General features: G+C 49.3%; 7 protein-coding genes, 1 long non-coding RNA gene, 1 other non-coding gene and 1 pseudogene across 17 annotated transcripts; 7 read left to right on the top strand and 3 right to left on the bottom strand.

The window, feature by feature from the left end:
- The first annotated feature begins 22,798 nt into the window (after positions 1–22,798).
- ERBB3 (erb-b2 receptor tyrosine kinase 3) lies at positions 22,799–44,945 on the top strand. 2 transcript variants are annotated; one of them, XM_010377816.2, is made up of 28 exons: positions 22,799–23,152; positions 26,517–26,668; positions 27,844–28,030; positions 29,069–29,194; positions 30,763–30,828; positions 30,981–31,099; positions 31,207–31,348; positions 31,729–31,842; positions 31,934–32,054; positions 34,474–34,547; positions 34,710–34,800; positions 35,069–35,274; positions 35,488–35,620; positions 35,805–35,895; positions 36,108–36,262; positions 36,984–37,037; positions 37,392–37,533; positions 38,280–38,399; positions 38,525–38,623; positions 38,818–39,003; positions 39,558–39,713; positions 39,956–40,031; positions 40,215–40,361; positions 41,097–41,194; positions 41,287–41,478; positions 41,623–41,694; positions 42,507–42,807; positions 42,978–44,945. In XM_010377816.2, the coding sequence occupies exons 1-28, from the start codon at positions 23,071–23,073 to the stop codon at positions 43,502–43,504; spliced, it is 4,029 nt and encodes a 1,342-aa protein (XP_010376118.1). In that variant the 5' UTR covers positions 22,799–23,070; the 3' UTR covers positions 43,505–44,945. The 2 variants fall into 2 exon arrangements, with proteins under 2 accessions (XP_010376118.1, XP_030794628.1); XM_030938768.1 differs by lacking the exon at positions 26,517–26,668 and having other exon boundaries at positions 23,023–23,152; positions 42,978–43,683.
- Positions 44,946–45,759: 814 nt separating this feature from the next.
- PA2G4 (proliferation-associated 2G4) lies at positions 45,760–55,321 on the top strand. Its single transcript, XM_010377815.2, has 14 exons — positions 45,760–46,261; positions 48,008–48,136; positions 48,417–48,522; positions 48,616–48,685; positions 48,980–49,072; positions 50,688–50,751; positions 51,287–51,365; positions 51,829–51,907; positions 51,989–52,122; positions 52,399–52,493; positions 52,617–52,744; positions 52,909–52,962; positions 54,246–54,312; positions 54,406–55,321. The coding sequence occupies exons 1-13, from the start codon at positions 46,174–46,176 to the stop codon at positions 54,309–54,311; spliced, it is 1,185 nt and encodes a 394-aa protein (XP_010376117.1). The 5' UTR covers positions 45,760–46,173; the 3' UTR covers position 54,312; positions 54,406–55,321.
- An 875-nt stretch (positions 55,322–56,196) lies between these two features.
- LOC104673726 lies at positions 56,197–56,589 on the bottom strand (annotated as a pseudogene).
- Positions 56,590–56,596: 7 nt separating this feature from the next.
- On the bottom strand, positions 56,597–56,730 carry LOC115900177. The gene has a single exon (XR_004059847.1). It is a non-coding gene; the product is annotated as a small nucleolar RNA SNORA70 (small nucleolar RNA).
- Positions 56,731–58,534: 1,804 nt separating this feature from the next.
- Positions 58,535–59,798, top strand: LOC104673692. Its single transcript, XR_749539.2, has 4 exons — positions 58,535–58,640; positions 58,755–58,779; positions 59,161–59,183; positions 59,452–59,798. It is a non-coding gene; the product is annotated as an uncharacterized LOC104673692 (long non-coding RNA).
- Positions 59,799–60,125: 327 nt separating this feature from the next.
- Positions 60,126–65,323, top strand: ZC3H10 (zinc finger CCCH-type containing 10). The gene is made up of 3 exons (XM_010377813.2): positions 60,126–60,285; positions 61,073–61,136; positions 62,522–65,323. Exon 3 carries the CDS (start codon positions 62,574–62,576, stop codon positions 63,876–63,878), a length of 1,305 nt encoding a protein of 434 aa, XP_010376115.1. The 5' UTR covers positions 60,126–60,285; positions 61,073–61,136; positions 62,522–62,573; the 3' UTR covers positions 63,879–65,323.
- A 6,088-nt stretch (positions 65,324–71,411) lies between these two features.
- ESYT1 (extended synaptotagmin 1) lies at positions 71,412–88,524 on the top strand. Of its 2 annotated transcripts, none has more exons than XM_010377812.2 (31): positions 71,412–72,069; positions 73,976–74,017; positions 74,182–74,316; positions 74,431–74,504; positions 74,632–74,704; positions 74,866–74,955; positions 75,140–75,195; positions 75,905–76,028; positions 76,117–76,293; positions 76,415–76,497; positions 77,118–77,166; positions 77,289–77,375; positions 77,482–77,574; positions 77,807–77,878; positions 78,038–78,124; positions 80,577–80,726; positions 81,049–81,204; positions 81,330–81,506; positions 81,666–81,748; positions 81,860–81,908; positions 82,017–82,106; positions 82,238–82,333; positions 82,603–82,674; positions 82,762–82,848; positions 86,129–86,269; positions 86,422–86,576; positions 86,679–86,777; positions 86,866–86,997; positions 87,077–87,182; positions 87,430–87,479; positions 87,675–88,524. In XM_010377812.2, the coding sequence occupies exons 1-31, from the start codon at positions 71,680–71,682 to the stop codon at positions 87,712–87,714; spliced, it is 3,315 nt and encodes a 1,104-aa protein (XP_010376114.1). In that variant the 5' UTR covers positions 71,412–71,679; the 3' UTR covers positions 87,715–88,524. The 2 variants fall into 2 exon arrangements, with proteins under 2 accessions (XP_010376114.1, XP_030794456.1); XM_030938596.1 differs by having other exon boundaries at positions 77,777–77,878.
- Positions 88,525–97,475: 8,951 nt separating this feature from the next.
- On the top strand, positions 97,476–103,387 carry MYL6B (myosin light chain 6B). 2 transcript variants are annotated; one of them, XM_010377811.2, is made up of 9 exons: positions 97,482–97,610; positions 97,834–98,049; positions 99,287–99,509; positions 100,229–100,256; positions 100,472–100,615; positions 100,833–101,006; positions 102,875–102,952; positions 103,105–103,142; positions 103,287–103,387. In XM_010377811.2, exons 3-8 carry the CDS (start codon positions 99,333–99,335, stop codon positions 103,131–103,133), a joined length of 630 nt encoding a protein of 209 aa, XP_010376113.1. In that variant the 5' UTR covers positions 97,482–97,610; positions 97,834–98,049; positions 99,287–99,332; the 3' UTR covers positions 103,134–103,142; positions 103,287–103,387. The 2 variants fall into 2 exon arrangements, with proteins under 2 accessions (XP_010376112.1, XP_010376113.1); XM_010377810.2 differs by lacking the exons at positions 102,875–102,952; positions 103,105–103,142; positions 103,287–103,387 and having other exon boundaries at positions 97,476–97,610; positions 100,833–101,176.
- A 269-nt stretch (positions 103,388–103,656) lies between these two features.
- On the top strand, positions 103,657–107,515 carry MYL6 (myosin light chain 6). Of its 2 annotated transcripts, XM_010377808.2 has the most exons (7): positions 103,657–103,764; positions 104,021–104,048; positions 104,921–105,064; positions 105,313–105,486; positions 106,183–106,260; positions 106,565–106,609; positions 107,324–107,514. In XM_010377808.2, exons 1-6 carry the CDS (start codon positions 103,762–103,764, stop codon positions 106,591–106,593), a joined length of 456 nt encoding a protein of 151 aa, XP_010376110.2. In that variant the 5' UTR covers positions 103,657–103,761; the 3' UTR covers positions 106,594–106,609; positions 107,324–107,514. The 2 variants fall into 2 exon arrangements, with proteins under 2 accessions (XP_010376110.2, XP_010376111.2); XM_010377809.2 differs by lacking the exon at positions 106,565–106,609 and having other exon boundaries at positions 107,324–107,515.
- Positions 107,516–108,325: 810 nt separating this feature from the next.
- On the bottom strand, positions 108,326–136,741 carry SMARCC2 (SWI/SNF related, matrix associated, actin dependent regulator of chromatin subfamily c member 2). Of its 5 annotated transcripts, none has more exons than XM_030939446.1 (29): positions 136,518–136,741; positions 134,373–134,492; positions 133,352–133,437; positions 132,241–132,322; positions 132,055–132,147; positions 131,384–131,453; positions 131,073–131,142; positions 129,239–129,314; positions 128,939–129,070; positions 128,718–128,833; positions 127,907–128,031; positions 126,373–126,432; positions 126,186–126,223; positions 125,779–125,909; positions 125,397–125,468; positions 121,200–121,313; positions 120,170–120,323; positions 119,397–119,489; positions 119,045–119,164; positions 118,888–118,950; positions 117,947–118,205; positions 117,541–117,702; positions 116,424–116,488; positions 116,056–116,191; positions 115,808–115,974; positions 114,299–114,433; positions 111,304–111,685; positions 110,284–110,712; positions 108,326–109,747 (listed from the first exon to the last, which is right to left on the bottom strand). In XM_030939446.1, exons 1-29 carry the CDS (start codon positions 136,626–136,628, stop codon positions 109,671–109,673), a joined length of 3,738 nt encoding a protein of 1,245 aa, XP_030795306.1. In that variant the 5' UTR covers positions 136,629–136,741; the 3' UTR covers positions 108,326–109,670. The 5 variants fall into 5 exon arrangements, with proteins under 5 accessions (XP_030795306.1, XP_030795310.1, XP_030795308.1 ...); XM_030939450.1 differs by having other exon boundaries at positions 110,629–110,712; XM_030939447.1 differs by having other exon boundaries at positions 109,308–109,747; positions 119,045–119,161.
- Positions 136,742–136,944: the final 203 nt, after the last annotated feature.

The following is a 136,944-nucleotide window of genomic DNA, read 5'->3' as shown; positions in this document are numbered from 1 at the left end:
AACATGATCTTGGCTCACTGCAACCTCCGCCTCCCGGGTTCAAACCATTCTCCTGCCTCAGCCTCCCAAGTAGCTGGGATTACAGGCACCTGCCACTATGCCCAGCTAATTTTTGTATTTTTAGTAGAGACAGGGTTTCATCATGTTGACCAGGTTGGTCTCGAACTCATGTTGACCAGGTTGGTCTCGAACTCCTGACGGATCACCCGCCCGTATCGGCCTCCCAAAGTACTGAGATTACAGACATGAGCCACCATGCCTGTCCTCAGTTCTCTTTTTTCTTATAGTAACTTTGTGTGGAATTTGACACGATACTCTTCTGTTGCTAACATTTATATAAATTTAATTTTTCTGAAGGATTTGTTCAGATGGCTTTCCTACCTAGACTGAGCTCCATTCTTCCGTCTGTCGTTTTTTGGTAGTTTTCAAAAACATGATGTCTTGCTCTCTGAGGCTCTCTACGTCTACCCCACTTTTGTCCAAACCTTCTCTTTCTTTGTCTCTGTTGTCCATGTCCTACTAAGTTTTTTGTTTGTTTGTTTGTTTGTTTGTTTTTAAAACAGTGTCTCATTCTGTCACCCAGGCTCTCTGCAGCTTTCGCCTCCCAGGTTCAAGCGATTCTCCTGCCTCAGCCTCCTGCTTAGCTGGGACTACAGGTGTGCAACATCACACCTGGCTAATTTTTGTATTTTTCACAGAGATGGAATTTTGCCATGTTGGCCAGGCTGGTTTCAAACTCCTGACCTCAAGTGATCTGCCCTCCTTGGCCTCCCAATGTACTAGGATTATAGGTGTGAGCCACTGCACCCAGCCCATGTCCTACTAAGTTGTTTTGTTTTGTTTTGTTTTGTTGAGACGGAGTCTCGCTTAGCTGCCCAGGCTGGAGTGCAGTGGTGCGATCTTGGCTCACTGCAGCCTTGACTTCCCAAGGTCAGGTGATCTTCCCACATCAGCCTTCCAAGTAGCTGGGACTACAGGGGTGAGCCACCGTGCCCAGCAAGGAGGGATTATTAACTGAGTCACTCGAAGACCAATGAGGACACAGAGATGTTTAGTTGGAGGAAAGAAACGTAAGGGAAGCCAGACATGGTGTCATGCACCTGTAGTCCCAGCTACCCAGAAGGCTGAAGCAAAGGGAAGGGGATCCCTTGAGTCCAGGAGTTCGAGGTCAGCCTCAGCAACATAACAAGACCCCATCTCTAAAAATTAAAAATAAAAATATTTTAAAGGCTGGGCACAGTGGCTCATACCTGTAATCCCACTACTTTGGGAGGCCAAGGCAGGCAGATCCTCTTGAACCCAAGAGTCTGAGAACAGCCTTGGCAACATAGGGAAACCCCATCTCTACAAAACGTCTAAAAATTAGCCAAGCATGGTGGTGCACACCCGTAGTCCCACCTACTCGAGAAGCTGAGGTGGGAGGATCATTTGAGCCTAGGAGGTTGAGGCTGCAGTGAACTATGATTGTGCCACAGTACCCCAGCCTAGGTGACAGAGCAAGACCTTGTCTCAAAATTAAATTAAATTAAATTAAATTAAATTAAATTAAATTAAAAAGAAAACTAAAGGAGAAAAGAGAGACATTTTCAAAGGTCTGAAGGGTTGTTATATACAACAGGGATTAACCAGAGGATAGAATTAGACTTGCTTGGTAGAAGTTATAGAGAAACACAACCGGTCTAAAATTTTTCTTCCTTCCTCCTTCTTTCCTTTCCAATTATTTTATTTTTGATCACATAAAACATGAACAAAATATAAAAAGTACAAAAGAATGTATAGTAAAGTCTTGCATTCAGTTCCTGTTCCTAGAGCCAGTTTCTTGTGTATCCTTCAGATATATTTTAAGCATATATAAACTTTTAAAAATTTTTTAAAGGAATTTAATATGCTTTTAGATAATGAAAATATTTCTTATTCTTGTAGCAGCAGTCTTGCAATGACTGTCTCAGGCATTTCCTGTCCTGGAGCTATTCAGGGGAAATAGACAAAAAAATCATCTGAAGTTTTTTTTTTTTTTTGCAATTTATTTGTTGAAAAAACTGGATTGTATCTCCACTGTTCCAGGTGAAAAAGAAGAAAAAAAGAAAAAAAAAACAGATTATTGTCCTATACAATTTCCTGCATTCTGGATTTTGCTGATTGTGTGCCATCTTTCCTCTGTCCTATGGATTTTTTGTAAATTGGTATTGGATTGAAAGGTTTGATCAAATTCAGATTTGATTATTTTGATAAGACTACTTCATAAACAGTGGTGAGTTCTTTTTTTTTTTTTTTTTTTTGAGATGGAGTCTTGCTCTGTCATCCAGGCTGAAGTGCAATGGCACGATCTTGGCTCACTGCAATCTCCACCTCCTGGGCTCAAGTGATTCTCCTGCCTCGGCCTCCTGAGTAGCTGGGATTACAGGTGCCCGCCACCATGCCTCGCTAATTTTTGTATTTTTAGTAGAGATGGGGTTTCACCATCTTGGCCAGGCTGATCTTGAACTCCTGACCTCGTGATCCACCTGCTTCAGCATCCCAAAGGGCTGGGATTGCAAATGTGAGCCACTGCGCCCAGCCGGTGAGTTCTTCCATCAGGAGACACGTAATATCTGGTATCTCTTTTTGTGATGGTCACAACTCTGGATGCTCAAAACCTAAATCTGTACACTCATCAGAAGACAAATGGGTGGCCGGTCAGGGTGGCTCACACCTGTAATCCCAGCACTTCGGGAGGCCCAGGCGGATGGATCACCTGAGGCCAGGAGTTCAAGACCAGCCTGGGAAAAAAAGTGAGACCCCCCCCCCATCTTTACAAAAAATAAAAAATTCAGCCAGGTGTGGTGGCGTACCACCTGTTGTCCCAGCTACTTGGAAGGCTGAGACGGGAGGATCACTTCAGTCCGGGAGGTCTAGGCTGCAGCAAGCTGTGATTTTACAAAAATTAAAAAATTTAGCCAGGTGTGGTGGTGCATGCCTGTTGTCCCAGCTACTTGGAAGGCTGAGATGTGAGGATTGCTTGAGTCTGGGAGGTCTAGGCTACAGCAAGCTGTGATTGCACCACTGCAGAGAATGGAAGATAAGGAAGTAGAAGTAGCAAATATGGACCAGTGGTCTCCAAAATTAGGATCACCTACATTAGGAGGTGTGTGAGAAAATCCATTATTAGGATGGGAGAAGAAAATATTAGATGTTCAATTTATATGTATCTAATAAATGTTTACTAATATTTAATTTGTGGATTGACAAGGATGTCTTCAACCAACACAAAAGAATAGTAGTCACATCCTAAAATATGGCACAAGAGGGGCCTGGCCTGATGGCTCATGCCTGTAATCCCAGCACTTTGGGAGGCCGAGGCAGGAGGATCACCTGAGGTTGGGAGTTCGAGACCAGCCTGGCCAGCATGGTGAAACCCCATGTCTACTAAAAATTCAAAAATTAGCCACGCGTGGTGACAGGTGCCTGTAATCCCAGCTACTGGGGAAGCTGAGGCGAGAGAATCGCTTGAACCTGGGAGACGGAGGTTGCAGTGAGCCGAGATTGCACCATTGCACTCTAGCCTAGGCAACAGAGCGAGACTCCACCTTAAAAAAAAAAAAAAATAGCACAAGAGGCCAGGCATGGTGGCTCATGCCTGTAATCCCAGCACTTTGGGAGGCCAAGGTGGTTGGATCACCTGAGGTCGGAAGGAAGTTTGAGACCTGCCTAACATGGAGAGACCCCGTCTTTATTTCCTTCCTTCTACCAGTTTTGAGTTTAGTTTGCTCTTCTTTTTCTAGTTTGAGATATGAAGTTGGATTATTGATTTGAGATATTTCTTCTTTATTTGTTTTATTTATTATTATTATTATTATTTTTGATACGGAGTTTCGCTCTTGTTGCCCAGGCTGGTGTGCAATGGCGCAATCTCAGCTCACCACAACCTCCGCCTCCCGGGTTCAAGCAATTCTCCTGTCTCAGCCTCCCACACAGCTGGGATTACAGGCGTGTGCCACCACGCCCAGCTAATTTTGTATTTTTAGTAGAGACGGGGTTTCTCCATGTTGGTCAGGCTGGTCTCAAACTCCCCACCTCAGGTGATCTGTCCACCTCAGCCGCCCAAAGGGATTACAGGTGTGAGCCACCACACCTGGACTATTTCTTCTTTTGGAAAGTAGGCATTTACAGCTACAAATTTTCCTCTGAGCACTGCTTCCACTGCATCCAGTAAGTTTTGATATGTTGTGATTTCATTTGCATTCATCTCAAAGTATTTTCTAATATTCCTTGTGATTTCTTCTTTGACCCACTGGCTTTTAACAGATTGAAAACACAAACCCAAAAGTTTGGTTATTTGGAAAAAATCAATAAAATTGGCAAACACTTAGCTAAGAAAAAAGAAGACAAATAATTAAAATCAGAAATAAAAATGAAGCCTGGGCATGGTGACTCACACCTGTAATCCTAACACTTTGGGAGGTGAAGGCAGGAGGATCATTTGAGCTCAGGAGTTGGAGTTCAGCCTGCGCAACATAGTGAGACCTTGTCTCTATACTATAAAAATAAAAACTAGGCCAGGCACGGTGGCTCATGTCTGTAATCCCAGCACTTTGGGAGACCAAGGCGGGCGGATCACCTGAGGTCGGAAGTTCAAGACCAGCCTGACCAACATGGAGAAATCCTGTCTCTACTGAAAATATAAAATTAGCCAGGCATGGTGGCACATGTCTGTAGTTCCAGCTACTGGGGAGGCTGAAGCAGGGGAATCACTTGAACCCGAGAGGCAGAGGTTTCGGTGAGCCATGATCACACCATTGCACTCCAGCCTGGGCAACAAGAGTGAAAATCCGTCTCAAAATTAAATTAAATTAAATTAAATTAAAAATAATAAATGAATAAATAAATATGAAGACATTACTACCAACCATACAGAAGCAGAAGGGACTATAGGAAAATACTATGAGTATTCAAATGAAACCCTAGTTTCAACACTCCGGTATGCCCTCACCTAGTGCCATGGAGGTGATGCTGCCACCCCAGTGACTCTGGACAGTGAAGCATCAAGCCAAAGAGGATTATTCTCTTTTTCTTTTTTTTTTTATTTTTGAGATGGAGTCTCCCTCTGTCACCCAGGCTGGAGTGCAGTGGCGCGATCTCAGCTCACTGCAAGCTCCACCTCCCGGGTTCACACCATTCTCCTGCCTCAGCCTCCTGAGTAGCTGGGACTAAAGGCGCCCGCCACCACGCCCGGCTGATTTTTTTTTGTATTTTTTTTTTTTAGTAGAGACGGAGTTTCACTGTTAGCCAAGATGGTCTTGATCTCCTGACCTCGTGATCCACCCATCTCGGCCTCCCAAAGTGCTGGGATTACAGGCGTGAGCCACCGCGCCCGGCCAAGAGGATTATTCTCAAGGCTTGTGATCTAATAGTTTCCCTTGCTCTATGTTTTTTTTTTTTTTTTTTTTTCTGAGACACAGTCTCATTCTCTGTCATCCAGACTGGAGTGCAGTGGCGCGATCTCGGCTCACTGCAACCTCCGCCTCCTGGGTTCAAGCGATTGTCCTGCCTCAGCCTCCCGAGTAGCTGGGATTGCAGGTACCCAGCACCATACATGACTAATTTTTTGTATTTTCAGTAGAGACAGAGTTTCACCATCTTGGCCAGGCTGGTCTTTAACTCCTGACCTTGTGATCCACCCGCCTCGGCCTCCCAAAGTGCTGGGATTACAGGCATGAGCCTCTGTGCCCAGCCTGCCTTGCCCAATTTTTTTACTTGTGTGGAACTCATCACCTTCTTCTTTCTGATTTCTACCTTTTGGAATGGGAGTATCTATCTCATGGCTGTTTCACCAGTGTGCTTTGGAAGCACATAGTCTGTCCGGTTTCATAGATTCACAGCTGGAGAGAAATTTTACCTCAGTATGAATCATTTCTAGAGCCTCACCCATACGTGATCTGATTTACCTATTAGATGAGACTTTGGACTTGGAACTGATGCTGAAAAGGTTTTAGCCTTTAGAGAGTGTGGGGGTGATAGGGTAAATGTATTTTGCATGCCAGAGGTACATGAATTTGGAGAGGGCAGAGAGCAAAATGATATGGAGTGACTGTATTCCCCAAAATTCATATGCTGAAGTCCTAACTCCCAGTGTGACTATATTTAGAGATAGGGCCTTTAACTGATTAACTTAAGGTTAAATGGGTCATAAGGGTAGAACCCTAATCCAAGAGGACTGTTGTCTATAAGAAGAGGAAGGGATTCCAGAGCTCTCTCTATATGTGCGCAGAGAAAAGGCCATGTAAGGACATACAGAGAAGCTGTCATCTGCAAGCTGAGGAGAGGGGTCTCACCAAAACCCAATCCTATCGGCACCTAAATTTTGAACTTCCAGCCTCTAGAATTGTGAGAAAATAAACTTCTTTTGTTTAAGCCACCCAGTCTGTGATATTTTGTTATAGCAACCTGAGTAGACTAAAATACTATATATTGGAAATTCCAAAGAATTTATAAGAAAGCTATTAAAGTTAAATGAATTCAGCAAAGTTGCATGTTATGAGATTACCACATGAAGATACATCAAACTAAAAGGAAGAAGCCAAGGCAAAATTAATGTTTTTTTGTTTTTTGTTTTTGTTTTTGTTTTTTGAGACAGAGTTTTGCTTTTGGATGCCCAGGCTGGAGTGCAATGGCTTGATCTCAGCTCACCACAACCTCCACCTCCTGGGTTCAAGCGATCCTCCTGCCTCAGCCTCCCGAGTAGCTGGGATTACAAGCGTGGGCCACCATGCCCGGCTAATTTTTTTGTATTTTTAGTAGAGACGGGGTTTCTCCATGTTGGTCAGGCTGGTCTCGAACTCCTGACCTCAGGTGATCTGCCCACCTTGGCCTCCCAAAGTGCTGGGATTACAGGCATGAGCCTCCGCACCTAGCCAAAATTAATGTTTAAGTAGACAGTCTGGGCCAGTCTTGAGGATTACAACCCAGGAGCACAGACTGAAGTTGTCCTGAATATACACTCTGATTAGCAGCAGTTACAAGTGCATTTTTCTCTCTTCAAAAAATTTTGAGAGAGAGTATCTCACTATGTTGCCCAGGCTGGTTTTGAATGCCTAGCCTCAAGTGATCCTCCTGCCTTGGCCTCACAAAGTGCTACAATTACAGGCATGAGCCACCCTGAAACTGCCCAGCAAGCAAGCAGTTTCAAGAGATGAATACACAGCTCAAACAGGAGGAGTAGGACGTGATTGTTGTCTTTTTTTTTTTTTTTTTTTGAGATGGAGTCTCACTCTGTAGCCCAGGCTGGAGTACGGTGGTGCAATCTCGGCTCACTGCAACCTCTGCCTCCCAGGTTCAAGCAATTCACCCTGCCTCAGTCTTCTGAGTAGCTGGGATTACAGGTGCCCACCACCACGCCTGGCTAGTTTTTGTATTTTTTAGCAGAGACGGGATTTGATCATGTTGGCCAGGCTGGTCTTGAACTCCTGACCTCAGGTGATCTGCCCACCTCGGCCTCCCAAAGTGCTAGGATTATGCCTAGTCTGTTGTCTCAATTTAATGTATCTCAGGGCCTCATAATTAAAAGAACTGGCATTCCTCAGATAAAAGCTTTCTTTTTTTTCTTTCTTTTTTTTTTTTTTTTTTTGAGACGGAGTCTTGCTCTGTCGCCCAGGCTGGAGTGCAGTGGCCGGATCTCAGCTCACTGCAAGCTCCGCCTCCCAGGTTTAGGCCATTCTCCTGCCTCAGCCTCCCGAGTAGCTGGGACTACAGGCGCCCGCCACCTCGCCCGGCTAGTTTTTTGTATTTTTTAGTAGAGACGGGGTTTCACCGTGTTAGCCAGGATGGTCTCGATCTCCTGACCTCATGATCCGCCCGTCTCGGCCTCCCAAACTGCTGGGATTACAGGCTTGAGCCACCGCGCCCGGCCGGACCAAAGAGTTAAACCATAAAACTCTTACAAGAAAACATAGGGGTAAATCTTCATGACTTTGAATTTGGCAGTTAATTTTTTCTTTTCTTTCCCTTTCTTTTTTTTTCTTTTTTTCTTTTCTTTTTTTTTTTTTTTTTTTTTTTGTCACTCCAGCTTTCTTTCAATTGGCAGCTGATTCATTCTCTGTTTTTTCTTTGAGACAGAGTCTCGCTCTGTCGCCTGAGCTGGAGTACAGTGGCGCAATTTTAGTTCACTGCAACTGCAACCTCCACCTCCTGCGTTCAAGCGATTCTCATGCCTCAACCTCTTGAGTAGCTGGACCTACAGGCGCCTGCCACCACACTCGGCTAATTTTGTATATATTTGGTAGAGACAGGGTTTCACCATGTTGGCCAGGCTGATCTTGAACTCCTGACTTCAGGTGGTCTGCCCACCTCGGTCTCCCAAAGTGCTAGGATTATAGGCATGAGCCACTGTGCCTGGCTTCATTCTTTTTTTTTTTTTTTTGAGACGGAGTCTTGCTCTGTCGCCCAGGCTGGAGTGCAGTGGCCGGATCTCAGCTCACTGCAAGCTCCGCCTCCCAGGTTTAGGCCATTCTCCTGCCTCAGCCTCCCGAGTAGCTGGGACTACAGGCGCCCGCCACCTCGCCCGGCTAGTTTTTTGTATTTTTTTAGTAGAGACGGGGTTTCACCGTGTTAGCCAGGATGGTCTCGATCTCCTGACCTCGTGATCCGCCCGTCTCGGCCTCCCAAAGTGCTGGGATTACAGGCTTGAGCCACCACGCCTGGCCCTGGCTTCATTCTTATATGACATCGAAAGTGTAAGCAGCAAAGAAAAAAAATAGATAAATCGGATTTCATCAAAATTAAGAACTTAGCCAGGCATGATCGCAGGTACATGTAGTCTCAGCTACTCAAGAGTCTGAGACAGGAAGATCACTTGAGCCCATTAAGTTCAGGCCAGCCTGGACAAAAGCAAAATTTCTTTATAAATTAAAAAAAAATGTTTTTAATGTCCAGGAGCAGTGGCTCATGCCTATAATTCCAGCACTTTGGGAGGCTGAGGCAGGAGGCTTACTTGAGCCAAGTTTGAAACCAGCCTGGGCAACACAGTGAGATACCATCTCTAAAAAATTAAACAATAATAATAATAATAAAAAATACAAATTTTTAAAAAAATTAGCCGGGCATGGTGGTGGGTGTCTGTAGTCCCAGCTACTCAGGAGGCTGAGATGGGATGATCACTTGGGCACAGGAGTTTGAGGTTACAGTGAACTGTGATCAGGCCACTGCACTCCAGCCTGGGCAACAAAGAGCTTGTCTCAAAAGAAAGAAAGAAAACAGGTATTCAAACAAGTATAAATACTTGTGCAGAATGTTCACTGTAGCACCATTCACAACAGCCAAAAGGTGGAAACAACCCAAATGTCCCTCTACGGACGAATGGATAAACAATTTGCAGTAGCCAGGTGCTCATGGCTATAATCCCAGCACTTTGTGAGGCCGAGGCAGTGGGATTGCTTGAAGCCAGGAGTTCAAGACCAGCCGAGGCAGCAAAGCAAGACCACACCTCTACCAAGAAAAAAAAAAAAAAAAGCCGGACGCGGTGGCTCATGGCTGTAATCCCAGCACTGTGGGAGGCCAAGGCGGGCGGATCACCAGGTCAAGAGAGACGGAGACTATCCTGGCCAACATGGTGAAACCCTGTCTCTACTAAATATACAAAAATTAGCTGGGCGTCGTGGTGCATTCCTGTAGTCCCAGCTACTTGGGAGACTGAGGCAGAAGAATTGCTTGAACCCGGGAGGCGGAGGTTGCAGTGAGCCAAGATCGCGCCACTGCACTCCACCCTGGTGATGGAGCAAGACTCTGTCTCAAAGAAAAAAAAAAAATTCGCTGGGCATTCTGGCATGTGCCTGTAATGCCAGATACTTGAGAGGCTAAGGCAGGCGGATCGCTTGAGCTCAGGAGTTCAAGGCTGCAGTGAGATATGATTACACCACTGCATTCTATCCTGGGTGACAGAGCAGCACCCCATCTTAAAAAAAAAAAAAAAAAAAAAAAAAAGCCCAGTTTGTGGAATCCAGTAGAATGTTATTCAGTCATAAAAAGGAATGAAGTACTAACTCATGCTACAACATAGATAAACCTTGAAAATATTATGCTAAGTTGAAAGAAGTCAGACATAAAAGATTATACATTGTATCATTCCATTTATGTAATTATCCAGAATAGGTAAATCCATAGAAATAGAAAGACTAGTGTTTGCCAGAGGCTAGAAATAGGAGATAGGGAGGAACTCTCTAATGGATATAGGGTTTTATTTTGGGATGACAAAAATATTTTGGGCTGTGCAGTGGCTCATGCCTGTAATCCCAGCACTTTGGGAAGCTCAGGCGGGCCGATCACCTGAGGTCAGGAGTTTGAGACCAGCCCGGCCAATATGGCGAAAACCTGTTTCTACTAAAAATACAAAAATTAGCTGGGCATGGTGGCACCTCAGGCCTATGTTAACTCTCTTGCCCTGTATCATAAAACAATCTGAAGAGATCTAACCAGCTAAAGGTCTCTCAAAACATCACTGTATTGATCTGCTACATTGATAACATCATGCAAATTGGACTGGTTGAGCAGGAAATAGCAAGTATGTCAGATACCTTGGTAAGACACTTATCTTCCAGAAGATGGGATATTAACTAACTTTAATTCAGAGCTCTTTTCAGGATTAACTGAAGTTTTTTGGGGGTGGTGGGGGCGGACAGAGACTGAGTCTCGCTCTGTCACCCAGGCTGGAGTGCAGTGGTGCAATCTCGGCTCACTGCAGCCTCCACCTCCCGAGTTCAAGTGATTCTCCTGCCTCAGCCTCCCAAGTAACTGGGATTACAGGTGTGTGCCACCACGCCTGGCTAATTTTTGTATTTTTGGTAGAGACAGGGTACCACCATGTTGGCCAGGCCAGTGTCAAATTCCTGACCTCAAGTGATTCACTCGCCTCGGCCTCCCAAAAGTGCTGGGATTACAGGCCTGAGTCACACACCTGGCCTTTTTTTTTTTTTTTTTTTTTTTTTGATATGGGGTCTCACTTTGTCACCCAGGCTGTAGTACCTGGTGCAATCACAGCTCACTGCAGCCTCAACCTTCTGGGATCAAGCTATCCTCCCACTTAGCCTCTTGAGTAGCTAGGACCACAGGTCCCCACCACCATGCCTGGCTGTTGGTGGGGTGTCTACTCTGCAGCCCAACTTCTCCTTCTGTCCAGTCCTGCTTCTTCCTTTTTTTTCCTACAAGTATTGATCCCAAGTGCACTCACTCATAAGCTTCCCACACTCTAGTTTCCACCTTATAATTGGCTTCCATGGAAACTAAAGTGTGGTAAAGCTTTGCTGTACCAGGCAAACATAACCCAAAAGCGAGGTGAGGTTTTTGTTTGTTTGTTTGTTTGTTTGTTTGTTTGTTTTTTGAGACGGAATCTTGCACTGTCACCCAGGCTGGAGTGCAGTGGCACAGTCTCCACTCACTGCAACCTCTGCCTCCCAAGTTCAAGCGATTCTCCTCCCTCAGCCTCCCAAGTAGCTGGGATTGCAGGAGTCTACCACCACGCCTGGCTGATTTTTTGTAGTTTTAGTAAGGATGGGGCTCCACTATGTTGGCTATGCTGGTCTTGAACTCCTGACTTTGTGATCCGCCCGCCTCAGCTTCCCAAAGTCCTGGGATTACAGGTGTGAGCCACTGCGCCCGGCCTAAGATTAGATTTTAATATGTGACAAAATTCAAGGGAAAAAGTTATGGGACAAAAGAGAAAGTGTTAGAATAAACAAGAAAGCAAGAAAATATAACCACTGTAAATGTACTTGCCAACATAGATTCAGAATACGCAAATATGGCTTCTGAATCTTCTTGTAAACAAGAAAAAAATATATACAAATAGTAATAGTTAACTTTATTGAGTACCTTTGATGTGTCAGGCATGTGCCATAGGCTTTATGTTTGTTTCTTTGTTTTTTTCTTTTTTCTTTTTTATTTTTTTTTGAGACAGAGTCTTGCTCTGTTGCCCAGGCTGGAGTGCAGTGGCTGGATCTCAGCTCACTGCAAGCTCCGCCTCCCAGGTTCATGCCATTCTCCTGCCTCGGCCTCCGGAGTAGCTGGGACTACAGACGCCCGCCACCTCGCCGGGCTAGTTTTTTTTGTTGTTGTTTTTTTTTTCTTTGTATTTTTTAGTAGAGACGGGGTTTCACCGGATTAGCCAGGATGGTCTCCATCTCCTGACCTCGTGATCCGCCCGTCTTGGCCTCCCAAAGTGCTGGGATTACAGGCTTGAGCCACCGCGCCCGGCCTGTTTCTTTGCTTTTTGAGACAGTGTCTCACTCTGTCGCCCAGGCTGGAGTACAGTGATGCGATCTCAGCTCACTACAACCTCCACCTCCCAGGTTCAAGCGATTCTCCTGCCTCAGCCTCGCGAGTAGCTGGGACTACAGGCACGTACCACAATGTCCGATTAATGTTTTTGTATTTTTGGTAGAGACAGGGTTTCACCGCATTAGTCAGGCAGGCTGCAAACTCCTGACCTCAAATAATCCGCCCGCCTCGGCCTCCCAAAGTGCTGGGATTACAGGCGTGAGCCACCACACCCAGCCTATTTGTTTTTTAAGACAGAGTCTAGCTCTGTTGACCGGGCTGGAATGCAGTGGCACAATCTCAGCTCACAGCAATCTCCACTTCCCGGGTTCAAGTGATTCTACTGCCTCAACCTAAGTAGCTGGAATTACAGGCATGCACCACCATGCCAGGCTAATTTTTGTATTTTTAGTAGAAACAGGGGCCGGGCGCGGTGGCTCAAGCCTGTAATCCCAGCACTTTGGGAGGCCGAGACGGGCGGATCACGAGGTCAGCAGATCGAGACCATCCTGGCTAACACGGTGAAACCCCGTCTCTACTAAAAACTACAAAAAACTAGCCGGGCTACGTGGCAGCGCCTGTAGTCCCAGCTACGCTACCCGGAAGGCTGAGACAGGAGAATGGCGTGAACCCGGGAGGCGGAGCTTGCAGTGAGCTGAGAGATCCGGCCACAGCACTCCAGCCTGGGTGACAGAGCGAGACTCCGTCTCAAAAAAAAAAAAAAAAAGAAACAGGGTTTTGCCATGTTGGCCAGGCTGGTCTCAAAGTTGTGACCTCAGGTCATCCACCTGCCTTGGCCTCTCAAAGTGCTGGGATTACAGGTGTGAACCGTTGCACCTGGCTGGCTTTCTGTGTATTAAGTCATAATCTTTATTACAGTCCCATGAGAAACTACTATTATTCTCCACAATTTATAGTTATAAAATAACAATTGGCAAATCTAGGAAAGAAAAAGTATATATTGGACGTGGTGGCTCATGCTTGTAATCCTAGCATTTTGGGTGCCTGAGCGGGGAGGATCATTTGAAGCTGGGAGTTCAAGACCACCCTGGGCAACACAATACAGTGACACCCCCCACCCCAAACACCCCCCTGGCCTCCCACCCTCATCTCTACAAAAAAATTTGAAAAATTATCTGGACATGGTGGCATATGCCTGTAGTCCCAGCTACCCTGGAGGATAAGGTGGGAGGATTCCTTGAGCCCAGAAGTTCTTGGCTGTGTGAGCTATGATTTCACCACTGCAACCCAGCCTGGGTGACAGAGCAAGATTCTGTCTCAAAAACAACAGGCCAGGTGCGGTGGCTCACGGCTGTAATGACAACACTGTGGGAGGCCAAAACAGGCAGATTACTTTCAGCTCCGGAGTTTGAGATCAGCCTGGGCAACATGGTGAAACCCCATCTCTACAGAAAAAAAGGCTAGGCGCTATGGCTCATGCCATCTCATGCCCACCTGTGGTCCCAGCTACTCAGGAGGCTGAGGTGGAAGGATCTTTTGAGTCCAGGAAGTCAAGGCTGCAGTGAGCCATGATTGTGCCACCACTGCACTCTAGCCTGGGCAACAGAATGAGACCCTGCCTCAAAAAAAAAAAAAAAAAAAAACAAAAAAAGTAATATATTGTATATTTTCAGTTTTTTTCTATGCTAATGTATTTTTTAAATTTAGGTTTCATTTAGGTTCAGGGGTACATTTTTATTTTGGGTTCAGGGGTATATGTGCAGGTTTATTAGTAAGTAAATTGTGTGTCATAGGGTTTGGTGTACAGATTTTTTTTTTTTTTTTTTTTTTTTTTTTGAGACGGAGTCTCACTCTGTCGCCCCGGCTGGAGTGCAGTGGCCAGATCTCAGCTCACTACAAGCTCCGCCTCCCGGGTTTACGCCATTCTCCTGCCTCAGCCTCCGGAGTAGCTGGGACTACAGGCGCCCGCCACTTCGCCCGGCTAGATTTTTTGTATTTTTTTTAGTAGAGACGGGGTTTCACCGTGTTAGCCAGGATGGTCTCGATCTCCTGACCTCGTGATCCGCCCGTCTCGGCCTCCCAAAGTACTGGGATTACAGGCTTGAGCCACCGCGCCCGGCCTGGTATACAGATTTTTAAATGCAGTATTAAGCCTGCCGTTGTAACTTGGTTCATAGCCATTTTTTGTAAGTGTTTCACATGTGCCAGAAAAAGTATATTATCTGTTTGTTAGATGTACAAATCTCCATATATCATAGATTGAGCTTATTAATTACATTATTCAGAATTTATAAATCTCTGCTTATTTGTCTGCTTGATTTATCAGTTTCTTTCTCTTCTTTCTTTCTTTTTTTTTTTTTTTTTTTGTGAGACAAAGTCTCACTTTGTCACGCAGACTGGAGTACAGAGGCGCAATCTAGACTCACTGCAACCTCCACCTCCCGGGTTCAAGCGATTATCCTGCCTCAGCCTCCCAAGTAGCTGGGATTACAGGTGTGTGCCACCATGTCTGGCCAATTTTTGTATTTTTAGTAGAGACGGGATTTTGCCATGTTGGCCAGGCTGTTCTCCAACTCCTGACCTCAGGTGATCCATTCGCCACGACCTCCCAAAGTGGTTTACAGGCATGAACCACTGCACCCAGCCAGTTTCTTTTTTTTCTTTTCATTTTTTTTACATACACATTCTGCTTATGTATGATCTATCAGTTTCTAAGAGAGCTATGTAGATATTTCCAGTTTCAATAGTGTTTTTCTTTTCTTTCTTTCTTTCTTTTTTTTTTTGAAACAAGGCCTCACTCTGTCACCCAGCTGGAGTGCAGTGTCAGGTTCACTGAAGCCTGTGTCTCCCCAGCTCGAGCTGTCCTCCCAGCCTCAGCCTCCTGAGTAATGGGACCACAGGCGCACACCACCATGCCCAGCTAATTTTTTGAATTTTTGGTGGAGACAGGGTTTCACTATGTTACCCAGGCTAAAAAAGAATTTCTGTTCAATAAAGAATATTATTAACTGAGTTAATGTTAAAGATTGGAGATATTGGCCGGGCGCAGTGGCTCAAGCCTGTAATCCCAGCACTTTGGGAGGCCGAGACGGGCGGATCACGAGGTCAGGAGATCGAGACCATCCTGGCTAATATGGTGAAACCCCGTCTCTACTAAAAATACAAAAAAATTAGCTGGGTGAGGTGGCGGGCGCCTGTAGTCCCAGCTACTCGGGAGGCTGAGGCAGGAGAATGGCGTAAACCCGGGAGGCGGAGCTTGCAGTGAGCTGAGATCCGGCCACTGCACTCCAGCCTGGGCGACAGAACGAGACTCTGTCTCAAAAAAAAAAAAAAAAAAAAAAAAAAGATTGGAGATATTTACAATGTCTAATATCAAAGAATGACTAATATCTGAAATATATAATAAACTATTGGAAATCAACATAAAAAATATGGGAAACTCTATACAAAAGTGGGCAAAGAAAAATAAATAGGTAATGCATAAAAGAGAAAAACCAAAAGTAAGGAAAAAATGTGAGCAAATGCTCTAACATATTAATAATTAAAATTGCTACTTTTTTTTTTGAGACAGAGTCTTGCTCTGTCACCCAGGCTAGAGTGCAGTGGTGTGATCTCAGCTCACTGCAACCTCTGCCTCCTGGGTTCAAGTGATTCTCCTGCCTCAGCTTCCCAAGTAGCTGGGATTACAGGTGTGCACCACCATGCCTGGCTAATTTTTATATTTTTAGTAGAGACCGGGTTTCACCATGTTGGCCAGGCTGATCTTGAACTCCTGACCTTGTGATCCATCCTCCTTAGCCTCCCAAAGTGCTGGGATTACAGGTGTGAGCCACCGCACCTGGCCTTATTTATGTATGTATGTATGTATGTATGTATGTATGTATTTATTGGAGACAGTCTCTCTCTGTTGCCCAGGCCTCGAGGTACAGTGGCATGATCTCAGCTCACTGCAACCTCAGCGTGCGTACTTAAGTGATTCTCATGCATCAGCCTCCCGTGCAGCTGGGATAAAAGGCACCAGCCAGGCACAGTGGCTCATACCTGTAATCCCAGCATTTGGGGAGGCTGAGGCAGGTGGATCACGAGGTCAGGAGATTGAGACCATCGTGGTTAACACGATGAAACCCCGTCTCTCCTAAAAATACAAAAAATTAGCTGGGCGTGGTGGCAGGCGCCTGTAGTCCCAGCTACGTGGGAGGCTGAGCCAGGAGAATGGCTTGAACCCGGGAGGCGGAGCGTGCAGCGAGTCAAGATCGCGGCACTGCACTCCAGCCCGGGCGACAGAGCGAGACTCCAACTCAAAAAAAAAAAAAAAAAAAAAGACCAGTCTGGCCGACATGATGAAACCTTGTCTCTACTAAAAAATACAAAAATTAGCCGGGCATGGTGGCAGGCACCTGTAATCCCAGATACTCATGAGGATGAGGCAGGAGGAATTGCTTGAACCTGGGAGGCGGAGGTTGCAGTGAGCCGTGGTCGTGCCATTGCATTCAATCCAGCCTGGGTGACAGAGCGAGACTCTGTCTCAGAAGAAGAAGGAGAAGGAGAAGGAGAAGAAAAAGATGACTGCCCAACTAATTTTTGTATTTTCAGTAGAGACGGGGGTTTCACCATGTTGGCCAGGCTGGTCTCGAACTCCTGACCTCAGGTGATCCACCTGCCTCGGCCTCCCAAAGTGCTAGGATTACAGGCATGAGCCACCATGCCCGGCTGAAATACCATTTTAAGCTCAAGACAAATTGGAAAATCGGAAACTTCAATGATATCAAGTATTGGCAAGGAAGTTGGAACATAGAAATCCCACTATTGGTGCTGGGAAGGTAAAGACATTCCAGAGAGTGTAGAGCTCTGTATGCACAAGAAATTATAGTACAACTGGGCCGGGCGCGGTGGCTCACACCTGTAATCCCAGCACTTTGGGAGGCCGAGGCGGGCGGATCACAAGGTCAGAAGATCAAGACCATCCTGGCTAACATGGTGAAACCCCTGTCTCTACTAAAAATACGAAAAATTAGCCGGGTGTGGTGGCGGGCGCCTGTAGTCCCAGGTAGTCGGGAGGCTGAGGTAGGAGAATGGCGTGAACCCGGGAGGCAGAGCTTGCAGTGAAACGAGATCGGCCACTGCACTCCAGCCTGGGCGACAGAACGAGACTCCGCCTCAAAAAAAAAAAAAAAAAAAATTATAGTACAACCAATTGAGTCATGTAGGAGCATATTTATTGCAGTATCTCTTGTGGCAACAGGAAGTTGGAGGCAATCTAACGGTTTGTCACTGGGGTTGCAAACAAAGTGTAGGGATCCACAAAATAGAACATTTTGCCGCAGTTAAGAGCAATGAGCCTGGGCAACATGGCAAAATCTCATCTCCACAAAAAATACAGAAGGTGGCCAGGCGCGGTGGCTCACGCCTGTAATCCCTGCACTTTGGGAGGCCGAGGAGGGTGGATCATGAGGTCAGGAGATCGAGATCATCCTGGCTAACACTGTGAAACCCCGTCTCTACTAAAAATACAAAAATTAGCTCGGCATGGCGGTGCGCGCCTGTAGTCCCAGCTACTCGGGAGCTGAGGCAGGAGAATGGCGTGAACCCGGGAGGCGGAGCTTGCAGTGAGCCGAGATTGTGCCACCGCACTCCAGCCTGGGTGCAGAGTGAGACTCCGTCTCAAAAAAAACCCAGAAGGTTAAATTTTGTAGGCCAGGTGCAGTGGCTCATGCCTATAATGCTAGCACTTTGGGAGGCCAAGGTGGGTGGATTGCTTGAGCTCAGCAGTTCAAGACCAACCTGGGCAACATGTTGAAACCCCATCTCCACAAAAAATACAAAAATTAGCCAGGTGTGGTGGATTGTGCCCATAGTCCCAGCTACTTGGGAGGCTGAGGCTGGAGGACTGCTTGAGCCCAGGAGACAGAGGTTGCAGTGAGCTGAGATCACGCCATTGCACTCCAACCCAGGTGACAGAGTGAGACCCTGTCTCAAAAAACAAATAAGGACCAGGCACAGTGGCTCATGCTTGTAATCCCAGCACTTTGAGAGGCCGGGTGGGGCAGATCATGAGGTCAGGAGATTGAGACCATCCTGGCTGGTGAAACCCCATCTCTACTAAAAACACAAAAAACTAGTCGGGCGTGGTGGCAGGCGCCACCTCTCGGGTTCAAGCGATTCTCCTGCCTCAGCGTCCCAAGTAGCTGGGATTACAGTCGCCTGCCACAACACCCAGCTAATTTTTGTATTCATCTGAAGAAATGAAAGAAGGGAGGCTTTATTTATGAACAATCTCTGCAGTTTTCCAGCATCCCTTTATCTTTCCTTACTCTTAGCTGATGACTTTGGCTATTATTTTACTGTGAAAATAAAAGTAAAAGAAAACATCCTGGGCCAGGTGCGGTGGCTCATGCCTGCAATCCCAGGACTTTGAGAGGCCAAGGTAGGCGGATCACCAGTCTCAGTAGAACAGTAAGAAATCTGAGGTAAGGCCAGGCATGGTGGTTCATGCCTGAAATCCAAACAATTTGGGTAAACTGAGGTGGGAGGATTGCAGAGGGCAGGAGTTCAAGACCAGCTTGGCCAACATGGCCAGACTCCCCATCTCTACATCATACAAAAATAATAAATAAATCCTAGGTAGGGCCAGGCCTGGTGGCTCACACCTGTAATCCCAGCACTTTGGGAGGCCAAGGTGGGTGGATCGCCCGAGGTTGGGAGTTCGAGACCAGTCTGGTCAACACAGTGAAACCCCATGCCTGGCCTTATCTAGGATTTTCATTTATTCAGTCAGGACAGCACCCAACAGAGCTGGCCGGTTACCTGGCAGCTTTATCTATTGTGTATATCCCAGATGCTTAGCATGATGTTTCCCTAAGTGTTGAAGAATCCATCGCATCTTGGGATCTAGCTGAGAGGGAAGGGTTGGGGTTGGGAAAATAGCAGAAGATACAGCTAGCATTCATTGAATGCTTCTTAAAGGTTGAGCACAGTAATTCAGAGTTCCACTTGACTTTTCTCATTGAATCCAAACAACAGTCAGCTGGATGCGGTGGCTCATGCCTGTAATCCCAGCACTTTGGGAGGCTGAGGCGAGTGGATTACCTGAGGTCAGAGGTTCAAGACCAGCCTAGCCAAAATGGTGAAACACTGTCTCTACTAAAAGCACAAAAATTAGCCAGGCGTGGTGGCAGGCGCCTGTAATCCCAGCTACTCAGGAGGCTGAGGCAGGAGAATTGCTTTTTTTTTTTTTTGAGACGGAGTCTTGCTCTGTTGCCCAGGCTGGAGTGCAGTGGCCGGATCTCAGCTCACTGCAAGCTCCGCCTCCAGGTTCCCGCCATTCTCCTGTCTCAGCCTCCCGAGTAGCTGGGACTACAGGCGCCCGCCACCTATCCCAGCTAGTTTTTTGTATTTTTTATTAGAGACGGGGTTTCACCGTGTTAGCCAGGATGGTCTCGATCTCCTGACCTCGTGATCCGCCTGTCTCGGCCTCCCAAAGTGCTGGGATTACAGGCTTGAGCCACCGCGCCCGGCCTGAGAATTGCTTGAACTCGAGAGGTGGAGGTTGCAGTGAGCTGAGATCAACCCATTGCACTCCAGGCTGGGCAACAAGAGTGAAACTCCATCTCAAAAAAAAAAAAAAAAAAAAAAAAAAATCCAAACAACAGTCTTATAAGTAGATACAACAGTTTATAAACAAGGAAACCAAGGAAGATTTTCTCCTTCAGAACTTGGACCCTGAATACTAGGTTGAGCTGGACTGAGTGAGTAATAAAATGAAAAGCCCTTTAATGTGGGGGAGGGTAGGTAGGAGTGGAGACCCTTAAGTGGCATCAGCTCTGTTATCCGATGGGAGTGTGAATCCGAACACATGAAGCTCCAGTCTCAGTAGAACAGTAAGAAATCCTAGGGAAGGCCAGGCAGGGTGCTTCACACCTGAAATCCCAACAATTTGGGTAAACTGAGGTGGAAGGATTGCAGAGGCCAGAGGCCAGGAGTTCAAGACCAGCTTGGGCAACATAGCCAGACCCACCTCCCCATCTCTACATCATACAAAAATAATAAAGAAATCCTAGGTAAGGCCAGACGGTAAGGCCAGGCGTGGTGGCTTACACCTGTAATCCCAGCACTTTGGGAGGCCAAGGTGGGTGGATCTCCTGAGGTCAGGAGTTCAAGACCAGCCTGGTCAACACAGTGAAACCTCATCTCTTCTAAAAATACAAAAATTAGTCGGGTGTTGTGGCAGGCGCCTGTAATCCCAGCTACTTGGGAGGCTGAGGCAGGAGAATCACTTGAACCCAAGAGGCAGAGGTTGCAGTGAGCCGAGATCGAGCCATTGCACTCCAGCCTGGGCAACAAGAACAAAACTCTGTCTTTTTTTTTTTTTTTGAGACGGAGTCTGGCTCTGTCGCCCAGGCTGGAGTGCGGTGGCCGGATCTCAGCTCACTGCAAGCTCCGCCTCCCGGGTTTATGCCATTCTCCTGCCTCAGCCTCCCGAGTAGCTGGGACTACAGGCGCCCGCCACCTCGCCCGGCTAGTTTTTTTTTTTTTTTTTTTTTGTATTCTTTAGTAGAGACGGGGTTTCACCGTATTAGCCAGGGTGGTCTCGATCTCCTGACCTCGTGATCCGCCCATCTCGGCCTCCCAAAGTGCTGGGATTACAGGCTTGAGCCACCGCGCCCGGCCAAAACTCTGTCTTAAAAAAAAAAAAAAGAGGCCGGGCGCGGTGGCTCAAGCCTGTAATCCCAGCACTTTGGGAGGCCGAGACGGGCGGATCACGAGGTCAGGAGATCGAGACCCTCCTGGCTAACACGGTGAAACCCCGTCTCTACTAAAAAATACAAAAACTAGCCGGGCGTGGTGGTGGGCGCCTGTAGTCCCAGCTACTCGGGAGGCTGAGGCAGGAGAATGGCGTAAACCCGGGAGGCGGAGCTTGCAGTGAGCTGAGATCCAGCCACTGCACTCCAGTCCGGGCGACAGAGCGAGACTCCGCCTCAAAAAAAAAAAAAAAAAAAAAAAAAAAAAAAAAAAAAAAAAAAAGAAAGAAAGAAAGAAAGAAAAGGGGGAAAAAAGAGAAAGAAATTCTAAGTAAAAGTCTGAGCCCCACTTGTCAGTCACCTGATCACCTCAACCACTGTCACCAGTCACCAGGTGGATGACCTTGGAGAAGTCACACATTTCAAGTTCTGTAAAATGGAGAGTTATGTTGCCTAAATCATATAACTTTTATGTTAAGTGACACATTCTCTAAGGCACTAAGTTTGAGGACACACTTTGTAAATGAAATGATATATGGAGATACTGTATATGTTAATGGTTTTGTTGTTGCTATTATTATTATGACTGCTATACACGTGATCTGGAGAAAGCCAACCTCCCCAAAGCAGAGGTTCTCCAATACAGAACAGGCCCTCTAGGTTGCATATCAATAGGGAGCCTGTTTAAGGAATGTTAGCCTGTAGTCCTTGCTAGGCCTGAGGGGTGAAATTTTTGTTTATCAAGACTCAACTGTTTTCGAAGTCTTCAGGCTTGAAGTTCTGGGGAAAATAACTAGGCTCTCTGGGCGAGATCCCCAATACCAGTTTAAGGGATCTGAAATGCAAGGCCGTCTGGGACTCCACTGCCACAGGCTGGGCACCAGGCGGCGCCGGTCGGATCCGTCCCGGGACTAGCAGGGCTTTGGGCAGCAGCCCGCAGCGAGCCCGACCGCCTCTGGCCAGTCCGGGCAGCTGGTGCTGGAGGTTCCAGAGATCCACGCCATTGGTGGACGCAGTCTCTAGTGTCCTCTCCGCATCCCGCTTCACCGCCCCACCCCTTTCCTGCGCGAGCCTGGACTTAGAAGGCACCGGGGAGGGTGTGAGCGCCTTGGTGTGTGCCCATCTGAGTCCCCAGAAGAGCGGCGGGAACTGCGGCCGCATGGACGGTGCGGCCAGACTCCAGAGTGGAAGGAGAGGCAGCTGTTCTCCCAGGCGGCCGTGGGGGGCAGCAGAGGGGACGGCGACAGGTGCGGGAGCCCCTCCCGGGGTAGAAGTGGAAAGGCGGGCTCCGGGGTCTGTTCTCAGGCTGGAAACCACCCCCGCCCCCCATCCAAATCCCGGGAGAGGCCCGGCCGGCGCCGGGTCTGGAGGAGGAAGCGGCCGGAGACAGTGCAATTTCACGCGGCCTCTTTGGCTCGGGTTCCTGGGCTGGGTGGATGAGTTATGGGGTTTCGAGTCTGGGAGAAACTGAGGTGGCCTGGACGTGAGGCAAAAAACACCCTCCCCCTCAAAAACACACAGAGAGAAATATTCACATTCTGAGAGAAAATCCACCAAGTGAACCAACCGGCTAGGGGAGTTGAGTGATTTGGTTAATGGGCGAGGCCAAATTTCAGGGGGCAGGGCTTTGGAGCGCTTACCACTCCCTCATTCATTACCCTTCCCTGGATCTGGGGGCTTTTGGAATCTTGACCTCCCCTTGGCCCAGCTCCTGCAGAAAAATTAGGGTGAGCCCCATCCTCGATCTGCTCCGCCAAGTTGCGGGACCGCGGGGCGTGGCGCGCTCGGGGCGGGCAGTCCGAGGCTCCGCAATCCCTACTCCAGCCTCGCGCGGGAGGGGGCGCGGCCGTGACTCACCCCCTTCCCTCTGCGTTCCTCCCTCCCTCTCTCTCTCACACACACACACCCCTCCCCTGCCATCCCGCCCCGGACTCCGGCTCCGGCTCCGGCTCCGATTGCAGTTTGCAACCTCCGCTGCGCCGTAGCAGCCACCAATTCGCCTGCGGTTCAGGTGGCTCTTGCCTGGATGTCCTAGTCTAGGGGCCCCCGGGCCGGACTCGGCTGGGCTCCCTTCACCCTCCGCGGAGTCATGAGGGCGAACGGCGCTCTGCAGGTGCTGGGCTTGCTTTTCAACCTGGCCCGGGGCTCCGAGGTGGGCAACTCTCAGGCAGGTAAGTGGCGCGAGAGCACTGGCGGGCTCGGCACCTGGGAGCCGGAACCCAGTGCGCGCAGCCTCTAAGGGCATGGGCAGGGTCTCAGGCGGCGCGGGGGTGTGGGTGGTGCCCCCGGTACGCCGGGACCACCTGGGAGTGGGGCGATCAGGCTCGGGTTATCGGCGTGGTCCGGCCGAGGGCGGCATTCCTGGACCCTCACGCCCCCTTCCCCAGAGCGTCGTCGACCCTCTAACTGGTCTCCCCAAAAGAGGCTGAGGCCGAAACAGTAGTTCACACTTCTGAGGGGCCCTGCAGGGAGCGGAGCAGGGACCTTAATTCTGTAAACAAGAGGTGCTTGGAGGTGGGGGCCTTGGCGGAAGGGTCTCGGTTTGCTCGCCAGCCTCCTGCCCCCCACCCCGCACCGATTTCTGCTACTCCTAGTTTCGTTGTTTTGCCGACAGGGCGGAGCTACAGAAGGTTGGAGGGGGTTGTTGTTCTCTGGTGTTGGAAAAACCGGAGCGGCACCTCCTCTTCCGTGAGTGAGCCTGCCCTGGGGAGGTCTGAGATTAACCAGAGGGCCAAGTTCAGGTGACATCAGGCGGGAGGCCCAACAGAGGTTGGCGCCCGCTTTCCTCAGAATAGCAGAGCTTGAGCAACATCTCTTTGTCAAGATCCAGGTCAACCCAACTCATATTTATTGAGCATCTACTATACACAAGGCGCTGGGCCAGGAACTGTAGGGGCAAGGATGTCCAGCCTCTTGTCTTTTCTCTCCCCAACCGGAGGATCAAGAGGGCACCTCTACTACTTTCTAAGCCTCCTGCCTTGGGGAGTCCTACCTGGGCCCATCTCATCTTGTGCCCCCTGCCCCCATTTTGCTTATTGTCTGAGGACCCTCGACAGAGCCCTGGATTGCTCTTCTCCAGTCCTCCCCCAACTCCCATGCTATCTGAGCCCACCCCTTTGGGGTGTCTCTGGGACCGCGGACACCTGAGGTTTGAAGTTCTGTGGATCTCCTCCCTTCCCCCCAGATTTCAGCTTGGGGTTTGGCACAGCCAGGGCCCCTTCCCCAGTGTGGGAGTGGAAGAAACCACCTGTGCTTCCCCCACAGTTGCTGGGCCTAAATTTAGATCCTGGGATTTTTAGATGTGAACACTCCCAGCTGGTGGAGGGGGGTGGTCTGGGGACTGGCGTGGGAGGGAGCAGTGGGGTGACTGTATAACTGTCCCATCCAGACTCCTGCAATCTTCACCCAGAAACCCAGGAGTACCAGAGTCTGGCCACCCTCCCTGGGTAGGCAGGAGGCAGGCATGGTTGGGTCTCTTTACCCTTTATCTGGGTCCTGCAGCCTCTGGGCATCCGGCCCTGTCTCAGTCCTTCTATAGCCCCTTTGTCCTGGCTCTGATGGGGGTGGGGGATGTTGGAGGGGAGGCTTCTGGTTGAGGAGGGGCTGGAGATTCTGGCTCTATCCCACCCCTAGTGCTCTCTACCAAAGGAGGGCCTGTGCCACTGCCCCTCCTTATGTTCCTGGTCCCTGGGTACAGGAGGGATTTTTATGATTCCCTTCCCCTGCCCTGCTCCCCAAGCTGCCTAGCTCCTCCCCAGACGTGTTGTTTGTGCTCCCTTCCTGCCTAGGCCCTTTGCCCCCTGTTTGTGTAATATGGACTTTACCCTCAGGGAAGCAGGGAACTGGGCTACCTCTAACACTGTAGCCTTCCAAGCACAGACACAAAGTCTGCACAAACACATACGGGCACGTGGGATAGATGGGGCCACCTGAAATACTTCCTGCAAGGAAACCCAACTATAGGTTCCTCGGCCAGCAGGACCAATGTGTACGTGTTCATGTGTATGTTGTGTGTGTATGTGTGTGCCTACACTACTACTTCCCTGTGCAGAAAACTTGGCTCCTCCCTTATCTGGGGAGAAGGGTTGGCACTATAACTTGGGAAAGGGGGTGTCCTGCCAGGAAGGGGATTGGGGTGGGGCTGTTCCAGAAATGACTAACCTTCCTAGTCTCTTTCATTTCAACCCAAGGACCCTGGAGTTACCAGCTCCTCTGGAACTAGCTCTCTTTGCTGGGGCTAGCCAGCCTTCATGGGGAGTGATAAGGAGCCCTCCAAGGTCAAGAAGTCAGACTGGGGGTATATAAGAGGGATTGGGGCCTCACTGGTCTCCCTCCCTCCATTCCCACTGTTGCCTCCCACTGACTACCACTGCCTCAGGGAAGGGTGGCTGGAACAGGTGGTATCTACCCCCTATTCCCCACCCCACACATGGTCTTTCGCTGAACCAGGGGAAAGAGACTGGGTTAGGGCTTCAGAGTCCAGGATTTCTCATAGCCCAATGTCCACCACATTTGCAAAGAATGAACTCCCAAGGCTGACATGCCATGTGCCTCTAGTCTAGGCTCTCCCCTAGTGCGGGTGAAGATTGCCATGGTGAAAGGCTTTTTCATGAACCTCTTCTAACAATGAAATTGGGTGGAGGCTCAGTGTGGGGCATCTCCTACTACTTCTCTCCAGGTGTCTCTGTATTTGCTAAAAAACACTCTAGGGCTGGAAAGTGATGCTGAGGTTGCTAGAGTGTGTTGGGATAGGGAGAGAAAGTGAGAAGGAAAGCCTGAGTTTAGGAACGGGGGGAGGCAACCAGCTTCTTATCTTCCAGCTTTAAAGACAAAGCTCCCATTGACCCCCCCTTCCCCACCACTGCCAGAGCTCCCTCCTATACTGAGGTCACTTGTCTGAGCCCAAGGCTTGAGGGTGGAGGGCAGTGCTGCTGAGGACGGGGTGTCTAGGGATAGGGTGGGGCAGCCCCCCTCCTGGATAGAATCGCCTCATTGTGGGCTGGACTGTGGCCCCAGGCACTGCCCCCACCCTCTGCCCCCATCCCACCCTCAGTTGACACAATAGGGGCTGTGTACTAGCCCCAAAGAGATATTTATTCCAGGACCTAGAGAGAGGCAGGATGAGGGTAGAGAAGTGAGTGCCCTACTTGGAGGGGGAGAGGAGGGTAATCAAAGTTTCGACCCTTTCCTAACTTCTCTTTTCTAGGGAGGGAAACAAATTCACTGTCATCCTTCTCTATTAACCCCTTAGTACCCAAAGTGGCACCCAAAATAGGCACAGAGGGGTCCCAGGTAGAAAAAGGAAATCTTTTCACCTTCCCATTCATGGGATGGTAAAGGGATTCTGAGAAGAGAGAAAGCTCTCACGCCACTACAGCTTCTGCCTATCGCTTGTGGGAGGGTTGGAGGCAAATGCCCTCTGATCCTGTCTAATGTAACTGGAAGAGGGCAACCAAGGGGGTGATCTTGGGGGATGGTAGATGGGCTGAGAATTTGTGTCCAGCCCTCAGCCACTCTTCCCTCTGCTTTGAACAGTGTGTCCTGGGACTCTGAATGGCCTGAGTGTGACCGGCGATGCTGAGAACCAATACCAGACACTGTACAAGCTCTACGAGAGGTGTGAGGTGGTGATGGGGAACCTTGAGATTGTGCTCACGGGACACAATGCCGACCTCTCCTTCCTGCAGGTTAATGTGCCCGCCACCCTCCTTCCTCAACCTGCTCCTCTTTATTCTCCCCTAGAACCCTCCTTCCCTCTTCAGGGCTACCTTCTGCTGGAGTTCACCCTTCCTAAGACTCAGGAGCTCCTAAGATCCAAACCTGCATATTTCTGGGGACAGTGGCTGTAATCTGGGACCTATGGTCTCGCTGTTGTAGCCAGGGATATATAGGGGACAGGGGCAGAGGCAGGGGCAGGGGCAGGTGGTGTTCTGTGGTAGTGCAAGGTCAGCAGGGACTAGCGCAGAGAGACACCTGAGGACTGAGAGGGTACCTAGGGAGATGAGGAAAGGGCCCTCCTGGCATGAGGAGCTTTGAGGAGAAAGCTGCCTGTCTTCACTCCCAGAAGTGACACAGTAGTGTGACACAGTCTACTCCCTACTCCAAAATAGGAATTAGCAAGAGTTAAGGCGAGGTGCAGTGGCTCATGCCTGTAATCCCAGCACTTTGGGAGGCCGAGGAAGGCAGATCACTTGAGGTCAGGAGTTCAAGACCAGCCTGGGCAACATGGGAAAACCCTGTCTCTACAAAAATACAAAAATTAGCTAGGCATGGTGGCACGCACCTGTAGTCCCAGCTACTTGGAGGGCTGAGGTGGGAGGATTGCTTGAGCCCAGGAGTTTTACGCTGCAGTGAGCAGAGCTCATGCCACTGAACTCCAGCCTGGGTGACAGCGAGACCCTGTCTCACCAAAAAAAAAAAAAAAAAAAAAAAAAAAAAATGGTCAAGTGCGGTGGCTCACGCCTGTAATCTCGGGACTTTGGGAGGCCGAGGCAGGCGGATCACCTGAGGTCAGAAGTTCGAGACCAGCCTGACCAACATGGAGAAACCCCATCTCTACCAAAAATACAAAATTAGCCAGATGTGGTGGCGCATGTGTGTAATTCCAGCTACTTGGGAGGCTGCAGCAGGATAATTGCTTGAAGCCGGGTGGCGGAGGTTGTGGTGAGCCAGGATCGCGCCATTGCACTCCAGCCTGGGCAATAAGAGCTAAACTCTGTCTCAAATTTAAAAAAAAAGAAAGAAAGGAAAGAAAGAAGGAAGAATTAAGAGTTAAAGAGTCTTTAATGCCTGAAGGAGGAGAGGGGATTGAGATTTTTTTGCCCTGTTGTCTCTCTCATTGACATAATCTGCTCTGTCACAGTGGATTCGAGAAGTGACAGGCTATGTCCTCGTGGCCATGAATGAGTTCTCTACTCTACCATTGCCCAATCTCCGCGTGGTGCGAGGGACCCAGGTCTATGATGGGAAGTTTGCCATCTTCGTCATGTTGAACTATAACACCAATTCCAGCCACGCTCTGCGCCAGCTTCGCTTGACTCAGCTCACCGGTCAGTTCCCGACGGTTCCTTCCGGCCTCACCCCTCAGCCCTCAGACTGGTACCTCCTTGATGATGACCCAAGGCTGCCCACTCTAAGTGCCTCTTCCAAGGTGCCTGTCACCTTGGCAACTGTCTAATGGTCCATTGCTCCCTAAGCAATAGAGGGCCCCCAGTAGGGGGAGCTAGGGGCATCTACTCCAGGGAAAGGAACCACGTGTCCTGGTGGGGCTGGAGTCAGAGCCGGATCTGTTACCATTTCTCTAACTTCAAAGTACAATGTACTGGAGGCCAGGTGTGATGGCTCACACCTGTAATCCCAGCATTTTGGGAGGCCAAGGAGAGCAGATCACTTGAGATCAGGAGTTTGAGACCAGCCTGGCCAACATGGTGAAACCCTGTCTCTACTAAAAATACAAAAAAAAAAAAAAATTAGCTGAGGATAGTGGTGTGCACCTGTAATCCCAGCTGCTCAGGAGGCTGAGGCAGGAGACTCACTTGAACCTGGGAGGCAGAGGTTGCAGTGAGCTGAGATCGCACCACTGCACTCCAGCATAAGTGACAGTGAGACTCAGTCTCAAAAAAAAAAAATAAAAAAAAAAACCAAAGCACAGTATACCTGGATGTCCCTCCTTCCCTAGGAATTCTACCTTTGCTCTCCTAAACCAAACCCCTATGAGCTGGAGGAATATAGGAGTTAAAAACCACCTGTCCATCTTCTACTTCTCCCTGTCCCAGTCAGTTGGAAAACATATGGGCAGGGCTTGTGGGAGGGGATGTTGAGTCAGAAATCTTCTCTCCCTCTCTCCCTTCCCCTCCCCGACTAGCTAAACCGGATCTGGACAGGTGACTGAGGAGGCAGGAGTTTCTTTTGGCCTGACTCCTCGTCTTATAAAGGGAGCCTTCTCTGCAGCTTGGATTTAATTGGACCTATCTGTCTGCCTCGTTCTCCCACTCCTGAGTCTCAGGTGTCCTTTTGGATGGGTGGAGAGGTAAGGAAGAGGCGTACTGCTGTGGCCCTTAACCCTGTCACTTCTTTCCCTACCTCAGAGATTCTGTCAGGGGGTGTTTATATTGAGAAGAATGATAAGCTTTGTCACATGGACACAATTGACTGGAGGGACATCGTGAGGGACCGAGACGCTGAGATAGTGGTGAAGGACAATGGCAGAAGCTGTAAGTGACTGTGATCAAGACGGCTCCCCAACCCCACCAAACCGGAGTGACTCCCTTCTTTCCATCATCCTTACATTCCTGATCTGAACCCGCCTCCCCACTGAACAAACACCTCAGGTCCCTGACTCAGCAGCCCACCAGGACAGACCATGCCAGTCCCCTGGAATCTAAACTACAGAGGAGATGTTTCAAGAAAAGGAGCAGATAGGCCGGGTGCGGTGGCTCACGCCTGTAATCCCAGCACTTTGGGAGGCCGAGGCGGGCGGATCACGAGGTCAGGAGCTCAAGATCATCCTGACTAACATGGTGAAACCCCGTCTCTACTAAAAATACAAAAAAAAAAAAAAAAAAAACCACTAGCTGGGCATGGTAGTGGGCACCTGTAGTCCCAGCTACTCAGGAGGCTGAGGCAGGAGAATGGTGTGAACCCGGGAGGTGGAGCTTGCAGTGAGCTGAGATCGTGCCACTGTACTCCAGCCTGGGCGACAGAGCGAGACTCCGTCTCAAAAAAAAAGAAGAGGCCGGGCGCGGTGGCTCAAGCCTGTAATCCCAGCACTTTGGGAGGCCGAGATGGGCGGATCACGAGGTCAGGAGATCGAGACCATCCTGGCTAACACGGTGAAACCCCGTCTCTACTAAAAAATACAAAAATCTAGCCAGGCGAGGTGGCGGCGCCTGTAGTCCCAGCTACTCCGGAGGCTGAGGCAGGAGAATGGCGTAAACCCGGGAGGCGGAGCTTGCAGTGAGCTGAGATCCAGCCACTGCACTCCAGCCCGGGCGACAGAGCGAGACTCCGTCTCAAAAAAAAAAAAAAAAAAAAAAAAAAAAAAAAAAAAAAGAAGAAAAGGAGCAGACCGAGCATGGTGGCTCATGCCTACAATCTCAGCACTTTAGGAGGCCAACGTGGGAGGATCACTTGAGCCCAGGAGTCCAAGACCAGCCTGGGTAACATAGCAAAAAATCTACAAAAAATTTAAAAATCAGAGAGGCGTAGTGGTTCACACCTGTAATCTCAGCTACTCAGGAGGCTGAGGCAGAGGATTGCTTGAGCCTAGGAGGCTGCAGTTGCAGTGAGCTGTGATTGTGCCTTTGTACTCTAGCCTGGGCAACAGACTGAGACCCTGTCTCAAAAAAAAAAAAAAAAATTCCCTGGGTACTAAGCAGGGAAGCCAGATCTTTAGACTTCACATCTGTTACTTGTTCCACTAGAATATACTCCCTTCTCCTCGGAGCCCACCTTCCCCTGACCATTCACATGCATATATTCCTGCATATATTCAGTTTGCCCAGGAGGAACCAAGTTCCTGGGTTGGGACTGGGACTAAGGTTGGCATTTGCCCCAGTCCCTCCCCTGCAGCTGCCCACTGGGTAGTGTGGAGGCGTGGCCCCACCCCTTGTTGACAGGTTCACTTGAGCCCAGCCCTGCTCTCCAAGGGCAGGGAGGGACACAGCCCTGGCTTTTTGCTTCCCGGGATTGAGGTGCCTGTGTAGTGACATCATACCCTGTTGATTCAAACAAGCCTTTCTTAGCCCTGATGGCCCCTTGTGTTGCCTTCCTTCCCAACCAGGTCCCCACTGTCATGAGGTTTGCAAGGGGCGATGCTGGGGTCCTGGACCAGAAGACTGCCAGACATGTGGGTTTGAACTTTCCTCCAAAAACTTTACTCATACACTTTCATATCCCTTCTTCCCCAAGCCTGGGTCAACACTGCGGGGGAGGAATGAGCAGTGGCCTCAGGATTCAGTCCTAGGAGCCCTAACAGCCATGCTTTCTCTCCTTCCATAGTGACCAAGACCATCTGTGCTCCTCAGTGTAATGGTCACTGCTTTGGGCCCAACCCTAACCAGTGCTGCCATGATGAGTGTGCTGGGGGCTGCTCAGGCCCTCAGGACACAGACTGCTTTGTATGTACTCTTTCCATTGCCTGGGTTCTGAAGTTGGGATGTGGCCTTTGAGGACGAGGTGGGGGTACACACATAACATAAATCTGATGAGCCTCCTTTTTTCCCAGGCCTGCCGGCACTTCAATGACAGTGGAGCCTGTGTACCTCGCTGTCCACAGCCTCTTGTCTACAATAAGCTAACTTTCCAGCTGGAACCCAATCCCCACACCAAGTATCAGTATGGAGGAGTTTGTGTAGCCAGCTGTCCCCGTAAGTGTTTGAGGGGAAGGAACAATGATCAACAATAGTAGATCCAAGATTTTAGACAAAATTGTGGGAGGCAAAAAGAATTCAGTTGGTGATAAATAGGGAGATTGGTGAATGGTTATGATCATCTAACCACTCCAGTGAGTGACCCCTATGTCCTGTCCTCCCATGACTTCAGCTATCACCCTTACTTCTGCTCCTTGTAGCAACAAATAGTGAAGAGACTTTTGAATCTATAGGGCAGCACTTAAGGGACCTAGGGTGGCAGATGGGGACAAATCCAGTGCAGAGCCGGAGGGAGCCCAGGCCCACAGCAAGGGTTCCATTGGTAGCTGGTAGTGTTCTTCCCTCATCTCTAATGGTGTCCTCCTCCTCTTCCCTAGATAACTTTGTGGTGGATCAAACATCCTGTGTCAGGGCCTGTCCTCCTGACAAGATGGAAGTAGATAAAAATGGACTCAAGATGTGTGAGCCTTGTGGGGGACTATGTCCCAAAGGTGGGTAGGAGATGGTAAGAAGTTGTAAAGAGACAGCCTTTCCTCTGAGCCTGCTCAGACCACCCCCACTGAATCTCTCTTACATTTATAGCCTGTGAGGGCACAGGCTCTGGGAGCCGCTTCCAGACTGTGGACTCGAGCAACATCGATGGATTTGTGAACTGCACCAAGATCTTGGGCAACCTGGACTTTCTGATCACCGGCCTCAATGGGTTAGAGATCCTGCCTTCCCTCCTTAGACCCCAGCCCATGCACCCCTCACAGTTCATTTCATTGGCCTCAACTTTCCTATGTGGAGCTGACTAGGAATCAAAGTCACAAAATTCTAGCCTGTTACAAAGGACCTGAAAGAATGCTTAACACATCCTCCATCCAGGCCTTGGGTCCCCTCAGGAACATCTTTGAGCAATTCAGTGTCACCCTACCAAGGAACGAGGGACAGGAACAGCATATCCTCTTTCTGAAAGTTTTCTTTTCTATTGTCTTTTCTTTTTTGAGATAGAGTCTCGCTCTGTCACCTAGGCTGGAGCGCAGTGGCGTGATCTTGACTCACTGCAGCCTCGACCTCCTGGGATCAAGTGATCCTCCCACCTCAGCCTCCTAAGTAGCTGGGACTATAGGCACACACCATCATACTTGACTAATTTTTTTGCATTTTATGTAGAGACAGGGTCTTGCTATGTTGCCCAGGCTGATCTCAAACTCCTGTGCTCAACTGATCCTCCCATCTTGGCCTCCCAAAGTGCTGGGGATCACAGCACCCAACCTACTTAAAGTTTTCTAAAAGTTCTTCTTTAAATTTGGATAAAAATCTGTCTTCAGGCTGGGCATGGTGACTGTAATCCCAGCACTTTGGGAGGCTGAGGCGGGCGGATTACGAGGTCAGGAGATCGGACCATCCTGGCCAACATGGTGAAATGCCATCTCTACTAAAAATACAAAAATTAGCTGGGTGTAGTGGTGCATGTGCCTCGGGAGACTGAGGCACAAGAATCACTTGAACCCAGGAGGTGGAAATTGCAGTGAGCCGAGATTACACCACTGCACTCCAGCCTGGCAACAGAGCAAGACTCTGTCTCAAAAAAAAAAAAAAAAATTCTGTCTCCCCATGACTTTTAGGTGTTTTCACTCATTCTGCTCCTTGGAGCAACAAAGAACAAAGGGACTTTCTAGACTGTAGGACAGCACTTAATATATGTGTATGTGTATGTGTCAGAAAAAGAGAGGAAAAAAACCCACTATGACCACCTGTTTTTTTTTCCTTTTTTTATTTTGACATAATTTTAGATCTACACTGAAGTTGCAAGAATGGTGTAAAATTCCCCATATACTTTTTTTTTTTTAATTGAGACAGAGTCTCACTCTGTCACCCAGGCTGGAGTGCAGTGGCGCGATCTCGGCTCACTGCAAGCTCTGCCTCCCGGGTTCACGCCATTCTCCTGCCTCAGCCTCCCAAGTAGCTGGGACTACAGGCGCCCGCCTCCACGCCCGGCTAATTTTTTTGTATTTTTAGTAGAGATGGAGTTTCACCGTGTTAGCCAGGATGATCTCCATCTCCTGACCTCATGATCCGCTGGCCTCGGCCTCCCAAAGTGCTGGGATTACAGGCGTGAACCACCATGCCTGGCCTCTTTTTTTTTTTTTTTTTTTAAGACAGAGTCTCACTGTCTTCCCCAGGCTGGAGTGCAGTGGTGCAGTCTTTGGGTCACTGCAACCTCTGCCTCCTCTGCCTCCCAGTTTCAGGCAATTCTCCTGCCTCAGTCTTCTGAGTAGCTGGAATTACAGGCATGTGCCACCATGCCCGGCTAATTTTTGTATTTTTAGTAGAGACAGGGTTTCACCATGTAGGCCAGGCTGGTCTCGAACTCCTGACCTCAAGTGATCCACCCGCCCCAGCTTCCCAAAGTGCTGGGATTACAAGCGTGAGCCACCGCGTCCGGCCCCCCATATACTCTTTACCCAGATCCTCCAAATGTTAACATACCACATGTGGCTGGACGCAGTGGCTCATGCCTGTAATCCCAGCACTTTGGGAGGCCGACGCAGGTGGATCACTAGGTGTGGATCACAAGGTCAAGAGATCGAGACCATTCTGGCCAACATGGTGAAACCCCATCTCTACTAAAAATACAAAAATTAGCTGGGTGTGGTGGTGCACACATAGTCCCAGTTACTCAGGAGACTGAGGCAGGAGAATTGCTTGAACCCAGGAGTCGGAGGTTGCAGTGAGCCGAGATTGCTGCCACTGCACTCCAGCCTGGGCAACAGAGCAAGACTCTGTCTCGAACAAAAAGGAAAAAAAGTCTTCCTTTCCTATTTGTTTACTCTTACGGATACTTATTTTATTCTAGTCAATGGTTATAATCTTTTACAATCATTATTTATTTTAGCCAGCCCCTCCAAACTGGCTCCTGTGTTCTTTGGGCTGTACCCTTAATTATTTGAGTCTTTTCTTATCTGCACAAGATGCTCTAGGCTCATATTATAGTTCCCCCATCCCAGCCATTTCTCCAAGGAATGTTTCCTTTCAGTGGAGAATGATATTTAGAAACCAAATTCTGAGGCTTGGTGTGCTCACTGCCACTGAATTATACCTTTACCTTATTGACTGGTTTCTACTGTTCTATTCAGAGACCCCTGGCACAAGATCCCTGCCCTGGACCCAGAGAAGCTCAATGTCTTCCGGACAGTACGGGAGATCACAGGTGAGTGGTAGAGAGTTTGGCCTTTCTAAAATAGGCGAACCACTGGCATAAATTGTGGTATAACTACTTGAGAAAATCATGTCCCAAGTTACAGGGGAGGAGCTAGGAGAACCCAAGAAAGATGAAGTCTGCCTGCCCATATGCCTCTCTCCAACCCCTCAGGTTACCTGAACATCCAGTCCTGGCCGCCCCACATGCACAACTTCAGTGTTTTTTCCAACTTGACAACCATTGGAGGCAGAAGCCTCTACAAGTGAGTAAAGACTATGGCGGAAGTGGCATCTTCGGGCAATGAGGCCTGTGTCATAGGCATTCTTGAGTAAAATACAAGGCACCATCTCATACAGCAGTGCCTCAAAACCAAAGGGTTTCAGAGTTTCATGAGGAAAAGGCAAAAGGAGGGGGATTCCCTCTCAGTGGATCTGACTAGCACTGAGCAAATTTCTTGACTAACATGAATCCGTTGAATAGTTAATGTTCCCTTAGTAGTCTCTCCTCTCATCCTGTCTCCTTATTCTCAGCCGGGGCTTCTCATTGTTGATCATGAAGAACTTGAATGTCACATCTCTGGGCTTCCGATCCCTGAAGGAAATTAGTGCTGGGCGTATCTATATAAGTGCCAATAGGCAGCTCTGCTACCACCACTCTTTAAACTGGACCAAGGTGCTTCGGGGGCCTACAGAAGAGCGACTAGACATCAAGCATAATCGTCCGCGTAGAGACTGCGGTGAGGGAAAGGGTCTGCTGGGTGGTGAGAACAGGGAGTCAGGGAGGAGAGAGCTGAAAGGACTATTCCGCCCTAGACGTGGGAGTAGGGTTGAGGGATGGAACCAAGGAGAAAGGGGCTGTTAGGCTGGAAGCAGTAACGAGAAAGAATAATGAAGAGAGGGCTTGCTGGGAGTCCTCAGACTCCTCTCCTAACCCACCCCTTCCTTTCCAGTGGCAGAGGGCAAAGTGTGTGACCCACTGTGCTCCTCTGGGGGATGCTGGGGCCCAGGCCCTGGTCAGTGCTTGTCCTGTCAAAACTACAGCCGAGGAGGTGTCTGTGTGACCCACTGCAACTTTCTGAATGGGTACAGTGAGGGGAGCCAGTCAAAGATGGGTGGGGTTGGGGCCCTGCCATGGAACTGTTCAGGTGGCATAAAATAAAAGCCTTTAGACAGCTTTCTGCATATGCCTTGGTGGGAGTGAGGTAGGAGACCAGGTCATGAAGGTCAGGACTTGGAAGTGACCCCTCTCCCTTTATTCCCACTGCAGGGAGCCTCGAGAGTTTGCCCATGAGGCTGAATGCTTCTCCTGCCACCCGGAATGCCAACCCATGGAGGGCACTGCCACATGCAATGGCTCGGTATAGTAGCAGCACCAGGATCTCCCAGGGAGACAGAGAAAGGGCAATACTTGGAGCATCTGGGGAATGATATGGCTAAGGATAGCACAGAGAGGCCAGATAATGCTAGGGCCTGCAGATAGAAGATCCTGAATGTCTGGGTTGGTCTTTGCTGGGAGGTATGGAATTGACCTTGGGATCTGATTCTTCCTGACCTTCTCTCTTCCACTCAGGGCTCTGATACTTGTGCTCAATGTGCCCATTTTCGAGATGGGCCCCACTGTGTAAGCAGCTGCCCTCATGGAGTCCTAGGTGCCAAGGGCCCCATCTACAAGTACCCAGATGTTCAGAATGAATGTCGGCCCTGCCATGAGAACTGCACCCAGGGGTGAGTGATGGGATAATAAGGAGAGGGGGTCAGGTGGAAGGGTAGGAGCACAGAACTAGGGTGAGGGAAGCAGAAGCAGAAAGAAGAGAGAGGCTGTGATTTAAGAATCACTCCCAGCTGGCCGAGTGCAGTGGCTCACACCTGTAATCCCAGCACTTTGGAAGGCCGAAGCGGGTGGATCACCTGAGGTAGGGAGTTCGAGACCAGCCTGACCAATACGGAGAAACCCCGTCTCTACTAAAAATATAAAATTAGCTGGGCGTGGTGGCGCATGCCTGTAATCCCAACTACGTGGGAGGCTGAGGCAGGAGAATTGCTTGAACCCAAGAGGCGGAGGTTGCGGTGAGCTGAGATCACATCATTGCACTCCAGCCTGGGCAACAAGAGCGAAACTCCGTCTCAAAAAAAAAAAAAAAAGGAAAAAAAAAGAATCACTCTCAGCTGTGTAGCGAAGGATTGGAGAAAGGGAAAATCAGTAATAACACAAAATTACACCACAGTTTTGGGAACGTGGAATAACCTCAGTTCAAGAGGGTTTCACTGAAGAGGGGCTTGGGGAGAGCTAGTGAGCTGGGGGTGGAGGCCATGTCTTGGCATCAGCTTTGGGCTCCAGGATGGGATGCCATGGTAAGTTCTGAAACAAGCTTTTGTATATTGAGGCTGTTGAAATTGAGCCTCTGTTGTCCAAGCTCTCATTTAAGGTAGTGACTTTCTTCCCTAGGTGTAAAGGACCAGAGCTTCAAGACTGTTTAGGACAAACACTGGTGCTGATCGGGTATGATGGGGTTGGAGATTCTGGAAACTGGGGATATTTGAGAGTTGGGAGAGAGGTGGTTACCTGGAGAGAAGAGCAAGGCTCTCTTCATTCTGGCCTTTTATGTACGCAGTCCACGATCACTGGACACTTGGGACTCAAGAATGCAGGCTTCTGGACTTCCCTTCCTAAAATTAACTTTCAGTAGTCGAAGAGTGGTCCAGATTTAGGTTGGTCCCTCTAGTGCTTAAGGATATATATGTGAATGTTAATTTCTTGCCCTAGATCTGCATCATACCTTCAGCACAAGTATAGTTGACATTTGTAAGGAAGATACAAACCCAGGATAATGTTGGGTTTCTATATATCCCATAGGAAAACCCATCTGACAATGGCTTTGACAGTGATAGCAGGATTGGTAGTGATTTTCATGATGCTGGGCGGCACTTTTCTCTACTGGCGTGGGCGCCGGATTCAGAATAAAAGGGCTATGAGGCGATACTTGGAACGGGGTGAGGTGAGTACTTAGCTTTTGTTTTTTCTTTTCTCTCTCTTTCTTGCTTTTCTTTCTTTCTTCCTTTCTTTCTCTCTCTCTCTCTCTCTCTTTCTTTCTTTCCATGCCCCGGAAGTCTCTTTATAGCTTAATTTTGAGTGGTACCCTGTGCACCCAGGGGTCAATGATGACATGAACATCACTCCCCTCCTCTTTCCCCAGAGATTTGATCCCTTTCTTCAAGGAAGTAGTGTGGTCCCCTAGAAAGAACACTGGTCAGCGAAATAGGAGGCATGCATTCTAGTCCTGATTTTGCCATTAATTTGCCACATGACTTTGAAGAAGTTCCTTATCTTCTCTGTGCCTCAGTTTATGCATCTATACAGAGGAAATAACATTTATCCTTCCAGGATGGCAATACGGTTAAAGGGGAATGATGTATGTGACAGTGCTTTGGAAAGCACAGAGCACGGTATAAAAGGTACTCAGAGTGGTAATAGTATTACCAACTCTCCCTAGCTGTCTCCTTCCCCACTTCATGTTCCTCCATCAAAGGGAAAACCCTGATTCCTGATCTCATGAGCACAAATAACTTCCTCAATTCTAAGGGTCTGTACCTCAATATGCCTATGATGCATTCCAGGACTAACGGTCCTTCCTCTTCCTGCCCTTTCGGCTCTGCCACTTTTGGCATTCACCTATGGGGAGCGGGTTGGAGTGGGACATGGGAATAGCCTTTCCTGAGCACCTCCTTCCCATTTGCTCCTCAGAGCATAGAGCCTCTGGACCCCAGTGAGAAGGCTAACAAAGTCTTGGCCAGAATCTTCAAAGAGACAGAGTTAAGGAAGCTTAAAGTGCTTGGCTCGGGTGTCTTTGGAACTGTGCACAAAGTGAGTGACCCATAGGAATTCTGGAGAGGTGGGGAAGGCATCTAGGACAAAGGGGTGAAAGATTTTTGCAAAGGACTGACCTAGGGAGAATGACCTTATGCCAACTGCTGCCCCAAACTTCCCAGGGAGTGTGGATCCCTGAGGGTGAATCAATCAAGATTCCAGTCTGCATTAAAATCATTGAGGACAAGAGTGGACGGCAAAGTTTTCAAGCTGTGACAGATGTAAGTGAAGGAAATTCTGTATGCTGCTAGGAGAGAGGACAATATTAGATACAATCATGTAGAAGCACGGTCCTGTGCTTCTCAGCAGCTACTATGTTAGCCAGAATGTTGGCGGGGGGCCTGGGCTGGCTGTGCACATGCTGAGTGTATGTGAACCTGTTGGTTTCCTAGATATCACCTTTTGTGTCTCTTAGCACATGCTGGCCATTGGCAGCCTGGACCATGCCCACATTGTGCGGCTGCTGGGACTATGCCCAGGGTCATCTCTGCAGCTTGTCACTCAGTACTTGCCTCTGGGTTCTCTGCTGGATCATGTGAGACAACACCGGGGGGCACTGGGGCCACAGCTGCTGCTCAACTGGGGAGTACAAATTGCCAAGGTGAGAGAAGCCTGGAGGAATTCTGTGATAAGAACTGCCTGGCTGAGGGCCAGCCAGGAAAAAGTGGGAAGGTTGAAGTTCTGAGAGGTGGGGTCCCCAGCCCCCGGGCTGCAGACCGGTACTGGTCCATGGCCTGTTAGGAACCGGGCCACACAGCAGGTGAGTAGCAGGAGAGTGAGTGAAGCTTCATCTGTATCTACAGCCAATCCCCATCACTTGCATTACTGCCTGAGCTCTGCCTCCTGTCAGATCAGGGGCAGCATTAGATTCTCTTAGAAACATGACCTCTATTGTGAACTGTGCATGTGAAGGATCTAGGTTGTGCACTCCTTATGATAATCTAACTAATGCCTGATGATCTGAGGTGGACCAGTTTCATCCCAAAACCAACCCTCCCTTTCCCCTGGAAAAACTGTCTTCCACAAAACCGGTCCCTGGTGCCAAAAAAGGTTGGGGACTGCTGCTGAGAGGTACCTTCAAGATTTGGGAGAATTCCAGATCTCAGTGACTGATTCCCCCAACCTTAAGAATACTTTCTTCCCCTCTACCTACAGGGTATGTACTACCTTGAAGAACACGGTATGGTGCATAGAAACCTGGCTGCCCGAAATGTGCTACTCAAGTCACCCAGTCAGGTTCAGGTGGCAGATTTTGGTGTGGCTGACCTGCTGCCTCCTGATGATAAGCAGCTGCTATACAGTGAGGCCAAGGTGAGGTGACACAAAGGATAAGGAGGTGGGGGTAGAGTGAAGCGTGGGGATAGGGAGCAGCCAGTGGTCTCTTCTGGAGGCAAGCAGATGCTTCATGGTAAGTTCAAGGAGTGGAGGCTGCAGATGCCAGATATTTTAGTTCAGAGAACACCAAAGAAAAGAATGGTCAAGAACTTGGGACTTGGAAATGCTAAGAAAATGTGTGGAAATAAACTTGTGATACCTCTTTCTTTAATCTGCAGACTCCAATTAAGTGGATGGCCCTCGAGAGTATTCACTTTGGGAAATACACACACCAGAGTGATGTCTGGAGCTATGGTCAGTGCATCTGGATGCCCTCTCTACCATCACTGGCCCCAATTTCAAATTTACCTTTTGAGACCCCCTCTTAGAATCTCTAAGCACTTCAGATTTTTATGTCAGATCAGGTTCTGCCTGCCCTTCACTTCATGCCCATGTCTACTATTTTGCCAGTGACTAGTCCATTTCTTCCTGCACCAGGTGTGACAGTTTGGGAGTTGATGACCTTTGGGGCAGAGCCCTATGCAGGGCTGCGACTGGCTGAAGTACCAGACCTGCTAGAGAAGGGGGAGCGGTTGGCACAGCCCCAGATCTGCACAATTGATGTCTACATGGTGATGGTCAAGTGTGAGTTACCAGCTGAGCCCAACCATTTTCTTTCTTTCTTTTTTTTTTGAGACGGAGTCTCACTCTTACACCCAGGCTGGAGTGCAATGGTGCAATCTCAGCTCACTACAACCTCTGCCTCTCGGGTTCAAGCGATTCTCCTGCTTCAGCCTCTGGAGTAGCTGGGATTACAGGCGGCCACCACCACACCTGGCTAATTGTTTTATATTTAGTAGAGAGGGGGTTTCACTATGTTGGCCAGGCTGGTCTCAAACTGCTGACCTCAGGTGATCTGCCCGCCTCAGCTTCCCAAAGTGCTGGGATTACAGGTATGAGCCATTGTGCCCGGCCTGACCGCGGCCATTTTCTTACTTCCCTCTGTACTCCTCTTGTGGCTCTATTCCCTTTTTTTTTTTTTTTTTTTTAAATGGAGTCTCACTCTGTCGCCCATACTGGAGTGCAGTGGCGTGACCTTGGCTCACTATGACCTCCACATTCCAGGTTTAAGCAGTTCTCCTATCTCAGCCTCCCAAATAGCTGGGACTTTAGGCATGCACCACCATGCCCAGCTAATTTTTTTGTCTTTTTAGTAGAGACGGGGTTTCACTACATTGGCCAGGCTGGTCTCAAAGTCCCAACCTCAGGTGATTCACCCGCCTCGGCCTCCGAAAGTGCTGAGATTATAGGTGTGAACCACCGCGCCCGGCCATGGATGTATTCCCTTTTATGTCTCTACCTCCTACATCTTATCTCTAGGTTGGATGATTGATGAGAACATTCGCCCAACCTTTAAAGAACTAGCCAATGAGTTCACCAGGATGGCCCGAGACCCACCACGGTATCTGGTCATAAAGGTGAGCAGGGAGTAGGAGATACTAAGGAAATTTAGAAAAATGAAGGGTTGGCTGGAACCAGGATTCCCCCTAACAATCACTTATCGATATAGAGAGAGAGTGGGCCTGGAATAGCCCCTGGGCCAGAGCCCCATGGTCTGACGAACAAGAAGCTAGAGGAAGTAGAGCTGGAGCCAGAACTAGACCTAGACCTAGACTTGGAAGCAGAGGAGGACAACCTGGCAACCACCACACTGGGCTCCGCCCTCAGCCTACCAGTTGGAACACTTAATCGGCCACGTGGGGTAAGACACCTTCTAATTACCCAACACTTTGCACCCTGAACCCTCACAAACCCTACAGATACCCAGATTAACTACTTAAAGGCCCCCATGGTGAATATAGATTTCTCCCTTCATCTTAACCTTTTCCTTATTTTTTCATCCTAGAGCCAGAGCCTTTTAAGTCCATCATCTGGATACATGCCCATGAACCAGGGTAATCTTGGGGAGGCTTGCCAGGTAAGTTCTGATGCTGAGAGGCTGGGTTTTAGGATCAGATTGATAGGAGTAGTGTGGAAGACATTAGAAACCTTTGAGGTTTAATCAGTGTCCTGCAAAAAAGAAGGCAGCGAGGGCCGGGCGAGGTGGCTCATGCCTGTAATCCCAGTACTTTGGGAGGCCAGAAAGAGTGGATCACCTGAGGTTAGGAGTTTGAGACCAGCCTGGCCAACATGGTGAAACCCCATCTCTACCCAAAATACAAAAAACTAGCTGGGTGTGGTGGTGCACACCTGTAATCCCAACTACTCAGGAGGCTGAGACAGGAGAATCGCTTGAACCCGGGAGGGAGAGGTTGCAGTGAGCTGAGATGGTACCACTGCACTCCAGCCTGGGTGACACAGCAAGACCCTGTCTCTTAAAAAAAAAAAAAAAGGCCAGGTGCGGTGGCTCACGCCTGTAATCCCAGCACTTTGGGAGGCCCAAGGTGGGCAGATCATGAGGTCAGGAGTTTGAGACCAGCCTGGCCAACACAGCAAAACCCCATCTCTACTAAAAATACAAAAACTAGCTGCACACGGTGGCAGGTGCCTGCAATCCCAGCTACTCAGGAGACTGAGGCAGGAGAATCACTTGAACAGGGAAGCGGAGACTGCAGTGAGCCAAGATCATGCCACTGCACTTCAGCCTGGGCAACAAGAACAAGACTCTACCTCAAAAAAACAAAAAAAAAAAAAGGCAGGGAACAACTCAATTTCCTTCTAAACAAATGTCTCTTCTTTCCTCATCATGTAAATCTCCTTGCATTATTTTCTGTTTATTTTCTTCCTTAGGAGTCTGCAGTTTCTGGGAGCAGTGAATGGTGCCCCCGTCCAGTCTCTCTACACCCAATGCCACGGGGATGCCTGGCATCAGAGTCATCAGAGGGCCATGTAACAGGCTCTGAGGCTGAGCTCCAGGAGAAAGTGTCAACGTGTAGGAGCCGGAGCAGGAGCCGGAGCCCACGGCCACGCGGAGATAGCGCCTACCATTCCCAGCGCCACAGTCTGCTTACTCCTGTTACCCCACTCTCCCCACCAGGGTTAGAGGAAGAGGATGTCAACGGTTACGTCATGCCAGATACACACCTCAAAGGTGCCTGACTCTTCCTGAGGCTTTCCTCAATTCTTCCTCAAATCCTTTCCCCGGGCTCCTCTTGTTTTTTCTTCTCTGATCATATGCCTCTCTGTCCTATTAATTTTTTCAAATTTTCCCCTACCCCCATGAAGTTATCCGCATACCTATCCTTTCTTCTCAACCCCCAGGTACTCCCTCCTCCCGGGAAGGCACCCTTTCTTCAGTGGGTCTCAGTTCTGTCCTGGGTACTGAAGAAGAAGATGAAGATGAGGAGTATGAATACATGAACCGGAGGAGAAGGCACAGTCCACCTCGTCCCCCTAGGCCAAGTTCCCTTGAGGAGCTGGGTTATGAGTACATGGATGTGGGGTCAGACCTCAGTGCCTCTCTGGGCAGCACACAGAGTTGCCCACTCCACCCTGTACCAATCATGCCCACCGCTGGCACAACTCCAGATGAAGACTATGAATATATGAATCGGCAACGAGGTGGAAGTGGTCCTGGGGGTGATTATGCAGCCATGGGGGCGTGCCCAGCATCTGAGCAAGGGTATGAAGAGATGAGAGCTTTTCAGGGGCCTGGACATCAGGCCCCCCATGTCCATTACGCCCGCCTAAAAACTCTACGTAGCTTAGAGGCTACAGACTCTGCCTTTGATAACCCTGATTACTGGCATAGCAGGCTTTTCCCCAAGGCTAATGCCCAGAGAACGTAACTCCTGCTCCCTGTGGCACTCAGGGAGCATTTAATGGCAGCTAGTGCCTTTAGAGGGTACCCTCTTCTCCCTATTCCCTCTCTCTCCCAGGTCACAGCCCCTTTTCCCCAGTCCCAGACAATTCCATTCAACCTTTGGAGGCTTTTAAACATTTTGACACAAAATTCTTATGGTATGTAGCCAGCTGTGCACTTTCTTCTCTTTCCCAACCCCAGGAAAGGAGGTTTTCCTTATTTTGTGTGCTTTCCCAGTCCCATTCCTCAGCTTCTTCACAGGCACTCCTGGAGATATGAAGGATTACTCTCCATATCCCTTCCTCTCAGGCTCTGACTACTTGGAACTAGGCTCTTATGTGTGCCTTTGTTTCCCATCAGACTGTCAAGAAGAGGAAAGGGAGGAAACCTAGCAGAGGAAAGTGTAATTTTGCTTTATGACTCTTCACCCCTTAGAAAGACAGAAGCTTAAAATCTGTGAAGAAAGAGGTTAGGAGTAGATATTGATTACTATTATAATAATTCAGCACTTAACTATGAGCCAGGGATCATACTAAACTTCACCTACGTTATCTCACTTAGTCCTTTATCATCCTTACAACAATTCTGTGACATAGATATTATCTCATTTCACAAAAAGGGAAGTCGGGCATGGTGGTTCATGCCTGTAATCCCAGCACTTTGGGAGGCTGAGGCAGAAGGATAACCTGAGGCAAGGAGTTTGAGACCAGCCTAGCCAACATGGTAAGACCCCAACTCTTAAAAAACAAAAAAATGAAGAAGAAAAAAAAAAACTGTAGAACTGGGCGCAGTGGCTCATGCCTGCAATCCCAGCACTTTGGGAGGCTGAGATGGGAAGATCACTTGAGCCCAGAATTAGAGACAAGCCTATGGAAACATAACAAGATGCCGTCTCTACAGGGAAAAAAAAAAAAAAAAAAAAGAAACTGAGCCTTAAAGAGATGAAATAAATTAAGCAGTAGGTCCAGGATGCAAAATCCTCCCAATTCCTGTGCGTGTGCTCTTACTGTAAGGTGCCAAGGAAAACTGATTTAAGTCACAGCCCTTGTTTACAGGGCACCGTTTCTTGTTTTTGCACTGAATCAAGTCTAACCCCAACAGCCACATCCTCCTCCTATAGCCAGACATCTCATCTCAGGAAGTGGTGGTGGGGGTAGTCAGAAGGAAAAATAACTGGACATCTTTGTGTAAACCATAATCCACATGTGCCGTATATGATCTTCACTCCTTATCCCCAAGATCCACTTTTAGAAGCCATTCTCATCTAGCAGTGAGAAGCTTCCAGACAGGACAGAAAGAAGATCCAGCTTCAGCTTCACACCTCTGTCCCCTTGGATGGGGAACTGAGGGAAAATGTCTGTTGTATCACTGAAGTTTTTTGTTTTGTTTTTATACATGTCTGAATAAAAATGCCAAAGTTTTTTTCAGCTTCCTGTCTGTCAAATGAAAACATTTCGTATAAGAGATCTGTTCCTCAGCAGTGGATAGTCACCTTTCTGTCTTCTGACAGTGCTACTGTCCCATGCATATTTCTCTAGTCCTACTATTACTTGGTATTTCTTTAGAACAAGCATAGAGCATAGTCCTTTTCATTAAGGGTTTTAGTAGGAATCTACAAGGCAACCAATTGGGAATAACAAAAAGAACCCACGTGCTTGATGATTTATAAAAAGCCCTATACGTGTCCGGTCTCCTTCAGAGGCCAAATACTGAAGACTTCAGATGCTTCTGAATTCATTATCTTAGAAAAGTCACCAAACCTTTTTATTTTTTCACGGTAAGAACTCTCAACAAACATGTCTTTCTGAACACTTCCCTTAGGTGCCCCATCCAGGTGCCTGTTATTGGAACAATAATGTCATGTTACTTCATTAGGAGTCCGGCCTCTAGATTGCGAGGCCTTTAAATGGATGATCCCTCCGGTGTCCGGCTGCGCAGTTGGCCCCTGTTCCCAGCACCCTTGGTCTTCTTCCACCTGTCTGCCCCTCCCTGTTCTCCCAGCTTCGGAGGACGACTGGACCGGCTGGACGGGTTTCGCCAGCCGACCCAAGTACCCAAGGAAGGGCGCACCCAGCCTCCCCGCCCTAGGTGCCGACACTGCCCACCCGCCGCGGCTCCACTCTACTCCACCCCTGCTCGTTCGACTCTAAACCTATTTCCCCGCCGTAGCTCCGCCCCTCTTCCCTCAGCCCGCCCCTCTGTTACTGGCTTTCGCTCCGCGTTCCCGGTGGAAGAGGTTTTTCCGGGAGAGACCACGCTTCCCCTCAAGTTCCCCAACGGCTCCGCCTTCCCGCCGGAGCCTGACCCTTCCCAGTGTGCCCGGCGATTCCGGCGTGCGAGGCCCTTGGAGGGCAAGGCCCCAGGGCCTGGCTTAGGAGCGCGAGAGGCAGGCTGGGAGTTGTAGTTCGAAAGCCCTCGAGGGCGGCTAAAGGCTGGCGGTGGAGAGGACTAGTTTTCCCAGCGTGCCCTGCGCCTCAGCCCGCGCGCTCACAGCTTCTCGCTCTCGCCTGCCTGCCCGCTCCCTTGCTTGCTCGCGCTTTCGCTCGCCCTCTCCTCGAGGATCGAGGGGACTCTGACCACAGCCTGTGGCTGGGAAGGGAGATAGAGGCGGCGGCGGCTCAGGGGAAACGAGGCTGCAGTGGTGGTAGTAGGAAGATGTCGGGCGAGGACGAGCAGCAGGAGCAAACTATCGCCGAGGACCTGGTCGTGACCAAGTATAAGATGGGGGGCGACATCGCCAACAGTGAGTGCGGCCTCGGGGGTCGGGGAATCAAGGCTGACAGGGAAAGGTGCCAGGCTGGCCCCGAAGGGGCTGGAGCGGAGGGGTCATGCGAACTGAGCTACTGAGCTACTGAGCTACGCTGGGGGCGGCGTGGTGGGAAGACCCGGTGTCGCGCCTGGGACCTGAGCGGCCAGGCCCAGGCTGAAGTCTATGGAGGTGCGGGTTGGCGACCGGGATGAGCGCAGAGAGGGTAACCTGGCAGGCTCCGACCCGAGGCCGTTTGTTAGGAGGCAAGACGTGTTTTCTCTTGTTCCTATCCTTCATTCCCGATTTCTGCTTCCTCTGATTCTGGCAACGGCGAGGCCACCTCGAAAAGGAAGCGCCCAGCTATTGGCGACAGAAGCGCCCCTCTGTTTTTGTCGCGTCTCCGGGGCGTCAGGAGCCCAGCCGGCAAGTGTTGCTGGGTCCCCTTGCGGATGGCTGGCCCCCTTCTTCCTCCACTACTGTCCCTGACACCAGCTTCCCCACCACGTGCTTTACTGGAGCCTTTCCTTCTTCAGCTCTTACCCTGGTGGGGGCCCCCTTCTACCCTTGGGCCAGCTAAGGGGACCGTTGGAGAGCACTCCTGGAGCTTCTAACACAAGTTTTGGAGCTATATATGGCTTTTCTTGAAGTTACTCATTACTACTACCTTTTCAATCTGTGCAGATAGCCTTAGTTAGCATTCACATTTGTTGTTCAAAGTGACTTGACAACTCAAATATTTTGGGGTCTCCGTCTTATCCCAACTAGGCAAGCTTGCGAACATTACTGGAAAAGGGAGGACTGATTTTAGGATTTTCATAAGTCAAACTTATTCCAGCTGTGCTCTGAGGATCTCAGCAGTTGCCTGCCACTCTAGGCAATGTCACTTTCTCTTTTCTCTCTTTCCAGTTAGCCTTTCCATTTTATTTAAAACCCAGTTAGGGAGATAAAAACTGCTTGTCATTGTGTTTTTAAATGGTTTTAACAGCAGAGATGGTGGGGAAGAGGTATTTAGGATGCCTCCCATCCTGTGGGTGAAAATCTGAGTTTTACTGGCTTTCAAAGAATCACCAAAACTGAGATTTCAAAACTCAAACCTGTGCATTATATCACAGTGGACATTTAGTATAGTACCCTGATTTTTGGTGCCTTTTAGTATTTGAGATACTAGGGGTTTGAATCAGAAAATCCCTTTCTTACAGTTGATAACTTTGGCCTCATATTTCTTTGAGATAAGCCATGATCCCCTGAAATGAAACCCAGGGACCTTAGATTAAGTCCCCTTGGCGTATACACTTGTTTATGAGGAATTAAGTCTACATAGATTGAGATTCCTAACACCTAATTAGAGTGTCTGAGAAAGGAAGGCGGTAACATTTAACAGTGCTTCAGCTTCGAGTCAGCAATTCTGTCTACATTCTTGTCCCTGATGCCTATAAATTTCATCTAGTCTTTCCATGTATGTGGGGATACCATGGCAAGAACCCTCTGAAGTTCATAACTCTGTCCTGTCACACCAAAGGTAGCATCTTTGGAAAGTCCGAGGCCTTGCCTAGGGAGATGGATTGTATATACCCAGTTGTCACATAATGTAAGGAAGAGAAGTGAATGTTGACTTTTCAGCCTCAGGGCAATGGCACTAGGGAGTATTAAAAACTCTTAAGTTCAACTTCCAGGTATTCCTTGGGAGGTAACTAGACAATGAATACACACAAGGTTGACATGATGGGATTCTATCCTCAGGGGTACTTCGGTCCTTGGTGGAAGCATCTAGCTCGGGTGTGTCGGTACTGAGCCTGTGTGAGAAAGGTGATGCCATGATTATGGAAGAAACAGGGAAAATCTTCAAGAAAGAAAAGGAAATGAAGAAAGGTAAAAAAAAAAAAAAAAAATCCCTCACTAATTTCCTGTTTGACCCTTATTTGGTCCTATATGTTTTTATTTTTTTTCACTGTAATGATGCAGTCCCCACCCTGGCTCTGTCTGAGATATTTGGAAATCTGGAATGGCAAGTGGGATACAAGCAGTTTCCTACCTAATACAAACTGATGAAACTTAAGCAAGACCCTGAAAAAATCCTTCCACTTTTCTGAAGGGCACTAGGGCTTCTGGGAGACAGCAAGGCAGTAGGCTGATGGTTTTTTCTTTACAGGTATTGCTTTTCCCACCAGCATTTCGGTAAATAACTGTGTATGTCACTTCTCCCCTTTGAAGAGCGACCAGGATTATATTCTCAAGGAAGGTGACTTGGTAAAAATGTAAGGTTAAACCGTTTTAAAGCATTTTTCTTTTTTTAAAGCATTTACAAAATGCCAGTTCCTAATGCAGTACACTCTGATCTTGCCTTTCAGTGACCTTGGGGTCCATGTGGATGGCTTCATCGCTAATGTAGCACATACTTTTGTGGTTGGTGTAGCTCAGGTAGGTGGCCTGCTTTTGATCTCTGTTCAGCCCTGCGGGTGGAGGGAATGTACCCGCTATTTCCTTCTTATTCCCACCCCCAATCACCACGCAGGTCGAGAGAGTGTCTAGAGAAGCAAAAGGAGAAAGGCTTTTTGTTGTTTTTGTTGTTGTTGTTGTTGTTGTTGCTGTTGCTGTTTTTACCCTCCTGTTCATTGGCTGGCCTTCACATATGGGTTCACAGATATTAGCCAGATAGCCAGCTGAGTTAACAGACTTTCCAGGAAGATACTGATTGCATGTCCTTATCTACAGGGGACCCAAGTAACAGGGAGGAAAGCAGATGTTATTAAGGCAGCTCACCTTTGTGCTGAAGCTGCCCTACGCCTGGTCAAACCTGGAAATCAGGTAAGCTATTTTATCCAGTTCCAAAGCTTGGTTGAACCAAAGATGCATTAGGCACCTGTTGCTACTCTATATGAAACTACCAACCTCCCCTATAGACCCCTTATAAAACAGCTTTTTAAAATTAGTTATATTTGGCTGGGCACAGTGGCTCACGTCTGTAATCCCATCACTTTTGGGGGCCAAGGTAGGAGGATAGCTTGAGGCCGGGAGTTCAAGACCAGCCTGGGGAACATGGTGAAACCCCATTTCTACAAAAAATACAAAAATTAGCTGGGCATGGTAATGTGTGCCTGTATTCCCAGCTGCCAGGGAGGCTGAGGTGGGAGAATCACCTGAGCCTGAGAGATTGAGGCTGTGGTGAGCTATGATCATGCAACTGCACTCCAGCCTGGGCAACAATGAAACCCTGTTTCACAAAAGAAAAAGGAAAAATAAGCATTTGCTGTCCCCACAAAACAGATTAGAATGCCATGTAAAAAAGGATAAACACTAAACTTAACATTATAGGCATGTGGTGGCACATACCTATAATCCCAGCACTTTGGGGGGCCAAGGTGGGAGGATTGTTTGAACCCAGGAGTTTGAGACCAGCTTGGGAAACAGCGAGACCCGTCTCTGCAAAAAGAAAAAAGAAAACCCAGGTTTGTGACCAAGTTCTTTCACTTAGTCATTTAACCTGGGGCAAATCATTTAACCTGAGACTCAGTTTCCTTGTCTTCTAGATTGGGATATACATCTGCCCTGTTCACTTGCAAAATTTATTGAAGTAGACCATCTTTGTGAAAGCACGGGGTAAAATGATATGCAAATACACCTGGTCCTTGGCTTGATGCCACATTCAGTAGAAGCTATGCTTTGAGTACCCATACAGCCATTCTGGTTTTCATTTTCCATGTAGTATTTAGTAAATTACATGAGATATTCAACACTATTATAAAATACACATATGTTAGATAATTCTGCCCAACTGTAGGATAATGTTTTTTAAGTGCTCTGAGCACATTTAACATAGGCTAGGCTATGATGTTAGGTAGGTTAGGTGTATTAAATGCATTTTTGACTTAGTGATATTTTCAACTTATGATGAGTTTTTTTGAGATATAACCCCATTGCAAGTTGGGGAGCATCTGTATAAAGTATTTTTAGATTGTAGGGATAATCAAACTATGAAACGAAAAACCAGTGAATAAGTATCATTGGGACTTGACAGGATATTAGAAGGCTCAGTTCTGCCAGGTTCGGTGACTCATGCCTGTAATCCCAGCACTTTGGGAGGCTGAGGTGGGCGGATCACGAGGTCAGGAGATCGAGACCATCCTGGCCAACATGGTGAAACCCTGGCTCCACTAAAAATACAAAAATTAGCTGGGCGTGGTGGCGCATGTCTGTAATCCCAGCTACTCAGGAGGCTGAGGCAGGAGAATAGCTTGAACCCAGGAGGCAGAGGTTGCAGTGAGCCGAGATCACGCCACTGCACTCCAGCCTGGCAACAAAGTTAGACTCCATCTCAAAAAAAAGAAAAAAGAACGCTCAGTTCTTTTATGCTTCTTATTCTCATTGTAGAGAACTTATTAGCTCCTGATATCTCACCTTTCGTTTGATGTTGTACTTCTAGAACACACAAGTGACAGAAGCCTGGAACAAAGTTGCCCACTCATTTAACTGCACACCAATAGAAGGTGAGAACAGATAACAGGGTTGAGGGTCTAAGAATGAGTGGCTTTGCCGGGCGCGGTGGCTCACTCCTGTAATCCCAGCACTTTGGAGGCCAAGGCAGACGGATCACCTGAAGTCAGGAGTTTGAGACCAGCCTGGCCAACATGGTGAAACCCCGTCTCTACTAAAAATACAAAAATCAGCTGGGCGTGGTGGCGTGCGCCTGTAATCCCAGCTACTTGGGAGGTTGTGGCGAGACTTGAACCCGGGAGGCGGAGGTTGCAGTGAGCTGAGATCGTGCCATTGCACTCCAGTCTGGGCAATAAGAGCGAAACTCCATCTCAGAAAAAAAAGAAAAGAATGAGTGGCTTTGCAGAATTGCCCCCTTGAAGATCTATCTGGCTATAACCCAGTCTAAGCCAGAAATCTCAGAGCCCTGTGTTTCCATAACCAGGTAGTTTTCTCACTGCCTACCCCTTCAAACTACTGAAGTAGGTAGATTCGGAAACCCTTTGGGATACTGGATAGCTCGTTCCATGGGTTGTGTCCTGTCTACAGGTATGCTGTCACACCAGTTGAAGCAGCATGTCATTGATGGAGAAAAAACCATTATCCAGAATCCCACAGACCAGCAGAAGTAGGTGCCAACCCTATTCATCACCTTCTATCACACCAGACTAGTCATCAGGTTTTTTTCTATACTCCCAACTGAATCTTGTCTACCCTTTACTCCATGCTTTCAGGAGTGACCTGTTGCTCTTAATATTTCCTTTCTCTAGGCTGGGTGTGGTGGCTCACGCCTGTAATCCCAGCACTTTGGGAGGCTGAGGCGGGTGGATCACCTGAGGTCACGAGTTCGGAACCACCCTGACCAATATGGCGAAACCCTGTCTCTACTAAAAAATACAAAAATGAGCCAGGCGTGCTGGTGTGTTCCTGTCGTCTCAGCTACTTGGGAGGCTGAGGCAGGAGAGTTGCTTGAACCTGGGAGGCGGAGGTTGCAGTGAGCTGTGATTGCGCCACTGCACTCCAGGCTGGGTGACAGAATGAGACTCTGTGTCAAAAAAAAAAAAAGTTCCCTTTCTCTCTATTCCTTTTAGGAAGGACCATGAAAAAGCTGAATTTGAGGTACATGAAGTATATGCTGTGGATGTTCTCGTCAGCTCAGGAGAGGGCAAGGTGAGGAGAGTACCAGAGTTGGCAAAGAGGGGTGACTGACAGTGTTCACCAGACCAAATGTTACTTAAATTACTCTTTCAGGCCAAGGATGCAGGACAGAGAACCACTATTTACAAACGAGACCCCTCTAAACAGTATGGACTGAAAATGAAAACTTCACGTGCCTTCTTCAGTGAAGTGGAAAGGCGTTTTGATGCCATGCCGTTTACTTTAAGGTACTACACTTAGCAATGATAGTACGTGGAACCAGTCTGACTCACAGACCATACACCCAGGAACACTTTTTCCTCTCCCTTCCTGCCTAGACTTGTAGCGTGCACGTGCTCACTCCCTCCCTCTCTCTCCCCATCTCCTTCTCACTGAAGGTAACGTAAAAGAGCAATCCTAAGCATGATTTCTGCCTGAGGGTAGGAGCTATTTTAAAATATGAGCAAAATGGTAAGACTTGATGGGGAGTTAAGGATACCTCTGAATGTCATCTTCCCTGCCAGAGCATTTGAAGATGAGAAGAAGGCTCGGATGGGTGTGGTGGAGTGCGCCAAACATGAACTGCTGCAACCATTTAATGTTCTCTATGAGAAGGAGGGTGAGTTCTAAAAAGAGCTTCACTTTGGATTCCCTGATTATATGATATCCTTCCTATAAATTCAGAAGAGCTAAGTATGACAGAGGAACTTTTTATCGAAACACATCTTCATTTTTGCCATAGGTGAATTTGTTGCCCAGTTTAAATTTACAGTTCTGCTCATGCCCAATGGCCCCATGCGGATAACCAGTGGTCCCTTTGAACCTGACCTCTACAAGTCTGAGATGGAGGTCCAGGATGCAGAGCTAAAGGTTAGTGTGGAATAGAAGGTGGTGAATACGTACATGGTACCTGCCTGGAAGTGAGGGCTAAATGCCAGCAAAATCCTGAAGAGAGCTACAGTACTGAAAGTAACCCTTTGTTTTCAATTTCCTCTACATTCCTCAAAATTTTTTTCCTTCTTCCTGTTTTCCAGGCCCTCCTCCAGAGTTCTGCAAGTCGAAAAACCCAGAAAAAGAAAAAAAAGAAGGTGTGTTATTACGATCATCCTTCTCTGTTAGGGTGAACCTGATCCCTCTTTCTCCCACGGTGTTAGGTTGTAGTGGGATACGGATGTTTGTACAGATGCTCCTCAACTTAATATGATAGGACTTTGTCCCAGTAAACCCATCATAAATTGAAAATACTGTAAGTCAAAATGGATTTTAAAATATATATATATATATTTTTAAGAGACAGGGTCTCAAACTCCTGGCCTTGAACAGTCCTCCCACCTCAGCCTCCCAAACTGTTGAGATTACAGGCATGAGCCACCATGCCCAGCCTTGTTTTGGCCAGGCACAGTAGCTCACGCCTATAATCCCAGCACTTTGGGAGGCCAAGGCGGACGGATCACCTGAGGTCGGGAGTTTGAGATCAGCCTGACCAACATAGAGAAACCCCGTATCTACTAAAAATACAAAATTAGCTGGGCATGGTGGCACATGCTTATAATCCCAGCTACTCGGGAGGCTGAGGCAGGAGAATTGTTTGAACCTGAACCTGGGAGGCAGAGGTTGCAGTGAGCCGAGTTCGCACCATTTCTGCTGGACAACAAGAGTGAAACTCCGTCTCAAAAAAGATGATCTCACTCTGTCACCCAGGCTGACATGTAGTGGCATGATCGTAGCTCACTGTAGCCTCATGCTCCTCCTGGGTTCAAGTGATCGTCCGGCCTTAACCTGCTGAGTAGCCACCACCATGCCTGACTCAAAATGGATTTGATATACCTTAACCTACCATGAACCTCATAGCTTAGCCTGGCCTACCTTCAGTGTGCTCAAAACATTTATTGAACAAATTATCATGTATTGAAATATCCATATTGCTTTCACACCATCGTGAAGTTCAAAAATCACAGGTTGACCATTATAAGTCAGAGACCTGTATATCTTTATTTTAGCTGTGACCCAGAGGATTGAGATAACTTTATGGCTGGGTGTGGTGGTTCACACATATAATCCCAACAGTTTGGGAAGCCTAGGCAGGAGGATCACTTGAGCCCAGGAGTTCAAGATCAGCCTGGGCAACATGGTGGCATGTGCCTATAGTCCCAGCTACCTGGGAGGCTGAGGTGGAAGGATCACCTGAGCCCAGGGAAGTTGAGGCTACAGCGGGCCATGTTGTACCACTGCACTCCAGCCTGGACGACACAGTGAGACTGTCTCAGAAAAAAAAAAAAAAAAAAAAAACACTTTTATCTCTGGTCCCAGACACTACCCGCAAATAGTTAGAAACTGACACGTCTTCTCCCTCTCCTTTTCTTGCATATAGGCCTCCAAGACTGCAGAGAATGCCACCAGTGGGGAAACATTAGAAGAAAATGAAGCTGGGGACTGAGGTGGGTCCCATCTCCCCAGCTTGCTGCTCCTGCCTCATCCCCTTCCCAACACACCCCAGACTCTGTGAAGTGCAGTTCTTCTTCTCCACCTAGGACCGCCAGCAGAGCGGGGGTCTCCCTGCCCCCACCCCCGTTCCCCAACCCACTCCCTTCCAACAACAACCAGCTCCAACTGACTCTGGTCTTGGGAGGCGAGGCTTCCCAACCACGGAAGACTACTTTAAATGAAAAAAAGAAATTGAATAATAAAATCAGGAGTCAAAATTCATCGTCTTCAAGCCCCTCTTTCTAGCCTTTTCTACTACTATGCTTGGTCAAGGTTTGTGCCCTACTACAGAACAGGGCTAAATTAGCCATCACCACTGAAAACTCAGCCGAATTTTTTTATACCACTCTGATGTCAGCATTTTTCCATCTGTTTGGGGCTTTTTCCTCTTTTTTTCCATTCTCCCCAAGTATTTTATCTGGCTTCAAAATTAGGAGGATTATTTTTCAGATTGTTTTTATTCAGTGTGGCCGATTCCTCATCTGATTCAGGGTGTCCAGTCAGGCCCCTCCCATTTTAGGAGCTGGAGCCTTCATTTATGAAGAGATTCTCATCTATGAAATGGATCCTCATTTGTAAATCTTTTTTCTTCCATTTTCACAAAGCTGTAAAGAAATAATCCATCTGAACCTTACCCTTTTCTCTGGAGTCAGTGGGGTCTTTCCTCACTCCATCTTACACAAACCTGAGCTGGAAGCTCAACTGGTTTTGTCCCTGTTTGAAATATTGTGATCTCCCTCCCTTGAAAGAAAAACCAAGAACCAGAGGAGTAGACTGACTGAAGATACAACTCCTGGCTTTCTGAAGCTATGGACTTGGATTGGATTGCTGGGGGTTTGTAGAGAAAGGTGACAAATTTCAGTACCTCTGGCATGCTGGAAACTAGGGCTCCCACTAACTTATGAGGTTTTTAAACACATTGAAAATGACATGACATTAAAATAAATTTGGATTTGCTCATAATGATGTGCTTTGTATGCTGCTCTTATTTGATGGAGATGGGGAGAATGTCAGTTGTAGTATTGGAACTGTTCCTCCACAGTGCCATGCTCTGCCTTCCCAAACCGAGCAATGTCTTGACTTGCAGAAGACACAAATCCTAGAATCTTTGATGACATAGTAAGTTATCTGCTGGAGTTGGGTGATGTAATTTTCTAAGTAGAAACAGTCCTCACTGCTAAGATTTGTTTGGGGCTAGGACACTTAATGTGTACTGCAAAAACAGCACTGCAAGTGTTTATTTTGAATTCAGGAAGCCAGGAAAAATGTCTGGTACACTAGTTTTCAGGGCCAGACTGAGGTCAGATGGGTAATTGGTTTATCTTACTGCATGTCAGGCATTGCTAAACTAGAGATACTACAAGTGAACAGAACTGAACACAGGACAAATGTCTAATGACGTATATCCACCATTAAAATAGTGGTTTCAGTGCCCTAAAAATCCTCTGTGTTTTGCTTGTTCATCCCTCTCTCCTTGCTTACACATTTGTCCAAAGGCAAAGAATGTACAATGCCAAGAGTGAACCGTAGTGTAAACTAAACTATGGATTTGGGGTGATAATGGTATATCAACGTAGGTTCAATTGTTAACAAATGTATCACTCTGGCAGGGTGGAGGGATGTTTATAAAGGGGAAGGCTATATGTGTGGGAAATGTCTAACCTTCCTCAATTTTGCTGTGAACCTAAAACTTCTAAAAAAATAAGTCTTTTTTTAAAAAATATACTAATAATGTTTATTGAGGGAATCAGGATAAAACTAAAATAACAGACTTAAAGTACGTAAGAAAGGGGTAATTGAAGTGAAAGCATTTTTTTTTTTTTTAGGTAGACAGGAAGTAGAATTTATTGGTGAGTATTAAGAGGGGGCAGCACAGTGGAAGCCCTCATGAGTGCAGGGCCTGCCACTTGTCCAGAGCACCACGATTGAGAACGTACTTGACCCATCTGGGGTGAGCCGCTTCTCAGCCACCATGTCTTCAAATTCATTGGCATTGAACTTGGTGAAGCCCCACTTCTTTGAGATGTGGATCTTCTGGCGGCTGGGGAGCTTGAACTTGGCCCTGCACAGGGCCTCAATCACATGCTCCTTGTTCTGCAGCTTGGTGCGGATGGATATAACTTGGCCAATGTGAACCCTGGCCACAGTGCCTGGGGCTTTCCAATGGCACCTCCCATGCCTGTTTGGAGCCTACACTGGGGTAGTGCAAGGTCAGAAACATGAACATCCATCTGAAAGGACTGTCTCCAAGGTCCCTTAGAGCAACCCATACAACAAACAGGCTGCATCACTACCAGGGAAGCTGCTGTTTGCAGCCATTGCACACTGGGCCCCCATGAGGAAAGGAACTCAGTCGGCTTAATTGGCTGCAGGAAATTAAGTCTATTAAAAAAAAAAAAAAAGTGGTCAGGTGCTCATGCCTGTAATTCCAGCACTTTGGGAGGCCGAGGCAGGCAGATCACCCGTGGTCAGGAGATCAAGACCAGCTTCACCAACATGGTGAAACCCCATCTCTACTAAAAATACAAAAAGCTGGGCTTAGTGGCAGGCATCTGTAATCCCAGCTACTTGGGAGGCTGAGGCAGGAGAATTGCTTGAACCCAGGAGGTGGAGGTTGCAGTGAGCCAAGATTGTGCCACTGCACTCCAGCCTGGGTGACAAGAGACTCCGTATCAAAAACAAAACAAAATTTCCCTCAAAGAGCTTATAGACCAGTTGGCAATCATCAGTTGAAATCTTGGTGGAATCGATACAAAATAATTCTGAAGGGATTTTTTTTTTGTTTCAAAAAACTTGTCATATACGTTTGGGTGGTGACAATACTAGAACTACTTAGAAGGAACCTAATTTTAAAAACGTTTTTCAGGGATTTAAAGTGAAATGCTGTAGAATATAATAAAGGGAAACCACAAAAAAAGAGGGATTGTAACAATCACATACAAAATGTTACAGTATTTTAAACTATAAGATGAAGTCTCTCTAGGGAAAGGGTTCTTTTTCATCCCCCATTAACTCAAAACTTTCCTGTAGCCAAATAGGGGATCTGGTTGTTTTCCAGTGCTTCTCACCTGAGCATACAATCAAACTGGGAAGTTCTTTATCTTAACACCAAATGTCACACTTTCCCTAGATTTGGCTAATTTTCTCCCAATGTCCATTGGTTCGCTCTTCACGCCTAGAGAATCACTGCATAGGTCACTGCAGCCTCGACTTCCTGGGCTCGAGATTCCCCCACCTCAGCCTCCCAAAGTGCTGGGATGATCGCGCCCGGCCCGCTGACGTATTTTCTGAACAAATGATGCATTGTAGCCAGGAATCTCTAGTGATATTTTCCTTCAGGCTTCGTGAGGAAAGACCATAGTCAGCTATTTTATTCTCGAAGTTTAGGAAAAAGAATTGCTCTATCTTAAACAGTGAAAGGATATTTTTTGAAGTATGGAAGCTTTCCCGAATCCCCACTTTATATCTTCCTATGTTCTGAAATCTTAGAACCTTCCATGGTTCCGGAATCGAATCACTCTGAAGCAATTTATTTTAGAAAATAAGGCAAACCGGCTGGGCGTGGTGGCGCATGCCTTTAATCCCAGCACTTTGGGAGGCCGAGGCGGGCGGATCCCTTGAGCTCAGGAGTTCGAGACCAGCCTAGGCAACACGGCGAAACCTCGTCTCCACTAAAAATACAAAAATTAGCCAAGTGGCGCGCGCCTGTTGTCCCAGCTGCTCGGGAGGCTGAGACGGGAGAATCGCTTGAACCCAGGAGGTGGAAATTGCGATGAGCCGAGATCCCGTCACTGCAAACCGGCCTGGGTGACACAGTGAGATCCTGTCTCAAAAAAGAAAAAAAGAGAAAAGAAAAGAAGGTAAACCAGTAAAACAAGAATTTCTGTACAGTTCGCGCCTATCCATAGCAAAATGGAGGACTTCTCCAGGGAACTGCAACTCCCAAGAAGCAATGCGAGGGACGGTGGCGGTTACTACTTTTTCCCCGTGGGCACCTCTCGGTCCAATATTGGAAAGAAGTGCTAACGTTTAAATAACACAGCGCCCTCATACTAAATCTGGGGGGGAATTGGTAACTCGAAAACCAAATACTCAAGTCTTCAGAGAGAGCTAACTCAACCTACTCCTCCTCAATAGGGTCCGAAAACCATTGCTACGCCTATTGGGTAACCCCGCCCCTGGGGAAAAGGGGTGGGAAGCGGAAGTGACGACACCCGGCGCTGCATTAAATAGCCGTAAACGGAACCTCGGCTTTCTCTCGGCCTTAGCGCCATTTTTCTGGGTGAGTGTGTTTGATTCCTGTGATCGGATTCCGCGTACAATCCGTAGACATCTGACCTCGGCAATTACCATCATCACACCAAACTAACTGTAGCCTTTCTCTCTTTCCCTGTAGAAACCTCTGCGCCATGAGAGCCAAGGTGAGCAGTTCCTGGTAGTAAGCTTGGGAGGTAGGAGTTGGCGATTAGTATGGTGAGACTAAGGCAAGTCCGCCATACCTCCTGAACTACTGGGTTTCAAGGGTACCAAGAGCTGGTGGGAGAGGAAAAGTAGTAGTTTGTAAGAGAGCTAGCGGTTAAGTGCTATGGGTAGAGAGGGTGGGAATTAGAAAAGGGTGGAATTCTGATTTTATGTTGCGAGGGTGTCCAAGTTACTGATGTAGTTGCTACGACCAATCTCATACTTGGTTAAGAATCTGCCCGGTTCTAAAGAGTGCATTTCATATCCCTCCTAAGCCTACTAATAAGCTTTATCTCTCTTTTTTTTAAAAAAATTATCTGCTGCTTGTGAACGGTTGCTAGTGGAGGAAGAAGCGAATGCGCAGGTATGTTGGAGACTTGGCCAGCCCAGGAGGAGGGAAGTTCCTTGGACAAAACTTAGGAGAAACATTTGGTTTGGAAATCTTAAAAGATCTTTAGGAGAAAAATGTTGGAGTGTTTTCTTCCTAGAGCAAAGGATAGAACAGAGGACGATAGAACCGTAGTGCTTTTTCATTTTACCACCTCATGTTATGTGCACGTTTGATTTTATGTGGGAGGGAGAGAACTCTGGTTTGAGAATAGGTATATTCCATTCCTGTGTCTGCTTTTCAGGCTGAAGCGCAAAAGAAGAAAGATGAGGCAGAGGTCCAAGTAAACCGCTAGCTTGTTGCATCGTGGAGGCCACAGGAGCAGAAACATGGAATGCCAGGCGCTGGGGATGCTGGTACAAGTTGTGGGACTGCATGCTACTGTCTAGAGCTTGTCTCAATGGATCTAGAACTTCATCGCCCTCTGATCGCCGATCACCTCTGAGACCCACCTTGCTCATAAACAAAACTGCCCATGTTGGTCCTCTGCCCTGGACTTGTGACATTCTGGACTATTTCTGTGTTTGTGGCCGAGTGTAACAACCCTAAAATAAATCACCTCTTCCGCTCTTTTAGTTGAAGAATTAAATCGTCTTGTCTATTATGTTTTTTATGGTTCCATTGGGTGGGGGTTTTCTATCATTACAGTTTGCCTTTTCCCTGTCACTACCTGTGCTATGGAGGATATCAAAAGCAACAGCCCGGGTTATGTGGTGTGGTTTGCATCTCGGTGGAGCTGGATGGAATATGATAAATCTCTGGAGGCAGGTTTTAGATTTCGTGGGTCATTTGGGGCCAATGCTGGTACCGCCCCTACCTTCCAGGAGGCCTGCTTTGACGACTATTGCTTAGAGTATGTCGCGCGTTTGGGTTAGGTTGCCATGGTGACACGCAAAGCGTGGTGGGAACTTCCTGCGCATGTCGCACGCATACTTTGTACACCATAGAGTATGGTTCCGGGTCTGATAGCTAGAGCGCCACTTCTTCCGCAGGAAGCGGAAGAGCGATCGGGTGGGCGGCTCTTTGTCGAAGCTAGAGGACCGGCAGGCGGCAGCAGCAACTACGGCGGCGGCGGCAGGTGAGGGAGGCGGGAGACTTAGGTGGAGGCCGCGCCCGGAGGGGAGGAGTCGGGGCCGGCCCAGCGACTGGGCTCGGCCGGGCCACACAAGGCCCCCCAGAACCGAGCTGGCTCGTCCTCACACCCCAGGGCAGTGCCCCTTTTCTGACTGACCCCGCATCGCGAGCAAACGCCAGCTTCGTGACGTCACAACCCTGCCCATCCCCTCAGCTTGATGACACCTGGAGCCCCAGCTCCCCGCTTCACTTCGCGCGCCCTTAGTGTCCCTTTCATGTAGCCCACGGCTGAGCGCCAGCGGCACTGCACGGAACCTGCCAAGCTAGAAGACTTGCTGCGGGAAAACTCCTAGGACTTTTTTTCGCAAACTCTAGGGTGTTGGGAAGCGTCACAATCACTGCCTCCAAGTCCAATCGGCCATCCCACTGCACTGTCAGGCGCTGCCCTTTTAAGGTTCCTCACTAGCCATTACTAACTCCAACCCTTAGCCGGGCTCTGACCCTCACATCCTCTTTCATCTTGATGCAGGGCGTCCCGCACCCTTTGTTCACTCAGAGCTAGTTTTCCAACCCATGCTCCCAGTCCTTCCGAATTAGTTTTATCTCTTACTCTTCTTACTGGCCGCTTCTCCCTTGGACAGGTGAAGTTCAGTTTAAACCCTGAGAAAATCCTGACGTTCCCAAAGAAAATCCTTTGCCGTTTTGTCAGATTTCTTTCTTGTGACAACCACCCCATAGTCCTCCACTCTTACCTCTCCTTCCACCCAAGTCTCTGTTTTTTTCCTGCTCAGAACCCAGCAGTGATGTGGAGGTGGAGACCCACAGGAGCCCCGGACTTCACCTGAGCTACCTCAGGTATCAATTCTGGGAGAGTTGGGTGGGGAGGAGCATCATATCTAATTATCTGCTGCTGGTGCGACTTGCAACGTGAGCCAGGTTTGGATAGATGGCATTTGTACTTCACCTGGTCATTCCCCTTTACTAAAAGTTTGTATCTTTTACCACTTCTTTCCTTGTTGCTTCTATTATTCTGGGACTATCTCCCTTTAGAGGAGGAGGATGCTCTTACAGATTCTCATGTAACTGTGGTCTCTGGTTTGGTTCATTCATTTTAGGGAGATCTAAAGGCAAAGTCACAGCAGTGGGGTGGGGTAGGTCAAGGCCAAAGTAATCAGGAAAGATTCCCTTATGCCCAAAGGGAACAATGTGAAGTTTTCCTATTTCAGCAGCAGGGGGAGCCTGAACACCGCATAGGAAAGGCTTGGGAGGTCAGACACGTGGTAGCAGGGACTCCAGGTCTTACTAGGGGTGGAGAGAGGGGAGGGCTAGAACCAGGGCAGTGGACTGACATTCCAAAGCTCTCTTGGGAAATAGGAGACTTAAAAAGCTTTTATGGAGTCTATAAATAAAGAGGATTTTTATGGGTTGAGGAATGGTGTGGCTGGATGTCAGTGGGATCTTCACAAAGGGGAGTAGGAAGGGGGTGGAGAATGGGGAAAGGTCACTGGTTCCTGTGAAATTAACTCCTTCCCACCTTGACCTTATCACAAATGGTTAGCCCTGGAAATCTAGAAGTGGAGATTCTAACTTAGAACTGCTACCCTGAAATAGAGGGGGCTGACCTCTCTGCCGCTGACAGTGATGATGGGTAGGAGGGAATACTAAAATATGACAAGTTTTGAGACTCCCCTCAAGCTGGCGACACCAGTCTCTTCACCCAGGATTTCTTGGCTTCTAGAGATTTGATATGTACAGAGCCCTCACCTGAGGAAAAGGAAAAGGGGTTAAGGAAGTTTTGTTACCATCTTCTACAACCCTAATAGCTCAGTAGCCCATCTTGGGCACTATTCCCAGTTTCCTCCCAGCCTGTTCAGATACTGACTGCAGTTTTAATTTCACTTCCACAACTTTAATAAGGTCAGCTCAGAAGGAAAGATGAAATCCAACACTGTTTCTTCCCTGCTTCCTCCTGGGCCTATCGTCATTAGTGAAATTAGGTGGCTTCACCCCAACTCCTTCCCTCCTCTGTTAGCAAGGCAAGTGTGAATCATTCTGACCCAGACCAGGTGCACAAAAGCCTGGGCGGGACTTTTGATGAGTCAGACGTTTCAGCCAGAATTCTTATCCCTTAGATTCTCCATCTCTAAAGCCATTGCCCCTCTGGGCTGCCTGCTCTATAGTCAGGAAGAGTGGGATCTCCCTGGAGGACTTCTGTTTAATACAGTTCTCCTCTTTTGTAGTGGTCACCAAGAGTGGCAAGATAAAGAAAACCCTGAGTTGGGCGGGACCAGGATGCCTGACCGGGACAGCTATGCCAACGGTACCGGGAGCAGCGGTGGAGGCCCTGGAGCTGGTGGCAGCGAGGAGGCCAGTGGGGCAGGGACAGGCAGTGGCGGGGCCAGCTCAGATGCCATCTGTAGAGACTTCTTGAGGAATGTGTGCAAGCGAGGCAAGCGTTGCCGATATCGCCACCCAGACATGAGCGAGGTGTCCAACTTGGGGGTGAGCAAAAACGAGTTCATCTTCTGCCATGACTTCCAAAACAAGGAGTGTAGCCGCCCAAATTGCCGTTTCATCCATGGCTCCAAGGAGGATGAAGATGGCTATAAGAAGACAGGAGAGCTTCCCCCACGGCTGAGGCAGAAAGTAGCAGCTGGCCTTGGCCTTTCACCGGCAGACCTACCAAATGGCAAGGAGGAGGTCCCTATCTGCCGTGACTTTCTCAAGGGTGACTGTCAGAGAGGAGCCAAGTGCAAGTTCCGTCACCTGCAGCGGGATTTTGAGTTTGATGCTCGGGGTGGAGGAGGCACTGGTGGGGGCTCAACAGGCTCAGTCCTCCCAGGACGACGTCATGACCTCTATGATATCTATGACCTTCCTGACAGGGGCTTTGAGGACCATGAGCCAGGCCCAAAACGCCGGCGAGGTGGATGCTGCCCCCCTGATGGCCCTCATTTTGAGTCATATGAATATAGCTTGGCTCCACCGCGAGGGGTGGAGTGCAGACTGCTAGAGGAGGAGAATGCCATGCTCAGGAAGCGGGTAGAGGAGTTAAAGAAGCAGGTCAGTAACTTGCTGGCCACCAATGAGGTATTACTGGAACAAAATGCTCAGTTCCGCAATCAGGCCAAGGTCATAACCCTGAGCTCCACTGCACCAGCGACTGAGCAGACTCTGGCCCCCACTGTGGGCACTGTCGCTACTTTTAACCATGGCATTGCCCAGACTCACACTACTCTCAGCAGCCAGGCTCTACAGCCTCGTCCAGTGTCCCAGCAAGAACTGGTGGCCCCTGCTGGAGCTCCAGCGGCTCCCCCAACTAATGCTGCACCTCCTGCTGCTCCACCACCCCCACCCCCACACTTGACCCCAGAGATCACGCCACTGTCAGCTGCCCTGGCTCAAACAATTGCCCAGGGAATGGCACCCCCACCTGTCTCCATGGCTCCTGTGGCGGTATCTGTGGCTCCTGTGGCCCCTGTGGCTGTATCGATGGCCCAACCCTTGGCAGGAATCACAATGAGCCACACCACCACTCCCATGGTGACTTACCCTATCGCTTCCCAGAGCATGCGCATCACGGCCATGCCACACTGATGGGGCTAATGGACACTCCCCTGGTATAGCCTCCCAGGGCTGGGTTCAAGGGGCCCTTGCCCACTTGCCTAGCCCTCCCCAGCCCTGTCTGAAGGGCTCCCTTGAGAACTAGGACAAGAGACTACAAGGAGTATGTCCTGAGGAGGGGTTGGGTTGGTGTGTTTTCTCTCACCTCCCTTTTATGAGGGTCCTCTTGTCCATCTTCAAGCCTCACAGTGGGGGCTTGCAGAGGAATGCAGACTGAAGCCAGCAGAGAGGAAGGACTGACTGAAGGGCTGTGTCCTCTTATGGGAATTTGGGAACATCCCTCGTCTTGTCCTCTCTTCTGCACAGCACAGGTTCCAGCACTGGTTTTGGAAGAAAAAAATACCCTGCCCAGAGGGAAAGCCAGGAAAGATTGGGAAGTGGGTGGTTAGGAGAGAAGGCCTGACAGGAGCCTTCAGACAATTTGGGTCCTAGTTGGTTGGGTTGGACAATAAAGGAATTGCTTCTGGGCCCTGGGAAGGCTGGGACCATAGTGCTCCAGCCCAAAGACTAGGGAAGCATTCATTACCCTAGTTTGGCCTGAAAATCCATAGGGCAGGGCCCACTACTTTCCAAAGAAATAAAAGAACAATTATTTTTAACAAATGGAGGCAGTGAAAATTTGCTTAGATATTCTGTGTGGAAGATGGGAGCAGTAAATAGATCTCATGCCAAAATGGGATAAAGACCCCAGCCTCACATAGCTTTGGTAAGATAGATAGAAGCCAGTGAAGGGTAGGGACCCAGAACAAGACCAAATGGGGCTTTGGGGAAGGCACTTTATGGGGCAAAAGGTTTGGAGCCACCTAGTCTAGTTTAAAAATAGTCCCATCTGTTTCTGGTCTCTGTCGGTATGTGCTATTCCCAGGTTGCCTTAGTAACCAGGGCTCCTAGGGTCATTTAGCGGGGCAGGTAGTAAGGAGGGCGTATTTGCTGAGAAATGGGGATGGGATGTTACATAGTTGACAGGTCCTTATTCAAACAGAGCAGGACAGGTGGAGTTGATGGCAGTTAATGTCCCTCCTACGCCAGCCCTTCCTCAGTGGCCAGTTCCTTAAGCCTTCAAGGCTTGGGAGGTCTGGGAAAAGAGTCCTTCTAGGGACACAAGGCTTAGGGTCCATCCCTTTCCTCTGTCTCCACATAGGACCAGAAGTTTTAAATCTGCTTAAGTCAGTAAAGCCAGGGGCCCCAATAGTCAAACCTCAGTTCCTCTTCAGCTCACGGCTGATGTAGGGAAAACAACTCAGGTGTCTAGTTTAATGGGACAGTAGATTTGGGGGTAGAGAGTGATCCTGGATTGTGTTCCCCTTCATTATATCTCCTGCTACCTCTTGCTGTTTTGTCTGGTTGATCACTCAGGTCACATCTGGGATTGCAGATGGTGGGCTAGGTCAAGGCCAGTCATTAAAAAGCCTAAAGACAAAGTGGGCTAACATTGTTTGTGGATTTTAGAAGCAACACATTGATAAGCTTAATGTTGTTTTTGGGGGCACAATTTTTTTTTTTTTTTTTTTTTTTTTTGAGATGGAATCTTGCTCAGTTGCCAGAAGACTGGAGTGTAGTGGCACAATCTCAGCTCGCTGCAACATGCGCCTCCTGGGTTCAAGCGATTCTGTTGTGTCAGCCTCCTGAGTAGGTGGGACTACAGGCGCCCCCCACCAAGCCCAGCTAATTTTTTTATTTTTAGTAGAGACGGGGTTTCATCATGTTGGCCAGAATGGTCTCGATCTCTCGTGATCCACCCGCCTCAGCCTCCCAAAGTGCTGGGATTACAGGTGTGAACCACCGTGCCCGGCAATTCTAGACTATTAAAAGAGATGGCTTACAAGCATTTAGAGAAGAATGTAACAATAGATACCAACATGAATTATCAGTCAAATCTTGACTGACTGTATTTCCTCCTTGCCAAGTTATCTCCAAAGAGGTAGATTTGGAAACTTTAGACATTGTATGTCTTGTATGTATTTACTCCAGCTAAAGACCACCAAGAATACACCTGGTAATTGAGCAAGTTGGGTTTAATGCTCATTGCAGTGAGAGGGAGGGCTCACCATTGAGAATACGTGGTGTGTCAGCATGAGGGTGTTAGGAAGGACGTAGAGGACTTAGACTTTGGTTAAGTGATTTTGGGGAAGATTCAAGAAAGTGGGTGTTTTTATGGGTTGGGTGCTGTTAAGGGAAGCAAGGCTAACTCTATGATTGGGTAGCTTGTCTAGAAGAAGGGCAGACAAGTGAACCTAAGCTGCAGTCGATGAAGTCACTAGCTGGGAAAGGGGATGTTTGCTGTTTTGTGGTTTGCACACTGACCTTGTTTTGTGCTTAAACAAAATTGTCAAGTGATTTTGTTTTTTGTCTCACTTCATCACAGTCGCTGAGTGATCTTGTCCAATGCTGGTGTTTTGTGAGATTGTGTCCAAGAGAACTGCTGACCTCAAATAGAAGAGAACTTTTGGACACAAACACACGTAGCTTACAGGTGCTACCTGTGAGCACCAGGTCAGCCCTAACAGCTCTGAAGCCTGGCTGTGTCAGGCCAGTTCCCAGATTACAGGAGCTGCTTTCCTCTCACCTGCTAAGTCATCACAGATAAGAGGAAAATTACTGGTCAGTTAATAGTAGCATTTTTTCCTTTCAAATGGCTCTGGTTAAAAAATAATAAGAAGGCCAGGCGCGGTGGCTCAAGCCTGTAATCCCAGCACTTTGGGAGGCCGAGACGGGCGGATCACGAGGTCAGGAGATCGAGACCATCCTGGCTAACACGGTGAAACCCCGTCTCTACTAAAAAATACAAAAAAACTAGCCGGGCGAGGTGGCGGCGCCTGTAGTCCCAGCTACTCGGGAGGCTGAGGCAGGAGAATGGTGTAAACCCAGGAGGCGGAGCTTGCAGTGAGCTGAGATCCGGCCACTGCACTCCAGCCTGGGCGACAGAGCAAGACTCCATCTCAAAAAAATAAAAAAATAAAAAATAATAATAAGAAGAAAAAAAAGTAGCATTTGGTGGAATCAAACTGAACACTTGTACTTAGTGTTGGTTAGTGCATTTTTTTTTTTTTTTTTTTTTTTTGAGACGGAATCTAGCTCTGTCGCCCAGGCTGGAGTGCAGTGGCGCGATCTCGGCTCACTGCAAGCTCCGCCTCTCGGGTTTACGCCATTCTCCTGCCTCAGCCTCCCGAGTAGCTGGGACTACAGGCGCCCGCCATCTCGCCCGGCTAGTTTTTTGTATTTTTTAGTAGAGATGGGGTTTCACCGTGTAGACCAGGATGGTCTCGATCTCCTGACCTCGTGATCCACCCGTCTCAGCCTCCCAAAGTGCTGGGATTACAGGCTTGAGCCACCGCGCCCGGCCGGTTAGTGCATTTATGTTGGAGAAATCTCTGTTCTCTAGTGATAAGCCCAAGGGCTGTGTTTTATTATAAAAAGAAAAAACCCAACTTGGGTAAACATAAAAAGCCCATTTATCAACAGTAACACAGGAAGAGCTAAATAATATTCAAAGTGTCTGTAACTTGGATTGACTAAAACACTGGAGCGCTCTCACACTAAAAAATTGCTTAGATCTTGAGCTTGTCAGGGGAACAATGTTAGAGATCTATATGAGCAATAATTCACATGAGAACAACCTGGGACTTCCAGTTGGCTGCAAAAAAATAGAATCTTAGCCCTCAATGTGTCCATTTATAAATATTTATTAAGAGCATGCTATGTTCTAGGCATCTTTCTAGGAGGCTCCATAAGGGCAGTAGAACCTTGGTAATGGATTATAAATACAGCAGTCTATGTTCTGCGTTAAGTATAACCACTTAGTAGTGTGTTCTTCTAAATGTAATTTTTAAAGAGGGCCATTGACAAACCAGTGTGGTTTGCTGGAAAAAAGAAAAGGCTGGCAAGAGAAAGCTTCAAATAGAAGTCTACAAATATTTGAAGGGCTGCCCAGTCGAGGAAGGTCCTGTTTGCTACACAGGAAATAAAAAGGGAGTTCTAGAATAATGGCTAACATTTGTTTTTTTGTTTGTTTTTTGTTGTTGTTGTTGTTGTTGTTTTGAGACGGAGTCTCGCTCTATCGCCCAGGCTGGAGTGCAGTGGCGCGATCTCGGCTCACTGCAAGCTCCGCCTCCCAGGTTTACGCCATTCTCCTGCCTCAGCCTTCCGAGTAGCTGGGACTACAGGCTCCCGCCATCTCGCCTGGCTAGTTTTTTGTATTTTTTTGGTAGAGACAGGGTTTCACCATGTAGGCCAGGATGGTCTCGATCTCCTGACCTCGTGATCTACCCGTCTTGGCCTCCCAAAGTGCTGGGATTACAGGCTTGAGACACCGTGCCTGGCCTGTTTGTTTTTTTTTTTTGAGACACAGTCTCACTGTGTCGCCCAGTCTGGAGTGCAGTGGCGCGATCTCCACTCACTGCAAGCTCCACCTCCACGGTCCATGCCATTCTGCCTCAGCCTCCCAAGTAGCTGGGACTACAGGTGCCCGCCACCACGCCTGGCTAATTTTTTTTTTTTTTTTTTTGTATTTTTAGTAGAGACGGGGTTTCACCGTGTTAGCCAGGATGGTCTCGATCTCCTGACCTCATGATCCGCCCGCCTCGGCCTCCCAAAGTGCTGGGATTACAAGTGTGAGCCACCGCACCCGGCCAGCTAACATTCGTTGACTGCTTCATGTAAGCCAAGGCTCTGTGCCAGGCACTTTACATGCAACATCTCACTGACACAAGGGGTGCACCCATTTTACTATTATTGTACTATTATTGTACCCTTTTTACAGAGGAGAAAGCAGGCTTAAAAAGTAACCTGCCCAGGGTTCTGCAAGTAAGGAATGGGGCTAGGAATCTATTCAGGCAGTCTGACTCCAGACTTGACATAAGAAAGTTCTAATGATATAGCCATCCAACAAAGGGATCATTACCTGGCAGTTTTTTTGTTTGTTTTTTGAGACGGAGTATCATTCTTGCCCAGGCTGGAGTGTAGTGGCGTGATCTCAGCTCACTGCAACCTCCACCTCTTGGGTTCAAGTGATTCTCCTGCCTCAGCCTCCCAAGTAGAGTATCTGGGATTACAAGGTGTCTGCCACCATGCTTGGCTAATTTTTGTATTTTCAGTAGAGGAGGTTTTGCCATGTTGGCCAGGCTGGTCTTGAACTCCTGACATCAGGTGATCCGCCTGCCTTGGCCTCCCGAAGTGCTGGGATTACAGGGTGAGCCACTGCGCCTGGCTTGGCAGTAACTTCTGAGGAATAAAGAATACAGAAGGAATTTCCTCAAATCTTGTTGCCCTTCCCATCTTTGTGAGCTGAGATCAGAGTACGGTATCTCTCCCTCTGCCTCTTGGAGGCGATTATGGTTTACATATTAATGCAGATTGCAACTCCAGGAAGTTTATTCTCTCTCCTCCTGTAGGCCTCATGCTGTAAGACACTTCCTCTAGGCCGGGCGCGGTGGCTCAAGCCTGTAATCCCAGCACTTTGGGAAGCCGAGACGGGTGGATCACGAGGTCAGGAGATCGAGACCATCCTGGCTAACACGGTGAAACCCCGTCTCTACTAAAAAATGCAAAAAAAAAAAACTAGCCAGGCGAGGTGGCGGGCGCCTGTTGGCCCAGCTACTCCGGAGGCTGAGGCAGGAGAATGGCGTAAACCCGGGAGGCGGAGCTTGCAGTGAGCCGAGATCTGGCCACTGCACTGCAGCCTGGGCGACAGAGCAAGACTCCGTCTCAAAAAAAAAAAAAAAGACACTTCCTCTAACAAATGGCCATCCCGCCATCCCTTCCTGTTGTCCACTTACTGCTTATCACCACCAGGTGGCACCTGGGCAGCAGAATTGTCAGTGGGCGGGGACACACCCTGTTTACTTGTGTTGGTAACTAACTGCATTGCAGCTGCTGATCCGGTGGCTCCTGGGCCCCAGCCGGGACAAGACCTTCCTGAGGATGAAGTTTTATCCCCTATATAATTTCTGATGATCTGGATGAGGTTAGGAAGGGAGAAGTTTGGAAAGGAACATCCATAGGTCATCCTTTCCATTCGCCCATCCTCAGGAACCTCCTCCCCTACTCCAGTGCTTGGCAAATTTCAGTTTATAGAGAGGTTTCTCTCTCAGGAGTTTCATCCATGTTCCTGCTGTAGTTCTGCTTTATCAGTTGGTGAGCAGATCACTCATAATTCCTCCAAGTTCCTTGTTTCCTTTTCTACCTGCTCACCTCTGGGAATACGGAGGATGTAGGAGAGAGAATATTGTTTCTTAAATAGTTCTGCAAACTGAATGAAGCAGTTGAGATACTACTGGCCCTAGGGAAGCAGAGAAAAGGAAGTGAAAAAATTTAAGTGATAGAGGCTGGGCAGGGACAGGTTTTAAGCAGCTTTGGTAAACACAGGCTGATGAAATCTATGCCCTGCAGAACCAGATAAAATTTATCAGCTGCAGGCCTCATCCTGTAAGACACTTCCTCTAAGAAATGGCTAGTTTCTCCCCAATGATCAACCCCAGTTCTGCTGCTGCATCTGACAGATTTACATAATATGCCCCATATATACTGCATAAAAAGGTAATCATCTTATGACCAACACTTCCGTCATCAACGTCCACTTAGCCTAGTACCTAGATCCCAGGACAACACTCTACCTCTAAGGCCAGTTAACTAGTAACAATAGTCATCGGTGTACCCTGCACTTTTTCCTTCCTAAACCTACACAGTACACTGTGGGACTGCATTAGTTCCGTACCTGACTGGCAAACCTTCCTTCTAACTCAGGCAAATGTGAAAGGGAATTGTCTTTCCCTCACTCTTGATCCCTCATTTTAGTGTCCTAGAAGTTCCTCAGGGTCAGAAAATTCTTGGAAAATGTAATAATTTGCGCTGCCTCCCTCCCTTTTGGAGCCAACTAGTCTTACACCCATCCTCTATGATAGAGATGACTTATTAACTCTTGGAAATTTCCAAAAAGAAATAAAGCCTCACTTTCTATTCACTCCTCTGCTTTTTTCCCCACTTTCCCTGAAGGCTGGATTATCTCAACTCTATAATTCTCTGACTCTCCAGTTTTCTCCAGGGTCAGTCGTTACACCACACAAACAAGGTAGGGGATTGGGGACAGGATAGACAGGGTCAATCTTCAAACACTTTCATTCCAAATACGATCGTATCCTTTCCTTTTGTAAAGGCAGGCAGGAAAAAGCTGAAGGATAAGGAATGTGCTTAGAGTATGAAAACTAAAAGTCGGCAAAAGAATATATACATATCCCAGACCAAATCCTGTCAAACTGTCCGAATGAGTGGAGGGAAATCCTGACGCTCCACAACCCCTCAGCTTCGCAACTTGGGCTTTCTCCAAAACCAAGAAATTGGCGGTGCGGCTCTGCATGACGTCATACCACAGGCACTCCAATCCCACGTGGGGGAGCTCTTGGTCCCGCCTCTCCTGGAATGGTGCACCACGCCTTCTCCTCTTTATTACCAATCGAATGCCGCCCCTGAGCCCCTTTCTTCCTTTTCCCGCCATCCCAGACCTCCCATCTTGGCCTTCGGGCCCAATCAGGGAGGCCCTACCTATCCGAAACCCGGGGCCTTCCCCGCGGAAGAGGGGAGGAGTTTCAACCTTTTAACCCCGCCTTGGTCTGTGCAGCGCGGACCAACCCAAATCGCCAGAAAGGAGGGGCGTGGCTTGAAGTCCCCCTCCTCCATCCCGGGGATCACGTTTTGCCACTGGCGGGGGGGAGCTGATCGCAGGACTAGGCAACCTCTATCCAGTCCCTGGGTCGGGCGGATCCTCCCAAGAGGTGGCACAATGGAGCGATCTCCAGGAGAGGGCCCCAGCCCCAGCCCCATGGACCAGCCTTCTGCTCCCTCCGACCCCACTGACCAGCCCCCCGCTGCTCACGCAAAGCTAGACCCAGGTTCTGGGGGCCAACCTGCTGGCCCTGGCGCGGCGGGTGAGGCCCTGGCGGTGCTGACTTCGTTCGGGAGGCGGTTGCTGGTGCTGATACCGGTGTATTTGGCCGGGGCAGTGGGACTCAGCGTGGGTTTCGTGCTCTTCGGCCTCGCTCTCTACCTGGGCTGGCGCCGGGTCCGCGACGAGAAAGAACGGAGCCTTCGAGCCGCGAGGCAGCTACTGGACGACGAGGAGCAGCTCACGGCGAAAACTCTTTATATGAGTCATCGAGAGCTACCTGCCTGGGTGAGCGACCACCCTCGGTCCTCTGTGCAGCATAGCCCCCTTCCACTCCTTCCGTCTGGGGCTTTTCCTCCTTGTGCCTAGAGTCAGCTCCCCGCCTTGGGACAGTGGGCCCCAGACTTTCCCCTCTCTCCCCGCTAGCCGCCTGCCTGCTGGACGCGCCACTCTTGGGACCGACTGCTGACTCTCCCCACCCACCCTTTCCCACGCCCAGACTGGATCCTTCCACAGAATCAGGACTTCTTCCTCTACTCTTGGGCAACAGCAGTCATAACATCTGGGGACCCCGTCTCAGCCGAAGCTCTCCCTCCTAGCCAAGCCATCTTCAACGCCCCTCTTGCTTTTGGTGCCACTCGCGCCTTTGCTGCTCCTGGAAATCCTGGTCCCGTTACCTCTCAAAGGTTTCCCTAGTCTTTGCTATGCTCCTCGAGACTTTTTACCTACTTAAGGCCTTATGGTTCTCTCTTTTCTCGCTTTTATCCCCGGTTACCCGCTGGAACCCAGCCCCGGCCCCTGGACGACCCTCGGGCAGCCACCTTCAGGCCTCCAGCCGCCAGGCTGCAGCGCGGCAGAGGCGGCTGCTGGAGGGAGGGCGGGGTACGGGAGGAGGTGGTGCGGCTGCTGCAGTGCCCGCGGCCCATACTCCCCCCCACCCCCTCGGCCGGCCACACCCGTTTCCGGACTGTGGGCTGCGCTTGTTCCGTTGGGGCAGAGACCCTTATTTCTGCGGCGGCCGAGTCTGCTGTGCTGAGGCGGATGCCTTCTCTTTAGCCTTGCAGAGGCAAAGCCCGTTACCCGGCCCCTCCCAGCAGAGGTGCCAGTCTAGGGGGAGAATGGTAGCAGAGAGGAGTCAAAATTGACACTAGGCAGACACAGCCAAGCTTTCCAGGCCCAGGACTGGAAAGGGGAGGAGAAAGAGGGTGAAATGGCCCTAGGGGACCTGTAGCCTAGGCAGCAAGTGTTTGTCTCCTCCTCGTCATCATGGAAACCAATCTACCCGCAATACAAAGCACAGGTGTTCTTTCCCTTAAAAGGAGTCACACAGAGAAAGATAGAGAAAAAAAAACAAAACAAAAAAAAAAACACGCACCCCCCCCCCAAAAAAAAAACCCACAAAGCCAGGCCGAATTAGGTCTTCTGGCCCCTCCCTGACTCAAGGAAGGACTTGCTTCCCCCTTCACCTTCCTGCTCTAGAAGCCCCGTCTGAGGGGAGTTGAGAAGGCAGGACTTTTCTGTTTTCTTTTTTTTTTTTTGAGACAGAGTCTCTTACTCTGTTGCCAGGCTGGAATGCAGTGGCCCGAACTTGGCTCACTGCAACTTCTGCCTCCCGGGTTCAAGAGATTCTCCTGCCTCAGCCTCCTGGGTAGCTGGGACTACAGGCATGCACCACCATTCCCAGCTAATTTTGTATTTTTTGTAGAGACGGGGTTTCACCATGCTGGTCAGGCTGGTGTCGAACTCCTGACCTCATGATCCACCGGCCTCGGCCTCCCAAAGTGCTGAGATTACAGATGTGAGCTACCGCGGTCAGCCTGGAACCAGGACTTTTTAAATCCCAGGATTCCCTGAAACTTTGATTTGACTGGGCCTCCCCCTCCAGAAAGAATGTGCCCTCCTCCTCCTCCTGCTCCTCTCTCTCTCAGCAGCTGTCATTTCACCATGTCCCTGAGCTACCCACAGGGTAACAATGTGACCTCTACCCTGTCAGCTCCCCTTATTAGAGAGATCTCAGCCCCCAAATTCTGTGAGGAATGAACCTTTGGGATATCCCAGCCCCTCATCCACCCCAAGTATGAGGAGTCTGTCACACTTACACACTCCCTCTCCTCTGCGGCATACCACCAGCATCTTAGTAGGAAACCAGAGGCGAGGGTGTGCACGTCACTGTCTCTGCCTTCCCCACCTCCAGGTCAGCTTCCCAGACGTGGAAAAGGCTGAATGGCTCAATAAGGTGAGGATTGATTTGATTTTTAGTCTTCGTGAGGGGAGAATGGGAATTTGTTTCTTCTTGCCAGACCCACCCGCATCCCTCAGTGCTCTCCGTGGGGATTCTGAAGGAACTTGCCTTGAGAGGGAAGACTGGGTTCTCCTCTGACCATCTCTCTTTCCTCCCAGATTGTGGCCCAGGTCTGGCCCTTCCTGGGCCAGTATATGGAGAAACTTCTGGCCGAGACTGTGGCTCCGGCTGTTAGGGGATCTAACCCTCATCTGCAAACATTTACATTTACACGAGTGGAACTGGGTGAAAAGGTATGTGTGGAGGAGGAAAAGTGAGGAGGTGGGATAGGGAGGGTGAGTGACCCGGAGTAGACTGAGGTACTTCTCCCTTTCCCTCCCCTGTCTCAGTACTTTCTCTCTTCCTAGCCATTGCGCATCATTGGAGTCAAGGTTCACCCAGGTCAGAGAAAAGAGCAGATCCTGCTGGACTTGAACATCAGGTAATACCACTCACCACTGCTGCTTCCCCTTCAATGTGTCCTGGTCAGTCCAGGCTACTTCACTCCCCCTCCCCGCAACTTCAGCCAAGGACTAACCCTCTTGGTTCTCTTCTTTACCAATCCCCAGCTATGTAGGTGATGTGCAGATTGATGTAGAAGTGAAGAAATATTTCTGCAAAGCAGGAGTCAAGGGCATGCAGGTAGGCCATATGTCAGGGGCCCACATAATAGGGAATGTTTGTCCTACGTTTCATGGGATATGGGGAACTGTGAGGTTGGAAAGACCAAGGCTGAGAAAGTCTGGGAGGACAGAAGAGGGACTTTTCTGGGGAAAGGCTTTGATTTTCTCTTCTTGCCTCAGCTACATGGTGTCTTGCGGGTGATTCTGGAGCCACTCATTGGGGACCTTCCCATTGTGGGGGCTGTGTCGATGTTCTTCATCCGACGCCCGGTAAGGGAAAACAATGAAGGGGTATGGGGAAGCAGGGGAAGCAGAGAGGACTGGGAGGATGAGGGCAGCCAGCGATGCGGAATGAGAAGGGAATTGACAAGAAGGCCGAGGGGTTCTGGCAACTGTTGGATGGGTATGACCACACCCCATAGGATCTGTCCTGACCCCTGCTCTTTCCCTGCAGACCCTAGACATCAACTGGACAGGGATGACCAACCTGCTGGATATCCCAGGACTTAGGTATCAAGGACTTACTGAGCACCTGCTGAGTGTTCCAGCGCTGGGTTAGGGGTTTAAGGGACACAGAGCAAAGATGCTGCTTGTGTCCTCTAGGAGCCTCAACTTCAGTTGGGGAGCGAAGACAAAAACCCCTGGAAAGTTTGATACTGTGATTTTTCTTCGGGTTGAGGGAGCAGGTAGGGAATGAAGAGGGCTGAAGGCTGCAAAAGGCAATGGGGATGGCAGTGAGGAAGGGAGAGAGCAGTAGGTGGGGAATTAGGGTAGAAGGGTAGCACAAAAGATTTTTACAAAAGGACTTTCTTTTTTTTTTTTTTTTTTTTTTGAGACGGAGTCTCGCTCTGTCGCCCAGGCTGGAGTGCAGTGGCCGGATCTCAGCTCACTGCAAGCTCCGCCTCCCGGGTTTACGCCATTCTCCTGCCTCAGCCTCCCGAGTAGCTGGGACTACAGGCGCCCAACACCTCGCCCGGCTAGTTTTTTGTATTTTTTTAGTAGAGACGGGGTTTCACCATATTAGCCAGGATGGTCTCGATCTCCTGACCTCGTGATCCGCCCGTCTCACTCTCCCAAAGTGCTGGGATTACAGGCTTGAGCCACCGTGCCCGGCCTCCAAAAGGACTTTCTTACAGCTTTAGGTGTGGGAAACATAGTTGGAGTTAGGCGAAAACTGGAAGTTGAGGCCATACCCATTCCTTTCTACTCCCCCATGCAGCTCTCTCTCTGACACCATGATCATGGACTCCATCGCTGCCTTCCTCGTGTTGCCCAACCGATTACTGGTGCCCCTTGTGCCTGACCTTCAAGATGTGGCTCAGTTGCGTTCCCCTCTGCCCAGGGTATGGCCTTTTCCCCACTAGATAGATCCTTCTCTCAGGAACCCCTTGCTGGGTCCTTAGTTTCTCACCATCTGATTCCTTCCTCCAGGGCATTATTCGAATTCACCTGCTGGCTGCCCGAGGGCTGAGTTCCAAGGACAAATATGTGAAGGGCCTGATTGAGGGCAAGTCAGACCCGTATGCACTTGTGCGTTTAGGTACCCAGACGTTCTGCAGTCGTGTCATTGATGAAGAACTCAACCCACAGTGGGAAGAGACTTACGAGGTGGGAGAGTTGAGCAGCTGTGTGAAACGGGGAAGCCCCAAGAGGCCGTGAGAGAAGACGCTGATTAGATGATGCTCACAGCTGCAGCCCCATGAGACACTCAACCTTCTGTGTTCCCCAGGTGATGGTACACGAGGTCCCAGGGCAGGAGATTGAAGTGGAGGTGTTCGACAAGGATCCAGATAAAGATGACTTTCTGGGCAGGTGAGACTCTGCCTGTTAGGATTCTAAAGCCCATGCTGGCCGGGTGTGGTGGCTCATGCCTATAATCCCAGCACTTTTGGAGACCGAGGCTTGCGGTTCATGAGGTCAGGAGACCAAGACCATCCTGGCTAACACCGTGAAACCCCATCTCTACTAAATATGCAAAAATTAGCCGGGCGAGGTGGCTGGCGCCTGTAGTCCCAGCTACTCGGGAGGCTGAGGCAGGAGAATGGCGGGTGAACCCAGGAGGCAGAGCTTGCAGTGAGCCAAGATCGTGCCACTGCACTCCAGCCTGGGCGGCAGAGTGAGACTCCGTCTCTAAAGAAAAAAAAAATAATAAAAAAAAGTAATAATAATAAAGCCCATGCTACTGAGGTTCTGGAGGTAATTACTCACTTTCTGGGCCGGGAATCATGTATCGTTTTCCTTCCTAACCTCCCCACCCCTAACCCCTACCATGCACACACTCACGCAGGCAGGTGAATATCTCCTGAGAGGAATAAGGGAGTCTGAGATCTGCCAGTCATTTCTCGGTGGGTGAGTGGAGGGCCACTGACCTGCTGCTAATTACAACACTCCCTTTTTCTTCCTTTCACTACCCTCTCCCCTCCCCACCCCAGAATGAAGCTGGATGTAGGGAAGGTGTTACAGGCTGGTGTTCTGGATGATGTAAGTTGGGAGAAGAGGAAGGTGTGGGCTGATCTCACCCTTTGGGCAGACGGTAGTTGCTACATTGGTAGGGAAGTAGTTAAGCAGATATCTGATCTCTATTACATCTCAATTTCTTCTAGTGGTTCCCTCTACAAGGTGGGCAAGGCCAAGTTCACTTGAGGCTAGAATGGCTGTCGCTTTTGTCAGATGCAGAGAAACTGGAGCAGGTACGCCACATGGGAAACAGGAAGCTGGCAGGGGAGAAGTAGGTAGCTGGAAGTGTAGGGGACTTGGAATGGGGACCAAGATCTGACTACTACCACCCCTTCCTAGGTTCTACAGTGGAATCGGGGAGTCTCCTCTCGACCAGAGCCCCCATCAGCTGCCATCTTAGTTGTCTACCTGGATCGGGCCCAGGATCTTCCTGTGAGTTTGGGTGAACAGGAGCCCTGGATGTAGCATTCCCCAACCCTGCCTTGCTGAGGATGCAATTGTCACTGCCTGCTTTGCTCCAGAAGTATCAGCATGTAACACAAGGGTCCCAGGGAGGGGATCAGATCCATTGCAGGGAAAGGATTCTGATGTGATCGCACCTTCCTTCACCAAAACCAAAACCAAATCCCCCAAGATGGTGACCTCTGAATTGTACCCACCACAGCTGAAGAAGGGGAACAAGGAACCCAACCCCATGGTACAACTGTCAATTCAGGATGTGACTCAGGAGAGCAAGGTGAGGGCCAGGACATCATTGTCGGGGGCCAGGTGGGACAGGGAGAGGCCTGTTCTTGGAATGGTTTCCCCTTTGGAATGCCTGTTATGTGCGAGGTTTTCTGGAGAAACAGGAGTGGTGCTGTGGTATACACCCTTAATCCCTCCTCCACATCTCCAGGCTGTCTACAGTACCAACTGCCCAGTGTGGGAGGAAGCATTCCGGTTCTTCCTACAAGACCCTCAAAGCCAGGAGCTTGATGTGCAAGTGAGATAATCACCTCTTCACCCCCTCTTGAATACCCTATTCTGTCTTCCCAGATCAGTACCATTTCTCCTCTCCTTCTTTTCCCTTCATTCCGATTTTTAATCCATCTGCCTAGACTCCCCACCTCCCTGAATATCTCTCCACTGTTCCCCAACTGTTGCTCCAGAATACTTTTTTTTTTTTTTTGAGATGCTGTCTCGCTCTGTTGCCCAGGCTGGAGTGCGATGGTGCGATCTCAGCTCACTGCAACCTCCGCCTCCCGGGTTCAAGCAATTCTCCTGCCTCAGCCTCCCAAGTAGCTGGGATTACAGGCACGCACCACCACGCCCGGCTAGTTTTTGTATTTTTAGTAGAGATGGGATTTCACCGTGTTGGCCAGGCTGGTCTCAAACTCCTGATTTCAGGTGATCCGCCTGCCTCAGCCTCCCAAAGTGCTGGGATTATAGGCGTAAGCCACCGCACCTGGCCTTAGTTCGTATGTACTAGTTCTTGAATGATTTTATATATGTGTGTCTTGTCTATGAAACTGGCCAGTAAGCATTGTGAAAGCAGATACTATGTTTTGTGCTTTTTCTGTGACCTTTAAAATTCTGAATGTTAACAATTTTATTGAGGCATAATTTACATACCATACAATCACTCATTTTAGGTATACAATTCCCAATTATAAAAAATTATTCTGGCCGGGCGCAGTGGTTCATGCCTGTAATCCCAGCACTTTGGGAGGCCGAGGCAGGTGGATCATGAGGTCCGGAGATTGAGACCATCCTGGTTAACACGGTGAAACCCCATCTCTACTAAAAATACAAAAAATTAGCTGGGCGTGGTGTTGGGCGCCTGTAGTCCCAGCTACTCGGGAGGCTGAGGCAGGAGAATGGGGTGAATCCGGGAGGCAGAGCTTGCAATGAGCAGAGATTGCACCACTGCACTGTGCAGCCTGGGTGACAGAGCAAGACTCCGTCTCAAAAAAAAAAAAAAAATTATTCTGAGGCTGGGCACGGTTTCTAAAATGAGTGATTTTATGGTATGTAAATTATGCCTCAATAAAATTGCTAACAGTCAGCATTTTTTTTTTTTTTTTTGAGACAGAGTTTTGCTCTTATTGCCCAGGCTGGAGTGCAATGGCATGATCTCGGCTCACCGCAACCTCCACCTTCTGGGTTCAAGTGATTCTTCTGCCTCAGCCTCCGGAGTAGCTGGGATTACAGGGATGTGCCACCATGCCTGGCTAATTTTTGTGTGTGTTTTTAGTAGAGACGGGGTTTCTCCATGTTGGTCAGATTGGTCTTGAACTCCTGACCTCAGGTGATCTACCCGCCTCAACCTCCCAAAGTGCTTGGATTACAGGCGTGAGCCACCATGCCTGGCCCAACATTCAGCATTTTAAAGGTCATAGAAAAAGCACAAAACGTAGTGTCTGCCTTCATAATGTTTACTGGCCAGTTTCATAGACAAGACACATACATAAAATCATTCAACAAGTACATATGAACCAAGGCCAGGTGCGGTGGCTCATGCCTGTAATCCCAGCACTTTGGGAGGCCAAGGCAGGCGGATCACCTGAGGTCAGGAGTTTGAGACCAGCCTGGTCAGCATGGTGAAACCCCATCTGTACTAAAAATACAAAAATTAGCCAGGCATGGTGGTGCATACCTGTAATCCCAGCTACTTGGGAGGCTGAGGCAGGAGAATCATTTGAACCCGGGAAGTGGAAGTTGTAGTGAGCCGATTTCATGCCACTGCACTCTGGCCTGGGTGACAGAGCAAAACTCTGTCTCAAAAAAAAAAAAAAAAAAAAAGAACAGAAGAACAACAATTACATACGAATTTGTGGGAGTAACATATCCATAGTATAAGACTAAGGAGGGTCAGAGAAAGGGACAGGCTGGAATAACTAGGGAGATTTTGTGAAGCAAGAAGTAGGATTTTAATTGAGTCTTGAAGGATAAGTAGGATTTAAATAGGCAGAGGGAAGAGAATGAGGACTTTCCAAATAGTGGGAGCAGAATGAACAAAGGTGGAAGAGGCCATGGATTGGGCAGAGGACTATAAAAGATGACTCTGGCCGAGGTGGGCGGATTGTCTGAGCTCAGGAGTTTGAGACCAGCCTGGGCAACACGGTGAAACCCCGTCTCTACTAAAAAATACGAAAACTTAGCCGGGCATGACAGCATGCGCCTGTAGTCCCAGCTATTTGGGAGGCTGAGGTGGAAGAATGGGTTGAACCCAGGAGGTCGAAGTTGCAGTGAACCAAGATGGCGCCATTGCACTCCAGGTTTTTTTGAGACTCTGTCTCAAAAAAAAAAAAAAAAAAAAAAAGATGGCCCTGAGTGGAGCAGGAGGTTTGTGATTGGTCCAGAGAAGAATGAAGCTGTAGCCATGTTATCATTTTCACAGTATGCCTTCCTTTCCCCTAATCCCTTCACTATAGTCCTTCCTCCTGTTCCTGTAGGTGAAGGATGATTCCAGAGCCCTGACTTTAGGAGCATTGACACTGCCTCTGGCCCGCCTGCTGACTGCCCCAGAACTCACCCTGGACCAGTGGTTCCAGCTTAGCAGCTCTGGCCCAAACTCCAGACTCTACATTAAACTAGTCATGAGGGTATGGAAACGGAGGAGGTACTGAGGTGTGGGGGAAAGGCCTGTTGATTCTTTGGTATTAAGAGTAAGCAAAGGGAGCCTTCTAAGATTAAATGAGCTAATACATGTAGAAGTGCCAAGCAGGCACAAAAACATATTGATCTGACTGGTGGAAGGAATGGCTTATGAGTTGAGGGGGTGTGGAGGGAAGCCTCTAGAGATGAGCCCAGCCAAGGCAGCACCTAGTTCCCCTGTCACAGCCCCTCCTCTATCCCACCCCACATGCCTTGCCTGCTGGTGGCAAGCTGCACTACTTTGATTTGACATCACACTACCCTTCCCAGATCCTGTACTTGGATTCATCAGAAATACGCTTCCCCACTGTGCCTGGTAGTCCTGGTGCTTGGGACGTGGACAGTGAGAGTCCCCAGAGAGGCAGCAGTGTGGATGCCCCACCTCGACCCTCTCACACTACTCCTGATAGCCAGTTTGGGACTGAGGTGAGTCTATATCTGGAAAGGACTAGGGTCTGTTTGCCCTGCTAAGTGTGCAAAGCCTGTTTCAGGGCAGATTCTGACAGGTCTCTCTCCCTTTGCCATCTGGCACCGCCCTGTCCCTTTTGCAGCATGTGCTTCGAATCCATGTATTAGAGGCCCAGGACCTGATTGCCAAAGACCGTTTCTTGGGGGGACTGGTGAAGGGCAAGTCAGACCCCTATGTCAAACTAAAGCTGGCAGGACGAAGCTTCCGGAGCCATGTTGTTCGGGAAGATCTCAATCCCCGCTGGAATGAGGTTTTTGAGGTCAGAATTGAATGGCTGTGACTCCTGGTTCTGCCCCATTTTTCCCCCAATCCCAAAAGTGGTCCAGAAACCTCTGAGGTTCAGTTGAATGGGGGGTCTGGTCATTTGCAGAGGAAAAGGAGAGAATCCTCTTTCATCTGCACTATTGTCTCCCACTAGGTGATTGTCACATCAGTTCCAGGCCAAGAGCTAGAGGTTGAAGTCTTTGATAAGGACTTGGACAAGGATGATTTTCTGGGCAGGTGAGAGCATAGGAGTCTAGGTGAAAAACAGGCTGGGGCCCTTTAGGCCATGGAGTCTGGCCTCCTTGGTTCTCACCATCTAGCTTTTGTCTTAATCTTTCTCTTCCACAGGTGTAGAGTGAGTCTCACCACAGTCTTAAACAGTGGCTTCCTTGATGAGGTGAGCATGGAATTAGAGTCAACGACCCCTCCTGATCCTGCCCTTGCCTCATTCTCATAGTTCTCCTGTCTGCATATCCCCAAGTCTTCACCCTGCCTACTTCCACAGTGGCTGACCCTGGAGGATGTCCCATCTGGCCGCCTGCACTTGCGCCTGGAGCGTCTCACCCCCCGTCCCACTGCTGCTGAGTTAGAGGAGGTAGGGCAGGAGACTGGAGGAAGGAAGAGACCCAAGATGGGGCAGGATGAACTCTTCTCTTAGTGTTCAGGCCACATGCCAGAACCCAAGGTGTCAGTTACCACTCCCCAGCCCCGTGTGCCCCCCAACAGGTGCTGCAGGTGAATAGTTTGATCCAGACTCAGAAGAGTGCAGAGCTGGCCGCGGCCCTGCTATCCGTCTATATGGAGCGGGCAGAGGACCTGCCGGTGAGATCCCACTCCCCACGCCCCATAACTTCTTGGCCCTTCTTCCACCTCCCTCTGGTTTGGATGCTCCTGGAGCATTTGGAATAGGAAAAATGGCCCCTCTCTTTCTGAGGGTGGTGCACGGGTGGGAAAAATTGTCTGTTCGAGGCCACGGGGTAGTGGCTGCCAAGTAATAATGGTGACATGGCTGCTGGCTGTGGATATAATTTGTGAGGGCAATCTGCCTAACTAGATCCAAATTTAAGACTAACACAGTATTCTCTTTCTAGCTGCGAAAAGGCACCAAGCCCCCCAACCCTTATGCTACTGTCACTGTGGGAGATACTTCTCATAAAACCAAGGTATGAAGAAATGCTGCAGGGTAAAAATGGGAGGGACAAGAGGAATAAGAGTATCAGCCACTGATAATAAGCCCTCATCTCCACCAGACTGTTTCACAAACTTCAGCCCCTGTCTGGGATGAGAGTGCCTCCTTTCTGATCAGGAAACCACACACTGAGAGCCTGGAGTTGCAGGTACTGTAAATTCATTCTTCATATATTTAGCAAATTTCTGCCATGGCCAGGCAGTAAACCAGGCACAGAGCATTCAGAGATGAGATAAAAGATTGACTGGGTTTTTTTTTTTTTTTTTTTTTTTTTTTTTTGAGACGGAGTCTTGCTCCGCCGCCCAGGCTGGAGTGCAGTGGCCGGCTCTCAGCTCACTGCAAGCTCCGCCTCCCGGGTTTACGCCATTCTCCTGTCTCAGCCTCCCGAGTAGCTGGGACTACAGGCGCCCGCCTCGTCGCCCGGCTAGTTTTTTGTATTTTTTAGTAGAGACGGGGTTTCACCGTATTAGCCAGGATGGTCTCGATCTCCTGACCTCATGATCCGCCCGTCTCGGCCTCCCAAAGTGCTGGGATTACAGGCTTGAGCCACAGCGCCCGGCCAGAGACAGAGTCTTGCTGTGTCACCCAGGCTGGAGTGCAGTGGCGCTATCTTGGCTCACTGCAAGCTCCGCCTCCTGGGTTCACGCCATTCTCCTGCCTCAGCCTCCCTAGTAGCTGGGACTACAGGCGCGCGCCACCACACCTGGCTAATGTTTGCATTTTGTTTTAGTAGAGATGGAGTTTCATCATGTTAGCCAGGATGGTCTCAAACTCCTGACCTCAGGTGATCCGCCCACCTCGGCCTCCCAAAGTGCCGGGAATACAGGTGTGAGCCACCGCACCCAGCCAAAAGATTGACTTCTTATCTTTATGGAGCTCACACTCTGTTTTGGGAGAAAAATAACCAGATAAAACTTCCAGAATGATAACTGAGGTAAAAGGGACTGTGGGGAAGAAAGGAAGGGTTCAGGCTGGGGAAAAGCTGGAGATAGAAAGGCATCTTTAGATGACCCCTGAGCTTGAGGGTAGATTCTTTTTTTTTTTTTTTTTTTTTTTTTGATACTAGAGTCTCGCTGTTGTTGCCCAGGCTAGAGTGCAATGGTGCCATCTCAGCTCACTGCAACCTCCGCCTCCCAGGTTTAAGTGGTTCAGGTTCTCCTGATTCAGCCACCCGCGTAGCTGGGATTACACGCACATGCCACCACGCCCAGCCAATTTTTAGTAGAGACAGGGTTTCGCCATGTTGGCCAGGCTGGTCTCGAACTCCTGACCTCAGGTTATCCATCCACGTCAGCCTCCCCAAGTGCTGGGATTACAAGTGTGAGCCACCGCACCTGGCCTTTTTTTTTTTCAGACAGGGTGTTACTCTGTTGCTCAGGCTGGAGTACAGTGGTGCAATCAGGGCTCACTACAGCCTCAACTCCTGGGCTCTAGCAGTCCTCCCAACTCAGCTGGGATAACAGGTGCACACTACCACACCCAGCTAATTTTTGTATTTTTTTGTGGAGATGAGGTTTTGCCATGTCGTCCAGGCTGGTCTCGAACTCCTGGACTCAAGCATTCTGCCCACCTTAGCATCCAAAGTGCTGGGATTACAAGCATGAGAACCGCGCCCCAGCCTAAGGGTAGATTTACCGGTTCTTTTGGACCAAGGAAAGAAGAGCAGGAAAACTCTTTAGGCTGAGAAAAAAAGGAGGAGAGAGAAGGCATATTTATTATAGATCAGAGAGGCAGGTAGAGCAAGATCAGAGGGGCTGTTGAATAATATGCTAGAAATACGGATTTTATCCTAAGGCTTAGAGAAGGCTTTATTTTATTTATTATTTTTTTGAGATGGAGTCTTGCTCTGTTGCCTAGGCTGGAGTACAGTGATACGATCTCAGCTCACTGCACCCTCCACCTCCTGGGTTTAATCGATTCTCCTGCCTCAGTCTCCCAAGTAGATGGGATTATAGGTGCTCGCCACCACACCCAGCTAATTTTTGTATTTTTAATAGAGACGAGGTTTCTCCATGTTGGTCAGGCTGGTCTCTAAATCCTGACCTCAGGTGATCCACCGCCTCGGCCTCCCAGAGTGCTGGAATTACAGGCGTGAGCCACCGCACCCAGCCAGGCAAGCCTTTAATGAGAGGTCACGTGTCCAGATTTGCATTTTGGGAAGATCATGGGGATAAAAGGGTAAAGAATGGACTGGAGAGGGACAACACTGGGGGCAGGGAGATCAGTGAGGAGACTGTTAGAGCAGTCAAAGCAAGAAACGACTAAGGCCTGATGGGATTTGAAGATTGCTGTGATATGGAGCAGGTGGAGGAGCAAGTAGCAGCCTAGACTCTGGGGTTTTTGGCACAGGGTGACTGGATGGATGAGGGTGCTGTTGCTGACTTAGGGAGTGCACAGAGAGGGAATTTTTGAATTTGAGATCTCTGCAGGACATCGAGGAAAGACATGCAGAAAACAAATCTATTGCCCATGAGATGTTCCTCCTTTGCCCTCTTACTGGAATGTCATGAGCAAGCAACCACTTGCAAGGGTAGTCATGGGTGAGATCTCTTAGGCAGTGTGGAGAGTGAGAAGGAGACAAAAGATGGCCATGAGCCATCTTACAGGTGTGGGCCACCTATGCCCGACCGAAATTAATAGAATTTAAAATAATGTAACTTAATGCTAGCAGGGTAGAAAGGAAGTACAAATGAGCTCAATTCTTCATCTTTTATAGCAGGGAATCAATAGATACTACAAGCACATTAGAATTCTGTGAGAACAAAGAAAACAGGACAGTTTTAAAGGTTGTTACATTTGGAATATGGCAATGGGAGTAGGATGGACAGGAAACATTTAGTTCTCTTTTTACTGTTGTTTTCTGTACTCTGTGCAGGTATTACTGGTATAATTTCTGAAAGCTTATGAGGTAAAGATGGTCCACTCTACTCTGGTTAAGAAAGGAAGGACAGGCCAGGCACAGTGGCTCACACCTGTAATCCTAGCACTTTGGGAGGCCGAGGTGTGTGGATCACCTGAGGTCACGAGTTTGAGACCAGCCTGACCAACATGGAGAAACCCCAGCTCTACTAAAAATAAAAAATTGACTGGGCATGGTGGCAGGTGCCTGTAATCCCAGCTGCTCAGGAGACTGAGGCAGGAGAATCGTTTGAACCCGGAAGGCGGAGGTTGTGGTGAGACCAGATGGCGCCACTGCACTCCATCCTGGACAACAAGAGCAAAACTCCGTCTCAAAAAAAAAAAAAAAAAAAAAAAAAAAAAGGCAGGAAGGACAGAGGGACTAGCAACTGTTACCATGGCTTCCCTGCCTTTCTCAAAGGGCAATCTCGCCAAACCACCTATGAATGCAAGCGTTTGGACCTTTACCACCAGGATTAACTCATTTGTGGATGTATTCGCCTCCTGATCATGGTCCTGTTGCCCCACAGGTTCGGGGTGAGGGCACTGGCCTGCTGGGCTCATTATCCCTGCCCCTCTCAGAGCTCCTCGTGGCTGACCAGCTCTGCTTGGACCGCTGGTTTACACTCAGCAGTGGTCAGGGGCAGGTGCTACTGAGAGCACAACTAGGGGTGAGTGACAGGAGATGGTGGGCAGGATGAGAGGGAGGAGGGGAGGGCCTTCACAGCTGAGGGACACCCAGGAGGGTGGGAACAGAGGGCTGTGTCCTTAGACTGAGGGAACTGAGAGAACTCTGCCTAGCTCACAGCTTTCTTGCCCCTAGATCCTGGTGTCCCAGCACTCAGGAGTGGAAGCTCATAGCCACAGCTACAGCCACAGCTCCTCATCCCTGAGTGAAGAACCAGAGCTCTGGGGGGGACCCCCTCACATCACCTCCTCAGCCCCAGAGCTCCGGCAGCGCCTAACACATGTTGACAGGTAAAGGGCTGGTACAGGAAGGTGGGATGCAGTCAGAAGTAAAAAGTATTACAGGTTCACTAGGCTCTAGCTTTTCCCAGACCTACTGATATTTCTCCACAGTCCCCTTGAAGCTCCAGCCGGGCCTCTGGGCCAGGTGAAACTGACTGTGTGGTACTATAGTGAAGAACGAAAGCTGGTCAGCATTGTTCATGGTTGCCGGTGAGACCCCATCCCTTCCCTCCCATCCTCCAGGTCGCCTCCATCCCTGCCCTCAGGTTACCGTATCACCTACATCCTCCTGTTGTAGGGCCCTTCGACAGAATGGACGCGATCCTCCTGATCCCTATGTGTCACTGTTGCTGCTGCCAGACAAGAACCGAGGCACCAAGAGGAAGACCTCACAGAAGAAGAGGACCCTGAGTCCTGAATTTAATGAACGGTCAGTCAGTGGGCATTCAGGTGGAGAGATGGCAGGCTTGGAAAGGACTCCTGGCCCCTAACACCTAGTCCTACCCCAGGTTTGAGTGGGAACTCCCCCTGGATGAGGCCCTGAGACGAAAGCTGGATGTCTCTGTCAAGTCTAATTCCTCCTTCATGTCAAGAGAGCGTGAGCTGCTGGGGAAGGTAAGAGGGCAGGATGGCAGGGCAGAGGTGAGGGCTGGAAGCTGCTGGTACCAAGGTTATAGTCCCTGTGAGAAAGGAAGTACCCCAGGTGATCCTTTAGAGGTGACTGTCACCTCTGCAATGGTTTGGGACGAGTATGTGATGAAGGAATAAGGTCTTTGGAGATTTCAAAACGGCATCATCAGAATGAGATCCTGTCTCAAAAAATAAAAAAATAACATCTTTCCCCCACCATCCTCCAACACAGGTGCAGTTGGACCTAGCTGAGACAGACCTTTCCCAGGGTGTAGCCCAGTGGTGAGTGTCTGCGTGGGTGGGGGTGGTCTGGATATTTCAGTGGGAGAAATTCCAATCATAGGAAAGGAAAAAAAGATACAATCTGAGCAGAGAACCATTGATTCTATGAAGTGGAGAAGCCCTTGGATCGTGTCTCATTTATAAATAAGACGACACAAGAGTCATCTTTCTACATGAGCCCTCTCGTTTTCACAGGTATGACCTGATGGATGACAAGGACAAGGGCAGCTCCTAGGAGCTGGCGAGTCCCAGCCTGACTCTGCTCTGTCTTCCTGCCTTCGTCTCGCTCTGTCACCGCCTCAATGTGATGAGCCTAAAGCTAGGGTCCAAGGGCAGAGCCTGTGCCCTTCAGCCCTTTCACCTAACAGGCCCATATTCGGGCCTTTGACCAAAGAGAAGAACCGTATGTTCCCTTTACTGCACGGCCTTTATCCTTCTGGGCCCCTGGGGTGGGGACCTGAGCTGGCTGTTTCCTGCTCTGCCTGCACATTGTTCTCCCTTCCTCCCAACTCCTCAGGGCCTCCAGTATCTGTGCCTGGCCACTGGCAGCACTAGCAGTGGTATTAGCTTATGCCAAATACAGCTTTGAAAGGATCTTTGTTTCTTTAACTAGATGGTCACCTTCCTCCCTACCACACATGGGTGGGAAGGTGGACAGGCTAACCTCTCCAGCTGTGAGCCTCTTAGACTACTGCATGTAGCAAATGTTCAGCAGCTCAGGCCCCCATGTCCAGTTCTGTCCCCATTCTTCTCAACCCTGTCCTGAAAATTCTACTGCTTTGATGGCTGGGGCCAGTCTCTTGTCACTTTGGAAGCTGGGGACACTTGGATTCTACCCAAGCCTCCAAGTAGTGGCATATCAGTTTTGGAGCGCCTAGCTGGTGATACACAGAGGGCTTTGGAGGACTTGGGACAGCTGGGCCAATTTTTTTGCCCAAGTGCCTAGGCTGCTAACTCACTGACTAGAACTGAATCTGGTACTCTTTAGTTTTGCACCAACTCTGCCAAGCCACTGTATCTTACATTAAACATCCTACTCAAACCAGCTGTGGTTCTTTTCCTTAAAGATAGGGAATCAATCTACGCATCTGATGTTTATTCCAACTGTCAAAAGCCTTTATCCTATTTGTGAATCGTGTCAGTTTAATTAATGGTCAAAGCCTACTAAGGTTGCAGCCACCAAGAATGTTGAGGATGGTCACGAGACCTGTGTAAAGTAGCTGCTGTTGCATTTCAGGTGAGACTCATTTCCAGTCACAGTGATGAACTCTGTTACCCATCCAACTTGTCTGCTGACCACTATAGGCTTTCTAGGGAAGGGATTCCTCAACTTGGTAAACCTGGGAGCTCTGTGCCACCGCCCAGGCTCCTGGTGTCTCCGAGCCATCAAGGCATGCTCAGGTACATTCAAAAGGGCTTCAGGCCCATCTGACAGGAGCTGAGAAATATACCCATTTCGATCATCTGTTCACCTTGAACTCTGCTCCTTGCAGGAACTTTCCTGGAATGCAAGCTAGAGAAGCTGTGCTCCATCTGTTCTGCCAATTGAAAGGAGAGAGATGGACAGAGTGAACTACTGAAGACAGGGTCACTGACATAGGAACGTGGGGATTTCATAACTGCCTCAGGGAGACTACCATCTTCTCTTGAAAAATATAAACCTCAGGATGCTGCCCACTGGGAGATGAAGGAAGACTCAGGGGAAAGGATTAAGCTCAGTTCCACAAGTTGTCAAAATTTGCTTAATTAGCAAAAACTGAATTTAAACTCCACATCATCCACAAACTCAACCTCTATGTTTTCAGTGACCCTTTTGTAATCACTGCTGGTTCCTCTGCCATCTCCACTTCCTTCCCATCAATGTAAGAAGACCCCAAGCCTTGGCTATGAGCAAGAAGGTCTTATTTGCTCCATTCCCCAACTCCAGCTCTAGAATCATAGGGGGAAAAACTCCAAAAACAGAGCAGAGAAACTTAATTTTTAAGGTCTCTTGTTAAATTTCTAGATACTGGCCGGGCGCGGTAGCTCATGCCTGTAATCCCAGCACTTTGGGAGGCTGAGGCGGGCAGATCACGAGGTCAGGAGATTGAGACCATCCTGGCTAACACAGTGAAACCCCGTCTCTACTAAAAAGACAAAAACTTAGCCGGGCGTGGTGGCGGGCGCCTGTAGTCCCAGCTACTCGGGAGGCTGAGGCAGAAGAATGGCGTGAACCCAGGAAGTGGAGCTTGCAGTGAGCCAAGATGGTACCACTGCACTCCAGCCTCGGCAACAGAGCAAGACTCCATCTCAAAAAAAAAAAAAAAAAAAAAATTCTAGATGCTAGCTGGGCATGCAGCCCAAGGCCTGCTGTTCTAGCTGGCTTCAGATAATACAACCTAGGATTTTACAATGTGTGATTTTAAGAAACATTCTTGAGCTAATTTGTCACTTCAAGTAATTACATTTCCAGAAAACTAGAGGACATGGCACAAATTCTCCCATCCCAGAAGGGTCCCTACTCTTTCCTAACCTTTTTGAGTTCAATATATATATATATAAAGGAAGAGGTACTAATCTACATATTAAATACAAGATGATGGCTAAGTGCGATGGCTCATGCCTGTAATGCCAACACTTGGGGAGGCCGGCCGAGGCAGAGGATCCAGAGAAAACCCCCACCCTTAAAAATCATTAGCCAGTCTTGGTGGTATGCACCTGTAGTCCCAGCTATTCAGGAGTCTGAGGTAGGAGAATCGCTTGAGCCCAGGAGTTCAAGGTCATAGTGAGCTAGGCTCGTGCCACTCTACTCTGCCCTGGGTGACAGAGTGAGACCTTGTCTCCAAAAAAAAGAAAGAAAAAAAAAGCAAGATGATGACAACCAGATAAAAAAAAAAATACAAGATGAGACACAAAACACAATTGCACTTTTATATATGAAGATGGAACACATTTTAAGGGTCATTAATCACATGAATTAAATATACTTCTGTCATTTCTCAAACAGCTGACTTTTGACACACATACACAATGCATACCTTTTCCAGAGAAAGATATGACTGCATATGGTTACGCGATCACTGATGTTTGCAAATACTATCCTCTTGGAATGTGTTTTTATTGGACCAAACGACATGCTGTAGTTAACTAGGTGTGGCAACACAGTTGTCTACCCAACAGCCATTTCCCCTCTTTCCTACATACAGAATCCCAGAATGTCCCTGGTGGCAGTATGCCAGCCCCCAAAATTAATCAAGATACCCTTTGCTGAATAATCACTTTCCCTTGCAACTTGAAATGACCCTGACCCAGTCATTTCTAACATCTAACAAGATGTTAGAGGAAGTCAGTTGGGGATTGTAGCATCTGAAGAAGAAAGCCCTCATTGCCCCTTCCTTTCTGCGTAGGTCATTGGTATGGGGATATTATGTCTGGAACTGCAGCAGCCTTTTTTTTTTTTTTTTTTTTTGGGGGGGACAGAGTTTCACTCTTCTCACATAGGCTGGAATGCAATGGCGTGGTCTCGACTTGCAGCAACCTCCGCCTCCTGGGTTCAAACAATTTTCCTGCCTCACCCTCCTGAGTAGCTAGGACTACAGGCACCTGCCACCATGCCTGGCTAATTTTTGTATTTTTAGTAGAGACAAGGTAATCCCAGCACTTTGGGAGGCCGAGGATGGTGATCACCTGAGGTCAGGAGCCTGACCAACATGGCAAAACCCCGTCTCTATTAAAAATACAAAAAAATTAGGCCAGGCAAAGTGGCTCATGCCTGTAATCCCAACACTTTGAGAGGCTGAGGCGGGAGGATCATAAAGTCAGGAGATCGAGACCAGCCTGGCCAATATGGTGAAACCCAGTGTCTACTAAAAATACAAAAAAAAAAAAAAAAATAGCTGGGCATGGTGGTGCATGCCTGTAATCCCAGCTACTCGGGAGGCTGAGGAAGGAGAATTGCTTGAACTCAGGAGGCAGAGGTTGCAGCGAGCCAAGATTGCGCCACTGCACTCCAGTCTGGGTGACAGAGCAAAACTCCATCTCAAAAAAAAAGCCTGGCGTGGTGGTGCTGGGATTGCACCACTGCACTCCAGCCTGGGTGACAAGAGTGAGAGTCCGTCTCAAAAAAAAAAAAAAAAAAAAAAAAAAAAAAAAAAAAAACTATAACACCTAAATATAAGAAATAGCCAGGGATGGTGGCCCACGAATCTGAGGTTGCAGTGAGCTATGATTGTGCCACTGTATCTAGAGCCTGGTCAACAGAGCAAGCCCCTGTTTCTGGGGGGGAAAGGGAAAGAAATGTATACAGAGGCTGGGCACAATGGCTCACGCCTGTAATCCCAACACTTTGGGAGGCCAAGGAAGGTGGATCACCTGAGGTCAGAAGTTCGAGACCTGCCTGGCCAACATGGCAAAACCTTATCCTACTAACAATACAAAAAAAAAAAATTAGCCAGGTGTGGTGGCACACACCTGTAATCCCAGCTACTTGGGAGGTTGAGGCATGAGAATCACTTGAACCCAGGAGGTGAGGTGGAGGTTGCAGTGAGCTGAGATACACCACTGCACTCCAGCCTGGAGGACAGAGTAAGACTCTTGTCTCCAAAACACAAAAAGGAATGTATACTGAATAAACACGCTTGAAGAGAGCAGCTAAAGGACCCTAATACAATCTCCTTCTGCTTCTCTTCCTCTCAACCTTTTCCACTGTGCTCTCTGGGAGCCTATTTCCACATAACACTTCCCACCCATTCCACCTTTTTTTTTTTTTTTTGAGGGGGGTATAGAATTTTGCTCTTGTTGCCCAGGCTGGAGTGCAATGGTGTGATCGAGGCTCACTGCAACCTCCACCTCCCGGGTTCAAGCGATTCTCCTGCCTCAGCCTTCCTGAGTAGGTGGGATTACAGGCATGCACATTACGCCTGGCTAATTTTATATTTTTAGTAGAGACAGGGTTTCTCCATGTTGGTCAGGCTGGTCTCCAATTCCTGACCTCTGATGATTCACCTGCCTTGGTCTCCCAAAGTGCTGGGATTACAGGCATGAGCCACTGCGCTTGGCCATTCTTTTTTTTTTTTTTTTTTTAGATGGAGTCACCCTTTGTTGCCCAGGCTGGAGTGCAGTGACACAATCTCAGCTCACTGCAACCTCCACCTCCTGGGATTCTCATGCCTCAGCCTCCCAAGTAGCTGAGATTACAGGTGCCTGCCACCATGCTGGGCTAATTATTTATTTATTTATTTATTTATTTATTTATTTTGAGACGGAGTCTCACTCTTTCGCCCAGGCTGGAGTGCAGTGGACGGATCTCAGCTCACTGCAAGCTCTGCCTCCCAGGTTCACGCCATTCTCCTGCCTCAGCCTCCCGAGTAGCTGGGACTACAGGCGCCCGCCACCTCGCCCGGCTAGTTTTTTGTATTTTTTAGTAGAGACAGGGTTTCACCGTGTTAGCCAGGATGGTCTCGATCTCCTGACCTCGTGATCCACCCGTCTTGGCCTCCCAAAGTGCTGGGATTACAGGCTTGAGCCACCGCGCCCGGCCTTAATTTTTGTATTTTTAGTAGAGACAGGGTTTCACCATGTTGGTCACGCTGGTCTCAAACTCCTGACCTCAGGTGATCCACCTTCCTTGGCCTCCCAAAGTGTTGGGATTACAGGAATGAGCCACTGTGCCCGGCCTGCTTTTAAAAAAAATTTTTTTAGGGACAGGATCTCACTCTGTTGCCCAGGCTGGAGTGCACTGGCACAAACATGGCTCACTGCAGCCTTGACCTACTGGGCCCAAGTGATCCTCCCACCTCAGGCTCCTCAATAGCTAGGATCAGAGGCACACGTGCCACCATGCCTGGCTAATTTTTGAATTTTTTTTTTGTAGAGTTGGGGTCACTTGCTATGTTGCCATGGCTGGTCTTCAACTTCTGGGCTCAAGTGATGATCTCACTTTGGCCTCCCAAAGTGCTGGGAATGTTGATTTCTGATTAACCCCAGTTTGGGGAATGCCTCTAAGATTTCTATCTTACTGTTTCCTGTGTTAAGAGCATGTACTTACCACAATTTCTCCTTAGATCAAAACAATCTTGGCCAGGCGCGGTGGCTCATGCCTGTAATCCCAGCACTTTGGGAGGCCGAGGTGGGCGAATCACAAGGTCAGGAGATCGAGACCATCCTGGCTAACACGGTGAAACCCCATCTCTACTAAAAATACAAAAAAATTAGCCAGGCGTGGTGGCGGTTGCCTGTAGTCCCAGCTACTCAGGAGGCTGAGGCAAGAGAATGGCGTGAATCCAGGAGGCGGAGCTTGCAGTGAGCTGAGATTGTGCCACTGCATTCCAGCCTGGGCGACAGAGTGAGACTCCATCTCAAACAAACAAACAAACAAAAATCTTGATCATAAACCCTGCCCTTACTGAGTATTCTTGCCTTTCCCCGCAGGGTAGACTTCAATTGTCCTCCAGGTTCCTTCCCTGTGGTAAGTCCTGGGTCAGGACTTACCCCAGGGGATAATGTCCTGGGGACCCACCATCATGTCTCACCACTACCCAAGCACAGACATGGCTTCTGTTCATAAATTCCTATTAAATATTTCTAAGAAAGTGGATTTGTCAGCCTCCTTCATCAACCTCTTAGCTTCCTTGGACTTTGGGGGTAAGTGTGCATAGACCTGTGCACTGCGGAACAGCTCCCCAGTGGCTTTCCATATTCTTTCAATCTAACAGGCCACTTTGGATAGCTGAACACGTGGAGGTTCCTGGAGGATGGCATGCCTAGGGAAGGCAAGGAAGCTCCAGACTCACCTCCCTTCCTGCCCACAAAATGCAATCTCTAAGAATATACGGGCTGGTCGAGGTAGGTCATGCCTATAATCCCAGCACTTTGGGAAGCACCTGAGATGGGAAGATCCTTTAAGCTCAGGAGTTTGAGACTGGGTAACACAGTGAGACCTCATTTCTAGAAAAAAACAAAATCAAAGAAAAGTAAGAATATACAAATCACATGCTAAGTGGGGAAGGAAGATAGGAGAGACAGGCATTTCTCACAGATAATTCACATATATAATCACCCTATGCCCAGTTAAGATCACGTGTAGTCCAGTTTATGTTATTTATGATCAAGACAGGGATGGCACAGAAAATGAAGGATAGCCTTCCAATCTCTCCAAGGGTCTTAATGTTTTTTCCCTGTACTACTTCTATATAGAAAATGCTAGAAAGTTGCCGGGCGTGGTGGCTCACACCTGTAATCCCAGCACTTTGGGAGGCCGACGTGGGCGGATCACCAGGTCAGGAGATCGAGGCCATCCTGGCTAACACAGTGAAACCCTGTCTCTACTAAAAATGTATCAAAAAAATTAGCCTGGCATGTTGGGGGGCGCCTGTAGTCCCAGCTACTGGGGAGGCTGAGGCAGGAGAATGGCGTGAACCCAGGAGGCGGAGCGTGCAGTGAGCTGAGATCACACCACTGCACTCCAGCCTGGGCCACAGTGAGACTCTGCCTCAAAAAAAAAAAAAAAAAAAGAAAAAAAGAAAAGAAAATGCTAGAAAGTCAGCTGATGCCATAACCACTCACACTTGGCAAAATGCCAAAAGTGGGAAAAGGAAAGAAAAAAAAATTACAAGAGCCATATCTTTGAAATCAATGTCTGCAAGAGTGATAAAAGCCACACAGGCCGGGCGCGGTGGCTCAAGCCTGTAATCCCAGCACTTTGGGAGGCCGAGACGGGCGGATCACTAGGTCAGGAGATCGAGACCATCCTGGCTAATACGGTGAAACCCCGTCTCTACTAAAGAATACAAAAAACTAAATACAGGCCGGGCGCGGTGGCTCAAGCCTGTAATCCCAGCACTTTGGGAGGCCGAGACGGGCGGATCACGAGGTCAGGAGATCGAGACCATCCTGGCTAACACGGTGAAACCCCGTCTCTACTAAAAAATACAAAAAACTAGCCGAGCGAGGTGGCGGGCGCCTGTAGTCCCAGCTACTCGGGAGGCTGAGGCAGGAGAATGGCGTAAACCCGGGAGGCGGAGCTTGCAGTGAGCTGAGATCCGGCCACTGCACTCCAGCCCGGGCGACAGAGCGAGACTCCGTCTCAAAAAAAAAAAAAAAAAAAAAAAAAAAAAACTAAATACAAAAAACTAAATACAAAAAAAAAAAAAAAAAAAAAAAAAGCTACACAACGGCATCCATAATGTGGCCCTTTCCCAGTCTTTTTTTTTTTTTTTTTTTTTTTTTTTTTTGAGACGGAGTCTCGCTCTGTCGCCCAGGCTGGAGCGCAGTGGCCGGATCTCAGCTCACTGCAAGCTCCGCCTCCCAGGTTTACGCCATTCTCCTGCCTCAGCCTCCCGAGTAGCTGGGACTACAGGCGCCCGCCACCTCGCTCGGCTAGTTTTTTGTATTTTTTAGTAGAGACGGGGTTTCACCGTGTTAGCCAGGATGGTCTCGATCTCCTGACCTCGTGATCCGCCCGTCTCGGCCTCCCAAAGTGCTGGGATTACAGGCTTGAGCCACCGTGCCCGGCCTCCCAGTCTTATAACCACTTAAAAATGTATTATTCCTTCTTCCTCTCCGTCTTTTCACAACACCTATTGGTCCTCACTTCATTGATGTAAAATGGGTAAAATATCAGCGACCTCATACCTTGGGAAGATTAAAGGAAAGTTATTTAACAAACACTTATACAGCACTTACGCTGTGCCAGGCCTATTCTATTTTACAAACTTTGTAGTTTTTTTTTTTTTTTTTTTTTTTTTTGAGATGGAGTCTCACTGTCACCCAGGCTGGAGTGCAGTGCTGGAATCTCGGCTCACTGCAACCTCCCGGGTTCAAGTGATTCTCCTACCTCAGCCTCCCAAGTAGCTGAGGTTACAGGCACCTGCCACCACGCCTGGCTATTTTGTTTTGTTTTTTTTTTTTTTTTTGCATTTTTAGTAGTGACAGGGTTTCACCATGTTGGCCAGGCTGGTCTCGAACTCCTGATCTCAGGTGACCAGCCTGCCTCGCCTCCCAAAGTGCTGGGACTACAGGCGTGAGCCACCAAGCCCGGCCCTATTTTATCAATAATAACACTTCGAATCCTCCTAAGAGCCCTATGAGGTAGGTACCATTATCATTATTTTATAGATGAGGAACTGAGGCCCAGAAGAGACAACTAAACCTGCTGAGGGTCACTAACCAGCACCTGGTAGAACCAGGATTCAAATATGAGCAGGCTCGTCTGAACCCCATGCACTTGAGCACCCTCTGAGATAATTTAGCCCCTTCATCGGTACCAGATCTATGGTGGCCTCCAGAAATGGTTGCTAACTTACTATCATCGTTATTTCTGTCGTACAATTCATTTCCACCTTTCCAATAAACTTTCCCCAACCAGTGAACCTCACTTACTGCCCATAAAGTTCACCTGTGCCTCACCACCCTGCCCTCGCCCGAGTTTTCTGCTCTGACCGAATCCTCACACGCCCGTGCAGCCCCAGCCTCCAACACCAGGTGCACCACCAGGGTATTTACTGATCCAGTGAGTGAAGGTGGGCCCGGCCGGGCTGGTTTCCATCCTCTGATCAACGCCCAGGGGAACCAGTAAACTCCAATGCTGACCATAAGTGCCTCAGAAAGTAGGTCTGCAAAGCCCAGCCCTCCGCTCAGGAACCTATGAAGACCGGGGAGGATGGCGCATATGCAGCCGCAGGATGGAAACCTCGATCAGAAGGCTGGGGCAGGTGACTGGGCTTAATTGCAAATTTTAACATTTACTTCAGCAACCAGTTCATTAAAAACAAACTACTCGCCGGGCGCGGTGGCTCAAGCCTGTAATCCCAGCACTTTGGGAGGCCGAGACGGGCGGATCACGAGGTCAGAAGATCGAGACCATCCTGGCTAACACGGTGAAATCCCGTCTCTACTAAAAAATATAAAAAACTAGCCGGGCGAGGTGGCGGGCGCCTGTAGTCTCAGCTACTCGGGAGGCTGAGGCAGGAAAATGGCGTAAACCCGGGAGGCGGAGCTTGCAGTGAGCTGAGATCCGGCCACTACACTCAGCCTGGGCGACAGAGCGAGACTCCGTCTCAAAAAAAAAAAACAAAAAACTATTCTGAGGCCTCTTTTTTTCCTACCAAACCGCGAGAGGAAGCGAAAGAGAGCGCAGCCGCTCTCCCCGGGGCCGTAAGTGCTTCCAGCTATCTGACCTCCACGCTGCCTGCTGCAGCCTCAACCTTTCCCCTGGTTCGGAGTTCTTTCAGCAGTAGGTCCAGGAAAACATCTGCCCCGCTCCCCCACCCCGCCTCCCGAGACTAGGAGCCGGCCAGGACTAAGTAGGAGGGATACCCTAGGGACCCTGCAGGGTTTTAGGGTTGGGGTGGATTGGAAATTGTTCATTGCCTTTCAGTTCCGGGACATAGAAGGACACTGAGTCACCAAGCGCCGCCAAGGGCCGGAAGCCACCGCCCTAGCCTCAGCTGCAATCTAGAGCGCCGCGTATCCCGTGAGCCCGCTGGGGACTACGACTCCCGGCATGCTCCGCGGCCGTCGGAATTAACCCTTCAGGGCTAGGGGCCGCGCTGTGCCCCGCCCCCTCCCCAGCCCCAGACGCGGACCCCGCAGGGTGAGTTTTTGGGGGCTGAGGAGGGCCGCTTTCTTTAAGGTTTAGTGGGGTGTACGTGAGTGTGTGTGTGTGTGTCTGTGTGTCGTGTGTGTGATGTATTTTGTAAAAATGGGACAGTTTGCAGTAATGAGATTCAGACACTGTTTTGCGAATGGGAGACCCAGCATCAACCCCGGGGCCTAAGTGGAGTCACTGCTATCTTCCTCAGAATGCTACCTAAATCCTTTCCTAATTTCCCCCAGAACAAAAGTAGGCCGCAACCCCTCCCCACTCCCAAACGCCCGCCAACTTGGACTCTCTCCCAGTGCCCCCGGCAAGGTTTGTGACCTGGCCCCTGAGTCAGGATTTTTATTATACCCCTGGTTGTGGGGTGAATACTCATGGAGGCCATAGGAGTGCCCACATCCTCTTGGATTAGGGAATTTAAGCCATCTCCCAGAGCCCGCCCTTCTCAGGTGCCACCATAGGGTCCCCACAGGTTCAGCAAGCGCCCTACCTTTTGTTTGTCTTGAATGACAGTGGGCTTGTGGAAGAAGGTCCTTCCATGGAAGAATGGGTAGCAGATGTTCAACCTGATCTTTGCCCCGACTCCTTCCCCAAAACAACACTGCGCACTAGGAGACAATGAGGGATGTCACACTCCTGTTTCTATGACTATTCTTCCTTTATACTGTGAATAGTTTCAATTCTTGGCTGGGTGCGGGCTCAGGAACTACAAGTATTAGGGATTATTAGACTCTATGGTTAACTACCCCTGCTCTTTACAAAGCCATGGTCAGAAAGGAGTGGAGGGGCTGGGCAGATGGGCTGCTTGTTTTTGTCATTGCTCCCAGACCACACTTTAACTTGTTCCAGTTCACACAAGCCTCCCTGACTGCTACCCCTCACCCCACCCCTCAAGAAGACTAAAGCTGCTGGATGACCTGCTTTGACTCACCACCCCCATCTCAGTGCAAGCATCCTATCCTCACCCTGGAGGTTAACTACCTCTCATTCTGGGCAGTCCCTAGCTTCCTCCCCTGCCCCTAAAGGAAACATTTTTCTTTTCTGGACAGCCTTTGGGGATGAGGGAACAGAGGGAAGAAGACCTTGGGGCAGGAGTCCTGAACCATAGGAGGCCAGGGGAGTGAGGGCAGACGGTTATATCTCTCCTTTACCTCATCCTCGCCACAGCCAACTGGCTCCCTGCCCCTGCCCCCGCCCCTTGACATCCCAGACTCCCTGGCTATTTAAACAGAGATGGGTGCCCCCGTCCACACACTGTCCTTTGGCCACCGGACATCATGCCTCCCAAGAAAGATGTTCCCGTGAAGAAACCGGCAGGGCCCTCCATCTCCAAACCTGCTGCTAAGCCAGCAGCAGCAGCAGGGGCTCCTCCAGCCAAGAGCAAAGCTGAGCCAGCTGTCCCCCAGGCCCCTCAGAAAACCCAGGAGCCTCCAATCGATCTCTCCAAAGTGGTGGTGAGTCTCTGGAAAGTGAAGATAGAATTGGAGGGGGTGGTTTGAGGGTGGGGTACAGCCTAGGGGATTGGGGGTATCTAGAAGGTAGGGAATCAATGAACCCTGGAATGAGATTGGGGTTTTCCCTTAGTTCCCCATTTGGAAGCATCCAGGCTTATGACTCTGCTGTTGTCTTTGCTCTTCTCTCCCTCTAACCTATAACCATGTGTGTACAGCACATGCACACTCACTTACCCCCTGCTGGAGGCAGGGACTCTTAGATGGGGAACATCTGGGTTCTGAGGACAGTTTCAAGGTGAAGGGAAAAGAGCTGTTGCCTGCCCCTGGCTGGTGATTCAACTCAAAAGGCCTGCAGCTCTGAACTCCAGGAGGGGAGGCTGAAGAGGACAGACTTGTTAGACAATCACAGCTGGGGGCCAGGGGTAAATTTAGCCTTTGTTCAGCCCCCAGTTATGTGAGGGATGCAGGGCTCAGGGCAATGGAGGGAGGGAAACAGGTGGCATGGGATTAACCCTGTTCCCAGGAAACCCTCCCCACTGTAATTCCTCTTCTTGGGATTCTCCCAAGGCCCAGAGCTGGGAATGGGACTGAGGTGGCTGGGCTTCCAGCCTGGTCCCTTTGGGCCCCTCCTCAGAAGTGGCTGCCAGTTGGTTGGGAGGAGTGCTGGAGAGGGACTGAATAAACTGTCATCTCTCCCCACCTGCTTTTTTCTTCCACAGATCGAGTTTAACAAGGACCAGCTGGAGGGTGAGGAGAAGCTGGTCTAAGCCCACTGTCCAGTCCCCAATCCCCTGGTCAGATTCTCTTTCTATTCCCCTAACCCCAGTCCCGACCTTGAAACCTCCCAGACTAGTCCTCTTTTCCTCCCTTGTTCTGTTCACATAGTTTGTGAAATTCCCTTCTGTCTGGGGGTGATGGGAACCCCTAATCAGTGTCTACACTGACCCTTCCTTATACCTTAGAGTTCAAGGAGGCCTTCGAGCTGTTTGACCGAGTAGGGGATGGCAAGATCCTGTACAGCCAGTGTGGGGACGTGATGAGGGCCCTGGGCCAGAACCCCACCAACGCCGAGGTGCTCAAGGTCCTGGGGAACCCCAAGAGTGATGGTGAGGGGACCCTTGGAACAATTCGGGTTTTTAGTTTTCAAAAGTTGGATGTTGGTAACAAAGAATGAGGTGGATCTCAGGACTTCAAAAACTGTCAAACACAGAAGCAGGAAAATATCCTAAATGCTGAACAGGATGAAAGCATTGTGGTAGGGTTGGGAGCCGGGTCCTACGTGATACTACAGTGACCTCTCCTTCATCTCTCTCCAACCTCCAGAGCTGAAGTCCCGGCGTGTGGACTTTGAAACTTTCCTGCCCATGCTCCAGGCAGTGGCCAAGAACCGGGACCAAGGCACATATGAGGACTACTTGGAGGGGCTTCGTGTGTTTGACAAGGAGGGGGACGGCAAAGTCATGGGAGCAGAGCTCAGACATGTTCTCACCACCCTTGGTGAGGCAGGCAAGGGGGACCAGAACTCCTTTAGAGTGGAGAGGGGAATGGGGTGGGCCAGAAAAAAGACTGGCCAGATAAGCAGAGCCAGCAGGAGGATTACTATCCTGCAGGTTGTCAGCAGGAGACTGAGAAGGTCAGAGCTGTGGGGGTAGAATCTGAAGGACTTGCTCTTCCAGAGTCTAAAGTGCCTTCCAGAGGACAGAGGAAAAGGGATGAGGCAGGAAATCTGAATTTTCGTTTTGGAAGAGACGTGTGGGTTGTGTGTTCTGGTACAAGTCTCTTAACCTCCTGGAATTGTTTCCTTGTCAGTCAATACTTTCACCAGTACTAGGGTGAAATGGAAAGCAAGAAGCATCCATGACTAGGGAGGATTCCCTTGAGGACTGAGGCTATGAGAAGTCTCCAGGGTGGGAGACTCTAAAGAGTGTGGCCTGGCCAGGTGCAGTGGCTCACGCCTCTAATCCCAGCATTTTGGGAGGCCAAGGCGGGCGGATCACCTGAACTCAGGAGTTTGAGACCAGCCTGGCCAACATGGTGAAACCCCGTCTCTATTAGTAATACAAAAATTAGGTGGGCATGGTGGCACATGCCTGTAGTCCCAGCTACCCAGGAGGCTGAGGCAGAAGAATCGCTGGAACCCGGGAGTCTGAGGTTGCAGTGAGCCAAGATCACACCACTGCACTCCAGCCTGGGGGACAGAGCAAGATTCTGTCTCAAAAAAAAAAAAAAGGCCGGCATGGTGGCTCAAGCCTGTAATCCCAGCACTTTGGGAAGCCGAGGTAGGCAGATCACTTGAGGTCAGGAGTTTGAGACCGAGACCAGCATGGCCAACATGGTGAAACCTCATCTCTACTAAAAACACAAAAATGATGGTGGGTGCCTGTAATTCCAGCTTCTCGGGAGGCTAAGGCAGGAGAATCGCTTTAACCCGGGAGGTGGAGGTTGCAGTGAGCTGAGACCGTGCCACTGCACTCCAGCCTGGGCTACAAGAGCAAGACTCAGTTTCAAAAAAAAAAAAAACAAAAAACAAAACAGCGTGGCCTGGCCGGGCGCAGTGGCTCACTCCTGTAATCCTAGCACTTTAGGAGGCCAAGGCAGGAGGATCGCTTGAGCCCAGGAGTTCGAGACCAGCCTGGGCAACATAGTGAGATTCATTCTCTATTAAAAAAAAAGAGATTACAAGGCCAGGCGTGGTGGCTCACACCTGTAATCTCAGCATTTTGGGAAGCGGAGGTGGGCAGATCATTTGAGCTCAGGAGTTTGAGACCAGCCTGAGCAACATGGCAAAACCATGTCTCTACAAAAAAATAAAAAAATTAGCCAGGCATGGTGGTGTACACTTGTAGTCCCAGCTACTTCGAAGGCTGATGTGAATCACTGGAGCCCAGGAGGTGGAAGTTGCAGTGAGCCATGATGATGTCACTGCATTCCAGCTGGGTGACAGAGGGAGACCCTATCTAAAAACAAACAAAAAAAATTACAATTGTTATGTTCATATTATTGTTTACAAAAATACATGGAAAAAGCCAGGGGCGGTGGCTCACACCTGTAATCCCAGCACTTTAGGAGGCCGAAGCAGGTGTATGACCTGAGGTCAAGAGTTTAAGAGCAGCCTGCCCAACATGGCGAAACCTCATCTCTACCAGAAATACAAAAAATTAGCCGGGAGCCTGTAGTCCCAGCTACTCGGGAGGCTGAGGCAGGAGAATCGCTTAAACACGGGAGGCGGAGGTTGCAGTGAGCCGAGATCGCTCCACTGCACTCCAGCCTGGGTGACAGGAGCGAAACAACGTCTCGGAAAAAAGCGTTGCCTGGGTGAGTGAAGGAGGGAAACCAGGGCCTTAGACGTTGTGTCTGGGATTCAGGAGAGAAGATGACTGAGGAGGAGGTGGAGACTGTTCTGGCAGGACATGAGGACAGCAACGGCTGCATCAACTACGAGGGTGAGGAGCCAAAAAAGCAGGAGCGGGGCCGGGAGAGGAGGGGAGCCCGGCGTCTTGCCGCGTGTGGGCGGGGGCACCCCTGAATTACCTAAAGTCAGATGTATTATCCAAAGGCCTGCTTCTAAAGCCCCTCTTGCCTCCTCTCTCTGCAGCCTTCTTGAAACACATCCTAAGCGTCTGAGTGCTACAGGTAGGGCCTTCCCACCCCTTCACCACGTCTTAAGAGGCAAATCTCCCGCGCTTCTCAGCCAGCATAGAAAAGTAGCGGAGTTCGTTCTGCTGCCCGGTTGCTGCGCGGGCTCCAGCGCTTAGCAACTTTCGTTTTTTTCCACAGATCCAGTGGGGTCCGGACACTGGGCCCCGCAGGCGGAAGCACGTTCCAGCCACCAGGAGGCCACCTATTGTTTCAAAATAAAGACTGGGTTCCTCTCTTGGTTTCAGACTATTTTTTTCATGGTTGGGGGAGCAGGGGGAGACGGGGAGGGTGCTAGGAGGAGAGGGCGGGAAAAGAGGGCTCTCTCTTCTTCCAGTCCTCCGATATTCCTGCTGTTGGGAGGCGCAGATTAATTGTGCCCCACCCCCCCACTCCCATCCCGGAGCGGTTCTGTGCCCAGGTAGGGCTGGAGAAAGGACGGCGGGCCCCACCCACTTCATTACTAATGTAGCAATTATCTGCATAAACCCAGGTCACGGTTCCTATTGGCTGAGTCCGCTGAGGGTGACGTCATTGGGACGTACTAAGACTAGGGTTGGGCCGAGAGTCGGAGCCATTACTGCAGGAAAAGGTCCCGCAGAGCTGAGCAGTCAAGATGGTGGGGCCCAGGTCCTGGGAGATGGGCAGGATTGGGGGCGAGAGGTGGGAAGAGACGGGTGGGGGGCGAGGAGAAGGCAGGGGTAGGAGGCAAAGGGAACCTGAGGACCCGAAAGGTTGGAGGTGGGGTTGGAAAGCCTGGGGCCCTATCCTGCGGGGAAGCGAGTCTGCAGCCTGAAACAGGAGTTTGTGGGGCTGGGATAGAAACTCGGGGGATTGGCATTCAGATGCTGACCAGTTCCCTCTTCTCTGAGCAGTGTGACTTCACCGAAGACCAGACCGCAGGTAGGTTATCACTGATCCCTACCGAGGTCACCCTTAGGGAGAGGGACACCCGCCCCCCAGCACCTATCCTCTAATCTTAATCTATCATCTCTTTAGCACCCCTATGGGATTACCCCCTGGATTATTTTCTCTTCTTTTGGATCCTCCATTTTCTTTTCTCACTTTCTTCCTCCCTCCCCTTCCACTCTAGATCTGAGTCCCAAGCACTGGGTGAGTTTTAGGTGGTGTGGGTATGTGAAAAAACTTGGTCAGCTAATGCCTGCTGTGTGTGGGGTCTGGGGAGGGTGTATAAAGCTGCCTGAGCTCCTTTGTCCCTTAATCAACTACTTCTTTTTTCTCCTCCTGTGATAACTGCCCCTGACCTCCCAGCTTGCAGTTGTGAACACTGTAGAGCAGTGACCTGATATTCTGTGCAGATGGGGACAGGACAGGGGAGTTTGCTAAGGATATGACTGTAGCTCTACCCTCTGGAAGTTCTCTTTGTACTGGAGGGGTGCGAAGTGGCAGGTTGGGATGACCCTAGTCCCAGGCTGCTGCTCTCACTTCCTTATAAGGACAGGACTGAGACTGGGCGGTGGCGAATTCCTGCCCTGAGAAGTGTAGTAGCAGCAGTGGAGATTGGCAGGTCTGCTGCAGGCAGAGGGAGGTGTGTAAATGGATGTTACCAGGCTGCCAGAGGGGGAGGAAGGCTCTATATAGGACACCTGAGTTGGGAGGAAGATAAATAGATCCCTCTTAAGTAGACTTCGGTGTACAGTTTGGTGCAGATATCTGGTTTCCTCAGCATGATCAAAGTTGAATGGGCAGCAGGCTCTGAGGTAGGGTTTGGGTTAACCCTCAAATCCTGTGTTGACATTCATCTGAATCCTCAGAGTTCAAGGAGGCCTTCCAGCTGTTTGACCGAACAGGTGATGGCAAGATCCTGTACAGCCAGTGTGGGGACGTGATGAGGGCCCTGGGCCAGAACCCTACCAACGCCGAGGTGCTCAAGGTCCTGGGGAACCCCAAGAGTGATGGTGAGGGGCCTCAAGAACAACTCAGTGTGGTCATGGGCCCACAGTTCTTCAGCTAAGAGCTTCCCTTTATCCTCATAGGCCCCAAACTCAAAGTCTGGATTAGCAAATCCCATGGATTTCCATGGATTTCCCTGCTTATAGGAGGGAGTCATCTCTCATCTCTCTGTTCAGTTGAGGTCTCTATTATTCCCTGTCCTGAGAACTTGTGTTACTTCTCTGGCCTGACACTTCCACCTCCTTTATGGCAGAGATGAATGTGAAGGTGCTGGACTTTGAGCACTTTCTGCCCATGCTGCAGACAGTGGCCAAGAACAAGGACCAGGGCACCTATGAGGATTATGTCGAAGGACTTCGGGTGTTTGACAAGGAAGGAAATGGCACCGTCATGGGTGCTGAAATCCGGCATGTTCTTGTCACACTGGGTAAGGTTCTGTGTCCTTGTCCTTGAGCTGAGATGCCACCCTGAATTCCTCACTTGTCTCCCAATTACAAAGATGCTTTTTTTTTTTTTTTTTTTTTTTTTTTTTTGAGACGGATCGCTGTGCCGCCCAGGCTGGAGTGCACTGGCTGGATCTCAGCTCACTGCAAGCTCCGCCTCCAGGGTTCCCGCCATTCTCCCGCCTCAGCCTCCGAGTAGCTGGGACTACAGGCGCCCGCCACCGCGCCCGGCTAGTTTTTTGTATTTTTAGTAGAGACGGGGTTTCACCGTGTTAGCCAGGAGGGTCTCGATCTCCTGACCTCGTGATCCGCCCGCCTCGGCCTCCCAAAGTGCTGGGATTACAGGCTTGAGCCACCGCGCCCGGCCTTTTTTTTTTTTTTTTTTTGAGACGGAGTCTCGCTCTGTCGCCCAGGCTGGAGTGCAGTGGCCGGATCTCAGCTCACTGCAAGCTCCGCCTCCCGGGTTTACACCATTCTCCTGCCTCAGCCTCCCAAGTGGCTGGGACTACAGGCACCTGCCACCTCGCCCGGCTAGTTTTTTTTTTTTTTTTTTTTTTTTTTTTAGTAGAGACAGGGTTTCACTGTGTTAGCCAGGATGGTCTCGGCCTCCCAAAGTGCTGGGATTACAGGCTTGAGCCACCGCGCCCGGCCCCCCAAAGATGCTTTCTTTCCCCCTGCAGGTGAGAAGATGACAGAGGAAGAAGTAGAGATGCTGGTGGCAGGGCATGAGGACAGCAATGGTTGTATCAACTATGAAGGTAAGGGGTGAACTACGCTTTCTTGGAGGAAGCAGCCGTATGGGGCAGGTCAAATATAGTGTTTGGGGCTTTCCCTATCCCTGGACTTGGGCTCCAAAAAGAGCCAGGAGGCAAGGTGCAGGGCCCTGCCCAGCCCAGCCCAGGAGTGGGAGGTCAGGGGGGTGTAACAGGAAAGGAAGGGGTAGTATTGTAGAGGGTGGGAAGGAATGAGAAGTGAAATAATGGAATGTCTGTCCCCACCGCCTGACCCCTCACCCCATGTCTGTGTCTTGTCTTCACCATGAATGTCTCTTCCTTCCTGCAGCGTTTGTGAGGCATATCCTGTCGGGGTGACGGGCCCATGGGGCGGGTACGGCTCCTCCCAGCCTCTCCTCTAGTTGATCTCCCCAGTGTTTCTTTTTTCCTCAACCTGTGCTCTTTATCCCCTGCCCTTACCCTACTACCATCTGCCTTCCTCCTGGCATGTTTCTGCATGGAGCTGACTAGGGAGGGGAGGGATTCCTCATAGAGGAATACAGCCTGGGGGTAAGGTAGCTCCTTACTTCTAGAATGGGCCCTGAGGTTTTACTTATAGGGCCCTGGGTGCTGGTGTCTGGGAACTCTCACCAGTCTGTATACCAGTCTGGCTTTAGGGTGACCTGGCCCTGGAGCATGGGTAGCTGGCATAGAGGGGTATGGGTTGCCTGCCCCATTCTGCTGCTATAGCTGAACAGTCCTTTCCCCTTCCCTTGCTGGGCAGCTTGGAGGTACCCTAACCCAAAACTCTTGTCCTCTCCTCCCGCCAGTGGCTGACAGTAGCTGTAGGTGTAGTTAAGAACTTTTCTGCCTCTGCTGTGTTCTTGCTGCTCAGGGTGGGGTGGGTGACTAACAGCTGGTGGGAGGGGAGCTAGGGGCAGGGAGAACTGGTCAGACTCAAGGTGGCTCCTCTGCAAACTGACCCCAGGGTTGGTTGCTGTGGGCATGTTCCCTCTTATGCTACCTTTGCAGTCTTGTAGTCCCCTGGCCCTTGGTGTACCCCTCCACAGCCCTGTTCCCTGGCTCATTCCACCTTTCCTTTCCACAGAGCTCGTCCGCATGGTGCTGAATGGCTGAGGACCCTCCCAGTCTCCCGACTCCGTGCCTTTCCCTGTGTGAATTTTGTATCTAGCCTGAAGTTTCCCTAGGCTCTCTTGTCTCAGCACCTTTCCCATCTTGTCTCTCTTGGATGATGTTTGCCGTCAGCATTCACCAAATAAACTTGCTCTCTGGGCCCTCGGTTCGGTTCTGCTTTCTTTCCTGAACAGGGTAGAGGGGAAGAAGGTGAGGTGGTGATGATTTCTGCCCTGAGGCAGAGTCCAAGGTCAATGGTGCAGGGGTTGAGGAAAGCTGAGGAAGGAAGGCCCTGTACTAGCCGTCTGGGCTTCATTTAAAAACTGCTGGCCCCATTCATCCATCTTAAACAAGCTACCTCTTGGGAGATTAGGAAATCTCCCACCTAGATTGGTCCTACCTAGATCCTGGTAGGACCAAGGCTGGCCATCCCTGTTCCATTCCATATCAGGCTGTCTTCTCCTAGCCTTCCAGCTCCTTAAATCTGGCCCCCGTCCTCCCAAGCTCCCAATAAGGCCTTTTGTGGGGAAGCCTGTGGAGTGTTTATTGGAGCTAAAGCCAGGCCATTATTAGCACCGCCTAAGCCTGTCCATCACCTTAGCAGGGCGAAGGGCCAATACCAGCAAAAGAAGGTGCGGGGCCGCCTCCTCCCTTTACAGTAAGGGGGAGCGAAACCACTACTTCTGAAGGGATAAAGACACAAAATTCCATTATTGTGGGAATGTCCTTCCAAGTCTTCAACAGCTTTAGGGCAGGTGAGAGCCTCTGCTCCTATACCAGCACATAGTCTTGACATCTATGCTGCTGTTCATGTTTTGTGGGGAGGCGCAGTGTCTGTAGGCCCTGTCTGTGGCTTGCAGAATGTCTCTCCGGCCCAGGTAAACGCCGCTGTGAAGGACTCCAGGAAAGCTGCTCCAATCCCAATCCCCCTGCCTGACAGCCACAGGTAAGAAGAACACAGAATGCACCCACAAGATGGAACTGAAAGCAAATTAATTTATAAAAAAAAAAAAAAAGAAAAAAAAGAAAAAAAAAAGAAAAAAAGAAAAAGAAAATTTACAGAAAACTTTGAACAGAAGAAAGGTGCTAAGACGCAGAGGGAGAGAAACACGGGGACATAAGGAACAAAGGGCCTGGCGGGAGGAACCAAGAAGAACCAGTGCAGAACCTGGAGGCACACCTGCCTTCCAGTCACAGGGGAGGAGCTGGGACGTGGAGCAGGAATGAAGGAAGCAGAGTTGAGCTCCGAGCCAAGGGTTGGTCCAGCCCAAGGTTGGGCACCCTCTTCCACTGCTCCCAAATCCCTGCATCCTCATCTGGGGAGCCCCCAGCTATCAGCTGAAGTTCTCACAGTCTTGGTGGGAGAGGGAGGAGGCTAAGGGGTGACCCACCAAGTCATAATAAGGAGGTGCTTAAGTGCTTTAAAAAACAATTTCAGGTTTTAAAACTTCGCATCCTCTTACAGTTCCCTTCTCTGCGCCTTCCAGGAGTCCATGGATACAGCCCAGGGAAGGAAGGAGAACAGCCCCCACTGCCCTTTCTTCTATTACCTACCACAGAAATCCCCGAAATTAGGTTTTCCCCACCAAATACACATACGCTGACATCAACTAAGCAGGTGACTTTTAAAAACAAAACTGACATTCAGAGGGAAGAGAATCATTGGCTGAGCTGGGGTGGCCTACAACAGCAACAATGAGGAAGCCGCAGGAGGGATCATTAGTACGAATAAACTCGAATAAGCTCAGTGTAGGGTGGGGGTAGGGGAGCTGGGGCCTTGACTCAGTCACTAAAAAGGGGCTTGGGGAGAGACGGAATCTGCACCCTGTTCTATCCCCAGAGCTCTCCCTGGAATTTTAATTCCCCTTTCCTAAAACTCACTCCCCCTCAAAAAATGTAAAAATTGGTTATTTTTTAGTGGGTAGAAGGGAACTCCAATGTGGCTTTTTAAAATCTACTTTTTTTTTTTTTTTTTTTAATCCATAGAAAATGCAGTAGTTTGGAGGGAGGTGTACCCTTAGAAGTGGTTAATAGAACCTTGTATAAACACCTTTCACCAGCCCTTCCTTTAGGGCAGCATTCCCATCCTATCCTCTCTCCCAGACATTAGAAACATCTTTTAAACAGAAGTCCTTGAATAATCTGATATAAAAATGCACGCCTCTGTTAGGCATGGTGAGGGCTTTGGAAGGGCGGAAGGAGCTTTCCTTACGTAGTGATGAACTCTCCAGGCTGGGGAGGGTCCCAGTGGTGGGGGAAGGGCTGTTCCTGGAACCGTGATCTCCAGAGGGGGTGAGGGGGAGAGATGTCTGGCTGGCTCCTCACTGTGGAGGTGGCACAGGGGTGACCGTGCCTGGGCTCGGGGCTGTGGGGTCTGGAGGCAGGGGGGTGCCTGGGTCTGTGGAGAAAAGTAAGATGAATCAGTTAGAGTGCGCAGGAGAGAGGGCTCCAGACCCAGACCAACACAGACAGAACCAGGCATGGCATGCAGTGGTTGGGTGGATGAATGAGGTACCCACAATGTTCAACTTCTGTTCCCAACACCCTCTTCTACCTCATACTGAGAAAAACTGATAGAAAGGAGACTCTCTAAATGGGGCATCTGAACGTGATAGGAATAAGCAAAGGGATGATAATCAATCATCATGCAAACAGCTGCTTTTCAAGTTTACAACTGAGATGCTCTCTGCCACAGGATTGCTCCATGACCCACCAGTGAAAGGCCCCAATACCATCCCAAAGGTGGCAGCTGCCAGGCTGGGGACTGGTGGAGGACAGCCAAAGAGGCCCTTCCTCCTGTATTCTAATTTTACCAGAGTGTTCAAAAAAGATTGTGGAAAGTCTAGTACCTGACCTCTTCCCCACCTGCCCGCTCACCCTCCCTCCATGTGGACCCCTCTCCCTCACCCTTCTCCCCTCTTGGCCCCTTCTCACCTGGCAGTGGGCTGGCACTGGGCAGGAGGTTGCCCTGAACAGCTGCCACAATGGCAGGGCTTTGGGCTGCGGCGGATCCGAGCCCCGGCCCGAGAGGCAAGGAAGATGGCATGGTGGTGGTCGCCGGCAGGTTAGGATGTAGAGGGTTCGCCATGGACACAGGCAGGTTAGGTGGGGGGAGAGTGCCCGGGGCAAACGGGAGATGGTGGTGATGCCCATGCAGGTTAGGAGGAGGGGGGAGGTTAATACTGATGGAGTCAGCTAGACTACCAAATGGGATGATGGATGGAGCAGGAGGAGGAGGAGGAGGCGGCATGCCAAAAGGCAAACCCAAAGGAGCATTACCCGCCACGCCTGGGTGCCCGCTGCCTGGCACTGCCCCTGGCATCATTGAGGGAGGAGTTTGTTGGTTGGGGAACGGTGAGGGGCCTGAGAATAAAGATGAGAGATGGAGAAAGTTAGGTATAAAATGTTGCTTAACAACTCACCTTTTCTTTTTTATTTTTCTTTTAGACGGAGTTTCACTCTGTCGCTAGGCTGGAGTGCAGTGGCACTATCTTGGCTCACTACAACCTCCGCCTCCCAGGTTTAAGCAATCTCCTGCCTCAGCCTCCCGAGTAGCTGGTACTACATGCGCCCACCACCATACCCAGCTAATTTTTGTATTTTTAGTAGAGATGGGGTTTTACCATGTTGGCCAGGATGGTCTTGATCTCTTGACTTCGTGATCCACCCGCCTCTGCCTCCCAAAGAATAACTCACTTTTACAAACAAGGATAATCTAGCCATTCCTTGGCACCATCTTCCCTTTTTCTGACACTAGAGTAAGTGAACAAAATTCCAAAGCTCTCGAGTTTGGGGAAGGATTCCTGCTGGTTTAGGGGCCTAAGAGACATAGGCCCATCTATAGAAATTAAGGCTAACCTCATCTCCAGACTCATCTTGTATTCCCTTTGTGGGGAACTGAGACATTCACCTGGATTCTTCTAGTCAACAAAAGTTCTGGAACATAACACTTACCATGGGGTCCAGGGGGGGGAACCCCTGGTGGGACTGCCCCAGGCTGGGGGGCTCCAGCTGGTTGCTGCTGCTGTGGCCCTGCAGTTGACCCTGCCTGCCCAATCTGTTCAGAAGGGCCCAAGCTTCCTGGAGGGGCCCCACTGCCAGCAGGAGCAGGGACTACAGAGGCTGGAGCCACAGCCAAGCCATGGACTGCGGGTGGCCCAGCAGCCCCTGTCGGGGGGATAGGCTGGGAGCCTGGGGGCAGGGCTGGCGGTGGCTGCTGCTGCTGTTGGTGCATCTGTTGGAAGTGCTGCTGCCGAGCCCTCATCTCCGCATACTTCAGCTGCTCCATGTGGAAGGCTTGTCTGTCGGCCAGGAGCTGCTGCCTCTGATACTCCAGCTGCCAGTGCCAATTGAGTATTGTTATCCAATTTTCAGCCGATCCCAAAGGCAAATGCCTTGACCCCTGCTTTGTCTTCTTCTGAAAGATCCTGCCTCTCAATCAGAAGGTTCCCAAAATCTACATCTTACGCTTGTGCCTCCTCTGTCCTCCCCACCCCACTTCGTGCAAATTCCCATGACCTTTATGTCTCCTGGGTGCCTACATGGTTTCTTATTGCAATGACTTTAACCTGGTCCCAGTTCACTTCAGCTACAAAGCTCTGAACTTGCCATTACCTTGTTTTGGAAAATGCTTCCAGTTCCTTTTGTCAACTCAAGTTCTTTTCTTACTTCAAAATTCACTAAAAACTCACTGTTCTCAGGAAGCTATCCCAGATCAATTCATTTGCCTCTGAGCTTTAGCTTTATTTTATGATCTCAGGACTTAGAAACTTGATGTGCAATCTCTCTCTTTTTTTTTTTTTTTTTGAGACTGAGTCTCACTCTGTTGCCCAGGCTGGAGTACAGTGGTGTGATCTCACTGCAACCTCCGCCTCCCTGGTTCAAGCAATTCTCCTGCCTCGGCCTCCCGAGTAGCTGGGATTACAGGTGTGCACCAGCATGTCACGCTAATTTTTTGCATTTTTTATTCTTTAGTAGAGACAGGGTTTCACCGTGTTAGCCAGGATGGTCTCGAGCTCCTGACCTTGTGATCCACCCGCCTCAGCCTCCCAAAGTGCTGGAATTACAGGCATGAGCCACCATACCCGGCCGATGTGCAATCTCTTAACGTGAATTTGTCAGATACTTTAAACCTTCTTAACTGTTTCTGATGTCTCCATATTGTATATTCATTTGATGTCTATCATTAAACCTTAAGTTCTCTGAGATCCCTATCTTTTATTTCTTTCTTTTTTTTTTTTTTTTTGAGATAGGGTCTCACTTTGTCAACCAGGCTGGAGTGCAATGGTGCAAACATGGCTCAGTGCAACCTTGACCTCCTGGGCTCAAACGATCCTCCCACCTCTGCTTGCTGAGTAGCTGGGACCACAGGCTCACGTCACCACGCCCGGCTAATTTGTTTATTTTAAAAAATTTTTTGGTCTGGGCACGGTGGCTCTTGCCTGTAATCCCAGGGCTTTGGGAGGCTGAGGCGGGCGGATCACCTAAGGTTGAGTTTGAGACCATCCTGGCTAACACAGTGAAACCCTGTCTCTACTAAAAATACAAAAATTAGCTGGGCATGGTGGCATACACCTGTAATCCCAGCTACTTGGGAGGCTGAGGGAGGAGAATTGCTTGAACCCAGGAGGCGGAGGTTGCAGTGAGCTGTGATTGCACCACTGCACTCCAGCCTGGGCGAAAGAGTGAGACTCCATCTCAAAAAAAAAAAAGCATGGTGACTCACACCTGTAATCCAACACTTTGGGAAGCAGAGGTGGGCCAACCACCTGAGATTGGGAGTTCGAGACCAGCCTGACCAACATGGAGAAACCCCATCTCTATTAAAAATACAAGGCCGGGTGCGGTGGCTCACGCCTGTAATCCCAGCACTTTGGGAGGCCGAGACAGGCGGATCACGAGGTCAGGAGATCGAGACCATCCTGGCTAACACGGTGAAACCCCGTCTCTACTAAAAATACAAAAAATTAGCCAGGTGTGGTGGCGGGCGCCTGTAGTCCCAGCTACTGCGGAGGCTGAGGCAGGAGAATGGCGTGAACCCACGGGGGCACAGCTTGCAGTGAGCTGAGATCCGGCCACTGCACTCCAGCCTGGGCGACAGAGCGAGACTCCGTCTCAAAAAAAAAAAAAAAAAAAAATACAAAATTAGCTGGGCATGGTGGCACATGCCTGTAATCCCAGCTACTGGGGAGGCTGAGGCAGGAGAATCACCTGAACCCAGGAGGCAGAGGTTGTGGTGAGCCAAGATCGCACCATTGCACTCCAGCCTGAGCAACAAGAGCGAAACTCTTGTCTCAAATAAATAAATAAATAAATAAATAAAATAAATTGTCAAGACAGGGATCTCACTATGTTACCCAGACTGGTCTTGAACTCCTGGGCTCAAGTGATCCTCTGCTTCAGCCTACCAAAGTACTGTGATTACAGATGTGGGCCACTATGCCTGGTCCCTATCGTCTGTTTCTTTTTAGTGTCCTCCAAAGATAAAATGGTTCAACACTATGTCTGTTCCATTCCCTTTCCAAGTTCACCTCCTGGATCTGAGGCCCTAACCCTCTCTCTCATCGTTCCTTAAGCCCATTTACTCAATCACTATTTGAGTCTACTATGGGTCAAGCACTGTTCAAGGACCTGGTGATGCAGCAATCAAAACAACCAACTAGAGTCCTTGCCTCATGGAGCTGACCTTCTGTGGGACCTCAGTCCCCAGACTTCACTTGTGAGACCACTTAACTGTCCTTAACTGGCTGCCCTACTCCTGTCCTGCTCTGCTTTGAAGCCCTGTCAGTCTCAGGCTTTCCCCGCTGTTGCTTATATCTCTTTCACTGAAACGCGCGCATGCGTGCGCGCGCGCACACACACACACACACACACACACACACACACACACGCCCCTCTGATTTTAAACTGAGGGACAGCACAGCAGGGTTCTAGGGCTCCTGCTACTCACTGCTTCTCGTTCCCGGTCCATGATAGTCTCCAGCTCCTCAAAGTGCCGAAGTTTGATCTCCAACTTTTTCATCTGGGTCTCCACCAGCAGGGCCACCAAAGATTTGATCTTCCTTTCCTCAACAGCAGCCAAGTGCTAGGGAAGGAGGAATGAGACAACACATCAGTGGGAGGACCCAACTGAAGACAATACAGAAGAAAGGTAGGGTGGATGCTGGCAGGTATAAGAACAAACTTGCTGTGGTAACAACTCATGGTGAAAGGGCTTGACTTTTTTTGTGCTGGGATGATAGGTGTGAGCCACCGTGTCTTTTTTTTTTTCTTTTGAGACAGTCTCACTCTTTTGAGACAGCTGCCCAGGCTGGAATGCAGTGGCATGATCTCAGCTCACTGTAAACTCCGCCTCATGGGTTCAAGCAATTCTCGTGCTTTAGCCTCCCCAGTAGCTGGGATTACAGACATGCACCACCACGCCGGCTAATTTCTGTGTTTTTAGTAGAGACAGTGTTTCACCATGTTGGCCAGGCTGGTCTCAAACTTCCAACCTCAGGTGATCCACCTGCCTCAGCCTCCCAAAGTCCTGGGATTACTTACACGTGTGAGCCACTGTGGCCAGCCTTTTAACAAATTAAATTATTTTGGCCAGGTGGGGTGGCTCATGCCTGTAATCCTAGCACTTTGGGATGCTGAGTCGAGCAGATCCCTTGAGTCCAGGAGTTCGAGACCAGCCTGGGGCAACAGGGTGAAACCCCGTCTCTACTAAAAATACAAAAATTAACCAGGCATGGTGGCAAGTGCCTGTAATCCCAGCTACTCGGGAGGCTGAGGTGGGAGAATCGCTTGAACCCAGGAGGTGGAGGTTGCAGTGAGCCGAGATTGTGCCACTGCACTCCAGCCTGGACAACAGAGTGAGACTCTATCTCAAAAAATAAATAAATAAATAAATAAATAAATAAATAAATAAATAAATAAATAAATAAATAAAACATGGAGGTTGGGTGTGGTGGCTCACACCTGTAATTCCAGCAATTTGGGACGCCAAGGCGGGTGGATCACCTGAGGTCAGGAGTTCAAGACTAGCCTGGTCAACATGGTGAAACCCCGTCTCTACTAAAAATACAAAGAGTTAGCCAGGCATGGTGTTGTGCGCCTGTAATCCCAGCTACTCGGGAGGCAGAGGCAGGAGAATCACTTGAACCTGGGAGGTGGAGGCTGCAGTGAGCCGAGATCTGACAGAGCAAGACTCTGTCTCAAAAAAAGAACATGGAGATACTATGGCAAAGGGTAACACGGAATGAAATACCGACAGGGTTGAAAACAGGCCCAATCGTGACATATTTTTTAAAGCTTAGAGAAGGGATGACCAACTTTACCTCCTCCAGAGATTAAAAATAAAAAATAAATAGGTCAGCATTATTTAAGGTGTGAGTGAGGAAGGATTTCCTCTAAGTGACATGAGATTAGAGAAGTGGGCATTTTCTTCCCTGAGGTCTTCAAGGTCTGGCCTCACCTTGGCTTTCACTGCGGCAGCAGCCAGGGCGGCAGCAGCAGCGGTGGAGAGGTTGCCCTCGCCAATGTCCCGCTCCACCTTTGTCTTCCTTTCCCCCTCAGACTCCACCACTTCCTTCAGCACTTCCTCCTGCCCTTCCTTTGGCTCCTTCTCCTTCTCAGGATCGACTGGGCCAGGACAAGGGTTAAGTTAGCCCACAGTTTCACCTCTCTTCCCTGCACCCCCACCTACCCTTGTGGGAGGCTCACCTATTGGGTCTCCATCACTCTTCTCAGACTCCTTCTCACTGTCACCTTCTTTCCCTTTCTCCTCATCCTTCTTGGGAGCCTCGCTGGTTTTCTCCTTTGCTTCCTCCTCTATGGCACCCCCTCCTTCTCGGGGTTCCTGAAATTCCAGTGACAGAAAAGGAGAGTTATCAGGGATTGGGGTGATTAGTTCTCACACAGAGGGGCCAGACAGGGAACTAAATTTATTCCTCTTACTTCGGAGGTGATTTCATTCTAGGAGACAACCCTGTCCAAAACCAGCCCTTGCCCACCTAAGCTGAACAAGGCCAATTCCCCCATCACCACAGTGCTGCACGCAGCCCCTGCAGCTCCCAGCAATCCCTCTGTACCTTGGGCTCCTTCTTCTCATCTGTAGCCTGGCCTTCCACCCGAGCCTCGTCATTCCCGCTCTCCTCTGGGCCCATGGGAAAGGAAAATAGGAAATGTCTAATACACAGTCGTCTGTCTGTGTCTAACACTCTTCTTTTTTTTAGAGACAGGCTCTTGCTGTGTTGCCCAGGTTGGTCTCAAACTCCTAGGCCCACGCAATCCTCTTACCTCAGCCTCCTGAGCAGCTTGGACTACAGGTGTGAGCCTCTGCACCCAGCTTCTCCATAACACCTGTTTTTTTTCTTTTGAGACAGGGTCTCACTCTGTCACCCAGGCTGAAGTGCAGTAGCACAATCATGGTTCACTGCAGCCTTGACTTCCTGGGCTCAAGTGATTCTCTCACCTCAGCCTCCTGTGTACCTGAGGCTATAGGCGCACGCCACCACACCTGGCTAATTTTTTTGGTATTTTTTGTAGAGACGGGATTTTGCCACGTTGCCCAGACTGGTTTCAAACTCCTGGGCTCAAATGATCTGCCCACCTCAGCCTCCCAAAGTACTGGGATTACAGGCATGAGCCACTGTGCCCAGCCTTCACAAGACTTTTTTCTTTTTGAGACGAAGTCTTGCTTTGTCACCCAGACTGGAGTGCAGTGGCCTTGATCTTGGGTCACTGCAACCTCTGGCACCCAGGTTTAAGCTATTGTCCTGCCTCAGCCTCCGAAATAGCTAGGATTACAGGTGCGTGCCACCACGCCCAGCTAATTTTTGTATATTTAGTAGAGACGGGGTTTCAGCATCTTAGCCAGGCTGGTCTTGAACTCCTGACCTCATGATCCACCCGCCTCAGCCTCTCAAAGTGCTGGGATTACAGGCGTGAGCCACCACGCCCGGCCTTCACAAGACTTTTCTAATAGCCCCTTCTACAAGCCAAGATTTTTCTACCCAAAATCTTCATGAGAGGACCAGTAGGGGTCCAGAGCCCCTGAGGTAAACTCATGGGGAAAATAAAAACCCTACCGATTTTCTCATTCATGTTGTGCTCTGATGCCAACTTGAGGCAGAAATGGCACAGGGAGGCCAGGGTGGCTCCGGCTCTTGTGAAAGGCAAGAAATGTGGGAACCTGCCTGGCCTTACCAATCCGCTCAGGCTCATCAGAGGTGGTTCCTGCAATGCCACTGCTTTCCAGACCGAAGGCCGGGTCCGCCTTGCCTGTTACTTTGGCTGCTTCTTCCACTTTCCGAACATGGGCCTCCACCAAGGCCGTGGGTACCTCCTCCTTCATTTTGGAGAACTCCTCTGTAAGACCCAGAAAGGATGAGGCTGGGAGTGGCGCAGGGGGACAGTTCTGGCAATCCCTGCAAAAGCTTACTCACAAGCCCATGTCTTCATCTAAGCCAGCATGGAGCCTAGACAGATGCCTGAGCTGAGGCCCGCACAGACAAGGCCAGCAGGGCAGCCAAACTTGAGAGGATTCAGTCTGAGTAACTAGCCCTTCAAAAGCAAACTAAGAAGGCCAGGTGGAACCGCCCACCCCCATTACCTAGGGCTGACTTTGCAGCAGCAGAGGCGACTCGGGGATCGACGACAGAGGCCAAGAAGGCAACAGTGCTCATAACAGGGTTGCCCGACTGACTGAAGGGGATGGGTTGGTAGGCCAGGGGGCCTAGGGAGGCCTCTGAGTCCTCCAGGTATGGGTCTTCAATGGGAAGACGAAGAAAATGCAAGATGCACTCGTCCTGTGTGCGGCTTCCCACATGCTCGGACACTTTGTTCCAGTCATCTTTGTACATTTCCAGTGCCTGGTGGTAGTGGTGGAGACATAACTCCGCTTACTTAGCCACTTTTCTCGAAGGCCGACTCCCCCCATCCTACTAAGGGCAGCTGGTTTCAAAGCTCTCTATGTTCTGGTATTTGTGTACTCTGCTAGGTCCAAGAGGGATCTTGAAGTAGCACTAAGAAAGGATATGAAGTTAATGAAATGGCCCAAATCCCCAGCCTGGAGCTGGTCCCTGGGGCAGGTGCAACAGGCATTGGGAACGGGAGAGACAGGGCAAGATCATGCTCTGCTCATGCCAAACTCCACGATCTCTCCTCACTCACAAGTGTGGCCAGCAACTTCAACATGTCTGTTTTCTTTTTTTGTTTGTTTGTTTTTTGAAACAGGGTCTTGTCTCACTCTGTCACCCACGCTGGAGTGCAGTAGTATGATCACAGCTCACTGGAGCCTTGACCTCCTAGGCAATCCTCCCACTTAGCCTCCTGAGTAGCTGGGACCACAGGTGTGTGCCACCACACCTGGCTAATTTTTAAAATTTTTCATAGAGACAGAGTCTCACTATGTTGTTCAGGCTCATCTCGAACTCCTGGGCTCAAGCAATCCTCCTGCCTTGGCTTCCCAAAGTGCTGGGATTACAGGTGTGAGCCTCTACACGGAGCCCACTTCTGTTTCCAGAGAAAAACTCTTTTCTTTGCCCCAATTACCTCCAGGAGAAGCAGGGTTTCCTGTTCTGTCCACTCACGAGTGGCACTGGCTGCAGCTTTGCTCTGCAGGGGAAACACAGGCAGGTCAGAAGAGAGGAGCCTGTGACCTCTGAGGAGTGAGCATTCTCTACCCCTAAAGTCGGCCCCCACCTCCTACCTTGGAGGGAACATTCTTTTTTGTGTACATGTCTGTGCGCAGCCCAAAGTTTTGCATGTCTGTTGGTTTCTCTTTGCCTTTGTCAGGAAAGTTGAGCATTTGTTGGGAAGCAGAGGTCTGCTATTTGTGGAGGGAAAGAAAGAGGTGAGTACAAGTGACCACTGGGAGCCAGGGGCTGACAGAGAGAAAAAACAGACAGAAGGAGCTTCTTTCCCAAAGCCAGGGACACCCCTGGGTGGGACTTCCTCCCTTACTGCTGTAGTTCCTCTGCTCTCATGTCTCTTCTTCCCGGGCAGGGGCCCCCCAATAAAGGGGCAAATGAGCAGCCCAGCAGGGTCTGCACCCCACCTACCAGCTCTGGCTTGCCCTTAGCCGTCTCTGGCACCAGGTCATCCAGCTCTTTGCCCTTTCGCCCAGCCTTGGTATCAGCATCAACCTGGCGGCCCTGGGGGACAGAGCTTGGCGTCATGGAGGCTGGGCAGGAAATGACCAGGCCAAGGCCCTGGAGGCCTCAAGACCAAATGCTGGGCGGCCCGCAAGCTCTGGGGGCACTCATGCCACTGTTCCATGTTCCCTTCATGATTAGTAAGACATGTCATTGGCATGATATCCATATATATTCACATTATCTTTACAGGTTCTCTTAGGAGCTGGACAATTACGTTCTAATCCTAGATTTGGTACTCTGTGACCTTGGGCAAGCCACATAACCTTCTTCCTAAATTTTATAATGGATGAAGTGAAAATGGAAAAAAAAAAAAAAAAAAAGAAAGTGATAATTATGAGGCAAAAATGAAAAAATGTGGCAAAGATGACAAAGTTTAAAAATTTCATGCAAGTTAATTTTAAGCCATTTTTTACTATCTATTGAATCCCCTACATTAGCCTGTCTGCTCCTTGAGTAAAAGGATAATCTCTTCTCCCTCAGCAATTACAGCCTTAGGTACAAAGGCTAAGAGAGGGTGCTAAACACATGGGGCTGATTCCTGTGGCCCTTTGCATCCCATGGAAAAGGAAGAAGCCTCAAAACACTCCTGAACCATTAGCCTAAAAACCAGAAAAAGAAAAGTTCAAAGAAGCCCAATCTTCCCAACCCTGCCCCGTCCCCATAGCACCTCACCCTACCTGAGGGGTCTTGGGCTGCAGAGGCACCAGCCCTGATGGTGTGTCAGCCAAGACATGGAAGTGAGAGGTAGGCGGAGGCCCCATTGGGGTTGGTCGACTCTCAGCATCCACTTGGTAGTTAATAAGACCCCACTGTTCTAGGAAGGCATGGACCCTGTGTGGAGAGAAGCAGAGACAGTGTCACACGGATAGCCAGAAAGGTGCACGAGAAAGAGGAAAACTGGGGGTAGAAGTTGGGGCATAAACCCCTTCCCCACGCAACCCTGGCCTTTTCCTCTGTTCATTGTACTCCTTAGGAAATTTTACCTACTCCAGTTGTTCATTTACCACCTAAATGCCAGTGACACCCAAGTCTACATCTCCAGCCTGGGCCAATCTCTATATCCACCTACCTACTGAACATTTCTTCCTGAATAGCTAGTAAAACTGAACCAGTTTCTTTCTTTTCTTTTCTTTTTTTTCTTTGCCCTTCCTCCCTCCCCCCTCCCTCCCTCTCCCTCTCTCTCCTTCTCTCTCTTTTTTTCTATCTCTGAGAGGCTAAAGTGCAGTGGTGTGATCACCGCTCACTGCAGCCTCCACCTCTAGGGCTCAGTGATCCTCCTATCTCAGCCTCCTGAGTCACTAAGAGCACAGACACGTGCGACCACGCCTAGCTAACTTTTTTGCATTTTCTGTAGAGATAGGGTTTCGCCATTTTGCCCAGGCTGGTCTCGAACTTCTGGCCTCCAGCAATCCTCCCACCTTGGTCTCCCAACATGTTTAGATTATAGGCATGAGCCACTACACCTGGCCTGAACCAGTAGCTTTCAATTACACACGTGCTCCTTCTTTGTCCTATATTCTACACTTCAGAGAATGCCACTGCTAATCCCTCAAGTCATTCATTCCCAAACCTGTACTTCACCTTTCTCTAGAGGTGTTTTTTTCTGCCTGCTCCTCTATGTTCCTTGCTGGCATCTCTACTGTTGTCAAAACACATCCATAGGCAGGCATCCTCATGTACCCCCTTCCCCTCAGCCACAAGACCCACCTCATGATGGCACAGACATCACCCGCTAGGTTTCGACGACAGGCGGTAGAGGTAAGATACTCTTGGGGGTTCAGTCGGTAAGTGTCAATCATAAAGTTTCGATAGGCCAGGTAGCTTAGAAGAGAGAGAGAGAAACAAGAAAAAAAATAAATGTTTGTTAAAGGGCTAAAGGAAAAAATGGTAAGAGAGCTAACAACTTCTCCTGCATGATAAAGGTGGAAAAAAGTAGATTATTTGACTCAATACACTGAGTGCCTGCTATGTGCTAGATGAAAGGGTTTCAGATAGGTCTTACTTTTCCTAGATGGTGTTTTCTTTTTTTTTTTTTTTTTTTTTGAGGCGGAGTCTCGCTCTGTCACCCGGACTGGAGTGCAGTGGCCAGACCTCAGCTCACTGCAAGCTCCGCCTCCCGGGTTTACACCATTCTCCTGCCTCAGCCTCCCGAGTAGCTGGGACTACAGGCGCCTGCCACCTCGCCCGGCTAGTTTTTGTATTTTTAGTAGACACGTGGTTTCACCGTGTTAGCCAGGATGGTCTCGATCTCCTGACCTCGTGATCCGCCCGTCTCGGCCTCCCAAAGTGCTGGGATTACAGGCTTGAGCCACTGCGCCCGGCCTTTTTTTTTTTTTTGAGATGGAGTCTCGCTCTGTCGCCCAGGCTGGAGTGCAGTGGCCAGATCTCAGCTCACTGCAAGCTCCGCCTCCCGGGTTCCCGCCATTCTCCTGCCTCAGCCTCCGGAGTAGCTGGGACTACAGGCGTCCGCCACCTCGCCTGGCTAGTTTTTTGTATTTTTTAGTAGAGACGGGGTTTCACCATGTTAGCCAGGATGGTCTCGATATTCTGACCTCGTGATCTGCCCATCTCGGCCTCCCAAAGTGCTGGGATTACAGGCTTGAGCCACCGCGCCTGGCGATGGTGTTTTCTTTAAGTGAATTATCTCCTTGGCTATACTTATGGATATTTCATACAATTTTTTTTTTTTTTTGAGATGGAGTTTCACTCTTGTTGCCCAGAGGCTGGAGTGCAATGGCGTGATCTTGGCTCACAGCCACTTCCGCCCCCTGGGTTCAAGCAATTCTCCTGCCTCAGCCTCCTCAGTAGCTGAGATGACAGGCATGTGCCACCACGGCGGGATAATTTTGTATTTTTAGTAGAGACAGGTTTTCTCCATGTTGGTCAGACTGGTCTCGAACTCCTGACCTCAGGTGATCCTCCTGCCTCAGCCTCCCAAAGTGCTGGGATTACAGGCATGAGCCACTGCGCCTGGCCATTTTATACAATTTTTAAACAAGGAATTAGAAGAAAAAGTACTCATTTCCAAACTCAGATGTTAATAAGGAAGTCCTTATTCATGCACACAGCTAGTCAGCATAACATGGTAAAAAACATATGTTTTGAAGAAAAGACCTAAGTTCAAATCCCAGTTCTACCATAAGGACCTTGGCAATTTACTTCGATTTTTTTAAACCTCAGTTTCCTCATCTGTAAAACGGAACATCCGTTGAGAATGAGAGGTCTATAGAGTACTAGTACAGTGCCTGGGGCACTGCCAGGGGCTAAAAAAAATGACGGCTATTATGTGGTACAGTGTAAAGTTTCAGATCATGGGCCAAATTAAAGGATTCAGATCCTGGTTTTACTTACTAGCTCTGTGACTTTATGCAGGTGACTTGACTCCTCTGTACCCTATCTGTCAACTGAAGATGATATCTACCTCTAAGACTGATGTAAAGATTAAATTACTCAATGTATGTTGGACATTTAGGATAGTGCCATTTAGGATAGTGCCTGGAAGATACTAAGCTCTCAACAGATGTAGGCAATTATCATCATTTACTATTTTTTTTTTTTTCTGAGATGGAGTTTCACTCTTGTTGCCCAGGCTGGAGTGCAATGACGTGATCTCGGATCACTGCAACTTCCACCTACAGGGCTCAAGTGATTCTCTTGCCTCAGCCTTCCAAGTAGCTGGGATTACAGCTGTGTGCCAACACACCCAGCTATTTTTGTATTTTTAGTAGAGATGGGGTTTTACCATGTTGGCCAGGCTTGTCTCGAACTCCTGACCTCGTGATCTGCCCCCGCCTCGGCCTCCCAAAGTGCTGGAATTACAGGTGTGAATCACCACGACGAGCCCATCATTTACTATTTTATACCAAGAGTTCAGTTCCTACTCCAACCCTGCCTGCATGTCATGTTGAATTCATTTCACCTGATCACTACTTTCTTTTCACACATACTGCTTTCTCCAGGAAGAGAAGAGAGAACCATAGCAAGCTATGAGGAAAAAACATGGAGGGACCACTAGAGAAGGCAAGCTGTGGAATAGCTAGGAAGAAAACTTGTTCAGTTCTCAGTCTCACCCACCTCATCAATGGGGTTATCTTGAAGTATTCCTAACCAAAGAAGATTGCCACGTCTTATCCAAAGCCAAGCAGGTTTGGCCTGAGGCAAAATCTTTTTTTTTTTTTTTTGAGACGGAGTCTCGCTCTGTTGCTCAGGCTGAAGTGCAGTGGCGGAATCTCGGCTCACTGCAAGCTCTGCCTCCCGGGTTCACGCCATTCTCCTGCCTCAGCCTCCCAGGTAGCTGGAACTACAGGTGCCCGCCACCACGCCCGGCTAATTTTTTTGTATTTTTAGTAGAGACAGGGTTTCACTGTGTTAGCCAGGATAGTCTCCCATCTCCTGACCTCATGATCAGCCTGCCTCGGCCTCCCGAAGTGCTGGGATTACAGGTGTGAGCCACCACGCTCAGCTGGCCTGAGGCAAAATCTTGAAGGAGATGAAGACTTTTGAGCCCCAAACCCATACTTTTATTTATTTGTTCATTAACTTTTTTTTTTTTTCTGAGACAGAGTCTCGCTCTATCGCCCAGGCTGGAGTGCAGTGGTGTGATCTTGGCTCACTGCAACCTCTGCCACCCAGGTTCAAGCGCTTCTCCTGCCTCAGCCTCCAGACTAGCTGGGACTACAGATGCGTGCCACCACGCCCGGCTATTTTTTTTTTCCCCCCCAGACAGAGTTTCACTCTTGTTGCCCAGGCTGGAGTGCAGTGGCATGATCTTGGCTCACCACAACTTCCGCCTCCCATGTTCAAGCGATTCTCCTGCCTCAGCCTCTGCAGTAGTTGGGATTACAGGCATGTGCCACCATGCCCGGCTAGTTTTGTATTTTTAGTAGAGATGGGGTTTCTCCATGTTGGTCAGGCTGGTCTCGAACTCCCCACCTCAGGTGATCTGCCCACCTGCACCTCCCAAACTGCTGGGATTGCAGGCATGAGCCACTGCGCCTGGTCTTTTTTGGTATTTTTAATAGAGACAGGGTTTCACCATGTTAGCCAGGATGGTCTCGATCTCCTGACCTTGTGATCCACCTGCCTCGGCCTCCCAAAGTGTTGGGATTATAGGCATGAGCCACAGTGCCCAGCCTTGTTGATTAATTTTTTTAGATATGGGGTCTTGCTGTGTCAGCTAGGCTGGAGTGCAGTGGCATGATCATGGCTCAGTGTAGCCTCAAACTCCTAGGCTCAAGCAACCCTCCCATTTCAGCTTCCCAAGTAGCTGGGACCACAGGTATGCCCCACCATGCCCAGCTAATTTTTTTTTTTTCACTTCTTTAGAGATAGGAGTCCTGCAATGTTGCTCACGCTATTCTTGAACTCCTGGCCTCAAGGAATCCTTCTGTCTCAGTGTCCCAAGTAGCTGGGATGATTTACAGTCGTGAGCCACCGTGGCTCCTACACTTCTTTCCCAGAGAGCCCTCTCCATCCCTTAATTTATATAAACTGGTCTTCTATTAGTTCCTTCTCTTGTTTTTCTATGAAAACCTACTCTCAGGAACCAGCCTGATAATAGTAATTTACACTTTAATCAAAGCTATTACTTGTGCTAGGAATATCTGCAGTATAGACAATATCAGTAATATGGATTTAAAGGCTCTATACCCTGTTAAAAAGAATTTGAGGCATTAAAGTACTTGTTATATATAGAATACCCTTGGGCAAATCCTAAAGAACATGTGTCTACATGCTAGGCCAGGGCTGCCTAAAGGCAGATATTGTGTCTTTGTAAGCCTAGCACAGTGCCTGGCTCATGGAAGGAGCTCGAGAAATGTTTGCTAAACTGAATGTTACTGGATCAGGAAGGGTGAATGGGGGGACAGGAGGGAGAAAGAGAATCATGAGCTGAGATTTCCTTACATCTCTGGAGTCTTGGACTTGTTCTTGCCGTTGAAGAACTCAGGGAGAGCCCTCCGCTCAATGGCATGAACGCTGTAAGAGAAGCCAGAGTGGTTTCAGAAGAAGGCACTGTTGAAGGGATGGGGGCCCCAAGGGAGGAAAAGTCTAGAAGGCAAAGAAGGAAAAGACCTTGAAATTGCTGGAGTTAGAAGCTTGGGGAGAACATCCCACAGGGCCGTAAGACTCAAGAGGACACCAGGAGCGCCCCTAAAACTAAAGTGTACTCTGGTCTATCTGGCTGAGGAAAAAATAACTTACTTGGAGGAGGCAGGGAAGAGAACAACCTGTTGACCCCTGGAGGCAGGGAAATAAGGACTCAGTGCGAAGTTGGGGACAACCATACCTATTGTAGTCAAACCAGGCAGCATAGCTGGGAATGATGATGTGGTGGGTCTGTTCAGTCACGTTGTCCTCATGCAGGTCTGGATTCTTGGTCTGTTCTCCCTTGTTCCCGGTACTGTTCTCATCCTCATCCTATAAGTATGGAGGCTGCTGGACACTCAGCATTCCTGTTTCCTCCCTAGCAACCCTCTGCTTCTCCCACACCCCAGGAATGTGGACACTACAGATAGGTGATGGGACTGAGCAGTCATGGGCCCCAGGACTCTGAAAGGGTCAGAGTTTTGAACAACAGCTAGAATTAGTCTACAGTGGGTAAAGTCTGGGCATTGAAAAGTTTGGGCAGAATGAACTCTATAATCACAAATCAGAATCACATAGAGAGGTAGGGCCTCTCTAAACTGGCTCCACCTTGCCCGTTGTCTCCATGCTTTCATCTTCCTGTTCATCTGAAAGACAAAGACCAAGATGTAAAGCTGGAGCCTCCCGAGAGGCAAGAAAGCCCTACCAAAAGCCTATCAGGTTAGCGAAAAGGGCGCAGCTGAGCCCTCCCCTCCCCTTGGCTCTGACTGCCTTGCCCAAGAGGCTCCTGTCTTACCTAGGTCAGTCATGGTGCCGCCTTTGACTGGGGCCGACTCTGAGTCTTTCTTTGTGTTGACTGCCAAAACAGAGAGTCATTTTATTAGACAGATTTTGCCTAATTCAAGCCTTCAATTTAATAGTTACGGAGATCCTACTTTCTCCAAAAATTTTCTTCATCTGATTGCAAAATATAGTAATTCTCTCCAGTCACAATTATTCTAGGGCCTGAAACTTGCTTGCTACTTCTCTAACCAAAAATTAGCTTATTTCTCTATGTACATTCATTAATCATTCTTGTCTTTGATAGGTCTTTATCTCCATCTATGTATCTGTAAGCTTTTAATGGTCTGATACTGAACCTGACCAAATCACTCTGTGGAGGAATGGTTAGGTGTTAAACATTTTTGAAAGCATACTTTCCTCAACTGAATTCATATGCATATGCTCAGGAGCAAACATAGAGAGGAGAGCTGATTGATGAGGAGGTGGAAGCCAGAACTCTTCTTGGCGGCACCCCCAATCCTACCCCTGAAACACACGTCTGGAATACCTGGGGTGAGTCTATAGAATACAGACTGTAAACCAGCATTAGTGGAGCAATGGTCTCCAAAGTGGGGTTCTAACATAGGATGCAAAAGATGATCCACTGCAACTCAGGAAGAGAATACAGAACTTCTCTTCATGTTTTTGTATTGTTTTGTTTTTTTGAGATGGAGTCTCACTCTGTTGCCCAGGCTGGAGTGCAGTGGTGCGATCTTGGCTCACTGCAAGCTCCGCCTCCCGGGTTCAAGTGATTCTCCTGCCTCAGCCTCCCGAGTAGCTGGGATTACAGGCGTGTGCTACCACACCAGGCTAATTTTTGTATTTTTAGTAAAGACAGGGTTTCACCATGTTAGCCAGGATGGTCTCGATCTCCTGACCTCATGATCCGCCTGCCTCGGCCTCCCAAAGTGCTGGGATTACAGGTGTGAGCCACCACGCCTGGATACTTCATGTTTGTTTTTATCATTTTTTACATTTTTCAATTTTTGAGATATGTTTGTGTTTTATAACGTTCCCACAGTAGTGACTTAATAGTACATGTACAGGCCGGGTGCGGTGGCTCATGCCTGTAATCCCAACACTTTGGGAGGCCGAGGCGGGCGGATCATGAGGTCAGGAGATCGAGACTATCCTGGCTAACACAGTGAAACCCCGTCTCTACTAAAAATGCAAAAAATTAGCCAGGTGAGGTGGTGGGTACGTGTAGTCCCAGCTGCTTGGGAGGCTGAGGCAGGAGAATGGCGTGAACCTGGGAGGCAGAGCTTGCAGTGAGCCGAGATCACGCCACTGCACTCCAGACTTGGCGACACAGCGAGACTCTGTCTCAAAAAAAAAAAAAAAAAGTAGCATGTAAAATATCATCTAGTATGATTATGATTATGTAAAAACTAAATTGTGGATCCTGTAGACTGGAGGTGGACCTGAGAAATCAGCTCACTCAGGGTTTGGCAAAGGAGAATCAGGATGGGGAGTGGGGGTGAATTCCAGGAGCTCAGCCTGGCCTGTACCTGTTTTGGGAAGTGTCACCTCTTCTACATTGGGGACTGGTGAGGGCTCGTCCATGTCCTTTGTGAGGTCTTCTTGCTCCTCTTCTCTGTGGCCACGCTTTGACTTAGTGTAAGGTGTTGAGGGACTGGGAAGGAAAGAGAGTGAAAGAGAACTCAGTCATCCTTGGACAAGGAGTCCCTGGAAGCTGAAGTTCAAGGGAAGGGAAGTGACAGAGAATTCCAAGGGTAGAGCTGAGTACAAACAGAAACCAGTAATTACAGAGTAATTGGAAGTGGCAAAGGCTTTTCATTTGATAAAGCTCTCTTTAAATTTCTAGTGGGGCCAGGACCAGAACTAACAACCGAGTAGCTGAAGATCTCATCGGCCGGGCGCGGTGGCTCAAGCCTGTAATCCCAGCACTTTGGGAGGCCGAGACGGGCGGATCACGAAGTCAGGAGATCGAGACCATCCTGGCTAACACGGTGAAACCCCGTCTCTACTAAAAAATATAAAAAACTAGCCAGGCGAGGTGGCGGGCGCCTGTAGTCCTGGCTACTCGGGAGGCTGAGGCAGGAGAATGGCGTAAACCTGGGAGGCGCAGATTGCAGTGAGCTGAGATCCAGCCACTGCACTCCAGCCCGGGCGACAGAGCGAGACTCCGTCTCAAAAAAAATAAAAAAAGATCTCCTCATCTTCCCTCTCAGGACACCTGCAGTATTACGGCACACCCAGGTCAGGACCAGGTGCTTATAGGAAGGGATTTGTCTTTCCTTCCTTCAACATGATGTGGAGAGAATGGTGAACTCGGGGGCAGGCTAGGGGCTGGCACACCCTTTCTTAGCATTTTTCTTCTTCGCTTCTGGGGTTGGTGAAGGAGAGGGGGAGCGCTTCCTCTTCTTATAGTTTCCTCCTTTCTTGTCCCGTCGATCTGAATCTGGGCTGTTCACCTACAGGATGAAGAATCAGGACAAATGTCAGCCTACAATCCCCAATGAAGATTTGTTCTGAGACTTATGCTAAGGGCGCCAGGAAAAAAGAACAGGATTTGTCACCTCATCTGTCAATGTCTTCGCTGAAATCTTCTTTCGGCGGGAGACAGGGTTTTTGTCATCATTTACTTCGTAGTCTTCCTCATTCATCCATTCATTGAAGGTGTCGGTGTCCAGGATCCACTTTGCATGAATCTAAAGTACAAAGGCAGATCATGCTGCAGAGAAGCCTGGAAGCTACAGCTCTGTCTGGGGACCCTTAACAGAAAAAGCCCAAGGGCACACGAGCCTCTGTTTCACTTTCCAAGAGTAGACTGCTTCTGGCATTCTTTTTGGGGAAGAGGGGGTACAAGAAAAGCTCACCTTCCTAGGTTTCTCAGGAGTTGGAGCATCTTCCACAGATGCTTCAATTTCACTCGCTGGGATCCATGTGTCATAACTGCCATGGGAAATTGAGCATACAGTAGAATCAATGGGATAGAATTGTGGAAAAGTGAAGTGCAAATCTTTTATCCTTTCCATTTACAGAAAGTACTGGGTTGGCTTATTTTTTTGGTATTCTATTTATTATAAAGAAGTAAAAGCACATTACGAAACATTTCAAAAATAGAGAACAAAAAGAATTACCCTTACATAACTACTCTTGACACATGTATATATGTTTTTTCACAGTAATTTTTGTTTTGTTTTGTTTTTTTGATACGGAGTCTTGCCTTGCTCTGTCGCCCAGGTTGGAGTGCAGTGGCGCAATCTCGGCTCACTGCAACCTCCACCTCCCAGGTTCAAGCGATTCTCCTGCCTCAGCCTCCTGAGTAGCTGGGATTACAGGTGCCTGCCACCACGCCTGGCTAATTTTTATATTTTTAGTAGAGACGAGGTTTCACCATCTTGACTAGGGTGGTCTCAAACTCCTGACCTCATGATCCACCCACCTAGGCCTCTCAAAGTGCTGGGATTACAGGCGTGAGATACTGCGTCCAGCCGGGGTTTTTGTTTTTGTTAAGACAGGGTCTCACTTTGCTGCCTAGGCTGGTCTTGAACTTCCAGCCTTTAGTGATCCTCCTGCCTTGGCTTCCCAAAGTGCTAGGATTACAGGAGTGAGCTACTGTTCCTGGTCCACAATTTTGTTTTTACATAATCATAATCATACTAGATAATATTTTACACGCTACTTTTTTTTTTTTTCTGAGACAGGGTCTTGCTCTGTTGGCCAGGTTGAAGTGCAGTGGTTCAATCACGGCACAATGCAGACTCAACCTCCTGGGCTCAAGTAATCCTCCCGCCTCAGTCCCCCAAATAGCTAGGAGTACAAGTGCGTGCCACCATGCCCAGCTAATTTCTGTATTTTTTTTTTGTAAAGACAGGGTTTCACCATGTTGCCTAGGCTGGTCTCAAACTCCTGGGCTCAAGCAATCTGCCCGCCTCAGCCTCCCCAAGTGCTGGGATTATAGGCATTAGTCACTGCACCTAGCCTACGTGATACTTTTTGTTTTGTTTTGTTGAGACAGAGTCTCGCTCTATCGCCCAGGCTGGAGTGCAGTGGTGTGATCTTGGCTCACTGCAACCTCTGCTGCCCGGGTTCAAGTGATTATACTACTTCTCAGCCTCCCAAGTAGCTAAAACTACAGGCGTGCGCCACCACGCCCTGCTAATTTTTTTTTTTTTTTTTTTTTTGTATTTTTAGACACAGGGTTTCAGCATGTTGGCCAGGCTGGTCTCGAACTCCTAACCTGAGGTGATCCGCCTGCCTTGTCCTCCCAAAGTGCTGGGACTACAGGCGTGAGCCACCATGCCGGGCCTACATGCTACTTTTTGCAACTATTAATAACATTCACTTATAAATTATCCATGTTATTTTACATCACTTTAAAGGCTGCATAATAGCCCACTGAGTAGATATACAAATTTACTGAAACATTTTCCTACTGTTAGACATTTAGATTGTTTCTAACATTTACATATCAAAAATTATGCGGGGATAATCAATTCATACATAAAGCCTCAATTGTTTTAGCCCAAGGCTTACTCACTAAGTCCAAACTTCCCCCAAGACTGAGGTTCACTTAATAGGTGAGAGGAGAACAAATTAAGTGATCTAAAAATAACTCTGAACGAGTGGATTCTTGCTCTGCTAGATGTTCCAGGGCTTCTGGGTCTGGCTCTTATACTTAAACCTGCCCCAGGAACCCATCCTCACCTGTCAGGATAGTAGCCCCAGTGCAGAAGAACCTGCTTATCCCTCTTCATGACTGGTCGTACCCATTCCTCTGGGGATAGAGGAAGAGAAGGGAGAGATATAAGCTAAAGAGGGACACACAAAAAATACTGTACATAAGCCCTAACTAATGCACTCTCCTGTTGTAGCAGGGGACTTGGTAATAGGAACTTAAGGTGGTAGGAGGATTCAAGATTGAAAGAGGAGCAGCCCAGGTACTGAATGGTGATCTTAGTCCTCTGCCTCCTAGTCCAAACCATCCACTCAAGTGGCCAGGAAAACCCAGGTCTCACCTTCTTCTAGATTCCCCGGGACAGGATACACAACATGGGAGGCATTGTTCTTATCCTCAGTGACTGTTCCCTAGATGGTACAAGGAGAAGCAGGTAAATTACGGTCCCCTCTGAATTACTCAAGGTTTAGCCACAGAGCTGCCTTCCTAATCATATTTTGCTTATAATAGTATTAAAGATAGTTTGCATTCTCTAAGCACACACCAGCTAAGTGGCAGACGGAAACAGCTGGGATTGTGCTAATAATGGAGAAAAGTCAAAGAATTAAAAATTGCTACAAATAATCCTCTGAACAGATAATCTACACATGGGAAATTTAAAGTCAACTGTACGTCCTTATCAATGACATCTGTTCATTATTATAAAGTTCTAAAGAGCAGGGATTTCATTTATCTGAAATCAAGCAATCTCTAGCTCAATAGAAGTGGATACTATTTTTCCCCAGGCCAACATAAGTCTCTAGGAACATTAATGCAAACCTGTCAGGACTGAAAAATGGGAGAAGCAGACAGAAAAAGACAGACTCAAGGCTTTAACTCAAGTCTTTTTCCAAGTAGACAGAGCCACCTCTGAAGCAGAAAACATGGTAGTTCAGGGCTGCTGCTTGGTATAGAAAACATCGGGAAAAAAGTCATGGAGTTTCTGAAACCTCTCCTGACCAGACCATTTACCTGGTGTCTCTTGATAATGTCCTTTAATTTCCCTAGTAGTTTGGGCTCAATTTCTGGGCACAGAAAAATGTTAGGTCGAGACAGGCAATTATTCTGTGGAGAAAAGAAATAGAATGAGATTACGGGAAAGGAGTTTTTTAGATTCTCACTGAGGGAAGGGAGATAAATAGGGGATATGCCTATTACCTGCACCAAGGACTTCTCGATAGTCATAAACATTTCCACATTGCGGTCCATGCGTGATGGATTCTGGAAATCGTAACGCCGCCTTGTGAAGAGGCAATAATCTAGTGAGTGGTATAGCTCAGGTCTGCAGATGAGGTGAGGGCATGTGACTTTTTTGTTTTTTGAGATGGAGTCTTGCTCTGTCACCCAGGCTGGAGTGCAGCAGTGTGATCCTGGCTCACTGCAACCTCTGCCTCCCAGGTTCAAGCAATTCTCCTGTCTCAGCCTCCCCAGTAGCTGGGACTATAGGCACATACCACCTCGCTTGGCTAATTTTTGTATTTTTAGTGGAGACGGGGTTTCACCATATTGGTCGGGCTGGTCTCGAACTCCTGACCTCAGGTGATCCACCTGCCTCGGCCTCCCAAAGTGCTAGGATTACAGGCATGAGCCACCACACCCGGCGTTGTTTTGAGAGGGAGTCTCGCTCTGTTGCCCAGGCTGGAGTGCACTGGCGTGATCTTGGCTAGCTGCAACCTCTGCCTCCCCTGTACAAGCCATTATCCGGCCTCAGCCTCCCAAGTAGCTGAGATTACAGGTGCCCACCACCATGCCCAGCTAATTTTTGTATTTTAGTAGAGATGGGGTTTCGCCAAGTTGGCCAGGCTGGTCTTGAACTCCTGACCTCAAATGATCCAACCACCTCGGCCTCCCAAAGTGTTGGGATTACAGGCATGAGCCACTGCGCCGAGTCATGACTTCTTAATATGGGAAATTAGGAGGCAAGCTTGCTTACAGCTATTGCCAAAATCACCTGGGATCTGAGGTTCACTGATCTCAACTCCATGAATCACTCTCTGTGCTTACTCCAAAGGGACAAAAAAAGGTTTGAGATGCCAACCTAAGAATCCCTTTTCCTCTACAAAACACACACTGATACTCGCGTACACACTCACTGTTGGCGACTGTTTTGGCTCTGACTCCCAACCATTTTTCTGACCTAACAAGTCAGGTCTACTGACCTAGCAAAATAAAGACTCACAAGAATTTCTACCCCAGAAAGACCCCAGGGAATCAAAAAGAGGGATTTCCTCTAAACTAAATGTAAGAAGAATAGAGAGAATCATCTCACCATCCCTGGTCACTCTTGAATTTGTAGGCAGCTGCAAGAATGTGGCACAAGGAGCCTCCCGCTTTGAAATCTAGGAAACATTTGATCTACAAAATCAAGGTATGGAAGAAGCATGTCAAGGTTCCATTGTAAATTCTATCATCACTTAAAATCCTTTCACAAAATCCCATGCTGAACTGATCTCCTTTTTTTTTTTTTTGGGATGGAGTTTCGCTCTTGTTGCCCAGGCTGGAGTGCAATGGCACGATCTTGGCTAACTGCAACCTCTGCCTCCCAGGTTCAAGCAATTCTCCTGTCTCAGCCTCCCAAGTAGCTGGGATTACAGGTGCCTACCACCACACCCAGCTAATTTTGTATTTTTAGTAGAGACAGCGGGGGTTTCTCCATGTTGGTCAGGCTGGTCTCCAACTCCAGGCCTCAGGTGATCCGCCCACCTCGGCCTCCCAAAGTGCTGGGATTACAGGCGTGAGCCACCATGCCCAGCTCAAAGCTGAAATTCTTTAACCCTTGTGCCATTCCATCATGTGGCCTGCAAGAGGGGAGTAAAAGAAACCAATATACAGAAAGCACCACCTTGTGCTAACACTTTACTGGATTATCTCAGGTGCCATTATAGAAACCCTACACGGTAGGTTTACTAATCCCATCTAGAGATGAAGGAACCAAGACTCATGAATGCTGCCCAAGATCACACAGCCATCAAGTGGCAAAGCCAGGATTTGAACACAAGCCCGCACAAATCCAAATCTCAAGTCCGCTTTTAACCATGCCATGAGAGACTTGTGGACTGATCCCAGGCACTCTGAAATAATTTGTTGCACAAGGTATTACTAAGACAAAAAGAATGGTAAACTGGAGACTAGGCCAAGCCAACAATGCCCTGACCAGGGATAGGGATGGTAGAAAATAACCCAAATTTCAAAAATTACAAAATTCGCAAATCTTTTTTTAAAACACAACTCTCCAGTTTGGAGGACTCACCACCACCACCCCCCGCCCTCTCTGCTACTTCTGCACTCACCGGCAGTTTAGTGAGCGGTGCATTGCTGACATGTTTGCCAAAAACTTCTTCCTGAAATTGTAGTAACTGTACAACCAGGCTAGACAGGGACTTGTTGGTGGGTGGTTCAGCTTGTATATACTAAGGGAAAAGAGGGAAAGGAAAGCAAAATAGATCTCAGATAAATTGTCCACTATCTCCCACATTTCTCCCCCAGAGGCTCTGGAAGTATCTGGAGCAAAGAAAATAGTACCTTTCTCCCTATTTAGTCTCTATAAAGAAAATGGCAAAAGGGATGCTCTGGACACCCGAACCAGGAAGCTGAAATTCTGCTGTCACCAGCCCAGATGGCCAGTGTTGGGGAGAACAGGGAAGCTTACTACTCTTCCTCAGCTATACTCTGAAATTGGAGTTGCAGGACCCTATTATCTTGGCACCTCATCTTCAACCAACAGCACTGAGGGTTGTAAAATTCTGGAGGTTTATAGAGTTCAGGTCATGGAAGCAATACCTTTGGAGCTCTAAGAGAGACATTTCTTAGGGGAACTCTGTGTAAAGCCATGATTCCCCCTATAATGTAGCCTAATAAGAAAAGGTACGAGGAAGTGAAGGAGGGCAAGCGGACTGAGAGTGAGCTTGTGCATTTTGCTTCTGAAGACTGGGTATAAAGGTCTTCATAGGCCCTCCTAGACAGGAAGGGCCATCCACTCACCAGCCTGATGGAGAAGAGCAAGAAAACATCTACCCTGTCCGAGGAAACTATCCGAGACAAGTAACCCTGGCCCTACCTCAATATTTCCACACTTCACTACCTAGTAGCATCCTAGCCTTCCATTCTAATTTGAACCTGAGCCAGACTTTCTTTTTACCTTTTGACCCGTTTTCTCCCCCCTCATCACAAAGAAGACAGCGCCTCTCAGTGAGAGGTGAAAAGAGTATATCTGTGAAGGGAAAGGTAAATGACAAAGAGCTAAGAGCATGGAAGCTGAACCAGGTCACAGTTGTCAATCCCCCCAAGGCCGGAGGCTAAGCCCCTAGCTTGATCTCCCTGCAAAAGGTCAAAGCAAGAGCCTCTCACAGGCATAGAGACAAGCCATAGAAATAGCAGCTATTTGTCAAGATTCTGACACCCAGAGAGACCCCAAGGGCAGGGCCAGGCTCATAACCAGGATCAGTAGGAAGTTCTCCTAAGCCACTAAGCACACTTCTGACGAGCTGCAAAGCCGGCAGGAAGAAATGGGGAGCCGAAAGAAAGCCACAAAGAGAACCCCTCTCTGAGGGTAGTGAGAAAAAGAGAGGCAGACCATTTCCAGGGAAAACCAGGCCTAGAGACAAAGACGACACCAGGAAGAGGTCTGGTAGAAAAGACAGGTAAGGATTCTTAAACCCTTTGTTCACTACCTTATGATCTCCAGTTATGGGGTTTGAGGGTGAGGGGCTAGAGATAGAACGCTTACCCTAACCTCTCGACCCCAAACCCACGGTACTGCAAAGCTAGGTTGCAGGGTGACTTCATTGCAAAATCGAGGAAAGGTTTTGGAAGGGGTCGCTACCCAGGAACTCCTATACCCCAGCTCCCTGAGAGATTCTGTTGCCCCTTAGATGAAGGTGAGGGATGAGCGGCGGAGACAGGTGATCCCTGGGTGGGGACCTTTTTCAAGCTGATGAGCAGCCAACGGCTGGCTCTGTGACTGTTTACCCTCCTGCTTTCCATCCTGTCTCTGAACATACACAAAGCACCGGGGAGGCCTCAGCCCCGCCGGTACCCGGCTCCATGGGGAGCTCTGGCGGGCACGTTCCGGGTTGCGGGGGAACCCATTGGGCACCCGGTCCACACCCGGCCGGCCGCCTCTCCCAGAAGAGCCAGGAGGGCGATGGCTGAGGGGAAGGTGGGCTAATGGCACCGGGGCCTGCCGGGCAGTAGAGAAAAACAAGGGGCAGAGGGCGCAGCAGTGGGGGCGGGGGCTGGGCTCGGAGGCTGGGGGTGCGGGGAGAGGGAGGCTGGGGGAGGGGCGCGGGCGCGCGGGAGGGCGCGCGGGGGGCTGCTCCGGAGGCCGCGGGGGAGGGGCTGGGGCGCCTGGAGGGTGGGCAGGATCCCGGGGCTGCAGGGCCGCGGTCCCTTTGTCCCGCCCCCGGTCCCCGCGCGGCCCGGCCCGGCCCGCGTACCTTCTTGTAGTTCTTGCCGAGCCACAGCCGCACGTTGTCGAACTGGGTCACGGTGTCCGCGGCCTCGTAGTACTTCACGTTGGGGCCGCCGTCCTTCTTCCGCACCGCCATCTTCTCGGGCTCGGGCCCCGCCGCCGCCCGCCCCACTCAGCTCAGCTCCCGCCTCCTCCGCCTCCTCCTCCGCCCGCCTCCCGCCGCCTCCCGCCGCCGCGGCCGCCGCCTCCCGCCGCCTGGGCCGGCCCCGGTCCGCGCTGCGCCCCCTGCCGGCAGGCCGGGCGCGGCGGCGGAGTTCCAGGCGCGGGCCGACCCTGGCGGCCTACCCGGCAGCGGCGGCGGGAGCCTCCGGGGAGAAGGACTCTTCCTGGAGGGGGCGCCATTCTCCTGAGATCCCTCTTACCAGAGGCGAAGCCCTTCCCTCTTTTTGCCT

Source organism: Rhinopithecus roxellana, chromosome 10, assembly GCF_007565055.1.
Source record: "Rhinopithecus roxellana isolate Shanxi Qingling chromosome 10, ASM756505v1, whole genome shotgun sequence".
NCBI classification, from domain to species: Eukaryota; Metazoa; Chordata; class Mammalia; order Primates; family Cercopithecidae; genus Rhinopithecus; species Rhinopithecus roxellana.
This window is presented reverse-complemented; position numbering and strand designations above follow the sequence as displayed.

What these genes read in the sequence shown, in the direction of transcription:
- ZC3H10 (XM_010377813.2), top strand. Translation starts at nt 62,574, where the DNA reads ATGCCTGACCGGGACAGCTATGCCAACGGTACCGGGAGCAGCGGTGGA.
- PA2G4 (XM_010377815.2), top strand. Translation starts at nt 46,174, where the DNA reads ATGTCGGGCGAGGACGAGCAGCAGGAGCAAACTATCGCCGAGGACCTG. An exon ending in TCAGCTCAGGAGAGGGCAAG is followed by an intron (nt 51,908 to 51,988) that starts GTGAGGAGAGTA and finishes TTACTCTTTCAG; the next exon opens with GCCAAGGATGCAGGACAGAG. An exon ending in GCCATGCCGTTTACTTTAAG is followed by an intron (nt 52,123 to 52,398) that starts GTACTACACTTA and finishes CTTCCCTGCCAG; the next exon opens with AGCATTTGAAGATGAGAAGA.
- SMARCC2 (XM_030939446.1), bottom strand. Translation starts at nt 136,628, where the DNA reads ATGGCGGTGCGGAAGAAGGACGGCGGCCCCAACGTGAAGTACTACGAG. An exon ending in GCCTGGTTTGACTACAATAG is followed by an intron (nt 125,469 to 125,778) that starts GTATGGTTGTCC and finishes CTTCTCTTACAG; the next exon opens with CGTTCATGCCATTGAGCGGA. An exon ending in GATGTCTGTGCCATCATGAG is followed by an intron (nt 120,324 to 121,199) that starts GTGGGTCTTGTG and finishes CTCTCCACACAG; the next exon opens with GGTCCATGCCTTCCTAGAAC.
- ESYT1 (XM_030938596.1), top strand. Translation starts at nt 71,680, where the DNA reads ATGGAGCGATCTCCAGGAGAGGGCCCCAGCCCCAGCCCCATGGACCAG. An exon ending in ACATTAAACTAGTCATGAGG is followed by an intron (nt 80,727 to 81,048) that starts GTATGGAAACGG and finishes TACCCTTCCCAG; the next exon opens with ATCCTGTACTTGGATTCATC. An exon ending in CTGCTGCTGAGTTAGAGGAG is followed by an intron (nt 82,107 to 82,237) that starts GTAGGGCAGGAG and finishes GCCCCCCAACAG; the next exon opens with GTGCTGCAGGTGAATAGTTT.
- MYL6 (XM_010377809.2), top strand. An exon ending in CACCGAAGACCAGACCGCAG is followed by an intron (nt 104,049 to 104,920) that starts GTAGGTTATCAC and finishes CTGAATCCTCAG; the next exon opens with AGTTCAAGGAGGCCTTCCAG. An exon ending in GGGGAACCCCAAGAGTGATG is followed by an intron (nt 105,065 to 105,312) that starts GTGAGGGGCCTC and finishes CCTTTATGGCAG; the next exon opens with AGATGAATGTGAAGGTGCTG.
- ERBB3 (XM_010377816.2), top strand. Translation starts at nt 23,071, where the DNA reads ATGAGGGCGAACGGCGCTCTGCAGGTGCTGGGCTTGCTTTTCAACCTG. An exon ending in ACCAGAAGACTGCCAGACAT is followed by an intron (nt 30,829 to 30,980) that starts GTGGGTTTGAAC and finishes CTCCTTCCATAG; the next exon opens with TGACCAAGACCATCTGTGCT. An exon ending in TGCTATACAGTGAGGCCAAG is followed by an intron (nt 39,714 to 39,955) that starts GTGAGGTGACAC and finishes TTTAATCTGCAG; the next exon opens with ACTCCAATTAAGTGGATGGC.
- MYL6B (XM_010377810.2), top strand. Translation starts at nt 99,333, where the DNA reads ATGCCTCCCAAGAAAGATGTTCCCGTGAAGAAACCGGCAGGGCCCTCC. An exon ending in TCGATCTCTCCAAAGTGGTG is followed by an intron (nt 99,510 to 100,228) that starts GTGAGTCTCTGG and finishes TTTCTTCCACAG; the next exon opens with ATCGAGTTTAACAAGGACCA. An exon ending in TAACAAGGACCAGCTGGAGG is followed by an intron (nt 100,257 to 100,471) that starts GTGAGGAGAAGC and finishes CTTATACCTTAG; the next exon opens with AGTTCAAGGAGGCCTTCGAG.